This window comes from Mesoplodon bidens (assembly GCF_964165515.1).
Source record: "Mesoplodon bidens genome assembly, chromosome: 7".
Taxonomy (NCBI): Eukaryota; Metazoa; Chordata; class Mammalia; order Artiodactyla; family Ziphiidae; genus Mesoplodon; species Mesoplodon bidens.
The window spans coordinates 30,333,576-30,460,840 of NC_138164.1; the positions used below are offsets into that span (position 1 = coordinate 30,333,576).

General features: G+C 37.4%; 1 protein-coding gene across 12 annotated transcripts; it reads right to left on the minus strand.

The window, feature by feature from the left end:
• Window positions 1-3,456: 3,456 nt before the first annotated feature.
• YAP1 (Yes1 associated transcriptional regulator) lies at window positions 3,457-112,969 on the minus strand. 12 transcript variants are annotated; one of them, XM_081239675.1, is made up of 9 exons: window positions 112,072-112,967; window positions 108,987-109,237; window positions 62,381-62,496; window positions 40,907-41,026; window positions 25,875-26,068; window positions 22,969-23,016; window positions 12,589-12,719; window positions 9,082-9,194; window positions 3,457-7,231 (listed from the first exon to the last, which is right to left on the minus strand). In XM_081239675.1, the coding sequence occupies exons 1-9, from the start codon at window positions 112,396-112,398 to the stop codon at window positions 6,993-6,995; spliced, it is 1,539 nt and encodes a 512-aa protein (XP_081095801.1). In that variant the 5' UTR covers window positions 112,399-112,967; the 3' UTR covers window positions 3,457-6,992. The 12 variants fall into 12 exon arrangements, with proteins under 12 accessions (XP_081095801.1, XP_081095806.1, XP_081095805.1 ...); XM_081239680.1 differs by having other exon boundaries at window positions 25,887-26,068; window positions 112,072-112,963; XM_081239679.1 differs by having other exon boundaries at window positions 40,913-41,026; window positions 112,072-112,959.
• Window positions 112,970-127,265: the final 14,296 nt, after the last annotated feature.

The window sequence follows — 127,265 nt, forward strand, 5'->3', positions numbered from 1 at the left end:
TACAACGATGAAACTGTTGGAAATGTTCAGGCCTTGAGAACTTTGATGATTTTGGAAGACTGATCGGGATTCGGTCAATAGCTAATTTTTAGTTCAAATCAATGTTAAATTTCCTAAACAACATTCCAGATGTAGCCAGGGCTTTCCACTCCATTCCAGATCAAAGATGTGCCCTCAAAGGGGAGTTCGGAGCTGTTTAACATACACATGTCCCATGAGGTATCAGCTGTTGTTCAATTGGACAGTACATGGGCTCATGCCGTGAAAGGTTTAGATTGTAAAAGACAACTAAATCTCAAGTCCATATTCTACTCTGGCCAGTCTTGTTGAGGTTATATTATAGGGCTCAAGAGACTTGTTGCTGTCCAGAGAAAACACTTCAGCAGATGGCCTCCTTCAGAAGATACTGCACATGTAGCTTTGCACGGTGTGACTTCAAGCTACTCAGTGGGCTGGCAGTTCATGAATATGATTCTTTGTATCTTTCATAAAATCTAAGGTCCTGATTCATGGTCACCCCAGTGATTAGAATCTCATACAGCTGTGATATTCTTTTTTTCTTTTTTTTTTTTTTTTGCGGTACGTGGGCTTCTCACTGCTGTGGCCTCTCCCGTTGCGGAGCATGGCTCCGGACGTGCAGGCTCAGCGGCCATGGCTCACGGGCCCAGCCGCTCTGCGGCATGTGGGATCTTCCCGGACCGGGGCACGAACCCGTGTCCCCTGCATCGGCAGGCGGACTCTCAACCACTGCGCCACCAGGGAAGCCCGCAGCTGTGATATTCTGATCATCATTCAGATCTTCATCACTGAGCCAATGAGATGCCTCTGTTGAACCCTGCCTATAGATATGCTTACCTCTTAATTGGTAGAAAGTGGTGCTTAAATACAAGTTGCTACAAAGCTCACTTAAGGAGAAATGATCTTCAGCCCAGTTTCCTAGTCCATTTATCACTACGTTGGCTTTGGTAGCTCATAGAGGTACTACTGGAATGCAAAAGTGCTTTTTCCTCAGATTCTGCCACTTAATCCACAGCTTTGAGAAAATGAATTTCTCTTCTAACTGGCTACATAGAGCATCATTTTAATCCTGTGTAAATCCACTATACACAAGAACTTGATTTGTAACTAATAAAAACATCCTTAAATGGAACTGAGGTGTGATTTCTAATAATATCCTACAATGAAAATTATACTCAGAAGGTGATGTTCAGGGACTTCCCTGGTGGCGCAGTGGTTGAGAGTCCGCCTGCCGATGCAGGGGACGCAGGTTCGTGCCCCGGTCCGGGAAGATCCCACATGCCGCGGAGCGGCTGGGCCCATGAGCCATGGCCGCCGATCCTGCGCATCCGGAGCCTGTGCTCCGCAACGGGAGAGGCCACAACAGTGAGAGGCCCGCGTACCGAGAGGAAAAAAAAAAAAAAAAAAAAAAGGTGATGTTTAGCTCATAGGCTACTTATAGGGACTCTGTGAAGGTCATAGGAACTATAGTCTCAACATAAAATATACTTGAGACATAAGGAAATATGGGTAAAGTTGTGTCCTAACCCTAAGAAATAATTTAACAGCCTTAAAAGTCACGTTAAGTAACAGGACATCCTCCTGATTTAGATGCTATTTTTTTCTTTTGTTGTTTCTTAGAGAGGTTTCCTTTAGTAAGAATTAAGCACTGTCCATTCATTTACTTTGCATATAAACCAGTATCAACTTCACAAAGTTACAGTAACTCTAGTATTTAATAGTTTCACTTAAAAAAAAAATTCCAAGTGCCAGGTTAGCTGTTTAGGAATTTTACAGAATTAGACTCTTTGCTCAGATTACCTCCAAATAGCACACACACAGATCCAGTTTTGTTTCATTTTGTTTTGAACTTCTAACAGGGTCCTCACAGCTTAGATGTCAAGTCACCTAGTTCAGGAGTTTTGTTTTTGGTTAAAATATGACAGATTAAAAAATTCAGAGTATCTTTTCAATATCATCTTGTTTTGCTAGTGTCTTGATTCTGCAACTGTTTGCATTTGTGGTAGTATTAAGTTTGCCAGTTTAAGGCTATGTTTATGGTTAGAAAAATATTAATTTTACTTATATCAGAGCTTTTTGTATCCAAATATTGGAAAAAAATATGCCATGTTTGATTTGGAAAACCTGTAGTACTAAATGTCACAGAATTCTCATCTGATATCTAATTCAGTAAATTTTTAATTGAAGAAGATTGTTTATCAAGTTTTTCAGGATTACTTAAATAAAGCAGTTAAATGCCAACAGTTTAAAGCAGGATAGGGACAACACGGAGACACCCTGCCAAAGATATGGTTGATTCCAGAAGCAGCAGTGCACATGCAACCCTGAAGCCCAGGGGAAAGCAGTATGTGAATTTACCCATAAATACCAAATAAAGCCAGATTTTCAATATAACTGACAGTTGCCAGGACCAGGGATGGTCTAGTTGCCATTACAGGAGGTAAGAAAATGTGATGGGGGTCCTTGGGGCTGCTCTTCTTTTACAACCTCAGCTGACAAGATGGAAATCAAGGGAGATTAAATGTAACTCATTGGTCTGCTGACCACCCCCTGCAGTTATCACCAATGTTTCCTTTTATTACCAGTCCTTGTTCTCTCTAGAGGCTATTTCTCCTGAGTATTTTACTGACTCAGACTGACTAAATCAGTTACCTAAAAGGTTGTACAATTCTGGTTCAGAGGCTCCAGAATGACTTCAAGTCATCCAACATAAAGCACACCACCTCTTAGAGCAACTCCCTAGTAAGAGGTGCAATGTCTATAGATACAAGATATGGTTTTTCAGCTAAAATCTATAGCCACTACATTTTGCACAAGGGGAACGATAAATTTCAAGCTCCACAAAATTAGTGTTCTACTATCATAAAGAAATTATACATAATAAAACACTGTTTTCAGATTTGCCTCACCAAAAATGATGTGTTAATAATTGAAGATATTATATACACAAACACAGAAGTAAAACCATTTTCAAAGACAATCAAATCTACCTCTTATTCAAAGTTTAGGACCTACCATTTAAATTTGTGTGTTTTTATTTATAAAATAATAACTAATAATTTTCACTAATATAAGTATTATATTTTGGAGATCATTAAGAGAATATTTTGGAGAAATAAAACCAAAGGCTATTTTGAAAGAAACCGCAGTTTCTTCTGTGCTGTTACATGAAGTAAAATCATTTAAGAATGACGCTGATACAATTCAGCTTACACACACACTATTATTGATGAGGATGGTCTACAGGGAGAGTACAGAACATAAAGTTCAAAGAATTATATCCATACTACAAAAGTTCCAAATGCCAAACCAACCTTAAGTTTAATCTGTCTACCAGATACCACTGTAATCACCTTTTATTACTAGTACTTGTTCTATTGGAAGACCGTTAAGAAGCCAAAAAAGTTTTAAATATATTAATCGTTAAAAACAACAAAGAACAGTTTAAAGAAAGAATATATTTGAACCATATAAACAAAAAGGTATTACATAAGAAAAAATAATGTAACAATTTATGTAAGTACCTAACATATGAGCATGCTCTTAACATCTAAAACAAAAAATAAAAAGGTAACATTGGTACTATATATATATATTTGACAAGTGTGCATTAAAGAATTCTCTAATATAAAACATTTAAAATGTGGAGAATACTTTTTCAAGATACAGAAAACAATTGTTAAGATAGGCACACCCACAACTCTTTTAAAACCGTGCTTATGGAAGATAAAATTGATCTGAGCATTCCTTCTCAGATGTGCAGAAGCTCTGAAATTGTACATCATTTGATATTGCCTCCCACTTTTGCACTGTTTGAATTTCAACACTGATTGGTATGAATTACACAATTAAATAGTTTTTCAGTGTTTCTGCCAAGGTTCCATATAGATTGCGTCTATTTAGTATGAATACTTAAAACAGCAACATCGTTTGTATAAAAGTCACTTCCTTATATTCTTTTTTTCCTTTTTTTAAAAAAGGCACTATATTTAGAAAATAGTAATTATAACAAATAGTGCTCTGGAAAATCTGAAACTCCAAATCAATGTGCTCCATCAACCATAAGTAGATCTAAGAAGCACTAACTAAAAAGAACACGACTGTAAAAAGCTGATAAATTTAAAGATTATAAAATTGGTTTATTGTAAAAGCAATTCAAGAATACCCAGTTAAAATCTTATCCCAATGCCACCCAATACAACCAAGAAGCAGTTAAACACGTTACATTAGGAATAAGGACATAAAACAAGGAAGAGCACATCAAGGCTGTGATTCAAACTCAGAAAGAGAAAGGCTTAGGTCTCCTTCAGGTGAGTACAGAGGGTACAATAAGATCAAAGCACCATGTCTGTTAGGTACCACGGTGCTGCTTCAACACTGAGGTATAACTGGGTAAATTAAAGGTGAGAGGAAATGAAGAACTCCATATTTTTGTTTTGTGGGTGTACTTGAGTGATTAAAATTTTAGGAACAACTGACTTTAATGACAGCAAGATGTAAGACAAGTCTTTATTGAAGAAAAAGAAGCTTATAAAGTTCTCTATCAAGGTCCCACTAAGTCTTCACAACTCCCCTCCCACCTTCCCACCCTCTCCCCTAATCTAAAGCTACTCTGCTGATATATAAAATGCGATCTTAATTTGTGGCTTAATGGCAAATTGTAAGCACTCCTTCCAAGTAGCTTTGATCTTCTGCACATTAAAAAGCCAACATGCTGTATCATTCATCCATAAACTCAATTATGCATTCTAGGCAGAATTTCATTATTCCTCTAAAAAAATCAATACATCTGCACAGTGGCCATTTCCCCCCAGACTTAATTCAAGATTTAATCTTTCTTCTGTTTTCTTAATAATAGCCTCAGAGTCAATTATTACGAATGATCGACCTATGAATCATTATATACAACACAGTGATTGCATTTTGAGCACCGAAATTACTTAATATAAAACTTCTTACTTCCAACTTTTGCACTCCTCTAAATTGAAGGGTCAAAATGCTTAGATTCTGTAATCAGAAAGAAAAAAAAACCACTTGTCTTCCTAAGCTGAGGCTTTTCATAGCAGTTTTAGCCAGGAAAAGAGAGTTTATGTCTTATAAACCCTTGAAAATAAGGGCTTACTCTAGAAACACTGAAAGACCCTTAATCATAGAGGTGCTAGCTGATACCACTATAATTCACAACCAAGTATTACTTCATAGCTTATACTGAAGGTTTGATTCATGCTCATTTTGTTCCTTTAAAAATACTCTTTGGAAAACATTATTACTCCTGTAGACACATACTCTAGTTATATCTCTTCCAGTAAAAATAAAAGTATAATCATGATTATCTCTATTTCTTTGCTAAATTCAACTACCAATATACATTAATCTGATCACTTTACCAGCTAACTTATGACCTTACAGTATTCTATATACTATCCAGGGTCAATTCTCAGCATACAGAAGCAGAAGCAAGTCTTAGAAGAACGATTTTGTAGGTAATATTTCAATGTAGTCCTTAATGTGTTCACTACAAAAGAGAACTAAAGTACTAGAATTTACTTCCAAAACTAAGGCAAAGGTAAACTTTCAAAGCTAAAGGAAGGTAAACCACTATGTAAAGCTTACTTCTGTCATGTACACTATGAACCTAACTCAGTGATTTCCCATCAAGACTTAAAATTAGTCCGAGGGACTAACCAGGGGATAATAAAGCCATTTCTTGTTTGCTTCTTTCAAATTCATCAGATAATATCCATTGTGTGCCCAGAGGGCATACAGGACTCCTCTAGGCACTACCCATAATAACAGCCCTTTCTAGAACACTAAACTACCACCAACATTTGCAGCCCCAACCAGATTTAAACTACCTGTGAAATATAAACTACTAGTCATGTATTCTAAATGCATACATTCAAAGCTACCATTTTAAAATAAATTGGAAAGTAGGGAAAACTTAAAAAAAAAGGATACATTCTGCTATCACACTATCATAAACATTATAAGTGTGTGTGTGGGTATATAGAGAGAGCAGATTACCAAGATTTAAATAAGATGGTAAAAAAAAACCAGGACATGTAGATTTACCAAAGGAACTACAATAACTGTCCCAAGCTACAAGTATAAACAGATTCACTATAATGGTAATTTGCCTAAGTTCTGAGAAACAACAACAACAACAAAAAAACACAAAAAATAAAGAAAAAGAAAAAAAAAACCAAAGAAACCCCCAAAACAGTAAAAACCCCAACCAAGACAAAAAACAAACAAAAAAGAAACCAACAACGACAACAACAACAAACCACAATAAAACCCACCAAAACCTATACTAGAGTATGTGGCAATAATTAATATATTTCTATGGAAATTATCTCAAGCCTTATAAGCTCCTAAAATAAAATCAAGGTCACTATGTGACTAATGATAGCACTAGGAGGAAAAAAAACCCACTGAAAGTAAAACAGTCTTCAGCCTTGGTTTCAGCTATCTCTTCAAATCAGCGTAAGTACTTAACATCAGATACAACATTTTTGGCTTGTCAGACCAGTAAGTCATGTTTTTCCACTGGCCAAAGGCAGCTGAAGAAACAACTGCTTGAACAAACTAAATGCTGTGACGTGAAGCATTTGACTTCCAAGTCTGAGTATTTAGTTAAAATGATTGGTGAACGTCTAACTGGGCAAAAGGAATGGCATCCATCATCCAAACAGGCTCACTTCCCCCAGCCCCCAAAACAAACAGTAGTTATAATAGCAAAAGAAACAAAAAAAGTTTTTTTTGATTCTTTAGAGCCAAACATGGAAGAGGTCAGCAATATATTAACAGCAGCAATGGACAAGGAAGAGCAAAATAGTGGATGAAAGAATCTTGCTGGACGTTTGTTCATCTTTTTCTGTATTAGCCAGAAGATCACAACCGGCTTATTTGGAAATTTCAGGTATATCTCCTTAGATCCTTCACAGATTTAGAATTCAGTCTACCTGAGGGCTCTATAACCATGTAAGAAAGCTTTCTTTATCTAGCTTGGTGGCGGCCAAAACAGACTCCATGTCATTAAGGATGTCAGAACTCAAAGCTTCTTGTAGACTTGGCATCAACTCCTCTCCTTCTATGTTCATTCCATCTCCTTCCAGTGTTCCAAGGTCCACATTTGTCCCAGGAATGGCTTCAAGATAGTCTGGGAAACGGTTCTGCTGTGAGGGTAGGGTGCTTTGGTTGATAGTGTCACCTAGATGGAACAGGGAGAAAAAGAATAGGTCCTTTTTGAAAAGCTAACATCAGAGCCGTATCATGTGAGTATACATAAATGCACAGGGAAAGAAATGCATTCCTGACCAACCTCCTCCACTGGCCCACAGTTTACTTAAGGTCAAACAACCCACAGATAGCAAAGTAACAACGCAAGTTTCCTTTTGCTTCAAAATTGTTCAGATATTAAACAAGCTTGATTGCTTACTACTATGTGCTGAGCAGTGAAGGGGGTCCTGAAAAAAAATTCCTTGAAAAATTATATACAGCAAGAGAGAAAGAAAAAGTATGACACAACAGCATCACTACTTGACTCTCTTCCAGGTATGCACCACCATAATAAGATAAAATATAAAAATGAATGGTATAGACCTGTCTTTCTCTGAAGTACACACTGGGGAACAGAATAAAAGAACTGCACAAAACTCTATTCCACCCTTGGGAGATTCATATTCACAACAGTAAAAACAAGCCTCCCAAAAAGTCCTTGGATAGGTAAGTCTTCCTAGCTTTGCTTCTAGGTTTCCCAAACTTACCTTGCCAAGAAACCTTTTTGCCCATGACAATGTTAACATTCCTTAACACTTCAATGGAACATGCTTTCAGAAAAACTAATATAAACCATTAAGTGTTAAAAAGGTTTAGAGAGAAGAGAGAAATGGGGGGACAGAGGAGTCAGGAAAGGTGTTATAAATGAGATGGGTTTGAAGAGACTCCTATGGATGATTTAAGATTCAGATGAAGAGAGGACACTGTGGATTCCCAGAAGCATCAAAGCCATGAGCTGGATGAACACAGGTACAGAAGACTTGCCAAACACTTTTAGAAGCTGCCAGCTGAAGAACTAGCTAGCTGGAGAACTGCTTCATTTCCCCACCAATTCATGCCCTCTGATAGCTGCCAAGTCCAGGGTCACCGGGTAAGCCACAGGAAAAAGGGTTCTATAATTACCCCTGTGAGGCAGGTATTTCTTAGCTCCTGCAAGATCCCCGCAACTATTCTAACAATAAAGTAGGTAAGCCCACCACCTAGCCTTTCCTACCTGGCTTCCTGAGCCCCATACCACCTAAGTTGGACCAAAGACCCTCACAAAGAAGAGGGAAGCAGACAATGAATCACATATAGAGCCATATGAATCACATATAGAGATCTTCTCCAAAATTAAGAACACAAATCCAGGGGCTTCCCTGGTGGCGCAGTGGTTAAGAATCCGCCTGACAATGCAGGGGACACGGGTTCGAGCCCTGGCTCGGGAAGATCCCACATGCCACGGAGCAAGTAAGCCCGTGCACCACAACTACTGAGCCTGTGCTCTAGAGCCTGCAAGCCACAACTACTGAAGCCCGTGTTCCGCAACAAGAGAAGCCACCACAATGAGAAGCCTGCGCACTGCAACGAAGAGTAGCCCCCGCTCACTGCAACTAGAGAAAGCCCACGCGCAGCAACAAAGATCCAACGCAGCCAAAAAGAAAAATAAATAAATTTATTTAAAAAAAAAAAGAAAAAAGAATACAAATCCATATAACAGAGACTTCTAATAGGGTCCTCAACTGCTTTGTCAATTAACTGTTTTAAATGCTAAAATATAAAATAAGTCATGTCAAATAGAGCTGAGATATTCATGACATTTAAAAACTGGGAAAAGACTTAAATTACAAGATGCCAAAAAAACAAACAAAAAAACCCCACAAAGCAAACTCAATTTGAATTGAAGTTTACAGGATCTTAATTGGTTTTCTTCTGAATAATCTTTGCTCACAATAGTTTAATTACACCTGGTAATACAATGACTATTTCTCACTGAAAGCTAGAGGAATAAAGAATACCAACCTGTATCCATTTCATCAACACTGTTCAAGAAGTCGTCTGGGGTCCGAGGGACACTGTAGCTGCTCATGCTTAGTCCGCTGTCTGTGCTCTCATCTCGAGAATGATAGGTGCCACTACAAAGAATGAGAGTTAAAGACCAACACAAAAAATTTAAGAAATGATTTCAAGGTAAAAATATAAACACCTGCTGAGTACCAACATGATTCTCAAAGAGGATTAGTGAAAATTCTTGCCCTGCAGCATCTGAAACAAGCACCCTCCTTCAGGGCCCATACAAAGCTCTTTTGCTATGAGGTGAAACAGACAAGTTAATCCTAATTGAAACTGGCAACTTTAGGGGGCCAAAATTTCTCCTAAGGTTCTGGGCTTGGTGGCAATAAGAGAAAAGAAAGATATTTCCAGTTTTCCTAGGTGACAGAAAATTCTGTGTAAATATTCTCTAGTATCATTTGAATCTAGGGTCTCCACATGGCTCATTTGTTTCAAGGTCTCAATTCCCCAAGTGGTGGTGGTCACAGGCATAGGTCAAAACACAACCTCCAGGCGGGTGGTGAGACAGGTCTGCACTAGATTCATGCTAAATTCCTAGCTCTCATGCAGAGAGTTTAAGCCAGAAAAATCAAACCAAAATAAAGAACCAGAATTTCTTTTTGGACTGGGCCAAAACAGATGAGTCACTGCCGATAAGAACTGAACTCCCTCGCTTGATCTCCTTGTTTCTGTTTGGGAAAGGCGGGGAGCTGCAAACAAACACCTTAGCAGGAGATAGGAGTCCTGAGAGTCCCAGTAGAAGGGAAGATTAAAAACAAAAACAAAAAAACTACAAGGCACATACCTTGAGAAAAACAGAAAAATATGAGCCAAGACAGATTTTTACTTTAGGCTAAATGAAAAGTATCACAGATTTATATACAAGTATGGTAAATATCCTTAGACTATTACTTTCATAAATACGACACTCTCCTAACCTAGTAGTACGCAGACACCAGGTGGCATCGCCTGTAAAATTGGGGGTTCTGCTAATTCTAGAAAATCTTATGGCAAAGTGTGAATAAAGGCAATTGTTCTTAATGGTCTCTGACTACAGTGCAAACTCTAACTTCCCCCGCAGCTTGGACACTTAAACAGCTGTTTAGCTTACACAAAAGTTAAACAAAAAATAACTAAGCTTTAAAAACAAGCTTTAACAGTTGCTCAAGGTCGAAAGCTCAGCCCCCTAAACTTCTTTCCTAAATTACTCAATGCACTTTGCCTTGTTCTCCCTCCCCTTCACTCTGTATATTGCAACCACTAGTTTAATGCTTCTGTCAGATTTTGGCAAGATTCAAAAGCCTCACACAGATCCAAGAAAACACAAATTTGCCTCTGAGACCATTTGTATACAATGCAGCTACTTTGGAGACGGTCTCAGGATGTGGTTTGTTTTTATCTTGCCTGTCTTGATCTGGGACAAGGGCCTGGTCCTAGTCATCACTGTATTCCCACTGCTAAGAACGGAGCACGTATCAAGACACTCAAGACCCTGTTACAGAATAGCTGAATGTACACAGTTGTTCAGAGTTCTTTCCAAGCCCCAGGGGAAGCACATGGGCACTCCTGAGGACTGAGTTCACAAGGCCATTTCCCTGGTTAGGAACTGCTCCCTGCAGCCCCCCACCTCCCTTCAATAAACATGCACTGAGCATCTGCTACTACGTGATAGGGATTAGACTAGTCTGAGGATACAGAGATTAACGACAACAAAAATCTACAACTGATGCTTTCTGAGAGGCTCACAACTTCAGGGAGGGAGGTGAACAAATACATTAATGAATCATATAGAAGGGCTCCGTGAGCAAAGTGCTTTCAGAACAAAGAGGAGTAAGCTTGAAAAGTACAGGGGAAAGGTTTCATGGAAGGGAACATGGGAGCTGGCCTTGAAAGACCTCAGAGTAAAAGGGAGATGAGGGGATGTTCCACCACTACTAAGAGTCAACTCCATGGCAAGTTAGGGGAACAAGTGTTTAGAGCTTAAGGAATATGTATAAATCGAATAATGGGCAGTGGGGAAACCATCAAGAGTTTCTGAAAAGAAAAATGTTATAGTCAGATGTGTGTTTTAGAAACTGGGGGTACTACAGGGATTTTGCCCTGAGACTAACAACACTGGGTAAAGTTCCACTCTGTGATCTTTACCAGAAAACAGAATCTTAAACTGTAGCTCAGCTCTTATCAAAAGTTTTAAGAAACATTCTGCACAAATGACCATCAGGAGGATATGCAGTCTATCCATTTTTTCCCAAATGGTCTAATTTTATCCCTGGATCAATACAGGCCTTCAATAAGGTGGGTACTGGAATTATATTGATCTGAAATTTCCTTTGTGGAAAAGAAAGTTCTGTGGCTATGAACTTTCCTAATTAACCTCAGTTTAAGCTTAGAACTACAGTCTTATATAAATACACTCAATTTTTGGCAGAACTTTAAACTGCATATGTCAGAAGAGTAAATACAAACTTAAATACATTTTAGATGGCCTCTGAAACCAAACTTACCAATTAGGGCACCAGCACTAACCTTAAGACAGAGCAAATGATAGAAAATTCTATTGTACTAAATATTTTGGTATGACAAGGTGTTTTGTTTTTCTTAGGATCAGGATGTTTTAAATTCAATTGGTGAGAATTGAAAGGGTAGCATTATAGCCTTCTTGAACAAAAATACCTTTAAATGTTTTAAAAAGTACACTGTTCAAAATTGGTTAAAAAAAACAAAAGCAAAGACCAGAAAGCATTTGTTCCTTATTTTAAAAGCTGAAACTCCATAAATATTTGACAATCTAGAAGAAAGAATTGTAGTCAAATCTTAATTTTAAACGGCCTTCGAGGCAAAGAATATGTTCTGTCTCAGCTTGCAGTTTTCAACACAGCCCTCCCTACATAAAATAACATCTTTGCAATATGCCTGGAACCCAAAATTTGTGGTAACTCACTAAAAATCATCCTTATACTATGTTATTTTCAATATTCTTTAATATTAATACATTATTTGAAAGAAGCACAACCTTACTTTTTATCTCCTTGACCTATAGCCCTTAAGAACATGAGGCCTTACAGTGCTCCTGCAGTGAAACCTCTCAGGTTGAACACTTACGTGGAAAATTCCTTCTAATGATCCTTACAATGCAGCCCTAAGTAGGTTTAAGATGCAGTTCATTTGCTTTTATAGAAAGGCATTCACATGTTCCTTCATGATTCTGCAAGTAACTGTTTTTCAACAGTATAAGCACAAGCAAACACGTGACTGTGAATAAGTATCCCCTCTACAAGTCTGAACAGCTCATTTCCTCTCACATGAGCCAGCTTTTAATCCTCAAGTTTTATTGTCCTAGCCATTTATGGAGAGATTCATTTACAGCTATGGTTTTTGGCCCACAAAGATGTTCAAACAGCTTATTACAAGTATAAGGAGAATCACCTTAAAACTATGATCTTTTTCAGATGTTGGCCAGTAGCAACTCTTACCAACCTGTTAAGAAAGGGATCTGAGCTATTGGTCGTCATTGTTCTCAATTCCTGAGACATCCCAGGAGAAGATACTGGATTTTGAGTCCCACCATCCTGCTCCAGTGTTGGTAACTGGCTACGGAGAGCTAATTCCTAGAAAAAAATCAACACAAATAAACAGAATCAATCTACTGATTAACAAATTTATCGTTAGGTTTAAAGAAATAAACTTGTACATATAAAGCTGAAGTATTAACATCTAAAAGTTAATGAGTTTCCCAATCAGAAGGACCAGGTTCTTCTATCCATTTCAAGTGATTAAACATTAAATTATATAAACTGAAAGTTTAATTAGTCTTATTAACCCCAAAACATATATATTTAACTACTTAGCTTCCTTTTGGTATTTTCCTTTTCTGGCAGACACTCCTAAATCCCTCCTTTGGGGTAGGATGGCAAGTCTGATCTTTAAAAAGAGAATTCTTTTTAAAGTTTTATTTTTACTCACCAACCCTCATATGGTTTTATATGTTTGGCACCAGTAATAAAAATAAAGTCAAAAGAACAAAATTTGGTGATTTACCAAGACACCAACACTCCTCACTGCCCTCCTGCATTGTTTTACACTTTGGTATCAAGTAACTTATTCTGACTTCAGGTTTTTCAATCTTGAACTATCTTCTGGGGCATCCAACAATTTCTCAGCAAGATTCTACCTGGAAACTGAGCAAAAGCTATGGGCCATTACTACCCTGATCATTTCAGAAGGCCTGCCTCAACGCGCTTCCAAACATTCCAGGCCTCAGCTTTATATTTGCCTGGGGCTTCAAGGCTAGTTCACCTCACTCTGGCCAACTCTTACACCTTCATTACCACCCCGTTCTTTTCCTCACCTTTTCATCTGTTCGCTGTTCCCTGCCCTGAGGATTTCCACTGTGCCTCTCAAGCTCTCATAAACATCAACTCTGCTAGAGCATCAGCTTTCTCTCCCTCGACATTTCTGGTTTGACCTGAACTATGGCTTTTTATCACAAAGGATACTACCTCACCCCCTGCAGCCTTCCTGAGCCAAGCCTGCTCGCTGAGGCACACACCATCTCCAGCACCCTCACTCCCAGTCACCACTGGGTCCAGACGCAGTGGAGATATTCTCTGAGCTCTGCACCACCACTTCTAGACTATGCAACAACCACTTCTTTTTACTCAGGTTTCTGCCTTCTAGATACCCCATCCTTAAATGGGTTTCTTAACCGGAGGATCATGACAGAATGCAGAGGGTATGTGAACTTGGATGGAGAAAAAAAATTACATCTTTATTTTCATTAACCTATAATTAAAATCTAGCATTTTCTTCAATTATAAATATAGGCAACAAACAGTAGTATTTACTATACCTTTGACTTTTCAGCTTTTCATCAATAGAAAACATTTTCATATCATGCTCTAGGTGTTGCAAATGTATTAAAATACCATTTATGTTCATTACTATTTCAATATTATATTAATTTTAAGACATGCCACTATATCTTATTACTTATACATTACGTAGATGATTCACTCAACATGAGTTCCTTGAATTTCTGGGTTCCAGTGATCTTCATCCCTACCTACCTCTATCACCCACTTGTACAGCCAAGACCTTGCTATTCAAAACCAAACCTACCTCTACAATCTTTACTCATGTTTGAGACAATGATCATTGTTTCACTTCATTGCAACTGCATCTATCACCCGGGAACTGTCAACATCCATGCACAAAATCTATATAGTAATCTAACGCTGAAATTCCTGGCTCTCTAAATTGCAATGATATTGACCACTTTACCATTGTATTTCAGTCATTAACTTCCTCGGTCACACCCTGCACTGGTTTAGAAACTTCTTCCCCAGAAATCTTACATGTACTCATCCCGCTTTCTGGAACCGTATTTTTTCTTTCCATCCAGTTTCTTCTGCCTCCTACTATTCCAATCTATTGGCTCTCCTTCCCTACAAGTTTAAATGCAGGGCTGATCATTTTAAATACACATGATTACCTTTCAGATTCCTGATACACACATAATTTTATTTCAACATAGCAAATTCCAACCATGAATCAATATTAAAAATGTGCTTGCTTCACTTCTGTACTGAGACTGCTAAGAAATGCTAGAGAAAAATCATACAACTATCCAGACTGTTATAAATTAATAGTCTTTGGCCTTGGCTGGGCCCTCCTTAGTACCACTCATTGTTTTTTGTTTTTTCTTGGGTCCTTGGTTACTTTTTTCTCACATTCTCATGATTACTACTCCAAATCTGGCACACTCTCTCAAGACCCTGTTCACTTAAGTGCTTTTCCTTTTTCAAGCTCTCTCGCATTTAAATAAGAACACTGAGGTCATCAGGAACAATCTGTGGTTTTCTGGATCCTCCTCTCATCTATTCCTGCTCCCCCAAAGCCATCTTCATTCATCACCTTTATAACTTTTCTTCCAGTCTCAGAAATGGATTCCCTCCTGCTGTCTCCTGTTCTAGGCCAACCCACACTCCTAGCAGCTTCTGGGGATCCATTTTACTTGTTTTCTCTATCTTCTATCATTGATGCGCCCCTCACCCCCATTTGCACCTTACAAAGTGAGAAGTGACTTTAAAACAAAGTGCACTCCCTGCAGGTCTTTAATATGAAACGTTTTCTCTTGGTACCATGTCTTTCCATATACTCTTGACTAGAACACTTTTCTTTCTTATTATTTAAGACACAGTTACCTTCTCTAGGTAATTCTCCAGAATGATCCCATTTCCATCTTCGGATTAGATTAGATTAGACAGATAGATAATATGTCTTTCACACCCTGAGCATATGTATGTAACATGATCTTAGCACTTATCACATGATATTGTAATTATTTCTTCTCTGTCCCTTAAGGACACAAAATGAATAAATGAATGACTATTTTGGAGCATAAAACAAGAGCTTCTAAATACTTTGAAGAATTTATGTTGCTATTAAAGTATAAGGATGTTAAAAGCAATAAATTTTATTTTACTTTAAAATATTTATTTATTTATTTTTTTGGTTGGTTGGTTGGTTGCGCTGGGTCTTAGTTGAGGTATACGTGTGGGATCTAGTTCCCTGACCAGGGATTGAACTCAGGCCCCCTGAATTGGGAGCACAGAGTCCTATCCACTGTGCCACCAGGGAAGCCCCAAAAGCAATAAATTTTAAAGTGAATAAAATTATAGGCTCTGGATGAGGCTGATGCCTAGGGAAGGCATGCTCATGTTTCTGTGTACCTAGTTTTGAACCTTGCAGCACAAAGCAAATACATCATTACTGAAGTAACTTAATAAATTGGCTATAATTTTCATATTGTTTTTACAACTTTTATTTTACCCCTTTTGATGGTTTCCACTTTTTCAAGGTTTTATGGAGTTAAAGCTAATTGTTATGTGCAAAATCTCCATGTTCTCGCTACTTTGAATTCTGCCACATTGCTTGTTTGAAGCTATCAGATTTTTACTTTTTGCTGCCTTTAACAACTGAATTTCTGTCAGCAGACACTAAAGAATCAACTATCCACATTTACAATGAAAGGTAACTTAGAGGTGTGAATAAGAAGGCCAATCTCTACAAGTTGCCTAAGAAGATATCCAATCCCCTGAAAGGCTATGGAAATAATTCTCATCAAATCTATATTTGAGCCAGGACTAAGAGTAACTAACCTAGGAATTCATGTAAACTGAACTTGAAAGGAACAAGGGGAAAAAAATGCCACTTTATTTACTGGTGGTGGTGGTAGGGCGGTGTTAGTATTATCAACCAAACAGTGAAGAACACGGCATGAAAACAAATGTAATGTGATAAGGCCAATGATATAAATAACATATACATAGATTATAGAACCCATATACCAGGTATGGATATTCAGCTCAGGTTTGAAACTTCTACTTACAGGAAAAACAAACAAACAAAACCCCAAAGCCAACCAACCAGGGTTGATTAGAAGTAATTTTTGAAGTGTTATTGAGGTATAATTTCCTTCCTTTTTCTTTCTTTCTTTCTTCTTCTTCCTCCCTCCCTCCCTCCCTCCCTTCCTACCTTCCTTCCTCTCTCCCTCCGTCTCTTTCTTTTCTTTCTTTCCTTCCTTCCTTTCTTTTCTTATTAGTCATCCATTTTATACACATCAGTGTATATATGTCAATCCCAATTAATTCTTTTGTTAATATTTTCATCTGTGAACATAATTTATTTCACTGGGTTCAATAAGGAAGATGAAACATTTTTGTTGATATTTTAAGGAAATTGTCAAAAATTGGGGGGGAAAACCATATGTATTTATGTAGGAAAACAGGCCAACTTCCCCTTCCCCTTAACATAACATCAATAAGTTCAGAGTTCAACTGAATATAAAAACAGTAACATCCACTTCCACATAAACACACACACATGCATGCACACACACCCCCATATAGAGATGTGGAAATCTGCAGAAGTATCCTACTCCATGCTTTACCTAGTCAGACTTTGAAGGACAGTGAATGTGGAGTCAGAACTAACTGAAAGAGCTCCTCCCTAAGCTGTCCTGCTGCCAGTGAGGAACAGTTAAATCATGGGTTTCATTGTGAGTAAGCTTTGTAATTCCTTGTATCCTTAGCCAAGGATTGTAAATGTGAAAGTGAACACACTGCATACAATTAATAATTTTAGAAGTAAAATATTAAAAATTTGTTTCAGAGTTGTACAGACTTTTTGCCAGTGACTTTAGAGAAAAATAATTAATATGGATAAGTATGAAATGAAGTTAAATAATCTGAATTTTTTAATCAAAAATATTTCATATAAACTTTCTCCATTATATGCATTTAAAAATAATTCCTGGGCTTCCCTGGTGGCGCAGTGGGTGAGAGTCCGCCTGCCGATGCAGGGGACACGGGTTCGTGACCCGGTCCGGGAAGATCCCACATGCCGCGGAGCGGCTGGGCTCGTGAGTCATGGCCGCTGAGCCTGCGCGTCCGGAGCCTGTGCTCCACAACGGGAGAGGCCACAACAGTGAGAGGCCCGCGTACCGCAAAAAAAAAAATTCCTGTATATATCTACATGTACCTATGTAGAATAAACCCATTCTATTGCAATAAAGTAATTTTGTTAAAACACATTTTGGATGAATATGAACATCATTTTGTAATTGAGTAAATCTGGCATAGCTGTTTTAAAAATCAGCCTTGGGACATAATTGGATTGTCTACAAAAACTGATTTCAGTTGAAACACTTCATGTTGAAAGTTATGTCTATCTCTAAGGAGTTTTTTATCCTGAACAAATGTCTAATATTAGAATACTGAGCTAAAAATACAAGTTCGTTAAGCTTCTCTTTTTCCCAAAGGTAGTCAGAATAAACAGTTTGACAGACTTTCAAAAATGGAGAAGTAAGCAAGTTATAGGAAATTCAGCCAAAATTTATCATGCTTCTGTATTTCAAAGGTCAAACAGTTCTTTTAGAGTATTTGACTTTTTCTAAAGGAAGCAAATATTTTTAGCTCATTTTCTTCTGTAATAATACAAAAATGTGGTGGCTTTTCCCATTGAGCTTGTAAATCTTAGCTAATCTGGGACGCATGTGGAGTCAGAGCTATCTGCAACTATAAGTAAAACTGATGTTCCCAGCTTGGTCTGGAGGGAACTTTCCAGGATGGTTTATAAAGGAAAACATGATTTGCCTGGTTCATATAGTGGACTTTTATGGACTCAGGATCCAGCCATGAGCCACTGGTCCTTTTCGTATTTCCCTTCTCTCATTTAAATAGGAGTATCATTTCTCATATGGTAAAAAAGATACTTTAAGATAATATATATCTGGTAGTAAAGTATTTTGGCTCCATATAAAACTGATGCTTTGGTTCACATCATTTAGAAAAGTAAGGAGAAAGGCAGTAGAAGAAGTCAGTAGTCTGGAAACATTTAGAACATCTCTAGGTTATTAAATTCTTTAGAGTATCCAAGAGACATGGAAGCATATGTCTACACAAGTCAAAATTTAGAAACAAGTCAAATATCTATCAGTAGGTGAACAAATAAACAATTGTAGTATATCCCTACAATGGAATACTACTTAGCAATAAAAAGGAATGAACTATAAGTACAACATGCATGAATCTCAAAAAAATCATGCTAAGGTGAAAAAGTTATGATTCCATTTATAGAAAATTCTATAAAGTTAATGTCAACTTTACTTTCTTAAAGCAATTTTATCTTCAGCAAATACTATGTAAGAGTGTTTCATTTCTGGATAATATATGGCACACAAATGAAGGTCCCCCCTCTCCAACCTAATCAATTTATTTAAGGTAGGTTAGTTTAGTGAACTAGAAATCTAAATTTAGAAATGAAGAATAACTCTGAAAAATACACATCTTTTAAACAGTTTGTCTTAGTAATAGCAATTTATGTCACAATTTTAAAAACAAACAAAAAAGCCATTTCTTCCAACTGTTCAAGATAGGTCTTGCCATACCCCATTTTCCAACACAGCTTTAAACAGTTACAGAATATTTAATTATGTTGGAAGTTATTAAAACATTTAGCCAATGTTTAGAATGTTTTTTGTCTTTTTAATATTTTTTAATATTTAATAAATATTTAATATTTAACATTTACCAAAGTATCTTCAACTTCAGAACAACCTTTTTGACTAAAAAGATGTGTATCTATGATTCAAATTCATAGAATGATTCACAGAATCATTTGAATCTATGATTTATTCAATATTAGGACTTCAAAAAGAGAGATAAACTTGGAAAAGGTATTAATTGGATTCTGAAATAGCTTTTCTAGTATCTGCTAACATAAAAGAGAGTTTGGAGGGAAAAAAAAAGCCACAACTTTGCTATTATTAAATTCAGAAAAAAAAAAAACAACTGTGGTGATTATTTTCACATGGCTCTGAACAGGGGTCCTATACTATTTTGCTCTATTTGACTAAAACTATGGACATCTGAATCTCTTCACCATTTTGGGCTAACAGTGTAGTACAATATCCTCAACTTTAATACTGTGGGTTTTATCCATCATTAACCCAGTAACTGACCCTGGTGTGTATTTATTACTATCCATAAGGAATGGCAACTACACAATATTCATTAGTTGCAAAAAATTTATAGCTATAATTTCTATGAAGAGTAAAGCAATTATTTGCTCAGAGATAAGCTGTCTATATACAGCAGTCTTGTTTCTATTTTCTGGGTCGTTTCAAGCATTCTGATGAGGGCACTTGGGGATGAGTTTTGACCTAGGCCTTATGAAGGAAATGGAGAATCTTAATCAGTAAAAGGGAAGGGGAAAAGTCAGGTACTCCTTATGGGGAAAAGTTCATGAGTGGAATCATGGCAACAAGACAGAGGAGTGCACTTGGCTGAAGGAAGGTAATTGGCTTAACCAGAATTGAGAGAGAGAAAGAAGGCTACTGACCACAGACCATAAATGAGCTAGGTTGCAGAGTTTAGGCTTGATCTCACAGGTATTAGGGAACCGCAGGTACTAAGGAACCACATTCTTAAGCATAAGAGAAGGTAAAAACATTCACACTCAGGGGGAACTATCTTTCCTCAAAGTGTTAGTTTCAAAAGACTTTGAAACAGAAGCTGTAATGCATTCCTAACCCACTCTCTCAAAGGTCTCCCTCCAGTCACAGAGGAGAAACTGATGTATTAGAAAGAGTTATACAGAGAAAATTGAGCATTCCATACATGTTCAATCTCATGGAGCAAAGACGATGTTTATGCTTTAAAAAAGTTTTCTTTTTCTGAGACCAGAAATTGCTTTAGAAACAAAAATAGTGAATAATCAAAATAAAATTAAAAAATTTAAAGCTCTATGAGGACAAGTTTTTCCAAAATTCTGCCAGCAAACCCTAACAAATTAAGGCAATAATTTCCATTTTTAACTAAGAAAATATACTAACCCCTTTAAAGTTGTCTCAATTTTTCAGAATTTTGTATTAACCTCACCCATACTGACAGTAGTTTATAAGACCAGAAAATCCTACAATACAGACAGGTTTTGTTAATCCTATGCAGAAGTACTTAAGGATAGCTTTTGAACCAAGTAATTTGTGAACATTCTGAAGTCTGGCACCTTCCCACAGCAAATGCGGTATATAATTACAAAACAATGCCACTGATTTCATGTTGCTTGTTAACTCATCTGCACTGATTTCTATTAGAAAAGTAAAAACAAACAACAAACAGAACCCAAACCCCCCACAGCACTGAACAGGAGTGCCTTGCGCTCAAGTATTGAATGGATCCATCCTTTTTTCTTCATTATTCCTTTTTACAGTCTGTTTTTTTGAGACTGGAAAGCTCTTTCTGGCTTTCTTGATTATCCTGGTAACCTTATTTAAAGGCATCTTCACTTAAGATATGACCCTTCTTTGTGGAATCTTTCCTGGCATCTACCTTAAGATAATCTAGAAAATATGTAGGATGAGAAAAACACAGATACTTGCTTGATACAAATACAACCAGATTCTGGGTATTTGAGGAACTCCAAATTTAGCCCTATACTGGAATTTCATACATTTTCACAATTGTGCCAGGTAAATACATTGACAACTGAATCTTATATAACAAGGCAGTATTTTATTATCCACATATGAAAAGTTAAATTTAAAAAAACCTTTTATAAAACCTATCTCTTTCAGGTTTCCTGCTCTGGCTTAGACAAATCTAAGGAATCAACTCTGTAATTTTAATACCATACAAATTTAATAGAAATTCAATTTACAAACCTTAACTTTTCTAAAGCTTTACTACTAAAAGAAGTATCTAAAAACTCCTGATAATTTTAATGAGCAACTGTTTACACTTATACTGATGTAAGAAATAAAGACCTGAAGGTATTTAATTTACTTATCAGATTTAAAGTTTAAGATCTTAGTAGGAAAAAATAAAAAGGAAACAATTTCAAAACACTTTAACATGGAGAACTTTTTGCTTGATCCCAAATCTCATTTGAATTAATTTTTGCTCCTATGTTTCTACTTCATTTATTACAAATAAAAGAAACACTTCAGAGAAAAAGCAAGGAAAAATGTCTTCACTTTATATAAAGATCCAATGCTACAGTGCTCTTCCCAGTCAAATGTGGTATTAGTGGTCCTCATTGTAAGAATGTCTGCTCTGCTTTAGCAAAGATGACGTTCATTAGTTATTCCCTGGATTTCTTGATTAAAGGAGGCATTTAAGAGATACACAATGAATAGAGTTTTTCCTCTCACAAAGTAAACTGGTCTCTATGAAGATTCTATCTGGTGCTCCAATGGACCAGTTAACAGTATCTAAAATGAGTGGAGCTCTGCCAATTCCCATTTCCACAGCTCAGTCTAACACAATGCACTTGTTAGCCTAGTGCAGAAGAGCTCCACAGAATATGAGGTGCTTCATGGTAGCTTCTGGCAATCTGAGAGAAGTGCAATAATCCCCCAGCTCCTAATTCCTTCAAATCTGTGAACCCTGAACAAAGAGAATCTCTTTGGTTCCAAGAATGAGATTCTTTCCCTGAGTCAGATAAGTGCCTATGTTATAGAAGGAAAAAAATGGCCACAATCTTTCCATCTAAATAAGGTACCTTCACAACCAGTGTTCCTTTGGGTTCACCAGGGAGGAATGCTGATAAAAGCCAACAAAGAAACCCAAAACAGTACTCAGGTAGATCCTTTTCTCTACTGATAATTTTTTTTTTTTTTTTTGCGGTACGTGTGCCTCTCACTGTTGTGGCCTCTCCTGTTGCGGAGCACAGGCTCCGGACGCGCAGGCTCAGCGGCCATGGCTCACGGGCCCAGCCGCTCCACGGCATGTGGGATCTTCCCAGACCGGGGCACGAACCCGTGTCCCCTGCATTGGCAGGCGGGCTCTCAACCACTGCGCCACCAGGGAAGCCCCTCTTCTGATAATTTTAATATACTTTCTTTGGAGTGCTCACTAAAAGAAACTTTTCCTTTCCTAGTAGTATGATTATAATTCTTAATAAGATTTCCTAAAGTAAATAAGTAAATAACCTGTACTACCTTTGTTACTGTTCAAATTATTAATCTCTATAAATCATTGTAAGTAGTATTTTAGGCTATGCAAATAAAAAATCAGGCACACTTCAAGGCTGACAGGGTGTGTATACTACATATCAAATGTGGGGAAAAAAAAAGACCTCGAAGGAGTTTTGAATACTACTCTGGGAGGAGTGGGGAGGGAGCAGATAGTGTAAACTTTCTGGGAACAGCAATGTTAACTTAAGTATCATTGTAGAAAGATGCCTCAAAGTTACTCTGTGCTAATCTTCAGTGAGGACAGGCCCCTGGAGCACAAGTTTTTCTCTTTCCTAATTTAATATCTGTTTTCAATGCTAAAACATCAGATAAGAGCCTACCTGACATTTTGGAGAATTTGCTGTGCTGGGATTGATATTCCGCATTGCCTAAGAGTGAAAAATAAGATGGATAAAAATTACTTTAAGCCACATGGTTTGGCTGTGTAGGCTGACTTACAAATTGTATCCAGACATATCACCATAGCACAGAATTCCCAAGCTAGCCCAAGAAGAAGCAGACTGAGGGAGACAGGAGCCAATGGAGTCGCCACATAACAAACGGAAACCTCAGAAGTGTTAAACAGAATTGAGGATAGGACAGTAAGACTTTAGGTGTCAGGGTTCAAATAAAACTGGATATTGGTCAGGTAGGTTCTTTACTTCTGAATATTAGATGAAGCAGGAAAAATATAATTTGATGCTTCAGTGATAAGAGAAACTATCAATGGAAGAAGTTCACAGGAAGCCAAAAGGCTTAAGATATACTGAATTTATACGGATTGCTAAAAAACAAAACCAAAAAATCTTAAAAAACACACCATTAGTGTAAGAATAGAGCAGGTCTGTCACTTCAACAAAAGAAAAGACAACACAGTAGGTAGTAAAGAAGAAATAAAGAAGTTACCTTGAAAGGAAACTATTCTGTCTAGGACCCATCACCCAGAGTAAGAGTGAGAATAAGATTTAGAAAAATTCTTTAGAATGAAGAATTTTATAAGTAGCAGCATTTTGCCCATTGGGCGGGAAGGGGGTGGGGGAGAGATGATCTACGGCAACAACAAAATGATGGATGGCCCATTCCCAGACTTTAACCTTTCTTATTAATAAGGTTTCTTGGTTTTGGTAGTCTTTAATTCATATGTGAAATTATATTTGCATACGCCATCTAGTACTCAGTAACAACAAAACGAAAACAGGTTGCGTAAAACATACCCTTAAATTGCTTTATTTCTTCTAAGAGCTATATAACTATAATTTTGATGGTGCTACCTTGTTCCGATGATAAAGTTTCATTTAAATGAAAAATATCTTTCCTTTATAGTAATATGTTAAAAAGTCCATCAGAGATACAGTAATCTTGTTAATGTGCTTCCTTTCTCTACCTTCTTAAAGGAGGATGAGGGAATATTTCTTTCAAGACCACTTCCTGACATCATATGCTGGCATCATCTTTCTTACTCACTTTGGTGCCAACCACACTAGAATTACACTGGCAGGTTATTGATAGCACAAACAGTTTAAAGGTGTGCCTGTCTGGGATTCCATGGCTTAGTTTAATTCTTAGGTATCAGTTCTTCAAATCCCAAATCTGAGTTCAATGACTGTATCAAGTTCATGTATTTCCATTAACACGTCGTGACACTATTAAAATATAACACTCATGAAAAAAAGTACCTTGTTTAAATGTCTACATCCTGGCTACAAAAATGTAGAGTATAATGATATTTTTAATGCCTATACTTAGTATGCTATGATTTAGGTGAGGAAAATATTACAGATATGTAGATTTCACGTTCGCAGAGAGAATGTCTCTGGGGGAAAAAAAATACAAGAAACTGATAGCTACTTACAACCAGAAAAGAGAACTAGAGAAATGGAAAAGGAGATTTCATTTTCACTGTACGTTTACGTTTTGTACACTTTCAAAATCACATCATGTTTATTATCCAAAATATTTACATAAAAATTTTAAAATATACTGCTTTGAGAAGATCACACTCCCAAAATCTGAACTTAGATCTTATCACTCTGAAATAAGATAAAGTAAAAATTCATTTTGAGATGAGGGATTATATATTCTTATGGCACATAAAGACCAACAGTATTTCTGAAAGAAAACTGATAAAAATGGTCGTAAAGCTTTCCAGCTCTCTAAGGTTAGAAACTACCTATCCCAACACGAAAAAATATCCATAAGTAGATAATTTTAAAGCACTATGGAATCTTTTAAACTTGGGATAGCCTGTATTGTTTTAAATAAAACATCTTAGATTCAGCAATACTGAAACATTTATCATTTGAGAAATATCATGTTGTGTATTCCCCTAGACAAATAATTCATTTAAAGTAAAAGATGTTTCTCCCCAAGTGATGTCCCAGAGTTTCCCCCTTAGTGAAATCCTCAGATATATAGTAGTCTGCAATTCCATGTACAGACATACCTCATCTTATTGCACTTTGCAGACACTGCAATTTTTGTTTTTAAACATACTGAAGGTTTGTGGCAACCCTGCATCTAGCAAGTCTATCAGAGCCATTTTTCCAACAACATTTGCTCACTTCATGCCTCGGTGTCACATTTTGGTAATTCTCACAATATTTCAGTCTTTTTCATTGTTATTATATTTGTTATGGTGATCTGTGATCAGTGATCTTTGATGTTACTATTGCAAAAAGATGACTCACTGAAGGCTCACATGATGGTTAATATTTTTAAACAATCAAGTATTTTAAAATTAAGGTATTTAATTTTATATTAAATTTATATTAAATTTTACAATAAACAATTTACATTGTTTATTTTAAGACATAATGCTATTGCACACTTAATAGACTACAGTACGGTGTAAACGTTAACTTTCATATGCAACGGGAAACCAAAAAATTCATGTGATTCACTTTATTGTAATACTTGCTTTATTGTGGTGGTCTGGAACTGACCGGCAATATCTCCGAGGTATGCCTGTATATTTGAGGTAAAGCACCCTTGCTTCCTTCGATTTTTGCTTGACTGCAATGAATATGACTAAAACGTCTCTTTGTGATACAGGTTTACAAGTCATAGCCTATGTGATCAAAGGCCAGTTAAGAAACTAGAAACTAAGACGAGAGCTGGACAGAATGTTTCTGTGTCACTCTAGTTTCAGAGAAACAACATTCCTCTGTAACTAATAAATGCCAAAATGAAACACACCCAACTTTATGTAGGAAAACAAAACCCCAAGAGTGGAAGGCTGGTCTCTAACCTGTGGCCTCACCTGCCGAAGCAGTTCTTGCTGCTTCAGTCGCAGTCTCTCTTTCTCCATCTGCAACTGCTGCAGCCGCATCTGTTGCTGCTGGTTGGAATTGCCACCACCCATGACTCCTCCCTGAGGGCTCTGGGGGGCCAGGGGTGGTGGCTGTTTCACTGGAGCACTCTGACTGATTCTCTGGTTCATGGCTGAAATGAAACAGAAGATCTATCCTAAAAAACTAGCAAAGAAAAAGGATTTTAGTTATTCAACGGCAACTGGGGATATTCAACATAGCCTTTTCTGTAGTAAGACTAGAAATAACCTAAAAATCCACCAATAGTACAATGGTTACATTAATTTATTATTATTGTAGTCATCTTTGTCATTATCCTAGGATGCAAGGCAGCCATAAAAGAAAAGAAACAAGTAACTCTCATAGGCAGTGACATGGAACAGTCTACGACATACTAAGTTAAAAGCATAGTACAGAATAGATAGTATTAAAAAAAAAAAGGGGGCGGGTGGAATATATATTACATGCATATCTAGAGAATCTGAATTGAAGGACAGCCAAGAAGCAATTAACATCTGTTGGTTCTGGACCTGGGGAACTGGATGACTAAAGGACTGAGTTCAAGAGAGGCATTTTTTATAACTTTTCAAGTTTGAATAATGTGAATATATTGCTTATTATAAAATATAATATATATTTAATTAAAAATAAATCTCTCAAAGTAACTGAGACAAAGCATTCTAAGCAGTAAAGCTCATCAGGATTATTAATCTTTAAATATAACTCTAATAAATCAAGTAGATTAAATGATCTGATGCATGCTCATAATAAATTAAGCCTACAAGAATCTGGATGGGACTTCCCTGATGGTGCAGTGGTTAAGAATCCACCTGCGGGACTTCCCTGGTGGCGCAGTGGTTAAGAATCCACCTGCCAATGCAGGGAAAACAGGTTCGAGCCCTGGTCCGGGAAGATCCCACATGCTGCAGAGCAACTAAGCCCATGTGCCACAACTACTGAGCCTGCGCTCTAGAGCCCACGAGCCACAACTATGGAGCCCGTGAGACACAACTGCTGAAGCCACGTGCCTAGAGACCGTGCTCTGCAACAAGAGAAGCCACTGCAAGGAGATGTCCGTGCACCACAACAAAGAGTAGCCCCCGCTCACTGCAACTAGAGAAAGCCTGAGCGCAGCAACGAGGACCCAACGCAACCCAAAATAAACAAACAAACAAACAAATAAATAAGTTAATTAGCTAATTAAAAAAAAAAAAAAAAAAGAATCTGCCTGCCAATGCAGGGACACGGGTTTGATCCCTGGTCCGGGAAGATCCCACATGCTGTGGAGTAACTAAGCCCGTGCGCCACGACTACTGAGCTTGTGCTCTAGAGCCCACGAGCCACAACTACTGAATCTCGCGTGTCTCAAGCCTGTGTTCTGCAACAAGATAAGCCACCGCAATGAGAAGCCTGCGCACTGCAATGAAGAGTAGCCCCTGCTCACTGCAACTAGAGAAAGCCTGAACACAGCAAGGAAGACCCAATGCAGCCAAAAATAAATAAACAAAGAAATAAATTTATTTTTTTAAAAAAGAATCTGGATGGCATAGATTGGTCTCATTCAACAGCTCAGGTAGTCATTGTTATTTTTTTAGTTGAACATATAATATACCATTTGACAATTAGAAACAGACTGGATTCCTACACTAGTGAATTTCTGCCACTGATACAACATTGACCAAACTGTGGATTGTGGTAACCTTGGTGAACAGATGGAAGTTTTACTATGTGAAAATGGCAATAAGAATAATGTATCACCTTTTCAGACACATATTCAACATTCTAAGGTGTAATTTCAGCTCACTGTTTCTACTAAATGTTTAATACATACTGACCAAAGAAAACCTCTGGCCCAAATGACTTCACAAACACTTGAAGAAGAAATAATACTAATCTTATAAAACCTTTTCCAGAGAACAGCAAAGAAGGAAACTCCACAACACCTTTGAGACCAGCATAACCCTAATACCTTACAAGGACATTAAAACAAATAAAAATTACAGATCATGTTCTCTCATGAACCTTGCTACCAAAATCTGAAATGACATTCACTGACAGCTCTCATGACATACTGGCTCCCAGCCAAGTGGCAAACTCCTTCTGGTGATTTTTCACATGTCCTCTGTTGAAGCCACAGAGGCTGCTTGGTAAATGCCAACTCTTCTTGGAGGCTACTTGACCAAACCTCCCCAGCCTTCCCCAGAGTCTGCCATGTGCATTAAGAATCATCTTCCTTCAGGGCACTGCCCTGGGACATTTGTTTACTGACATTTCTCACCTGATTGTAATTTTTTATTTACAAATTTGTATCTTCTCTTAGACTGGAGTGCCACAGGAGTGAGGAGAGTATCCTAATTGTGTATATATTCTCAGTGCCTAGTCCAGCATCTTTGCACAAAACTTGTGCTGAAAAAAAACACTGTAATGTTTCTAAGTCAGTTAAGTATTCGCTGAGGCAGAAATTTAACTATTTAATATATGATAATATAGAAATCCTACCAATTTCCCCTTAGACTGACCAACTCTTCCATGAGACAGCATAACACTGATATAGAACCAAGGATATTAGAAGAAAGGAAAATTACAGACCAACTCTCTCCTAGAATGCCTTGGTTCAATTCAACCTACTGAGATATTTATATAAGGTGATGGTATTTTTGTTCTTACTCTTCTCCTCAATTTTTTCTGTATTTCTTTTTCTAACTTCTTGAGTTGAACTTCTTACTTAGCTTAAGTCTTTTCTTAGAGCATTTAAGTCAATAAATTTACCTTTAAGTACAGTTTTTCCTGCATGTCATACAGTTGAAATACTATGTAAAATTCATGATTGTTCTACCCCAAATATCTGTAATTTCTATTGTGATTTCCATTTAACTCATGAGTTACTTAGGAGTACACTTTTATGCTCTCAAGCATACATTTACATTTTTAAAAATAATTTCCATAAACAAATAGAGAAGCAGAAAAAATAATATAGATGATGAATCCTCATGTAGTCATCATCCGGGTTCCCAATGATCAATACACAACCAATTTTGTTTTACATCTATTCTCATCGACTTTTCCCTCAATTATTTTCAAGCAAATAATACAGCATTACATCCATAAATAATCACAATATGTATCATTCGGGTTTTTGCTTAGATTCTTAGATCTTATAACTATTTTCTGTCTAATGCTGAAAAATTTGCTTCCAATAACATTAATATGTACTATCCTTCTATACATATGCAAGTATTTCAAAATAACATACGACCGATTATTAAAGTTATGATCAACAAAATGATTATTAAACGTTTGGTCCTTAAGATATCTCATTAGGTGTATCCAGCCAAATCACTGTGGTTAAGTGTCATCTGAAATAATTCTTCTCTGTGTGACTCGGCCAACTCAATATACAGGCTCACTTGTGGCGACGTGCTTCTGAATTTCAGACACAGGCTTTACTTGCCACTCCCCACTGCCCCTAGCAGTTTGTTTATTCCGTTTTAAAAAATCAAAGCAGACACACAGATATGGTAGCATACTTAGATATATGGTGGCATACTCTTAGTACTTAACTTCATTTTGCCTTTTTGCTAATAACATATCCTTGAGACTACTCCAAAGCAGTATATACAGGTTCCCCCACCTATTTTCTTTTAAAAATAGCATAGTATTTCATTCAACTAATTTCCTATTAGGTACCACAGTTTCAATTATAACCTATATGTTTAATAGCTGGTAGAGCAAGTCATATTTTTTTTGAAGCTAACTTTTTATTATTGGGATCTAATTTTATTGCTTTGTCATTAAAAGAATCTGGTCTGTATACTAATTTTGAAATTTGCGACTTGACATGTGGTCAGTCCTTGCTTTTGTACCAGGTCATGGGCAGACGGCTGCACGCTTGGCTTTCACCATTGAGAGTGTTTCATGTATCTCTGTCTTTGTTCTTAACACTCTGAGTTCCTGATATCCTGACTGGCTGACTGGTCCCTCGCCCTGCCCTTGCTCACTGCTTTGTGTGGTTTTGTTTTCTGACCAACAGAGATTTTTTTAAAATTTATGATCCCAGTTAAGTCTTTCTGGTTATCTCTTTTAAATGTTTTGTCTGGCATAGCAGAGAAGGGATGTCAAAAAAAACATGACTCGCTGCTTCATACTGTTCAAAGCCTTATTAATCTCTTTTATGGCCAAAAAACCCCCACAAAAAGCCACATTTATAAAATATCTTTACAAAGAATAAATGGCTAAAACCTTAATAATTATGGTTTATAGTTAGTATTTTACAGGGGAATGGATAGAAAAAAAGCCAAAAAATTTGAATGGCTAAGATTTGCCAATCAATAACCTCATTTAATACAATTGCTTATACTTTCCTGTCACCAACATTATTAGATGCACGATTGACAGGCCTCATAGTATGATACAAAGAATATAGCCTTTAGAGTCAAACAAACCATGATTAGAGTTGGGCACACCAGTTCGTAGTTCATCTAATCCTCAGTTTCCTCAGCTATACCTGCGGACATTAACATCACCCTTTTGGATCACTGTGGGGCTTATAAGTAATATGGAAAGCATCTATTATAGTCCTGGAATACAACAGATGCTCCAAAAATGTTAGCCTCCTCTCTTTTCCGAATAGTTCTTTCTAAGCTTTAAGATTACCAGTCCTGCAGATAATCATCTTGGCTTGAACTCCCATACCTTCCCTCCCCCATCCTTCCACTTCACCATGCCACTCACTGTTTCTAAGTATTCTATGATTCATAAAGATATGCATATTTATCTTTCCTGTAAGATCTAAACAGAAAAAAATAGGTGGGGGAGTTTGAGCCTTAGCTTAACCTCCCTAGGGATCCTTCTCTTTTGGTGAACATGTTCTTGGCATTCCCATAGGGCACTCAACATATTTATTTTCCCAAAGAGATGTTTTCTTACATTGTGCTATGTCAGGTTCAATCATACGAGTTAAATATGAATTGGGGGACTGATCTGAGTATCTATCACATATGGTGAACATCTCACAAACTGAAGCCTAGTGCAAACAACTACTGGGGAAAAATGTTTTCCATTCCAAGCAGTTAAATAAATTAAAAAATTTTAAAAACTGCTAGTAAATAACCCATTAGTAAGTGTTGAAACGATAAAATATGATTGATTTTTCAAAACAGATTCTAGAGCTATACAATGTTAAATATTTCATCTATTAAGAAACATTTTTTAAAAAGCTCTTGAGCTTTCCATACTGGATTTTTATTAAGTAATACAGCATTTAACAAGTTAATGTAAATATTTATTCCTTGTGAAAACTAATTGGACAATAACAGTATTGCATGAAAATAAACAGGTAAATATCCTCTGCTTCCCACCAGTTTCTCAGAATTAGATATCATTAGCAGTAATCATTAATGACAGTGACCACTGCTGATGGCACACTCAATTGGTTGGGAAGGTCTTTTTCAAATCTAAGCTTATCTGACTATTAAAAACCACAGAAAGGGGAAAATAGGGTATCAAAAGATGGAGTAAGAACTCCACAGAATTAAACAGAAATTTGCACAAAATACGCAATAGAAATAGTCTCTCTGGCTAATAATGGTGAGCACTTTTGGTTGTGTTTACCTAAATGCTGTTACCTATGGATACAAGCAGTGCTACAAGTTTCCATATAAAGAGCTCACTTAAATGACCAACTCAAACAACGCTGTTTATCTACAGAAGCTGGGATTTCTTCTCTTCAGAAGCATCCTGTTCTTTACCTTCTGACTATCTCAAGCATTTCAACAAAGCACAGAGCAGTGCACCCACATGGGGTGCAGCAGAGACCTCACAAGCAGGCAAGAAACAAAACAGGCTTTGTTTCCTGGGGGAAGGGGGCAGGGCAGCTAAAAAAAGAAAAGAACTGCATTACCACCTTCTTCCCCTCTATGACCAACTACCAAAATCCCAATGTTTCCAGTTTTAACAAAATTTCCAAAAGGTAAAGGAGAAAACAAATCCCTAAAATATGACAAATTTTTTTAAAAAATGCTATATTTTAAATTCAGCCTTTGCTGCCTAAACTATGAAATAGTAACTGTTTCAAGTTTTTCTTAACCAATCAGTCCTGACAGCTTTATGGTAGCAAATCATACACTCAGCAATTACTGAAAAAGAAGAGATGACCTTCTCAAAAACAAAGGAGGTCATCACCATGGGTTCTTTCCAGATTTTATTCTAAACATCTGAATTTTCAAACTTCAGACAAATTTTCGATTTGCATAATTTGTATCTTCAACCTTGGAATATTACAAAGTACTACAGATGTGGTAATCAACCGTAGACTTCGAGAGAATAAATTCAATCCTAGTAACCTCATTAAGTGTAAATTTAAAATGAGAAAATTATTTTGAACTTTTAAAATAATAACTCACATCAAATCTCCCACAACACAAGAAAGCACCTTTTTACTTTGTCTAATATTTTATCAAGTTTCAGATATTACATGGTTACATGTTAGAATGGCTATACTAGTTTGTTTATAACATTTAGAAACAAATTTTAGGTTTTCCCCCGTACCTACAAGGGTACTTAAGACTGTAAAATTGTAGGCTTATTAAAAGAAATGAATGCTTTTCTAAAAACACAAACTAACAGGCCAACTCTGTCAGTCTTAAAACAGTAAAAACAAAACACCCACTGCTAGCTATGTCTTTCAATATGACCTGGGGATTGAATTGTCTACAAAAAGTTGTTACTAACTGGCACAATAATTTATGCATTTAAATATAAAATAATGTTTTTTTTCAGTGAAAATTACTTACTATTTGATTCACACTGAAAATCTGTCTCTTACAAAAGGAGCAAAAGGCCAGGGTCCTAATCTCATGACTGAATATATATACCTTTTTATTATCAATATGCAAAAGACATCTCCCAACACTCAATTAAGCTATACCTAAATGATAACACCATGCCCAGGAATGATTTTTTAGAAAAAGTTATACTGAGATATTTCACCCCTTTAGTAATTTTAATATATTCATAGAATTGTATAACCATCACCACTATCTAATTTCAGAACACTTTCATCATCCCCAAAAGAAACCCCTGTATCCTTTAGCAGTACACGTCCTACTGCCCCTCCCCCAGTCCCTGGTAACCATTCATCTACTTTCTGTTTCTTTGGATTTGCCTATTCTGAACATGTCATATATATGGAATCAATTTTGTGACTGGCTTGTTTCACTTAATATGTTTTCCAGATTTATCCATGTTACAGTATGTATCAGCATTTTATTCCTTTTTATTGCCAAATAATATTCCATTGTACAGATATACTACATTTTGTTAGTCTGTTAATCAGCTGATGGATATCTGTGTTATTTTCACTTTTTGGTTATTATGAATCATGTGGCTACAAACATTCAAATGTGCAGGTTTTTGTGTGGACATATGGTTTCCTTTTTTGGGCAATATATATCTAGGAATGGAATTGCTAGGTCATATGGTAACTATATGTTTAACTTTTTGAGGAACTGCCAAACTGTTTTCTAAAGTGGCTGCATCATTTTTCAATCACATCAGCAATGTATGAGGGTTCCAACTGCTCCATATTCTGGTCAACACTTGTTAATGCCTGTCTTTCATTTTAGCCATCTTACTGAGAATAAAGTGGCATCTCATTGTGGTTTTGCTTTGTATGATGTGGTTACAGTTAACCTCCTCTAAAACTCTACCCCAGGTCTTACCATAGGTAAAATAATCTCTCCCTCCCACACTCTGTACTTCTCCCCCTTACCAAACATCAACCTCCAGGCCCCCCAATCTGGATTAAAGTATTTTAATCTTTAAACTGTTCAAAAATACCAATAACACCTTTTTTTAGGTCAATTCGACACTGTCATCCTTCAACCACCTATCAAAAGTCTGGCATGAAAATTTATTATAATGGTATTTTTCAAACAATACTATTGAGAATGGAGTTTAAAAAACATTCAACAGAACATTTTCTCCTCATCACCTCATTAAGCAGTTTGGGGCAGGACACAGGAGTTGCTAAATGAGGTGAGGAGGAGAAGGGAGAAAGCGGTCTAACTAGCCTTCGGCTCTCTCTGTCCCCCGGATATAACTGTGCTTTTTCCCTCTACTATGAAGATAAAGTTTAAAGGCTAGTTTGGAGAGAAAGTACAGATAATGAAACTATTAGTCTAAAGAGAAGGGGAATAACATTTTAAAGCCTACCTGCCATCATGAATTCATGTTAGATTCATGAGTAAACAGTTCCATTAATAACTTTATTCCTAATTACATATAATGTATTACTATTAATCCTCTTTCACTAGGGGAATTTATAATTTAGAAGAGATGACTGATAAGCACAAAAACTGGTCCTTTTATATAGTGTAGAGCTTGACTGGCTTCTTCTTACCTCTTAATGTCCCTCACAGCACCTTATTTATGATCCCTCATTGTACTTAACACATTTTGTAATAATTATTTATTTTGTAGCTGACAACCCCCTGCCCGCCTGCTAGCATAGTACCTGGTACATAACTGGCATTCATCTGTTGAATGAGTAAATAAATACTCAAATGGTTTCTATCCCTAGTTAGTAGGACGCTATTAGTAATACACAGGAGAATCTCTAAGCTGAAGCAAGTCCAGAATGAGTTCTGAAGCTACCTCAGCAACCAGGGTAGCAGAACAACATGAGTATAAAACAAAGCAAAGAATATGAACCACTCCTCTTCTAAATCATTCCAATTTATTTCAGCAGAAATCTATTTGACTTTTCCCTCAAGAAGTCTATAATCTCTTTTTCTGTTTCTTATAACTGAGTCTGGGTTGTCACAAAAAGTGACATCACCAAATGGCTCTCTTCTCCAGCACGTTTTATAAGATACTTGCTATTAATGCAGAGTTGATACAAATACAAATTGAAACATAGTTTTCTTTTAAAAATGAATTAAGTTTTCTTGTGTTTGATGTGAGGGGCTTTAGTAACACAAATAAACCATTAATTTAAATTATCATTCAGTGACTTTAAGTTTTAAAATTCTATATGAAAAACTCATTAGGCAAACAAAGAAAAATATTTCTTCACTGTATAATTATTTTTATCATTGAACCATCATCAAGTAGAAACTACATATTAATTTAACTTCATTAACATATGTCTATTCACCCTTGGCAAGTAGGAGAGACTGCTTACCATGATTGATAAACTATTTTGACACCATCCTCCTGACTGTAACATAAAAAACCCCCCAAAAAACTAAAACTGCAAACCTCAAATATTGAACTAATTTTGACATTCTATAACCTTACGTATTAAAATGTTCATTTCGGCTAGCGTTTGTTTTTAAAGTAAAAAAAAAAAAATGTAGTGAGGGCAACAGTTAGTAACAATCTCCAACAGTATGTTTTAAATAGGACTTCACTAAGCACATGGCCCAGAATTATACTTCAAATCAGCTTACATCAGGCTTCCTAACACGGTAACTTTAAGAGAGTTCTAAATATTAGAAACAAGGCATCCTAAAAATGCATCATCTTTAAGGCAGTTTAAACTCCTATATGTGTCAGAGCTTGATAGCGTGGACAAAACTGAACTATTCCATCTAGCGCTGCCCATCCCCCATCAGATTTGTTTGCCTGGGCATACCCACCATGTGATAAGGCTTATCTTTAAAGGTTGAAAGATTTCCTGGTCTCCTCTTCAAAAGTAATTCCCAGCTGTGACCAGAGGGTCAAAAGCTAAACTTAAGTGGTGCAATAAATAGTTCAAAAATATCTCTGAAACCTCAGTGCACTCAAATCCATAAAGCTATTGAGAAGTAACCTTAAGCAAGGATCCAAAGCAGTCACTGAAGAATTTATAATCTAGCATATTGTATTAAATTAATTAAGGACTGGAAATATTCTTAAAAGCATCTAGTATATGAGTCCAATTAAGTCAAGAGAAGTCAGGTATCTTTCTGAATGAGTTGGTTACACTGTTGATACCAGAAGAACTTGGGTCTCTTGATTCCCAATTGAGTAGGTAAATTTTTCTACAACACAATTTAATTCATTTGAATTCACATGTAGAAAAGAGGATGCTAGCTAACTTCTTCTAATGGATTTTTGGAGGGCATATAAAATGTCAGGTCAGAGCAATGTCATAACTATTTTTCTCACTGGATAATGTGCATTTAAAAACTACATTGAGTATCACATTTAAAGAGGCATCCAGAGAAGGGGAAGTAAACCGGTAAAAAACTCAGAACTCTTAATGCATAAAAAAACTGGAGAAACCACAGTTAAAAGAGAACACTCTGGGATTAGAAATGTATTCACAAATTTGAAGGGAAGTAAATTTCTGAGTAATAAAGGGACACATATTTTCTGGTCATTAGAACCTTCCTTAAATAGAATGGACTGCCTTGTAACGGTAAGCTCCTAGTCAAGGGAAAGGGAAAGGTCAAAGGTGAGGTTGGAAGGTAATCTCTTAAGGATATGGTAGAGGTGAGGCATGATAATTCATCTAGATGGCTTCACTTCTGTAACTGGAAACTCATTACCTTTGGGTAATTTCCTCAAGATGAGTCACAATACAGTATATAAGTAAATGCTTCAACCATTGTCATCTTCCTCCCTCTGAAATTTCCATGTGTTAGTATTGGTGACTTAGGTGTGCTTTTGAAAAGATTAACTGCATGTAATCTAAATTTCTTTAAAATTCTGGGTGTCAAAAGATCAAGTCCAGATTCTAGTTCTGTCACTCAACTATATAACCGTGGGTAGTCACAATTTCCCTAGATCTCAGAGAAACTCAGATTTGGGGCAAAATCCCTACCTCTAACAGTATTTTTTTTAAAAAATATATGTTGGTGGCTTGGGGAGTCACAAGGACTGGGTGGCACTATGGCATTTAGTGGGTAACAGTCAAGGATGTTGAATGTTCTTCAGTGCCCAGGAGACACCCTCCCTCCTCCTTTGAGAAATGTTGATTAGAAGAATTACAAATTCCTTTTCAGGGCCAAATTTTATGAGGTTTATTTGTTTTAAGAAGTTTTAGTTAGCAACAGCTCTATTTACCTAAAACACACTGAGACATCTTTTCCTCCCTGCCCTAAGTAGTTAATAATATAATTCACAACCAAATACTGACATTTTAGGATCACCAGGCAAGATTTAAAAGAGGGTAAGGAAAACAAAACAAAAAAACAAAGAACTGTTTTTAATGCACGGATATAAAGAGACTTGCTTGATGTTGGTATTCTAGCTACCCAAGACTCCATTAATGGAATTACAGATTTAGTTTCTACAGCCTGTAGTGTTTTTTCCTACCTCTACTAGAACAGACTTAGGTACATTTAGGTACATTTTCATCAAAAGTAAAATATTACTTATAACAGCTATCAGAAATATTTAGTCTTCAAGAAAAAAGGTTAATGAATGTCTAAACAGTTAAAAAATTTAACAGACCTTTAATTATTGATGCAAAATATTTAACTTTGATAAGAAAGATGTGAACAACTTTTGGCTTTTGACTTAACAGCAAGTTTTGGGAAACTCTGAAACCAAGGACCACAAGCAACACCTAGGTTTTAATTAGCTGTGACATTTCCATGCACAGAATTTCTATGCACAGAATTGTTGATAGTAATTATAAAGGATATTCTGAATTCGCCAACTAGGCTGTTTATTACCTCCTTTAAGTCTCAAAAGATACACCTTTTAATCCAAATCTCTAGTTCCAGTTATTTTATTTACACCAAATGTGTTTTTAATCCCAGTGGTCCCATCAGCACTTATTTCCAGAAACACAGATTCTAACACTACTTATTATGTCCTTTTATATAAACAGGGACAACAACATTACATAAAAGATCAGTTCATTGACCATTAGTATTCTGGAATAGAGTTTTCATTCTGAAAAACAGGAATTATAATTTTTGTGTATGTTTTCATTAGGACTTTTACTGGAAAATATTCAAATGGCTATTATCATGTAAAACAGTAAATAATTTTACAACATACAAGAAAATATTTAAACCTGAGACGCAAGTATAAAATCTCTAGGAAAAAGAGTGTTAATAAGAAATAATTTAATGACCTGCATAATACTTAAGCATCAACTTTCTTTAATACAGTGTAAAAACATTCCTAATATGATTCCTTAAAAACAAACAAAAGCCCTCCTTTTTTCGAAGTCAGTAAATACCAGCTAATTCTTATTGGCACTGGATGTCACTTCATGATTTGTTACAAATTACTAATCAATGCTGTAAAATAATATAAATGTCAACCATATATAGTTTTTAGGGAGGGGCAAGAAAAGGGAATGGGATTAAGAGATACAAACTACTATGTATAAAACAAATAAACAACAAGAATACATTGTACAGCACAGGGAAATAGTCATTATCATATAATAACTTTAAATGGAGTATAAGCTTTAAAAATGTTGAATCACTGCTATCCACCTGAAACTAATATTGTAAGTCAACGTAAAATAAAAACTTCAATAAAAATTTTTTTAAAGATACATAGTTGTTAAATGTTAAAGAATAAAAAATTAGATAAAAAAGAAACAATGCATAACTAATTACTTAATTTCCTGAATTTATATTACATGGATAATTTATTAACTTCATGTGGGATGTGAATTATTCTAAAGCAACTGATAAAGAACAGAAATATAAAAGAGGCTGGTGTTTGAAGGAGGTGAGTGATAAAGTCAAGCTTATCATATGTAAGGTGTATCTTCTACTCTAAAATGTCAAAAGACATAGGTCAACTTGACTTAAGGTAAAAAATGGTAAATACTTTCATATAGATTTGGGGAATATAGGAAAACAAATTTCACAACCATGAAAGCAATAACCTATCATTTGTTGGTGTCTGCATGGTTCAAAGGGTCAGAAAGGGGATAGTCAATATTTTTTTGGCAGATAAAATGCAATCCACCATAGAACTTCAGATTTCAAGGAAAACTTCAAATTCAGCAGCTAACAGCTTGTCTCTATTTGCTGTCACTCTGGATCAGAGAAACCCACACTTTTTTTTTCCCCTTTCCTGCTCCCCTTCAGTTACACTTGAGCTCTCTGACTGAAAAGGTCTGGAACAGATTAAAAGTCGGGCCACAAAATAAAAAGCTTTGGCATGTTGTCAACCCTGTCTGGAATACACATACACAGTGGGCCCAAAAAGGGAAACTAAATGCAGTAAGAGTATTTTATGAAAACTTTGCTTGGCATAGCTAACTGTACGCCGTGTGTACATATGTGTTGAAGGTGCGAGGGAGATTATCATTTTTTTTTTTTTGGTACTTTCTCCCATTTAAAACAAAAGACCAAGCTGTGTGTGTAATTAATGAATCTATTTAAGCTCACAGCCAAGTTGTTTTATTTCACTTTTTATTAACTGAAAATACTTAAAAAAAAAAAAGCTTTGTTCCAATTGCTGATTTCTACAGTTAGCTAAGGGTTAATCATCATTTTTCATAATCTTGTGTAGCGGGGAAAAAAATCCCACAGTACCATTTTTTAAAATTTCCAAAACATGGACAAGCAGAATTCATTTCATTAAAGATGATTTAAGGAAACATGTCTGTTATCGTTCTAGTCCATACAAATGGCAACATTTATTAAATTCTCTACCTTACTTGGTTTCCTGTTTCAACCACAAGGGCTTATTCAAGCATTAAATAGAATCTGAAGTTGCAAATTATTAACATGCCACATTACTTTTTTAACACTCAAATAGGTCTTGAAACTCAAAAGGCTAGCATTTAAGCCAAACCGGATATCTGTCAAAATGACAGTCTCTGCCCTGATCCCACCTTTGACTTTACTTGAATAGGGGATTCAATCAGTTCATAAAGCTGGCCAATCAGTGAGCTTGGGGCAAACCCAAATGTTGGGGTTTTAAAAAGGTATACATATAGATATAGGAGAACTGCTCAGAACGTTCCTGACGGGGAAGTTATTTTACCCAACCAGCTCTGGGTAGAGTTTTTCTTTCTCTTTTTCCCCCAGGACTGTGTTTTGATGGCATTCACGGAGTTAATTCCTCTTTCCCATAAGGGCCCCACAGTTGTTGTTAGGTCAACCCCTGTAAAGCTTCAAAGGTTCCGAGTTCCCTCAGTCTGACCTACTCAGTGATCTGCACATTGTTTTCATTTAGCTGCATCCAGTCCAAGACGAAAGCTTTAAAACCACAATGATCTGCTCCTTTTTAAATACATTTTTCCATGGCTTTGGAAAAATGTCTCAGAAACCCAACTGAAGAAACTGAAAACAGTGAAAAAATATGTGTAAAAAGGCCCTAAAGAGCTTGTATACTATTATCAAAATATGCACATTTCGGAGGGGAGTATTTCTTTGTGCAAATGGTGATTTTTGTCATTTGATTTGGAGGGAAATATGGCTTTTTTGGGGTTTGTTTCCTAAATGAAAAACAAAGGAAAAAAACCCTTTACTTAAAAAAGGGGGGGGGCAGAAGCAAAGAGAAGGAAAAAAAGGCTTTCATTGGTCTACCTCTAGGGTGACAGGGGTACCCACCCCCACTTAGGATAGAAAACATTATAATACCCAGGCACAGGATGGTACTCATTGCTCTCTTAAGTTAAGCATAAGCAGACACCACGTTACTGACAAAAGTTGATATTCCAGGTTTTAGATGAAGCGACAGACTGATTATTTCTGTAGCTAGAAAGATCATTTTAAACACGATCACTGTGTTGCCCAAAAAATGTGAAAGGAACAGTGAGTCTGTTAGCAAACCACCACAACATTCCTCCAACCCCATCCCAAGAAGTCTAAGCTAAAAAGCTCATTTAGACCTGAGTTTCTCAAGTTTAAAGTGAAAGGTATAAAAACAGTACTTGGATAAGTTGGATGGGCAGTCATTTTTTAAAATTATAAAGTAGTGCAATTTAATTTAAATGTACCTTCCCAAATTCACATACCAAAAAACAGTAATCAAAAATATCTAAAAAGATTTTGAGATGAACCTTTACCAAAACGAGGGTCAAGCCTGGGGTCTAGCCAAGAGGTGGTCTTGTTCTTATGGTTTATATAGTATATTTCTCCATCCTGAGTCATGGCTTGTTCCCATCCATCAGGAAGAGGACCTATAAATACAGAAAAAAAATCACGGTTGGTTTTTAACTTGGTGCATCTAAAAAAAAAAAAAAAAAAAAAAAAAAAAAAGTGGGAGGGGTGCTAATTTAAAAAGAAAACACATCCTGACATAAAACAACTAATTAATGCAGAATTAACAATGTGTTCAGAGAAGAAAGGTAAACCTGTATACTTGATTCTTCTCCACTAAAAGGAAATTACCCAATAATAAAATCTACACCCCCAAAGACACAGATGTAAAAAAGGTCAGATTTTCAGAAAATGCTCTGGAAGTCATGACCCAAATAACTGTTATTAGTGTTAATATATGACATGGAGTGCTGCAGCTCAGGGACCATCCCCCAATCCAGTCAGTTTTGGGACAGTACCTTCCTAGAGACCCCAAAAGGTTCTTTAATAAGGAATATATGCAAGTGTTCTCAGAGTACCTACAGTATCATAAACATTCTGCTTAATATAAAGCACAGTTTAGCTAAGCCTGCCAAGTACCATTTATTTCCATTATTTATGTGACTGACTCACACCAAGAAAACTATAATAGAGAAAACATGGTTCAAAAAAGCTTATTCTTAAGCAGCCTGGAAGTCGCTAGGAGGTGGGGATTGTGGCTAGAAGTTTAAGTTTGTCAGAGACTTGGGAAGGGGGCAGAGTAAACACCAAAACTGCTGGAAGGCAAATTTCTCAGGAAGAAAAAGAGAAAAGGTACAAATTTCAAAGCTACAGAGTGAGGAAGTAATACCTGGGAGATAGGGCTAAAGAATATAGAAAGTATAAGATTATTCTATCTTTATGAGGGTAGGGAGGCTAGACAGTTGCTTTTAAGAGGTAATAGCAATGAAAAGAGAGGCCCAGTATAAACCACTAAATTCAGGCATATTTCCTCCTTGTCTCTCCCACTCGCCCACTTCCAGTTCCCACTCCCACCAGGAATCAGGAAAGGCAAAGGTAAATTGGGAGAGTCTGAGTAAATGCCTAAAATTTTCCATCTGTGCACCAATACGTATTGACTGGTTACTGTGTGCCAGTCACTGTGCTAAGTATATTAGGTACATTAACTCGTTTAATCCTTACAATGACCAAGGACATAAGCAGTAGTACTATCTCCATTCTAATGGGGAAACTGAGGCACAGAGTGGTTTAGTTGGTACATCTCAAAGCTAGTGTCAGAGATGATAAACTTAGCAGCCTAATTCCTGAGCCATTTTTCTCATAACAACACTTCTTTTTATTCACCTCCCACATCCAAGATCAGAGACTAAATATGCTTCCTGTGCAAAAATGGAACAAGTTCCTTCTTTCTATACTGGCAGTCCAACACAGCCTTAAGAGTAATGCTGAAAGAGTAACTTTGGTTAAACAGACCGCTCACACAGGCCCATGGTACCCAAGGCCCTAATTCTAGGACAGTTTCATTTGTATTAGGAACAGACCAATTTGCTACTATAGTATTATCAAAGATCTACTTTGATGGGGTTAAAATCCTGTTAGGGAATGCAGGCATGTGGAACTGGAGTGTTCTGTACTCCTAGACAGGCCACAGGGGGAAGCCCCTTCTCCAGTCCTGAATATGGAACTCTGCACACAATGCTAACCATGTCCAGAGTTGAACTTTGCTGCAGAAATCCCGTGTTTACTAAAAAGTGAATGGGAAGCAGACTTGTTTCACACATGTAAATCAAACAAACCACTTTTCTCAGCAGCCTTCAGTGTCACTTTGGGTTCTATTTCCGCACTAGGAAGACAGAACCTCCAGAACTGAATATTAAGGGTTTGTTACTGACTTTAATTGCGAAGATGGCTCAATTGTAAAATGCTTCTGAAAAACAAGTAATTAAAATTCTGACTTCCTAAGATATCATGATGATGAACAAGTCAACAGAAGTCACTGGATGCCTTTGGAAGCATCAACCCAATGGCCCTAACAGACCTCATTATAGCCTCCAAACCTGCCTCCTGAGTAAATGGATTCCCTACTTTTTTTTTTTTTAAACAATATCACTTTCTACCTTTGTTGTCTGAGTTAGAACCAAGAACAGTATCTTGGATACAAATCAACTTTCCCTTTCTGCTCCACCCACTCCATGCTGTAGACTCCACTTATACTCTGACTGATCTGTTGCAGTCCGTCTCTAAGAATTCAACCATCAATAATTTTCAGCTCTTTTTCTTAACCACTACAGACCTTTGTTCCTTGGTGTCTGACTTCTTGTTTCCTCTCCTCATTCCAGTGTCTCCTATCAAACAGCCACCAGGGTTTTCTTCTTAAAATACTACCCATTCAACATTTATATGTTACTCACTGACTTTAAAAACGTTTCCCTTGCTCTCTACCATCAAAAGGAAAATGCCAGCTGGACTCATTTCTTTCTTTCTTTTTTTTTGCAGTATGCGGGCCTCTCACTGTTGTGGCCTCTCCCGTTGCGGAGCACAGGCTCCGGATGCGCAGGCTCAGCGGCCATGGCTCATGGGCCCAGCTGCTCCGCGGCATGTGGGATCTTCCTGGAGCAGGGCACGAACCCGTGTCCCCTGCATTGGCAGGCAGACTCTCAACCACTGCGCCACCAGGGAAGCCCTGGACTCATTTCTTAATAAGTCTTCTTCACACACCCAACCCTCACTCTACTCCCCGAGTTTTCACAAAATCATGCCATCTCCTTGTAGGTACTATTCGTGTCATCACAGACAGCCTTCTGTCCCATCTCTTATAAACTCTTATTCACCTTAAAAGAGAAAGCTCAGATGTCACCTCTTTGATTCAGCCTTCCCTGATTACCCCACATAAAATCATTAACTTCCTCTTCTACTCTGTATTAATGTTTTAACAGATAGAGCTGTATTTACTTGCTTACATGTCTGCCTTCCTGACAATGACCAGGCCACTTATCTTTTAACTCATGTCCAGTATCTGAGTAATTGCTCACTAGATATTTAATGGAAGAATGAATATCCTGCCTTCTAATACTTTGAACTTTCTATAAACAAGCTTAAAATCATATAGTACATATATGGCGTTGGCCAAAAAGTTCGTTTGGGTTTTCCCATAAGATGTATACGGAAGATAAATATCACAAATATATCAAAAACTTCAAATTGTCTATGCATTCACACACCGACATGAGCCACAAACATTCCTTCACAGGGACTGTACTCATTAGCCTACCACAGAACCAGATTTTGTCATAAACTACAAAACTTTTAATACAAAATCGTATTTATATATTTATAATTCATATACATGCCCTATCTGTCATTAAAAAAAATAAAAGCTACACACTGTATAGACACTCTTAACTCATAGCTGTAGGCAACATTTTCGGATGGAATTTCTCCCCCAATAAAATCAACGGCATATTTTATGTACATGAAGGCTAAACTGCATAAAGACAGTTCAGTTTCCCAGATATGTATCTCCTTTCAGGGCAGGTTTATAAATTTAAAAAGGTGGGCTTCCCTGGTGGCTCAGTGGTCAAGAATCTGCCTGCCGATGCAGGGGACAGGGTTAGAGCCCTGGTCTGGGAAGATCCCACATGCTGTGGAGCAACTAAGCCCGTGGGCCACTACTACTGAGCCTGCGCTCTAGAACCTGCGAGCCAAAACTACTGAGCCCACGTGCCACAACTACTGAAGCCCGTGTGCCTAGAGCCTGTGCTCCGCAACAAGAGAAGCTATCGCAATGAGAAGCCCATGCACCACAACAAAGAGTAGCCCCACTCACCACAACTAGAGAAAGCCCATGCGCAGCAACAAAGACACAACACAGCCAAAAAAAAGAAAAAAAAAAATTTAAAAAGGCAAGACAAATGTACACCTCAGAATCACTCTCTTAGCTACAAGAGTTGTCATGTAATTTCTGTGAAGTTTCTGATACATGCATTTATGTAATACTGGTATTGAAGGCAGTAAAGCAATATATACTTTTAATGTTGTGGCCTAATAAAGGCTTCATTGTCATTCCAATCTGATTCTTGATATAGTGATTCATAACTTCTCTAAAAATTAAAATTTCAATGGGACACTGTGTTAAAGAGACTCTAAATAGATTTCTTAAAATATTTCCCTGAAATATCCTTTACATAAGACAAATTTCACTAACATTAGATTAAGTAAAAAGGGAAAAAAAAAGAATTAAATATGGCACAAGATGTTACGGAAAAACCCAAAACAATTTTTTTTCAATTAATAAGCTTATAAACAGAATATGTGAATGACGTTATTAATCCAGTGCTTTTTGCACCTTAAACCTTTTGTTCCTAAGTGTATTCACTTTTACAGTTCATTTGAAATTTTAAAAAAATGTTTAAGATTTGTAGAAATGCATAATGGAAAAGAGAAAGTTTCTTGTAATTTATTCCCTGGGAGAAAAACTGAACAACTTTAGTTTTGTGATATGTTCTGGATTTTTTTCTTGTGCACATTTTGTAACACACATGCATAACCACTGATGTCATGCTCTACCTGAACCATACTTGCTATATTCACTTAATATATATTATAGACATCTTTTCTTAACACAACACATAAGTCTCTCTCATTCTTTTTAATGGCTTCACAGATCTTACTGCACAGATATATTAGAATTCATTTATCCCTTTTCCCAGTGTTACATATCAGGGTTGTTTCTAAAATTTTTTTTTTGCTGTTATAAATAATAGTGCAATGCACAACCTCTGGGGGGCAGCAATGGCAGCAGCACCTCTACCACTAACTAGCTCCATTAGTACCATCACACACCATGTTCTTATCCAATCATACAGATGAAACACAGTTACATTCAGACAGATCACTTGCCCAAGGTAAACAATAAAATAAACTTCCCTAAGGTAAAGATTTAAACCCAGGCAGTCCGACTTCAGAGCTTCTGCTTTTAAACCATACAACACGCTGCTTCCCAAAGATGTAAATACATTCCCCAAAACTTATACAGGTGTTTCCATACATTAAATTTGCAAACAATCAAAAACAAAGCTCTAACTAATTTTAGACATGAGGATATAAAGGAGAGACAAGCCCGGTATACAAATAAAGAGCGTAGTGATTTCTGCCTATTTTCTCATCATATTTCTAATTAAAGAATTAAATAATGTACGTATGAAATAGAATAATTACTATATAATTAGTTTTATAAGCACTCAAATTGATACCAAATATACATACTAAACACAAAAGAATGCTTTTATATTCACTTATGCTGTTCATTTAACACTGGATAAACATTTAATGTTGTGTGTAAAGAGACTGTCTAAAATAGGATGTCCCCTTTATAAAAAAAGAAAGCTACTACTGATAAAGGCCAAGGAGTAGAGGAGGAAAGATCACCTTTAAACAGCTTTGCACCACAATCGAATTCTTAGCAATAGAAAAAAGAAAACTGAAAAGAAACAAATCTTCAATCTTAAATGTGAACTAAATAAACAACAATCGATTTGGGCTTTATTCATCCACAAAAAGAATTTTCAGTTAAATGCTCTCTCTTTAGAAGAAATTTGGTGACCTGATAATGCAGGTTTCTATGTTATTATGGTTAAACTAAGCTAACTGCCAAATAACCATAAGAAGGTGCGAAAGCAAGAGTGATATATTTTCTGAATCATCAAGCTGCACAGGCTACTGAAAGTTTGATGCAAGCATCTGTTTGGGCGAGCGTTGGGATGGAGTAAGGTCAGTAAGTCTAAGGGGAAATCTAGACTTCTCACAAAACTAGATTTATAATAAGAGGAGACTACAGGGACAGATCAAAATAAATGTAGAATATCTTTGAGTTCAATTTACATCTTGATTTTAGTGTCATAAATATTCTAACTTCTCCAAGAAGGAGTATATAAAATGAAGCATACAGAAGTAGCAATATTTTATTTACTTAAGATAAATACAAGCTGAACCCCATCCCTAGAATTTCTGACTCAGTAGGTTTGGGGTTGGGCCTGAAAATTCCCAGATGATGCTGATGCTGCTGGCCCAAGAAACATACTTTTGACAAACACTGACCTAAAAATAACTACTTAGAATTCTTTGGCTGGTATAGAACTGTTTCTTGAATTTATGTAACTTGTATAAAACTATAATTATTCACTGTTAGGCATCATGGGCAGTTCAGAGGCCAAACTATCAAGCACTGCATGTCTGAGAATGGCACATAGCCACATCAGCTAGAATAAGATGAGGCAAATGGCTCAACATCTATCAGGATAAATAAAGTCATAAGAAGGGCGATGCTTCTTTTTTTAAAAAACTGAAATGGCTCAAGCAACGATCATGGAGAAGTAGACCAAAATACATTATCTTGTTTGTCCTCTAATGACCAGATGGAAATGAAGAGTAGGACTCTGGAGGCAAGTAAACTGATGTGATCCATGGGAACTACTACTCGTAACTTAGCTTTAAACCATTTTTAGCTGAGAACTCTTCACTTTCTCAATTCAAATGAAGAGTCCTCTCTCTGTGCTGGCAAAATATTTTATTATCTAATGCCATAAAACTTATCACACAGTATTATTTGTTTATATGCATTTTCTTCCAGGCTAGACTGTGAAATACCTAACACAGGAGTGTATATTTTGCATTTTTCGATTTTACTGTCGAGTAGAATGCCTACTACTCAGAAAGGGCAGGAATTTACATGTTGGCTGACATTAATGTAATCAAAACAAAATTCAATTAAAATTTTTTATTTATGCTTATAAGAGAAAAATATCCTGTTTCATCCTCTCCACGTAAGTTCAATTTCTCCATTATTTGGTATCACTTAAATTGAAGGCACAGGGATATAGCAAATTCTTTTATTCAGTTAAGTATTTATTGAGCCCCTACTATATTCAGGCACTAATCTAGACCCCCGGACATAGAGAGATAAGCAAAACAGTTCCTGTTTCATGGAATTTATGTTCTAGCTAGGAAGACAGACAGATATGTGTATAGTACAATGTTGGCTAACGATAAGTGCAGTGAAAAAAACCCAAAAAACAAAATGAGTGCAAAAAAAACAACAAAAACCAAACCAGCATGAGTGCAAAACCAAAACAAAACCAAAGAAAACAACAAAAACAAAAACAAAAACCTGGAAATGGTCTTTTAAAAATGTGGACTAAGAAGGGCCAAACTGAGAAAGTAACCTTAAAGCTGAGACTCGAACACAATGCAAGCCAGCGTGTGGTGATGTGGGGCGTGAGCATTCCAGTCAGGGGAAACAGCGAGGAGGCCAGTATGAAGGGGGTAGAATAAGCAAGGAATGAGGTATGGTAATTCACTTTGTTTTTATGATCCAGACTTGATCAGAAAACCTCTCAGCATTTTAACCAGTAAATAGTTGAATGGGTTATACCTAAAGGGGACCACCAATACTAAAGGATAATAACAATTTCTCCAAACTCATGGACAACCTCTAAACATGTGAGAGTGGGCAATAAACATTTTCATCCCAGATTATGCTTATATACACTAGAGGTAGGCCCTTTGACAGGGAAAGATATGGGAGTTTTCCAAGGCTGGGCTATCATGCCTAACCACCACATCAAAGTCTTTTGGAAAAAGGAGGAGATAAAAAATAAGCCCTGGATCAAGAAGGTAATAAAGAGAAAGAGGTCATCATTTTAATAAGATGTAAAGAGGGTGAGAAATTTGAATTAAGACAAGCAAGAGAGAGCGGTAGGCTATAATTAAAGTAATTCATAAATGAGAATTACTTACCCTTGGGGGAAATAAATTTTTATGTAGGATTTACTACTACTGGTTGAATGATAACTACTATAACAAATACTAACTTCCTGTAATATTTTGAAAACAAATAAAATACTCTATGTCATAATACTGAAGGTGACTCAACATCAACTTCCTGCTCTTGCCTAAGGACCTTCTTGTATTAGTAATGACTAACAAACCATTTGCAATGTCTAATCAAGCCAGAAAGTCTTGATTATGCCACAAGATGAACAACCTCTCCCTCTCACCTGCCCCACAATTCAGGAATAAAGAAGTCACCCAGGACACTGAAAGTTCACTAAACACACCCCTATGATGGTTCAAAGTACAGGGCTATCAAGACGTAGTTTCCTTACAATGTAAGAGGAGTAGCTGGAGAAGTAGATGCAATACATCTTTCAAAGGAATCTAATTTTGACGAATTTGTTTTGAAATTCTGGTCTCTTACACTTATGATGAATCACAAACTGTATTATTATACGTAAGGCATTGTTCTAAGTTTTTTGCAAGTAAATTAACTCATTTAACAGTCCCATGGTATAGGTCCTATTATTATTCCCACTTTACAGATGAGGAAACTAAAGCACAGAAAAGTTGCCTCAGATCACTTAGCCCAGACTAGTAACTGGCAGAGCCTGGATTCAAACCCAGATAGCTCTAGCTCTCCAGAACTCATGCTCTTAAGTACTACACTGCAAATATGACAAACATTAATGAAAAGTAGTGTTTTTTAAAATTTCTTTTCCTAGAACTTTCATGAAATCCCATTGCTTCATTCATATTCATATAGATGGTCCTACATCTTTAATGCTTCTCACAGGGTCAACACTAGTCTTTCTTCTCCACCAACTGGACACCAACACTTCACAAAACATGTCCTCATATTTTGAGTTGACATTATTTAAAAATACAATTGCCCCTGTTCCTCAAATCAAACTTTACTGTAGACTTTCGTATTTCCATGACTAAACTTTAGCAGTAGCCTACCAATTGGTTTTAATCAACTGCAACATTAAACATTATATGTACCTTAAGAGCATCTTGCCTCACACCTTCTCTGGGGAAGTAGCTCTATGACTCAGGGGTCCCTAAAGCCCACAGGAAAAATTCTCAAATCTTAATTGGGTTATTCAAGGTCCTCTGTTGTCAGGCATTACAAAGCACACTGCACAGGTTCTGAAAGCATCACCACTACCTCCATACCCCTTCTTACCCAGTCTTCTTTCAGTCCTTCAAACTCTTCTTCCTCTCCTCTCTCCAGGACCACCCTGCAGGCACCTTTCTCCCTGCCCTCCTTGTTTAGCTAACGCCTTACTCGTCCCTCCCCAATGTGAATGCCCCTTCTTCAAGAGGGCTTTGCTTCCATATACAGTAGTTTCCTCTACTATTGCACCAGGTGCTCTCTCTTTGGTAAGATGATCCTATCACATTAGTAATTTCGTAATCCATTCAAAGTTAGTCCTCCTGCTGCATGGCCTGTCTTTCCAGTACTTAGCAGGGTCATGTACTTTTCACCTCCACATATATCCCCAATGCACACACCCCAGCCTGTCTCCTCCTAGCCTCCACTATTTTTACCCACTGAAATTCTACTCTATTTTCATGCTGTATCTTTGCAAAGCTTTTCTCAATTCCTATCCCACTAGTAAGAGTCCTCCCCACCTGTGAACTGAAATTGCACTTGTTTTTGATTTCTTGGATGCTCACTGAAGATTGTCTTGTATTTGTTCTTTTACACTGAGTTTAATTCAGAATTTATCATTCTGCCCTAGAATACAGAAAAAGAGTTTTCCTTTTTTTTTTTTTTTTTGAGTGGGTATATTCAATTTTGCAAGGTTGCTCAGTACAAGGATGGCATCATTCATCAGAAACTACCACCAGGTTAGACTGTGATTCTTTGATCTTGAAGACGTGTGGTTTTTAAAGTATTTGAGAACTAAAATATACGCACCCCTGACTCTTCTGCAGTTTTGCTTCCAAGGGAGTCTTTCATAACCATTAACATCTGAAATTCATATGCTTGACCTCATAAGTCCTAAACAATCCTTAACAAAATTCTGTCCACACTATTAAAATTTTTAGGTAGACTCAATGGAAAAGGTTGTCATGTATAATAAACACTGTAATATCACTGTCACTAACTTTTTTTGTGGCTTCAATAAGCAAAACAAGGGACAAGCATGTATAAATGCATTTGTTGAAGAAAAAGCAGTTTATAATATCAAGGTTTGGTAAAAAAAAATGATTTCTCTTCTGGTTTCCAAAGTAACTGTTTTATTCTCAGGGTGAAAACTGATTTAAAGTGTGCAGCTCTAAGTTACGAGCTCAGGTTTTGTCATTTTTGTGTACTGGCCTAGAGGCTGGAAACTAAAAAGATTATAAATATACTGATGAAAATCTGCTTCAGGCAAATAAATGCAAGAGTGGTAGCCAAGCCATTTCTTTTTTTTCCCCCTCGAGTTCAGGTGTTCTCCTATGTCATAAGTAGCTAGAAGATTCTTCTGCCCAACTACTAGAACATACTGATGAGCCCAAACCCCCGGGAGATCACAATGCAGTGTAAGATGAAACTTACATACATCTGCAGGCTTAGATTGGAATTCTGGCAATGCTACTTATCTGTATTCTACTCACTAGCATATACTGTGTCCCCAAGCACTGTGCTCATGTCCCGTTTTAGCAGATGCCTCACTGAACTCTACTCATTTGCCTACATCCTGACATTTCTCCCCATCAAGCTCTAAGTCTTGAAGGAATCGCCTTGATTTTTTTGCTTTTTATATCCGTAGAGCTTAATACTACCACCAATACAACCGAAGTTTGTTGAGCTGAAATGATTAAGAACTTATCTGTGAAAAGAATGATTGATCTTGGTCAAGTCAGTCTCTCCGATCCTTAGTTTGTGCTTTTATAGATGATAGACTTTTTTTTATAAGTTGGTAACATTTTGCAGCAATTTTTCTTTTTCTTTTTTTTTTTTGCTACACGGGCCTCTCACTGTTGTGGCCTCTGCTGTGGCCTCTCCCATTGCGGAGCACAGGCTCCGGACACGCAGGCTCAGCAGCCATGGCTCACAGGCCTAGCCGCTCCGTGGCATGTGGGATCTTCCTAGACCGGGGCACGAACCCATGTCCCCTGCATCGGCAGGCGGACTCTCAACCACTGTGCCACCAGGAAAACCCTTGCAGCATTTTTATATTAAATGAGCTCTCGTATGAAATGGTGGAGTCATCCATTTGTATTAGGCACTTAGTAAAGGTTTTTTCCCAACTGAAAATAGAAATATTAATAAAATAAAAGAAGGAATAACAAAGTGGATCTTTAATAACACTTCTATGGTTTTAAGTTCACCATTCTAGAGTCTTCCATCTGTGTAGTCCATGAACCAGCATTATAGCACCTCCTGCAAATCTGTTAGAAATGCAGAATTTTATGTCCCACCCCTGACCTATAGAATCAGAATCTGCTTGAAAAAAAATCCCCAGGCGATTCCTTTACACATTACAAATTGAGAAACACTGATTCAAAATACGGAAAACTAACAATGCTTACTTTAAGACTCTTTTATAGAACTACCTACCACTAACCCAAATTTTACCAGTATAGCAAAAGTACCATTTGATGTGTTACTTGGTTAAAAAAACAAAAACCAATCATCTTTGATGCATTATAAATGAAATTAAACTCTAGAGACAGCATACTTTAAAGAAAACTGTGAAAGGTTTAGATTCAGGCAGACCTGGTTTCAAATCCTGAATCCAATATTTAATTATTAGCCTTCTAACCTTGGGCAAGTTACTAATCTGCTTGATGCTCACTTTCTTTATCTAGAAAATGGAGATAAAGATCTTCTCAATTAATTGTTGAAAGGATTAAACGAGAAAGTGCTTGACAAAAGGAAGGGCTTATAGTAGGTACTTATTAAAAAGAAGTCGTTCCCTACTGTTTCCTGGAAGTTTTGCTATTTTGTTCTAACAATATATTTAACTTATGAAAACTTGTGTATAATATTGAGATAGGTTTATGAGAAAATAAACCTGGATCTCAAAGAGGAAATGACTGAATAACAAAAATAGGGAACTCATAGAAGGTTTTCCCTTAGATAGGGGAAGAACACTAGAGAGGAGTCATTTTAAATGGGCTCCTAAATTTTTCAGGATAAAGCTCAAACTTCTTAGTTGATCACACAAAGGTCTTCTTTAGATGTCTTTAGTCTCATCTCCCCACCATTCCATCACTACTTACATGGTGCTGGGGGTGTCAGGCTCAGTAATCTCTCACATAATGCTACCTTTATCTTCCCTTTCCTTCCATAAACTTAATTCCCACTCATTTACTAAAATTCAGGTTCTAAATTCAACCACTTCTCACCACTTCCCTTCCACCACCTTGGTTCACTGTTTCCCCTGAGTTATTGCAATTGCCCCCTAACTAATCTCCCTACTTGACAAAAACTTACTCAGATCGTATCACTCCTCTGTTCAAAACCTACCAGTCCCTATATAAGAGAGCTTCCGTGCTACCTTTCAGTGACTCTGTTCCAGTTGCAATGGCCTTCTTACTGTTCCTCAAATGTGCTTCAGCAACTCTGAATCAGCTGTTGTGTTATGCATGGAACATTCATTCCTCCCCTTTTCCCCCGGATATCTTCATGGCTTTCAGTTCATTCAAATCTTTGCTCAAAAATCATCAATTATAGAGGCCTACACTAGAGAAACTATCTAAAATGATCATTTCCCTCCTCCACCCCCCAGTCAGTCACTCTCTGGCCCTTAACTGGTTTACTTTTCTTTTCTCTTTCCATTTGTAACTATCTGACACATTGTGTACTTGTTTCTATTCTGTACTCTCATGATTTAGAATCGTGTCCCGCACATATTAAATATTCAATTTTTGTTGAGGGAATGAACGAACCTCTGGCTCCTTAAAGATGTCTGCTCTACCCTCCTGACCACTTATTCACTTGTTCCTCCTCCACTTTCTCAGCACCTGGTGCATGTCTCCCATAACATTTATTGTTATAATTGTATGGGAAAAAATTTGTTTTACCTTGACTCCATAATCTGAGTGGCCATTACAATGTCTAGTACAAAGTAGAGCATTTGATATTTCTTGAATGAATGATGTGGAAAGAGAACAATTCAATTGTCTCAAGGTGAATAATAAGACTGTTAAAAATCATCTGTCTCTTTGTCTGTTATAGCTAGATGAACTTCCTAGAGGAAAAGGCCAAGTATAAGTTCAGAGAACTTTCTAATATGCAACTCTTTAGATTTTCTTCAGCATAACATGAGTGTTTCAGATTTTAACTTAATAGCTTATAGAGTTTTAGTACGTAAATTTATAAAAGATTAGCTTTCTATAAGTTCATTTAGACTTCAGACATGTTCCAGTAAAACAATGACCTTTTGGTAAAATTTTAACCTAAAGTTTTATCACCTCTTTACCTTACTGACATCAAAAGAAAATATTATTTTGGAAAACTCTATTGTTGCAGGATTTTTTTCATTTCACCGATGCTGCCTATATATGGTAGTCTATGGATATCATTTTTAAAGAATTAGCATCTTAATCTTTCACACAAATATTTCTCTTATGAGTCATAAAATTATTGTAGAAGAGAGTAGCCAGAAGGATTTAGAAATCAGTAGGAAAGACAAAAATAATATTCTAACACTTATCAAGAGAAAAAACAAAACAGACATTTATTTGGTTCTTAAATGTAAATAATTTAATCTCTTTCTCATCCTTTCTACTCCAAAGCTGAGCAAAGTTTCCAAATAATCACTACAAATAATCACTGGAGAAAAGTTGAACATGGACACCTATATTTTTAAACACCACTATCTAATAACTCATTATACTAAGAAAGCTGGTGGCAAGGATACGTATCAGATTTTTTTCTTTATACTCTTTACAATATTCTCCTACTCTTCTAAGTTAGTCTGTTGGTTAAAATAACAGAAATAAGCTTATATCCTTTTCTTCTTCATTAGGTTCAGTATTTACAATAAAATCTCAGTAACTTTCAGAATTCACATGAACTTTACTTTCCCAAATGATTACTTAAGAGACTTCTAATAGATTTTAAAAAACATTTGTTATTCATGCTCTAAGATCAGGTCAAGGGACATCAACAATCTTGAGTTTCTATATATCTCCCTTTGCTTTAGAAGAAAACCCCTAAAGTAAAGCAAAGACAGGAAGGAATTACCCTGTCTGAAATAATAGGGCATACAACTAAATGTATGAATATGGTACTGCCTAACACACTTGAGATTTAGATAATTATTGGGGATATCACAATTCTCAAATGGACACAATCTTAGGAAAATGTTAACACTATAAAAAATACTGTTCTGAAGGTACTGAAAAACCAAGTAACTATATGTCCACTTTTCAACATGATTATTTTGGGCTTCTTTAATAAAGGCATGAAGAAGTGAGCACTACTTTAGAAATAGTTCTATATCGTACATGCCAATACCTTAAGTAATATATAAACACATGCCTCGATTCCAGAATAACTGAATTTAAAGTTCTGCTGATATATTTGGGGTGAGGGGTGTCTTGCTCTGGGAGTCATTTTAGAAGTGTAGCTGGGTAGAATCAGAATAAAGAATGATAATTTATCAGCCAACATCTATTGTTCCATTTGCTAAATGTTGCTGCCTTGCTCAGGTATTCTGAGTTTTAATATTATTTAGAAAATACTTTTAAGTTAAAAATCATGACTGGAGTCAGTTAATATCAAGAGTGATCCAGGGGAACGTCCCTGGTGGAGCAGTGGTAAAGAGTCCACCTGCCAATGCAGGGGACATGGGTTCGATCCCTGGTCCAGGAAGATCCCACATGCCATGTCACAACTAAGCCTGTGCGCCACAACTACTGAGCCTGCACTCTAGAGCCCACGAGGCACAATTACTGGGCCTGCGTGCTGCAACTACTGAAGCCCATGCGCCTAGAGCTTGTGCTCCGCAACGAGAAGCTACCACAATGAGAAGCCCACACACCGCAACTGAAGAACAGCCCCCACTCGCCACAACTAGAGAAAGCCCATGTGCAGCAACGAAGATCCAATGCAGCCAAAAAAAAAAAAAAAAAAAAAAAAAAAAAAAAAGACTGATCCCCAGTATAGAGGGAGTGAAAAGCTCTTGCCATCAGAGTAAAGTAGAGGCCATTAGCTGCTCTGACACAAGTGGCATGTTTTATCAAGCAGCAAAGTCATGAAGCCATCAAGATTTAAAAATGCCATGTGTAGGGCATCACGGGGTTTAACAAAGACTTCAGAAGAACTCCTATATACTGAAGATATGATAATTGCAAGCTATGTCATCTGCAACTTGATTGGACATCCTCATTGAATTATTTTTTCTATTTCACAAATAAATATTTTTACCTTCATAATACCTATATATTGTTTACTGATAACCTTTATTAAAATGAAATGGACTGGTCCATATTTTTAAACAGGAAAAATGGTTCTTGTTTCCATATTACTAACCATTTTTTCAGGAACTTAATCAACAAGTAAATCAAGATACAAACTAGGGCCTCCCTGGTGGCGCAGTGGTTGAGAGTCCGCCTGCCGATGCAGGGGATACGGGTTCGTGCCCCGGTCCGGGAGGATCCCATATGCCGCGGAGCGGCTGGGCCCGTGAGCCATGGCCGCTGGGCCTGCGCGTCCGGAGCCTGTGCTCCGCAGGGGGAGAGGCCACAGCAGTGAGAGGCCCGCGTACAAAAAAAAAAAAAAAAAAAAAAAAAAAAAAAAAAGATACAAACTAAATAAAACAAACAGAGTTTCTTAAGGATTATATTCATTTGGATTATGCTTTTGCTTTTTACTATTTTCCCTTTTCCTGTGGCCATCTTTTCTTAATTTACCAAAATTTGCAGATGAGAAAAAAGCAAGCAGTAATTCTGGTTTAAAAAAGATTATTTGGGTTAAGAGATTGAGAGTAATAAAGTACACTACCTCCGTCTCATACTTCATTCATTGCTCTGACTTTGGGCTTTATTACAGTTTTATTCCTGTTTGGTATACTTAAGTGTTGTTCCATATATTATGATTTCAGACTGACAAACAATTTCCATCTTACAATAATAAAAAACTTTAAGAATCAGAAAAGGTTTAACCCATGAGAAGAAAACCATATTTATATTTAACACTCTTATCAACACTCTCACGCTTGGAGAATCTATGTGAATCTAAAAGCCAGAAGACAACGCATGACTTGCGTAAGAACCAATGATGCATATTTGATGATAAAAAGCTTACAGAGATAAACATAACCCTAAAAAATAGTGTGGTAACAGATTTAAAAACTTATTTTAAATGAAGTAACAGTAATTACCAGGTAATGTAAACTGATTACACTGTAAAATATCAGATCAGATCACACTTACTTTTATATATTCAATATATTATACCAAGCACTGTATATTGTTAATACTAATTTCTATGTACCCATCACTTTACATAGATTGTGTCATTTAATATTCACAATAGCCCTATAAATTCAGTGCTACTATTATTATTGTCACCCCATTTTCCAAGTGAAGAAATGAGGCACAGGTAGATATATTCACTTATCCAAGATCTCATAGTCAGTTGAGTGACAGAGCTGGGATTCAAACCCATGTCCACCTGACCCCAGAGCCCTTGATCTTAACCCCTATTCTAAATTCTTTCTCAGTTCACTCCAAAGGTGAAAAGTAGAACTTAGAACTTAGAACTTAGAACTTAGAACTACAACACATGAAGTAAGAATTATCAACTCCTAAAACCGGTGGTCAGCTTTGCAACTTCCATACATCCTTACCTCTTCTGTGCTTTTTAAAGTTAAAAAACTCATATCAACTTTCTACCTGTTATTTTTACATTTCACATCTGTCCTATGTCATATTTTCCTTGGTAACAATCTCTCTTTCCCATTTGGTCTTCGGTCCTCTGACACAGATTACACAAAGCAGAAGTAATACGGCAGGCAAATATCAAGGAAGCTCTGTACTACCCACTCCGCTTGCTTCTGAATATTTTCCCCACTGCAATGGAGGTGCTTAGCAAATTCTTCCAACACCCATCACCTTCCACAATCAAGAGGGCATTTTCTCCACCCATCTTGACATATTTCCTAGGAATTCCATACAGGTTTTCATAATGGGGAAACCAGAAAGTGCTGCATTGGTAGATTTGGGCATTAGTCAAAAATAAATGCCAGGGGCTTCCCTGGTGGCGCAGTGATTGAGAGTCCGCCTGACGATGCAGGGGACACGGGTTCGTGCCCAGCTCCGGGAAGATCCCATATGAAGTGGAGCGGCTGGGCCCGTGAGCCATGGCCGCTGAGCCTGACCGTCTGGAGCCTGTGCTCTGCAACGGGAGAGGCCCCAACAGTGAGAGGCCTGCGTACCAGGGAAAAAAAACAAAAAACAAAAAACAAACAAACAAATAAATAAATGCCAGACTTAAAACATGAAAATAATGAATCCTTTAAAATGTATCTGTCGCAAGACATCTGACTTTGGACTGTTATCAATGGTAAATTTTTAAAAAGCAGACAACTGGGTTCATTGATTTTGTATAATTTAAATCAAGGTTTATACAATTTTTAATGGTCCGAAACAGTCACCAGTCCTTTGGCACCAAGTTATTTCTGGATTATCACAGAGTATATTTTCTTGACTTTAATGCTGCTTTAAGATTCAGCAATCTTGTGGGTCACTGTTAACAAGCTACTAATAAAAAACTTAACATCTTCATATAAATAGAGCTGGTTAAAGGAGAATTACCACTTTTCTCTCCCCAAGTCCTTATCTTCTAATGTCTAAAACAAAAACCACTACTGTTTACCCAACTCTTAGTATGCAGAAGAACTATTTTATATAGATCCCAAGCATGTATCAAAAGGCTACTAATGTGCTATAAGCATAATACATTTTTTTTTTTTTTTTTTTTTTTCTTTTTGCAGTATGCGGGCCTCTCACTGTTGTGGCCTCTCCCGTTGCGGAGCACAGGCTCCGGATGCGCAGGCCCAGCGGCCATGGCTCACGGGCCCAGCCGCTCCGCGGCATATGGGATCCTCCCAGACCGGGGCACGAACCCGTATCCCCTGCATCGGCAGGCGGACTCTCAACCACTGCGCCACCAGGGAGGCCCAATACATTTTTAATATAACTTGTAAAGGGCAATCATCAAGTAATTTAACAGAATAGGGTTTGTGTATACTTTTATATGTGTATATATTATTATATATTTTAATGTAAAGTAAAATAGAACTATTATCTTATTAAATTATTCAAGTTTCCTTTTATTTTATAATTTTCTTTTCCTCACTTTTCAAATTCCTTTCACAAAGTTCACTGCCTTGCCAATTAAATGGACAGTTAAAGAATATAAATTTCTTCCTAGGATGAAGGAAGGAATCCTTTCCATGTGCAGCTTTGATTTAAGTGATTTCTCAATTACATATATTTAGGAATTTGGCCAATTACAAATCACACATCTCCAGTCTAGCAATGAAATTCATCATTTCAACCTCATATTTTGAAAAAGGACTTATAAAAAGCAAAAGTAAACTAATCATTTTTGCTAAACCAAATTTGAGTGAAAGAAATTGGATTTCATAAAATCTTAGAACTGGAGGAAATCTTAAAATATTATTCAGTTCCATTAAAAATTATGCAGAAAACTGGAGAGTATAGAGAAAATACAGTATTTTAAAGGAAAGTGGCCTGATTAGAAATAATTAGAACAGAACACAAAGCTGGACCCAAATATTTGAATGAGGAGAGTTTTTAAAAAAGACTAACACTAGAAAGTTCTTGTTAAAATAATTAATGATAAAAAAGTAAATCAAGCTGCATTTAGCTTGATTAACCCAGTAAATTGCTTCAAAAGAGCTGTGTAGCTTCCTCTTTTATCTAAAGGCTTCAGATTACCAGGTTCAGAAGTCATTCCCTTTCGGGTGAAAATTGTCTGTAGACACCCTGCTTAACTGGAAACAGGCTTGCTGCTTTGTTACAGTAAATACCCTGGAAATTTATTTAAATACCCTCACAATTCTTGCTCACTGGCTCCAGGCTCTAAAAACTCAGAAGATTATTTTCCAAGCACAGAGGAGCATCAATTTTGCTGCTTTTCTCAAGGAGAAATCCTTGACTGAGAGATAAGATCACTTTCTCTTAAAGCTATTTGAGAAATCATGCTGTGTAACCTCAGTGGAGAATGCACAGCCGCCAAACTCCATGGGTTTGTTCCAGATGGATAAGGAGAAGACCCTGGGTTGAACCCTTATTAAAATGACATTATGGCTATAACTTTATGTGAACATGAGGTTATCAAGATTATAGTTCCCATGACATTCATTCCCAAGCATTTCAACACCACGTAGAAGTCTTCTATTTGTTTTTAAATAGTCACTCAATGTTTCTCAGATGTGAAGTGAGACTAATAACAGCACCTAACTTAAATGACCATTATGAGAATTAAATGAGATTGTACAAAATGACCTCACCAGAAAGCCTGACATATAAAAAGGGCTTCCTATTATTATTTAATACCTTCTACTACCATTTAAACATGCTCAAGTCTCTTTGGGGGTGGCTTTTCCCATTTCAGGTCCTCCCTCCAACTCTCTCTGTCTCAGCCTCTCTTCATACAATGCCCCCACCCACCCACTACAATCGTGCTTCTTGCCACTTTACTCAAACTGTTCCTGCCAGTCACCTCTTTAATTAATATACAGCAGTAAGCATGTCTATTAATTTATATGCAGTATATAAAAACACATTTCATATTTTACAAAACGCAGAGCTGAAATAAAAGATACACAAATATTCTAAAATCCATTAAAACCAATTTGATATATACTTTTGGTTTTAAACATAAATCTGAACACAAATTCTCCCCATTTCCTTAGACCATTACTATTAGAAAATTTAATAGTAAAAACATAAACAAACCAATGTTCTAAAAGAATCATAATCAACCTTTTAGATGCAAAATGCCTAATCTTTCAAAATAAAATTTAAATTAATGAGGTATTTGTTACTAATTTCCCAGGTATAGTTTTTGATGGATTATGACAAAATGAAAAATGTGCATCATCTTCTTCGGATTATAAATACGAAGCAGCTTTCAGAACTTTTATTTGGAAATTTGATAATTAAAAAAATGGTTGTCAAGTAAAAATATCAGTCAATAAATACTTGCATAATTTTTTGCTTTTGAAAAAATTTTAACTCAAGTGTCACGTATAAAACAGGTTCTGAGGATAAGTAAATGTACTGATATTAAAATTAGCTGAACTGGAAGATAAAATGGAAGATTATATAAACTCTTCAAGAGTTTATATAAAGAAACTTTATGACAAGAGAAGCTCAGTCACGAATCTTGCCTTGACTTTCATTTTCTTGAATCCTTTCAAGTGTTCAACCCACCCAAGGCAAGAACATAGAGTTAATGGAACAGCAAAAACATTCTAACACATTGTCATCATCTTTAGGGGCAGAAGGACATTTCAAATTTTGTGACCTTTCCTGGTCAAGGAATCCTTGTGACAATGAATTGTACCACGCTCTCCAACTCTACCAATCCCTTTCCAAAGGCTGCTGTTTAAGAAAATCTACAGTGCAGCTTCCAATAGTATCATGTTGATCAGTTTGTTGGGTAGGGAAGATGGATGGGCTGTGAAGGAGGAAGCCATTAAGGCCACTAGGGCTGCCAATTACAGTTGCCATCTGTGTCCTGACCCAGGACACTCAGTAAAGGGGATAAAGTGTGTTTGTGTGTGTTTGGGTGGGGTAGGGGAATGGTCAGAAATCCAGTCCAAATGCTCTAATCCTTGATGCCAGGCATAGGGCTGCATCTTCCCAGAGGAAGGGGTACCTTTTCCTAATACGCACAAAGATGCATAATGGGTAGCTATGGCCTTGGGCCCATGTAACAAAGAAGAAGTCAGACAATATCTAACTGACATAGGGAAGAAGGAACGTAACATTTACTTAGTATCTACTCCGTACTAGAACTGTAATATAAAAGCTTTATACATATTATATGATTTCCTTTAATATCTTCCTCTCTATAATAAGGGGCATGACCACTCCCCATTACATAGATGAGAAAAATGGCAGATTTAAGTAAACTGCCAAACAGGAGACAGAAAAAAAATTTATACTCAGGTTTATCTTCTGTGAAAAAGGTGGAAATGTGTTAAATAACATGTACCAGCCCTAAGAAAGATGCTTTGGGGTTTGTAAGTGGCTACCTTCCAGTTATTCTCAAGGTAGAACAAACATCCACTTTAAGAGGTGAGTTAAGAACACCACAGCTTGGCTTCCCATCCAAACCACAAAAGGAAGAGGGAAACTTCAACTCTAAGAGACACAAGAAAGCGGCACAATAAAACACAAGTATGTCAAAGTTAACCAAACTAGGAATTTGAGATATTCACTTCAGAACTGAAACTTTAAAATCTGTTGGCTTTCAGCAGGTTATTTGAAATAAGATAAGTTTCCCTTAGGAAAGTGGATAGAAAATAACCATCACCCATGCTCCAGTTTCCTTAAAAGAATAACTACTATTTTCCACAGAAAGTTTTATCAATGCACGAGCATTACCTGGTGTGCTCTAATTACAGTATTTCACTCACCTGAGGCCGAATTCATCATGTTCTGCTGCACTGGTGGACTGGCAGGGGATGTAACGTTCATCTGGGAGAGCATGGCCTTCCTGGGGTCCTGCCATGTTGTTGTTTGATCTATGTGACTGAGACAAAACATCCACTGCATTAGATAACAAATACGAGGCCCTAAAAACAACCACCTCACTTAGCAAAATAGGGTAGCTCTATGAAATAGCAGGGAAAGGATTCTAAATTAGCTCTGTAAAAGCATACAGTCATGTCACCTCACTGCTCTCACCCTTCCTCTGCAACCTTTTTTCATCCTTATATCACTGAACTTTCCCCTCTTAGATCTTGCAAGTGCAAAATTTGAAAAAGTTATGTCTGAAGTTTTAAGTGAAGGGAAACCATTTTCACCTAGCAGACAATTATTATCTGCTTCTAATTTAAAGATAAAATGTGATTTATAAATTAATCGTCTATAACAGTAGTCATATGAGCAAAACCCAAAATTCATAAGGGAATCACCCACTTTTTTCCTCCTAGAGCTATAAATGCCAATTAACATATAATTTTAAGACCTAAAACCCTTTACACTGAACAAATAAAACATGAAAAGATGAAGTCTTATTATAGTACATACTCCAAAGCCAAAACAGAATTACAAACTTTAAGTTTTGTTTCCTGTGACTGCTGAAGGCCTTTGTTATTTGCTAAACAAAACATTTAAACATTTTCTACATACTGTTAACGTACTGCAAAATATCTTACACATATGCATACAGATGTCTTCATCTATAAAACTGGGGATGAAAACAGCTAAAAATTATATGAAATATGAGACTACAAGGCATCTTGCACAGTATCTGGCATATGAGCATTCAAAAATATAGTTTTCTTCCTCCAGCAAAGAGTAATTGTTTCGCTGAAACAAAAACTAAAAATATTATACCCATGAAACCACCTGAAAATTTATCTTGAAGAAATAGCCAGGGAAGTATTCAAAGATTTATGCAAAGTTCTCTTCTGTATAATTAATAAAAGCAAAAATCTAAAAGCAGATAACAACATCTAACCAGAGGGACTAATTAAATCTTGTTACATATAATGTACTATATTGCAGCTATTGAAAATATTTTAGAATAATATTTAATAGCATACAAAATATTCATAATACAACTTTTTAAAGTAGATTGTAAAACAATTGAGGCTAGTTGTTTAAACGTGTGTGTACTGAAAACATATGGGAAGGATAGACATCAAAATGTTTTAAGTGTTTAGATGGCAAAATTACAGAACTGTTTAATAGGAAAACCTAGAAAGACAATCATGAACTCATTATCTTTGAAATGGGGGAGGGAGGGCATTAGAAATAAGTTATTAAAAAAAAGCCTCAAATCATTTTCTCTATGGCTGTTTAAATTTCAAATCTGATTTCTCTCTTCCTGAATCATCCCATGATAAATACCCATGTAAATAGTAAAGGAAATGACATCCTGTCGTTAATTTTCCTGAAATGGAACCAGAATGCTCTCTCATCAATAATGTTACCATATCAATAACACAGTAAAAAAGGATCTTAGACTCTGGCTAGAATGGACCTTAAATATTATCTACTGGAGATGGGAGAATTCTTTTTCCTAAGCAAGCAGAAAGAAGATGAAAACAGGGGGGTAAAAAATGTGAAAGATTTGTACACTTGGGAATGACAATGGTACCTGACAATTGAAGGCTATTACAGACCAACTAAAAATGCTGAGAGAATGTTTATTTAGTAGAGTATATAGTCTCTCAAATATCACCTTATCAGCATTTATTTACCAGTCATATATGCTTTTTAGCAGTTGCACTAGCATTGCTCAGGTCTAGACAATACAGGCCAAACCTTGTTCAAGTTTTTGAACAAGGCAAAACCTTGTTCAAGTGTTTATGTAAACACCTCATTCTAAAAGATCACATCCTTATCAAGCTCAGTTAAGAGCTTATTCCTTTTCCATCCTCCATGTGGGCCACTGAACAAATTAAACCATAAAATGTTTCCTAGATATTCAGTGCTTCTCATGCTTACAGATATAAAGCAATACACATGATAATTAATAGTCATACTGAAGGAAAGAAACTTGAAACCTGTAAGACCACTAAAATTTAGGGAAATGTTTCTGTTTCTCACTGCCTGTTACAATGTTAAGAAACCAGGAAAAATGGCCAGTGATTCATTATTACTGGCTCTTAAATATGAATGAAATTGTGTGCCACCTGCCTACTCCTTGTCTCCAGTACTTCTTAAAATCTGTTACCTTTGTGAGGGGTAAAAGAGAAGAGAGAATCAAGTTCTGGATTCTAACTGTTGAAGGTTTTCTAAATATCTAACAGATTTCTCTGAAAATTAACCAATTATGTAAATCATATTAATCCATTTATAACTAGATTGCAGTCCACTTGAGGGTTTAGGAAGACCCTATTCTGATGACTAAACGACCATATTCTGATAACAAGCACATGAATCTTCCCAAATAGCGGAGCCGATCCGTAAGTCTGTTCTTAAGGCTCCTTTCTCCTTTAAATAAATTAGGGTTTTGAATATAATGCAGAGAATGTATAGTTTTACTGCTCTCAAAAAAGTGATTATTTTGCTGAAATACTACTAAGTGTACAAATGCTAAAATTTCTCCTCCTGAAAAGGCTTCTGTTGAACCTCAGTAAGTTAGTTTAGAGCCCTATAAAGCTATCCTATGTTACTTCAGCTAATGTTCCACTTACTCAAAAAAGATCTACATTTTTTAAGGAATAAATATGCCATTATTTAAATTGTCCCAACACTAAAAGCATGCAACCATTTAGATGCTAAAGGGAATGTGAAATAAAATTAACTTTAGAGTTTTTGTCTTCACTTATTCTGTAAGATTAAATCATGAATACTGTTTTATCCTAAAAAGTCAATTTGCAGAAGTATACCCCAAAATATCCAGTCTTCCTTTTTATCATAAGAATAAAAATCTTTATAAAAACATTTCATAGGACAAAGAACTATTTTTGCTTAGACCAAATAAATAGTTTGCTAGGCCTACTCTTCCCCCAACTATTTGCACAGGACCTTCCCTCATCTCCTGGTCTTTGCTCAAATGTCTTACTCTTAGTGAGGCCTTCTGTGGCCATGTCATCTAAAACCCACCCTATTCAAACTTCTACTCCCTTTTCTTTGCTTTATTTTTGTTTGATAATCCTTTATCATTATCTGACACATAACTTACTTAATTTGTTTGTCTATTTCCTCAAACTAACAAGCTCCAGGGAAAAGGGGACTTTTATCCATTTTATTAACTACTGTATCTTCAATGATTAATAAAGTGCTTGATAAATATTTGTCAATGAATTAATGAAAAGAAAGCTTTTTTCTTTTTGCCCTAAGAACATCAAACTTTCTCCCAAAGTCCTTGTCGCCTTACTGACTTTATCAATACCCACCTTCTTTTCCAAAAATGTAATTGCAGGTAAGGATTATAGACCCACTAGAAATAGTAATAAGGAGATTATTGGTGACACCGGCAAGAGCAGCTTCAGTGGCATGATGGGGGTACAGTGCATAGGAGGTAAGAAAACAGACAAATTTAGTTGTGTACAAAACCACAAATGGATGGGTATGAATTTTTGTTTTTTTCAGGAGGAAGAAACTCAAGTGTTTAAATGTGAATGAAAACAGAGTAGCTGAAGATGTGCTAAAGGATCAATGAAGAGTTATAGTCATCCATTAGAAAGTGAGAAAGAACAGAATGTAGACACTGCTTCCACTGTAAGGAGGTGAGGAAGAAAGGATAGGGTAGAAGCAAATAATTTCACTGGTTGGTCAAAGTTGATTGCATTCTGGTGTGAGGACTTCTACTCTCTTATCGAGAGATATAGCATTAAGAGGATTAAGAAGGCTGGCATTATTGGTACCTCCACTATGAAAAACTGAGGGACTTGCACAAGGTCACATATCCAGTACACAACAAGACTACATCTGGTACCCAGGAATTCTGAAAACAATTTCTGTACTAGACATACACAAGAAAAGGACAATATTCAAAAATGTAAGTTCTTTGTAATTATACTGAATAACAAATACATTGCATAAATACTAAAGAGGGAATATAATAAAAAGGCATGGTATTGAAGATTCAATAAAAGAATTTACAAAATTTATAAAATATTACAAAACAGAGTTTCTACTACTACTAGAATATAAGCTTCTTGAAGAAGGTGTACCTGGGAGAGTGCCTGGTACATAGTAGGGCTCAATAAATAGTAAATGAAATGAATATTAAAGCAGTGTGCATTATTTAAGAATGTAGGTGATTAAGAGTTTACACAAATGCTAATCTGAGAATGGGCTGAAAAGAATTTTCACTTAAACTACAGATTCTAAAAAAGGTCAAATTATAAATAACAGAATCAAAATATATAAACCAAGGAGATAAAATTAAGCAAAACTCATAAAACAGTATTTTCAGAGTTAAAAATATGAGTGGTTATATATAACATAGAAAATAATTTAAAATTTAGTTTATCTTGTTCCTAAGAATAGTCTAGATGCTGAACTTACTACAGGAAAATAGTTAAGTGTGAAATTCTCCAGCCCCTTCAAGATACATAAATAAATTTTCCTTCCTATTACTTTGGAAAAGGAAAGGTAATTGGATTTATGACCAAGATAAACCCTATGATCTTACTCTGGAGCAGCTAAGACTGGGAAACAATGAACCTTTCAAAGTTTCGACTGATGAAACATAAGCAGCTGTACTTTGACCAAGGTCCATGTCCAGCAGCAGTCTTTCCTGCGTATACAGAGCCACCTCTCCTGTTGGCTTTTGTCTTTTTTTTTTTTTTTTTTTTTTTTTTTGTGGTATGCGGGCCTCTCACTGCTGTGGCCTCTCCCGTTGCGGAGCACAGGCTCCGGACGCGCAGGCCCAGCGGCCATGGCTCACGGGCCCAGCCGCTCCGCGGCATATGGGATCCTCCCAGACCGGGGCACGAACCCGTATCCCCTGCATCGGCAGGCGGACTCTCAACCACTGCGCCACCAGGGAGGCCCTTGTCTTTTACTTTTTACTGCAGAATCTGGCCTTACATATTGGATGACTTAGCAGAATCCGTGTAGAACCAAAAAAGGGGCAGAAATCCAAAGTGAATCATTTGTAAACTGACTTTTTGCATAATCCCACAAAAGTTAATTGAGGCTACAGTATATAGAAATATTTGAAGCGCTTTATATCCTCCTGGGAGATGTGAACCTTATGAAACTCAAACGTGGGCAGGGAATATAAGGAATTCTGATCTTATAAAGAATAACAATATTACTGTCCCATCTTCGATTACGGGGAAATCCATAAGATTATGAAATGCTACCTGAAGAAGCTACAATGGGGAGACCCAAAGATCTCATCTCTCCAGGACCAGTGTTCAACAGGAAGATGATACCATGCCATTGCTTCATGAGTCTCTCACAGAGGTTGAACAAAATAATCACTTACTACAATTTATTTTTATTTTTTTTTAATTTATTTATTTGTCTTTGGCCACGCTGGGTCTTCATTGCTGCGCGTGGGCTTTCTCTAGTTGCGGCGAACAGGGGCTACTCTTCGCTGCAGTGCGCAGGCTTCTCATTGCGGTGGTTTCTCTTGTTACGGAGCACGGACTCTAGGCACGCAGGCTTCAGTAGTCGTGGCACATGGGCTCAGTAGTTGTGGCTCGCGGGCTCTAGAGAGCAGGCTCAGTAGTTGTGGCGCACGGGCTTAGTTGCTCCGTGGCATGTGGGATCTTCCCCGATCAGGGCACGAACCTGTGTCCCCTTCATTGGCAGGAGGACTCTTAACCACTGTGCCACCAGGGAAGTCCCTTCCTACAATTTGTTAAGATTAAGTGATATGCCCAAGAGCAGCCGAATAGTATGCAGCAGAAATGGGATTTAAACTCAGGAATGAGAATTGATACAAAAATCTGCACTCTTTGTACTATATCAGACTTCCTTTTTATGCTGTGAGAGTATTTTGGATGTTGTTTAGATTTCTTAAGACTAACCTCTACATCACTACTTACCCGCCTCTAATCCCTACAATAATTAAGTACAAGGAGACAAAAATCTCCTCTGCAACACTCAGTAGACCAAACACCCAGTCACACATAGCCAGGATTAAAATAAATGTTTTTTACCTTCTGGCTCAGTGTTCTTTTCACTTTACCTTATTGGTCTCTAAAGAGGAAAAGATTTTCTAAAATGATAATCTGCCATTAGGAGAATAAAATTTTTTCAGGGAATGTAATTCAAAAAGAGAATCAGAATCCTTTTAAATGCTTCCTTGTTTAATTAGCCAACTATTAAGACTATTCCAAGACTAGCAACCGAGCTCTACCATCAGAACAGAAAGTTGTCTTTATTATAAAAATGCACAATCATTAGAGGTGTTAATGATCGGTTACCTGATGGCACTGGTACAGAGACAAACTGGCTATGGGGGTATTATGCCTACCACTTCTACTCACTTAAATTGGTGGACTGCAGCTCTAAAGTTACACTGTTTTTTCTCCTTCCTACTTCGTTTCTTACTTTAGAAACAAGATTCTTGGCACCTGTATAAATTAATATACAGATATGATAATTTGCAAGTTGCTTCCCTATCTAGGCATTGTCTTCCTATTATAATGTAGTGTCTAATCTCCTAAGAAAGTAATTCCTCAGTATCTACTAAGTCTCCCTACTATTTACTTCAACAGATATTGTCACAATGGCACATAAACGTTTTAAGAAAGCAGTGAACCCACTTTGGAAGTGGGTCATGGAGAGATGGCTTAGATAATGTATTACTTAAAAAAAAATCCTTTATGCAAATCAAGTGTTATCAACACTATAATCAACAGCTATATATGCTTAATATGAATATCTGATTCTTTTGAAATATCTGCTACATTTCTTGAGACTACTGTTCTTCCTCAGGTAATCTTTTCCCCAACTGGCCCATAAAGCACCTAATTTCTAACTAACCTTTTCAAGACCCAGATCCCTCCTTTCAGAAGTCTGTGGAATAGTAAGAAAGCAGACATGGATTCAAATCCCAGTCTCAAATTTGCCAGCGATAAACTGGGTTGTACAGGCAGGTCGTTTAAACAAACGGTTTCATCTTCGTTAAAATAAGACTGATTTATTTACTTCCCAGGGTTTTGAGAATTAAATTCAATAGCATACACAAAAGTAACTAGTACTGTGGCTCCCAGTACACAAAAGGCTCTCAAATATTTCTCCGGACTTCATTCCTGTGCTAGTCCAATAGTATTTAAAATAGGAAAATCTTCATGGTAGACAGGTTAAGTCAAGAAAATGTTTAAGAATGAGATGACTTCAGTTAAGTGAGAATGACAGATCCGGGGCTTTAAGAGCTCTGAAAAAGAGTCTGGTTTCCCGGGATAGATGATGAAGAGATGCAGTAGACACTATAGGTTTCAGGGTAGGAAACAATGTTTCTGGACCATTAGTTCAACTTGCACAAGGCCATCAGCTTAGAATAAGAAGGAACCATGCAAGTATGACCATACTGGCTCCTAGGAAAAGAGCAGCAAAATAACTCGGGAGTAAAAGAATAATCTCACTCATATAACCAAATGTCTTAAAATATTCATTGTGAAAAATCACTCCATACAAAATTTTTTTTTTTTTACTTAAGCCATAAAATGGTCAACTCTATCCATCTAAACCAAGGCAAAGAAAAAGCTACACTTATGAACCAGGCAAAGCACATCCCAACAAATGCTAAGGTGCTCTTCAAATTCTTTGTTGTATGTTTCATCTATCAAATACTAAATCCATAACCCTTACTTAAGGGATACAGAGCAACATAATGGGAAATGAGTTTTATAGTGATAGAAAACTACTGATGACTTTATCTCTATCCTCAAAATTTAGGATAACCTTATGCTACTCATTAGTGAAAGTATTAGAGAATTAAGGTAATGTAGTTTTAGTAAAATAATTTTAGTGATTAACATTGATACTGACAAAGTTTACACACCTCAAGGAATGGATAACTAACAATTCCCTTACATCCCTGCTCCTTAAAGAGTGTGGGCCTTGAGCCAGCAGAACTGACAAAACCTGTGAGGAAGCCTGTTAAAAATGTCAGGGTCTCCTCAGGATCCACCCAACACACTGATTAAGAATCTGTATCTTAACAAGATCCATAGGAGATCTGTATGCACATTAAAAGTTTGAGAAACACTGCCTTAGACACTACTTGATCACCTATGCTGTGTTTTAAGTACGACTAATGCCTGGAGGGTAAATATTTTGTGTATATGAAGAACTACATGGTGTTGATACTACAGTTAAAGCAAAACCAATAACCTGTGGTAAAAATTCAAAGTTTAATTTGCATCATTACTGCAGAAGGGTACACTGAAATCTACTAGCCACTGATTGTACCACTGTAAGTGTATCCATTTACATCACAAGGAAACAGCATTCTCACTGTGTTACATCACTGGTGATAGTTCTCTCTACTCTTTCACACCTACTCTGAATTTAAAACAAAACGAAAAGCACCGCAGCTTTTCCAAAAGTGATTTGGTATTGTACTCACTTTTTATTTAGAGCAACAGTTCTCAATTTAGAAATTGGGGGAAGGGCATTTTTCGCTATCACAGTCTTACAAACATACAATGGGGAGAGGGTACTGGATGCTAGGTTTCCTGCAACGCAGGAGATGGTCTTCCACAACTTTGAATGTCATGCCACACATTCTAAAAAGACAACAGAACTCCATTTTATACATAGACAAAGTATGTTTTGCACAATTTTAGTTATATACCAAAGTTTTCTGGAAGGCAATCAATTACACTTAGTTTTGTTTGGAAATCTGTTAACAGTATATCCTTTTTGGATAACCACATTATCACAGCAATGCCCTCTTGGTATTTTAGTTACCAACTCAACACACTTGATCCTTATTCAAAACTGTCACGTTCATGGCAATTTTAGGTACAGATGCAGGCACTTGACTACTTTATTATAGCTTCAAATATAGAATACCCAAGCATTTATAAATTAATATACATGTTATTTTTATCATAAATTACTTTATTTCTCCTCCATATTGCATAATTCTGATATAATGTTGACTTTAAAAAATTATGTATGTGGTTAAATTGTTACATATGAATTTCATTTTAGGATAATACTTTCCCAAATATGTATTACTAAAAGAGGCTGATGGGACTGACACGGATAAGAGCCACTGCATTAAGAGACCATAAACTATCAATATAAGTAGAGAGCATTTTTATATCATAAGTCTAAGATGTCTTTCCCATCAGATCATGAATTTCTGGAGGGTAAACGATCTCACCCTCCCTTCCTACATTTCATACATGAACACAGTGCTTTGCATAAATGCTCAATAACCCGTCTGATGAATTGAAAGCTTATTCTACTGGGTATTCTTTAACCACCAAGGAATACTGTGAGCTAAATCCTAAATGGAGTCAATATGTATGGTTTATTCCCTTTTCATAGTCCACTTTTGAAAATGTTTTTCTTCTAAACTGTAAAACCTACTTTTCACAAAATCCCAACAGTGTAGTCCTAAATTGTTTGTACTTCACAGTTACCTAACAAACTGGTTCTTTCCAACTCTGCCAAGATTCTGTGACATCAGATGGCACAAATTGGTCATAAGAATTTAACAACATAATTTACAAACTAAACCAACAGAAACTTTAAAAAATTACATCTGACAAATGTTTAATCCCTAACACACCTTTCAGACCTTGTGTTGCAATAGGGGAACACCAAAATAAAAAAAAAAATTTTTTGGCAATAGTGACTTGCTTAGATAGATCCTTTGACAAAATGCATCTTTGTGAACTTATCTTTTGCTGCTTGGGCCTGTAATTGTGGGAACTGTGAGAAGTTCCTAATTCTTCCCAATAAAGCTAAACAAAGATGAAATGATAAAAGTGTGCCCTGTTTTTATGCTTATAGAAAACTGGGCAACCAAATCACCACCATTCCTCAAGAAGGTGAGAAAATTTGTATTGAAGTATATGTAAGACCACAAAACCTAAGTATCTAATGAGAAGCCAAGTGACCAAACTAAAGAATTCTTTTTATCAAGCAAAGCTGACTTTTAGGAAACAACAAAAAATAAGAATAAAACTGGATAACCAGGAATAACACAAAATAGATATGAAAAATGTTTTCATTTAAAAACTTCTGTTACTGCTGTCATACCCTCGAAATACTATGATGGCAGGACTGGTTCTAAAATTTAGAAGCATGGGCAGTCAGCCCAGATTTATTGCTCACTTATCAAGCCCATGTTTGTTGTGCAAGTGTTATTTATAGAGTCACATGCTAGAGGCTGTTCCCAAGCTAGCCAAACCTACACGCTTAATTGACCCTAGGAACAATGATACATTATTCAAGCTAATCCTTCTATGAGCTACAGTTCCTAAGCCACAACCATATGCTTTTTATATTTGTATATGTCTACCATGAACTATTTTTAGAACCCTCAAAAGTTAAGAGATATGCACATACTATAATTTCTTGATAAGGATGAGAAAACTTACATACTTTGCTTCTATGACAACAGTTTTTATAATTACTGGAAATCAATATCTTATATTGAACTTTAAATAACTGGACTATCACTAAAGGCTTAAAGATGGGTTAAAATTATGAACAAGTGTAGGCAGAAACACATAAAAGCAAACGTGACAATTGATTATACTCCACTCTACAAATTGTATAACCACACTGCAATCTGACCCTATAGCCTTAGGTTGAACAAAATTAGTATCTGCTCACAAGTATGAAATCAATTTAAACACAAACTTAACCATGTTGCCATATAAGAGTGACATGCTTATATACATCTCCCCTTGGAAATGATTATTCCCTAAGGAAGGGGTAGGATGGAGCAGCTATGAGAATAATGCCAAAGCTATAGTGGAGGCTTCTTAAAACACACACAGTTCTTTCAATCTTGATCCCACATGGCTTTTATCTGTAGTTACGTTCAGCAACATTCTTTCGATAATGACTGAGAATATTCTCCCCAAAAGTTCAAAAAAAAGTGTTCGTCCTTATTTCATGTTATAGAAAATGACAGATGTCATCGCAGGATGAATTGAGGCTCATAATTTTGTTAATAGAACAAAGACCAGAATTCAAGTCTCTTGATTCTCAATTATAAGGTCTACCTAGATTCTTTCATTAAGAGTCATCTTAAAAAAAGAAAGGAAAAAAGAAATGGCTGAATGGCAGAACTATGACCCAAAATTAAAAACAAAACAAAACTCTGAGAAATATTAAGACACAGAAAATCTATAAACATTATTCAAAATACAGTCCTGAAACCACTTGCATCACAATTACCTGGAAGACTTATTAGCTCCTCAGTATTTTTAAGCACAATAAGACTGGAGAATAATTTATCTAACACCTTTGCATATTCTTTCATAATCTGAGATCCTTACATACAATAAGACATTTATTTACCACAAGAGCTAGATGAGGAATACAATCTCTTCTAAAGATGGTTGATAATTTTCTTACATTCCATTGTTATCCTTAAAGTGATATTCCTCAGCAAATACTGTTTCAAATGAAACTATATGTCAGATGTCAAAAAGAAGTAACTTTCTTATACATGTTAAAGACCTTGGCAGTATCATCCTTTCATTTTATAATTGTCAGTCTAGGGGTAAAAAAAAAAAAACAAAAAACAAAACCCTGTGAAGGTAAGGAAACAAATCTGTTGAGTACCAACTCTGACCTCATCTACCACGACATGACTTAGGCCTGAGGCCCTCAACCAGGGACACCAAGGAAGACAGGTTTAGGCAGTCAAACAAAGCTATAATCAGCCTTCTGCATCTCATCAGACGCAGTTGGCTTCCAAATAAGGAACTGTTCAGTCTGTTGGCTCATGTGTCTACCGTGAGGAAATCACATTAAGTTACAAAGCTGGAACCATATTCATTGCATATTTATGGCTACATTTAAGATTTCAACTGTTATCAACAGAACAGGGCCTGAGCCACCCAAAACATTAACACAGGATGAGTCTAACAGCCTAGGAAACATTTCCCAAGTGGTAAATCACCAGGAAAGCAGTTAACAATATCCACAATAAACACTTTTAAGCGAAGTAGGCAAATGGCATGACTTTTAACATAAACCCCAGGACCTCCCACCACCACCATTTTGATGGAAATGATACAAAGAATCTTATATATATATTTTATTCTTATATATGTATTTTCTTTTAATCACAAATTGCTTTAAACAATAGTTGGATAACACTGTAGAACGTCTTCAATCATCTAAAAAGAGTCTTACTGAAATTAGCAAAATAACTTGGGGAAGGACCCCAAAATCTAAAACAGTTAAATTTATATACTCTACACCCCATTTTCAGAATGAATAGATATAATGCACGTTGAACAATGAGAGATGGTTTCTATACAAATAAATAGTAAGCATTTCATTAAATGTTATATAAAACCTTTTAATTTCGTGTCCTGTTATTTAATTGCAAGATGTCATTTTAGGGCATGCTGGTTGCTTGGATAACTGAAATTTTAGTAATGCCTTCAGGGGTTTCACAAGGGGTTTCTCAGAACAGAAAGCAGCACACTGGTGGAAAAGTGCTACATTTATTATTTAACTTGAGACTTAAGGTACCCAATCTCAGTCAAGTCATTCAACTTTTCTGGACCTCACCTTCAGTAGCTGTGATATATGACAGGCCTCCATTTAATAAGAACCAATACTTCACTTTTTGAACACCTACTGTACAAAAGCCAAGCATTTTATCCATATGACCATTTTCAAAGTAAATAAATATCTGATGGCAACACTTGGAAAAATTATCTTGAATGGAGTGATATAACCACTTAGCTACATTAAGGTTACTGGTAAAACTAATAATAAATAAATGAATAAGTTATACATGAAGGACTTTTGCAGGTACTAATAAGGTGGTTTGCCAGGCCTGTGTATTTTAAATGTGGCAAAAGGGAAGCAGGACTCTTTCATTCACGGCCAAGTACACACCCAACCTTTCTTGCATCCAGTAAATTCTCTTTATATGGTCATGCTGCTAATTTTTTTTTTTAATTAAAGAAAATAAATGCTAGACAGTCATCCAACCCAGGTTTACCTTATTAGGTAGAGTTGACTTACATAGAATACTCAGTAGTCTATCTATACTAAATTTATAAATACAGATTAAATGTCTCCTTTCTGTCTCCTCTGGGCTTATTAAAAGAAGAAAAAAAAAAAACCCATTTTATAAATTGCCTAGTTCACCAGAATCAGAACATTTTTGCTCAGGCTGAAAACTAGGATTCAATTTGGTTTTTCTAAGTTACAACTGAAATGTGATCCTGTCAGTGAAAATACAGTTTTCTTCTTTGAACCTTCCAAGTTAAATGACTATGAAATTCAATTATACTATGAAATATATTAACACCTTTTTGAAGCGGATTTTTATGGATATTTGTAGAAAATGTTACAGTCATGGTCATTAAAAGGAAATTAACAAAAAGGTTATACTGTAAACACTAAGTAACATGGTCACTTAGGGACTGTCTCAATCTTTGAGCCATGCCCATAGGTTGAATCCTCATTTTCATGAGACACTGCCCAAAGAGTAGTTTCTTAGGTATCTAGTTTTTAGGTATTTTTTGTTTGTTTTGTTTTTTTCTTTGAGAGTTCCTATGTACTCCCTCTACTCTGATTAAGATGAGAAATGCCCACCAGCTTACTGAGAAAAAATCCAAGGTCTAGGAATCTAAAAAGTTAATGAAGAGACTACTTACTAGATTGCAAGTTTTACTGAAATTCTCCTTCAATAACTAAAATGATTAATAACTGAAAAAGGGTCCCCAAAGCAGGAACTTAATTTGGTTATCTGTGGAACTCATTTTGTTAAACTTCTAATTCACATATAATGGACATATAGAAAATAACTGATTCTTTAACACAATATCAGAACATACTATTGGATTTTATGGTAAGACTGAAATACCTGAAGTATAAAATAAAGGTTTCTTTGTATCTTAAAAAACAAAAACAAAAACAAAAAAACCCCACCTCTACACAAGAGTTTTCTTAAAACATTTTGTCCACTACAACTTTGGGAAGGAGCAGCAGTTGAGCGGTAGAATGGGCTATAATGTCTGCCTATTATGAATCACTTATATCTGTGAAATTGTGGAAAGTTTTTGTCACTATTGCTTAAGACCGACAAAACGGAGCTGTTGGACAAAGACAAACTATTAAAATGGTTTAAGGGATGGAACAGACTAGGCCTATTTGGAATGCTTCAGTCTATAAAGACGAAGTCCAAGTGGAGATATGATTAAAATCACAAATGGAAAGGAAAATTCCAAAGTTCTCAAAATATGAAAAACACTTCACACCTAAAGGAAAATTTCAGCCACCAATCACTATTTCATGCCTCCATGTCTTTGTTCATATAGTACCTTGGCCTTCAATTCCTTTTTCTCCCCCACTCCTCTCCTGTCAAAAGCCTTTGAGCTGGCTCAAATGTCAGCTCCTAGGAAGGTTTCCCTGGGCTCTCCCAGCCTCCACTTGACCCCTTAACAGGTCTAACTGCCCCCTCCTGCCTTCATGGAAATTTCTTTAGAATTACTACTATACTGATCAGAGGGGTTATTATGTGTACATGTTCTTCAATCTCCACTGTAATATACATTCATAAATGTTTTAAGGAACAAAAGAGGACATACATGGAATTTGGTAGATTTATGAAGCTCTATGAAGTGTAAGGCATTATTTTTTTGGAAAAACTACTAAACCACCATAACAAATATTATATTAAGGCAGAGAAAACATCTAAGGGTCTAAGAGTTTAGTTTCATTAGCATTAGGCCAAACTCTCATTCTATTATATGAACATTTCAGATGCATAAATTGAAGTGGAAACACACCTGTATCAAGAGTTTTTATGTGATCAACCAAGTGGCATCAGCTAGAAGACCCAGTACTTGTCTAGAAGAGTTCCTCAATATCTCAGAATTACTTAATCCAACAGACTCATATTACATATGAAGAAAATGGCAAACAAAAGGAAGAAGAGGAGAGAAAAGGAGAGAAAAAGGAAAAGAAAAAAATGCTGCTAGCTCAAGCAATCTTCAAAACCATGTAAAAGCCTTGCAAAAACGTTTCATCAACATTAGGCAGCATAAAAGATCCCAAATCTGCACAGCAAAAGACACTAGCAACAAAATGAAAAGACACCTATGGAAAGGGAAAAAATATTTGCAAACCATATATATCTGATAAGGGGTTACTGTCCAAAATATAAAACTCAATAGCAAAAAACACCTACATAATCTAAATAAAAATGGGCAAAGGACCTTAGTAGACATTTGTCCAAAGAAGATATACAAAGGTACATGAAAAGATGCTCAGCATCGCTAAACATAAGGGAAATACAAATCAAAACCATGATGAGATATCACCTCATGCCTGTGAGAATGGCAAGCATTAAAAAGACAAGAGAGGGCTTCCCTGGTGGCGCAGTGGTTGAGAGTCCGCCTGCCGATGCAGGGGACACGGGTTCGTGCCCCGGTCTGGGAAGATCCCACATGCTGCGGAGCAGCTGGGCCCGTGAGCCATGGCCGCTGAGCCTGTGCGTCCAGAGCCTGTGCTCCGCAATGGGAGAGGCCACAACAGTGAGAGGCCCGCGTAAAGCAAAAAAAAAAAAAAAAAAAAAAAAAAAAAAAAGACAAGAGAATGCTGGAGAGGATATGGAGAAAAGGGAACCCCTGCTGTCCACTGTTGGTGGTATTGTAAATTGATACAGACACTATGGAGAACAGTATGGAGGTTCCTCAAAAAATTAAAAGTAGAACTACCATATGATCTGGCAATTCCACTTCTGGGTATTTAACCAAAGAAAGCAAAAACGCTAACTCAGAAAGATATATGTACTCCCATATTTATAGCAGCATTATTTATAATAACCAAAATATGGAAACAACCTAAGTGTCCACTGATGGGTGAACAAATAAAGATGTGGTGTGTGTGTGTGAATATCATTCAGCCAAAAAAAAAAGGAAATCCTGCCATTTGCAACAACATAGATGAACCTTAAGAGCACAATGCTAAGTGAAATAAGTCAGACAGAGAAAAACAAATATTGTTATGATCTCACTTATATGTGGAATCTTAAGGGGAAAAAAAGTCACAGAAAATTACATCAGACTTGTGGTTATCAGAGGTGGGGGTGGTGGATGAAGTTGGTCAAAAGGTACAAACTTGCAGTTATAAGATAAGTACTAGGTGGGAGCGAGGGAGACGCAAGAGGGAAGGGATATGGGAACAGATGTATATGTATGACTGATTCACTTTGTTATAAAGCAGAAACCAATAAAAAATGGTTAAAAAAAAGATAAGTACTAGGGACGTAATGTACAACATGGTGACTACAGTTAACACTACTGTATGACACATATGAATGTTAAGAGAGTAAATCCTGAGAGTTCTCATCATAAGGAAAAAAAGTTTTTCTTTTTATTTTCTTTTCGTATCTATTTAAGATGATGGACATTAAGTAAACCTATTGTGGTAATTATTTCACAATATATACAAGTCAAATCATTATGCTGACACCTTAAATTTAACACAGTGCTGCATGTCAATTATATCTCAATAAAACTGGGGAGGAAAATCCCAAATCTTTTGTTCTTTCAATAACCTGTTTAGGTCTGCTCTGTCTCATAAAACCTTCTTAATTACTTCAGCCCTTAATGATATCTTCTTTTCCAAAATTGTTACAGTAGTTATAGCGTGTTACTTATCATCCAATCATTTAAACATTCAACTTCTTAACACTAAGCATGGTAGTAGCTGCAGGGTAAACACAGATGAATAGAAATGTTTCACGGTTCTGAGGGATTCTATGTCTACTATAGGATGTTTGTTTGGTATGTTTTAACTCACCAACTAGATGATGTTTAAAATGTTTACAATTGTTTGCTTATTGTTCATGAACAAAACATTTATTTTCCTTTCTTGTACACTACATCAAGGCAGAGGATAACAAACTCAAGTTACTGATTGGGAGGAAAGAAACCCAGAATATTCATTTTATACACACACACACCAAGATTGGCTGTTAAAATTTCCTTTTAATTACCCAAAGACAGCACAACTTGCTTCTACTAATTGAAGCAAACCCTGACTTATATTCAGATCATTCAGTTGTGTTCTAGGCATAACTAGAATCTTTTGAATCACTAAATTGGTGATTAAGTCAATACAAATAAAAGAACTGCTGAAATCAAAGGGCAAACTTACATAGAACAGGACGATGTTAGAACTAAAAGGGAACTTGAGGACCATCTGACCAATTTGTTTAATTTTATAGATGAGGAAATGGACAGATAAGAGAGTCATTTAACTCAATGCGTGCAATGGCACTATTACACAGATTTTCTAACTCACAGAGTAGTATAGTTTCCTTTGGCGACACCCAGACTGATCTCTTAAATCAAGGAGCTTGGCCTAGAGAGGCCAGAGTGAAAGGTACATGGGCACTGCCTTACCTGTCCAACAACTGCTAACATCAAGGTCACTGGCAGAAGCATCTACAACTGCTTCGGTGCCTATGACTCAGAAGATGAAAAACAACTCAGGACAAAGCCATTTCATCAGCATCTTATGAGTTCTTCATTAGCCAGGTGCTTACTGAAGACTGAATGTGACCAGATTGAGTATAATACACATCACTTATCCAGGTGAGTGATAAAGAAGAAAGCTTACCCTAAAAGTTACTTCACAGATAGGTGCAAGGCCCTCTTTATTTGGACTCTCAGTTTTTGGTATTAATTTACTATTAACTACTATTTATAATCCCCTACCTTAAATTACAGGGAAAATGTCTGGAAGTTACACTAAGGCCTCTTCTGTTTACTCCTGGACACACAGCTGTCTGGCCTCCAGGTAAGTGGGCTGTGATAGACTGCTTACAGGTTGAGCACTATTCTTGATCTTCTTGTAAGTCCAATTTTCCCTCACTTTGTAAATGACAAAATTGAGACTCTTGATGGTCATTCAACCACCTGGCTGAGATCATGACACTAAGTGGGTGGTAAAGGCAGAAATAGAATTCAAGTCTCCTGTCAAGCAACTTTTCCCTCCACAACCCCAACCCTCTCTCATACCACAAAAAAACCCAAAACAAAAACAAACAAAACCTAAACCCAAGCCAAACAATATTGCCTGCACTACAGTTCATTTGAAACACCTACTGAACACTACTAAGTCAAGGTACTGCTGACACCAAATGAAGAGGACATGGTCCCTGACGTGGAAAAGTTTCCTTTCAGTGGGGAAGATCCACTAAGATAAAATTTTAATAAAAAATGATAGAAAGGGAGGCTCATCGTGTTTGTGCAAAGGTTCTTGGTCCAACCTAGGGATACAGAGGACACACAGAGGAGATAACCTCTGACCTGAGTGCTGAAAAATCTATAAAATTAGCTTGTTGATGAGGCTGGAAAAGCATTCCACAAAGAGGGGGGAAACACAGGCTAAATCACATAAGTGTGGTTTTTGTCCACTTAAATAAAAGAGATGGAGTAGATTTTAGTTAAACTACTCTGGCTGAAAAAGATTTAACATGACTCTAGCAATCAAATATGTCTCCAGACATTACTAAATGCCCCCTGGGAGAGAGGGGACAAAACCTATCCTGATTGAGAAGTACTGCTCTAGACTTAAGAATAAAGATCATGTTCTGTTCAACTTTGTAGTACCTCTAGTTCCTAAGAGTCCCTTATATGTTCAATAATGTTGATTCAGCTAAGCTTTTTTGTACCTGTTATATTAAAATGTTATCATTTAACAAATACTAGGCTAATGGATATAGATATATACATATATATGCATATATATACATATATACACATATATACATATATACACATATATACATAAACATGGAAGAATTTTAAAAATAAAAATAGATCTAGGAATACATGAATCACCAGGATAAGGATGGCTACATACCTCTAGAATATACACAGAACATCTGTATTATTAATAAGAACAGATATGGTTCAATTTCCACTGTAGGAGAGATTATTAGAAAACACTAATGATCTTAATAAGTCCCTATTAACTCTACGTGGCAGAAACATTTACTGATCACCAAAAAAAATCCCCCAATGCTCCCCCACACTTCTATGCCCCTTACAATGAGGAGCAATCTAGTAACTTGTTCTTGCCAGTAGGCTATGCTAAGTTCCGTGTTTCAGGCCAAAGCATAGAGCAACATGTATGAATTTTCCATGTTTCTCTGCCCTTTGTGTGATAACAATGAAGGCAATGTGTCATAATGGCAGTCACAAGAGAGATACATATTGGGATGCCCGAATCACCACTAAGAAGGAAGCACCCTGGAAAGCACCAAATCAAAAAGTATCTTGTGAGTGAGAAATAAAGCCCTTAGACACTGAGATTTTTTGGGTCATTTGTTACCCAGCATAACCTAGCCTGTCCCAATACAAAATACAAAAAAGTGCTGCTAGTATCTACAACATGTCCATTCAGATGTTTGAGACATGAGAGTATGTACTTCCTGAAGAAACTTTATGGTCTCTAAACTCACCTATGACACACACACAAAATAAGTGTTCAAAAATTTTCACTATGAACACTATCTTTAATTTAAAAGATAAGGAAGGACATGAATAGACATTTCTCCAAAGAAAATATATAAATGGTCAATAAGCACATGAAAAGATGTTCAACATCATCATTATCATAGCCACTAGGAAAATACAAACCTAAACCACAATGAAATACTACCTTACACCCATTATTATGTTTATTATCAAGAAAACAGAAAACAAGTATTGGCAGGGATGTGGAACAATTAGGAACCCTTGGTGCAACCATTGTGAAAACATTTGGCAGCTCCTCAAAAAATAATTAAACATAAAATTACCATATGATCCAGCAGTTCCACTTCTGGATATACACCCAAAAGCACTGAAAGCAGGGACTCAAGCAGACATGTGTATATCAACGTTCATAAGCAGCATTATTCACAACAGCCAAAAGGTAGAAACAACCCAAGTGTCCATCAACACATGATGGATAAACAAAATGTGATGTACATGTACAGTGGAATATTATTCAGCCATAACATACAAAAAAAAGGACAAATATTGTATTATTCTACTTATAAGAAGGACCTAGAATAGGCAAATTCATAGAGACGGAATAAAGAGTAAAGGTTCCCCCACTCCCACCCCACCATGGAGAGAATGGAGGGCTACTGTTTAACATAATAGGTACAGAGTTTCTATTTGGGATGATGAACAAATTCTGGAAATGGATATTGATGATGGCTGCATAACATTGTGAATGCACTTAAACACCACTGAATTGTGTACTTAAAAATGGTAGATTTTATGGTATGTATGTTACATACCACAACTATAAAAAAAATTTTAAAGGTAAAAAATTAATCATGCAGACTATTTGCCATTTCTTTTTCCTTCACAACCTAAGGCCTGGTGAAATTCTTCTAGATGTAGTAATGAACCACATTTCCAATCCTGTCTACCAAGAACTGCCTCAAAGGAAGTTCAGTAAACTTGCAAACAGGGAAAAATTCATAATCAAGATCTCTATGCAATCTCTATTGACTTCATAAATCCACTTGATACCACTGACATTGGTAGTAGCCTTTGACAGCTACTAACAAGTATGACAAGCAAGTAAGGCATCAGAAATTCTTGATGAACTAAAGTAGAGCTATAAACAATGAGCTCTAGCCACAAAACCAGAAAAGTAGACACAAAACCAGAAAGGCCAGCCTTGTGGACAATCAACAATGAGATATACTCCATTCAGGTAAAGGTTTCAGGCTCGTTTCATCCCCAAGAGGCATAATTTTAATTGACTCTGAACACAGTGGATTTGGGCACAAGACAAAGTAGAATATTAAGCTGTGTAGGGTGAAAGATTGGGTACATAATTCTGTGACACTCCCACACAATCATCAAAATCAAGTAATAAGCATCTCTTAATGGAATCCTAAAGCCATTAAAAGTGATAAACATACTCTATGTAGACTGAAAAAAATGGTATGATAATTTCATCAAAATAAAGAAAACAAAATTTCACACTATGGTTACAACTATTGTTTAGACATGTTTTCATAAGGAAGCGTGGACAAAAAATACACGTGTAAGGATTTTTCAAGGATTAAAGCATACATCAGACCAGTATACAGGTATTTTCAATTACTGCAGGCCATGCACAACTACAGACACTGTGGGAACTACAAAATAAATACCGCAAGATAGAACCTCTGCTCTCTTGAGGATGTCATCAAAAGGGAGAAAGAGAGTTGGATGAAACTATTAAATAACCAAGTACATTGTTTAACTCAGGCTTAACTTGATAACTAAAGCTATCTGTCATTAAATTTTATATCTCAACAATTTGCCACACAGATAATTGAGCACTAAGCTACCTTTTTTTTTTTTTTTGCGGTACGCAGGCCTCTCACTGTTGTGGCCTCTCCTGTTGCGGAGCACAGGCTCCAGACGCGCAGGCTCAGCGGCTATGGCTCACGGGCCCAGCCGCTCTGCGGCATGTGGGTTCTTCCCCGGCCGGGGCACGAACCCGCGTCCCCTGCATTGGCAGGCGGACTCTCAACCACTGCGCCACCAGGGAAGCCCTAAGCCATCATTTTTAAAGTTCCCAAAATACTGGTTGGCAATACTTCAGTTGGCCAAAGATCAAAACATCCTGAGACTTCTTGTATGACAGACAAAAGACACTAAAATGACACTTCTAATTTCTCTGGAAAGAAGTGAGCACACTCTCTTTCTTAGCAAATAATAGCAGGAGTTAAAAAACTGAAATGTAAAGAAAGCTAGTTTGTGTTCTCCTCCAGTCTCATTGTATCAAGATTCATGAGTTCTCCCTGGCACTGATCAGCTGGCCCCATGGCCGTCTTCTTACATCATTTCTGACAGCTTTTCCTATTTATTTAGCCTTGAGAAGCTGTATGCAGTGATAGTCTCATGTCCCTCCACAGGATTGTCTTGGTGTTGCACTATCCCCCAGTAAAATACATTGTTTCATTTGTGCAATTAGACAATGAAGGTTCCTGAGCACCAATTACAGGCAAAGCCATCATGTGGGAGTGACATAGGGTACAGAACAAGGGAGATTCAGTCCCCAACCAGAGTCCTAATACTCAACAGAATAAGGGCTAGGAAGGAAATAAATTTAATGTTTTATATAACTGCAAACAAAAGCAATCATTTTAACTTTCCCGAACAAATTCTTCCCACTTTTCCATGATCACAAAAGCAATGTTAAATATTTACATGCCCCCGCCCCCCTTTTTAACCTCCTATACTCAGCAATAACAAGTTTGGGCAATCATTTCACATCCATCTTAATTAAAAGACTTACGACTTGACTCCCTGCCTCACAGGCCACCTTCCATACAAGTTGCTAGGCCAGCTTCCCTTAAACAATTTCATATCTGTTCTCTCCCCTTCCTTTACAACAATAAACCTGGCTTCCCCTTTCATTATCCCTTGGCTTAACCCTTAATTTGACAACCCACCCGGGCAATAGCTCATCAGCTTCTTTTCCCTCTTGAAGATATAATGTCAATTTCTTTTTTTTTTTTTTTCTTTTTTTTTGTGGTACGCGGGCCTCTCACTGTTGTGGCCTCTCCCGTTGCGGAGCACAGGCTCCGGATGTGCAGGCTCAGTGGCCATGGCTCACGGGCCTAGTCGCTCCGCGGCATGTGGGATCTTCCCGGACCAGGGCACGAACCCGTGTCCCCTGCATCGGCAGGCGGACTCTCAACCACTGCGCCACCAGGGAAGCCCCTATAATGTCAATTTCTTATCCAGCATACACACAGGTCATGCTCATCTTATTCCATCTCTCTGTACAAACCATGCCTCTTCTTTCTATCATCCTATAGCACCTTCAAATTTTGACTCCAAAACAGCTCCATTACCTGTGCAATAAAAAATGTAATTTGTTTTTGTTTTTAAAAGTGGATTTATACAATGATCAGGAACTGGCAGAAGATGAATAAAGACATTTAGTAAGATAGTATTTTAAAAAGCCTATCAAATACTCTAAAATGGTTCTAGTGTTGCACAGCTATCCCAACATTGACACCAACAATGAGCAGGTACTATAAACTCTTATGGGATCCTTAAACCTGGCACATTAATGCCATCCCAAAATCACCAGTGTGTGGTACACAGGAAGCACATGGGACATACTGAACTGAATAAACCACTGCTAAACTATGTCTTAGTTGCAGGTCTTGTTTTTTCAGTTCTTTTCTATTATATAAGATCTTTCAGAGAGAGAAATTAAATCCAAACCTATTTTCCTTTTACAGAAACACAGGCTGTCATAAATGTACACTTATGTCAGCTTTGAAACCAATGGTCTTCTTAGGCTCCCAGAAAGCCCTGAAACCAGGTATTTACAGATAAGTCAGACATTACTTGCAGTTTAGAGATCAAAGCTGCACTCTCTTAGGAGTCAACTAAGAAATACTAAGTTTCCCAAGTTTAAGCACGCTCTATTATTTTCAGATGTTATGAAATGGGCTAGAGTTTAAAACACACTAAAAACATTCAAAATTCTTTTTTTCCCAATACAGACTGAACGGTATTTTAATTATTCTAAATAATCAAGGGTAGCCAAAGTTAGTACAGACTTATAAAATTCACAAGAATGCTTTAAAAGCTTTTATAAGACTTTTCTAAAGCTTTATTTTGCTGAAATTCCACAATATTCTCACGTAATTTCTAAAACATAAAGAGTAAATGTTTTCCTTCTCCTTTTCATGACTATCTTTCTAAGTTTTTTTTTTTTTTTTTAAATAATCAGTTTTTAAAGTCCATGGTATGGCTGGCAGAGATACTATGTGGCTAATATTAAATATAAATACAGGTTATAAAATTTTTGGTAATAGCTGTTGAGCGAGTTTTAGGATAATTCTTTGGTGGAATAAAAGCATGGTGGAGAAAAAAGAGCTTCCTAAAAACCTGAAAAATAAAAATAAAACACCACCACAGATGTTCTGCCTGTTTAGAAGTCATTCTCAGAGGCAGAGATCCAATGTTAAAATTGAATTCTGGGGGCTTCCCTGGTGGCGCAGTGGTTGAGAGTCTGCCTGCTAATGCAGGGGACACGGGTTCGAGCCCTGGTCTGGGAAGACCCCACATGCCGCGGAGCAACTGGGTCCGTGAGCCACAACTACTGAGCCTGCGCGTCTGGAGCCTGTGCTCCGCAACAAGAGAGGCCGTGATAGTGAGAGGCCCGTGCATCGCGATGAAGAGTGGCCCCCGCTTGCCACAATTAGAGAAAGCCCTCCCACAGAAACGAAGACCCAACACAGCAAAAATAAATAAATTAAATAGGATAAAGAAAAGTTTAAAAAAAAAAAAATTGAATTCTGCCTGTATTTCTTTCTTTTTTTTTTTTCTTTTTTTTTTTTTTTTTCAGTACGCGGGCCTCTCCGTGTCATGGCCTCTCCCGTTGCGGAGCACAGGCTCCGGACGCGCAGGCTCAGCGGCCATGGCTCACGGGCCCAGCCGCTCCACGGCATGTGGGATCCTCCCGGACCAGGGCACGAACCCGTGTCCCCTGCATCGGCAGGCGGACTCTCAACCACTGCGCCACCAGGGAAGCCCTGCCTGTATTTCTTATTCAATCAGTTGGTCAAGTTACTTAATCTCTTTGAACCTTATTTTCTTCATTTGTAAAATAGAAATGATGCCCACCTTCTTTAAGTGTAGCAGGTGTTCAATGTTAGCTCATTTCCTTTCAGGTCTGGATTTATTTCAGCAATTTAATAATTTCAAAAGGTGGAAGAGACCTAGAGAGATCATTTTATTAACAGTACTCTAGTATGTACACTCCTTAACAGTAAGAAATCACTTTATCTTGTTTATCTCTCTGCAGTGCCAAAACAGGGACTAGAATTTACATCTAGAGATGACTAGACGGAGTGTTCTAGTATATTACATTATAAATCCTCACGGGTCTGTGTTGAGGATTATATGAGAAATGCAGCTAAAGCACATAGCATATAGTGCCTGGCTAAATACTCGATTATATTTCAGTATAGGGTAATGGTTAAGAGTATGGCCTTTGGTGTCAGACTGACAGAGCTATAATGCTGACACAGCCATTAGCTATATGATCTTGCTTGAAGTGTGCCTTAGTTTCCTCATTAATAAAATGGGGATAATAAGAGTTGTTGTGAGAATTCATTGAATTACTCCATATAAAGGATTTCAACCAATGCCTGGCACATAATAAACACTCAATAAATGCTAGTCATTACGGTTACTATTGTTGATATAATTTAGAACAAATCATGGCCTTGAAATTCACCTAAATACATTAAAAACCAAATGGGCTTCCCTGGTGGCGCAGTGGTTGTGAGTCCGCCTGCCGATGCAGGGGACGCGGGTTCGTGCCCCGGTCCGGGAAGATCCCACATGCTGCGGAGCGGCTGGGCCTGTGGGCCATGGCCGCTGAGCCTGTGTTTCTGGAGCCTGTGCTCCGCAACGGGAGAGGCCACAACAGTGAGAGGCCCGCATACCGCAAAAAAAAAAAAAAAAAAAAAAAAAAAAACCAAATGAATGGATAAAAGCTAATTTCGTTCAACAATATTTGAACATAAACTATTGGGTGTTGTATTGGAAAAGAAATGAAAGATACAGCCCCAACAAAGGGTACAAGTTTCAGAACGGAGGCAACCACAGAACCTCAATTCTCTGTAATATATAACAGAAGTACCTTACTTAATCAAACCTAGGATCCCGAATTGTAAGAAGTACCCTAATTTCAGAGGTTAAAATGTGAAAAATATACATACTAGAATTGAAGAAATGTTACAGGAATAAAAATGAGTGAAGTTAATGCTACAAAAGTTTAGATGGGAAGGTTCAAATATTGTCAATGCAAGCTACACCAAAAAATTTGCACCAGTATCTGAGCTGGAGCCGAGACTTAAATGATAAAACAATAATTAGGAGAAGCTGGGGAGACTAGAAGGGTAAGCAGCCCAAATAGTGGCAACATGCCATGCATAGTTACAAATGCATGAACAAGCATGGTCTCGGCAGTGCAACTGATTGGTGGTGCTTGATGGGTAGGGGGTAGGGCGAGGAGAAGAGGTGGTAGATAGAGATGAGGCTAGATAGCAGATCTGGGGCCAGGCTATGAACCTTAACCTCTATGGTGGTTCCACTGATTTGTACAAGGGCATTACTTATATGTGACTTAACTAATTTAACTAACCAAACTAATTCCTTGACATACCTGACTCAACTAACTCAACCTAACTGACTTTTGATTAAGTGACCTATCTTAACTACCTGGGTCAGGGAAAAGGGCCTCTTCTCTCTCTCTCTGGTGGACCATGGCTTTGCACAACCACTTTTGTCCTGAAAGACTCCCAAATATTCAGGCATCAAAAACACCACAAATTCTGAAAAGCATAAAGAATAAGAGGAGTAAGCAGGAGAACAGGAAAAGTAGAAATACATATAAGGCAGCTTGGACATGAGAGTAAGAATCCCGAATTTATGAAGTATTATTAATCTTGTCCACCAACTGAAGACCTGTAAGGCTTGCTGTGTTTTGATTTTGAACAGTTCAAATAAATATGGTCAACAGTTTACAAATATTTCATGACTCACAGATGAACCTATTTCTTCATGCTTCCTAATAATCTTTCTTTACCTTCAATTTTTTTTCTCAGTTCAGTATTTATGATTTCTAGGGCTTAACTTTCCAAGGTGAAAGACTTATACATCTATTACATGTTTCTTTTCAAGTTGGTTATATTTAACGTAAAAATGGACACTTCGTTCCACATTTGAAGACAACTTCTATGGGGTCCTGGCTGAGACACGTCTTAGGTATCAGTGGTGTTTCTGGTACGCTAGAACTCCTTCCCAAACTCTCTGAAGAAATTATTCACATTTTCCCTCTCCTCCTCCCTACAAAGAAATACTTGCTTGTCCACTCAAAAGACATACAAAACCAACATGTGTATCTGGGATTCTGACCAATTATAGGAAAACACCGTAAGCGCTGAGTCGTACTCCAATCATTAAGCAGAGTACTTCTATTCTTAGGAAACAGCAGGGTTTGGTTCAGTTGGCAACACTCCTGGCCTCTGGATCAAGAGGTCACAGTCTCACGTTTCAAATAAGAACTCCAGTTTACAACTCTTGCTAACACTACTGCAGAATAATTCAAGAGGGATTAAATGAAATGACAGTTCCATCAAAAACCAAGTATCCAGTAAAACTTCAAATCTAGAAATATAATATGGAAATAAAATGAACACACTAATCTTTCTTTTAAGCAAAAGATTGTAACTTAGAAATAGTAGAAAGGGAAAGGAGGAGAGAGAGAGAAAGAGAGGGAGGGAGGAAGGGAGGGAGGGAGTGTGTATGTGTGTTTTGGCCAAAGGTAGGATAAATGAATTATATTTCATAACTATACTGACATTTGCTTTTAACACTGCCCTGTTCCAAAAAGGGTAGGGCAACATCTGCAATAAAGATTTTATTCAAAGTAAGCTTCCGGTCTTCAAATATTTCTATTAAATAATTTAGATTTATACTAGGGTTGTGGGCTAAAAATATAGGAAAAATTTTTGCAGAAATGAGAGGCCGTATCAAGTGATTTCATGTAGACAATCCACAAGCACACAACTGAGACTGGGTGGCACCAAGTGATTAACAGCCCTTTACAAAAATAGATAAATAATGTTGCAATACATGAGCTCTCATTTGAAACACTAGGCTGTATTCCTGAGAGCAGAAACTTATTCTGTACTTTAAAAATAGGCATCCCAGTAAAATCAATAAGTCTTACTTAAAATTCATACACCAGGTGTCTTAATTTAAAGATTAGAGGTCCTAATATGGCACAAGGTAAATTTCCTAAATAAAACTATTTTTTCCCCTACTTAAAATTATGTAATCAAATATTTTACTCCCAGGTAAATAATTCAGCCCTAGGATAAAACTATATAACTTGAACTAATTTTGTACATAATTGGGAAAAAATTATCTATGTGTGTGAGTGTAAATAATCTTTTATATTGCCATGAATTTTCAGTTTTCATTTTAAATAGGTTTGTCTGGTATCATTATCTTCAGCATTCAAACAGCTTTAGTTATGAACTCTTGATCACAGGTCTGGAGCCAGAAGGCATCCATAAGGTCATCCTGCCTCTTCTCACACTGGATTGCCAATGCTGGAATGCCCTCTATCACACACTTGCTTATTCTTTAAATGTCTTTATAATAAAGGCCACTTTATCTTAATCAGGTACTATAAAAGAAATGAATCCTATTGCTTAACATCCCTAGATGTGGGAAATTCCAACTAGGACAATTCCATTAAGAAAGTTATAATAAATGAGTGTCAATTTGAATTTGCTACTCTTTTCAGTTATTACAAGAAGGCAGAGGAACACGAGCCTAACTCAAATCCTTATCAAATTCTAATCCAATGTGTAAGTACTAACATGTAATTTGTTCAACTAAAACACTGGTTTTCAGATAAAGCAAGGTGTCTAGGTAACCTCTTCTCCCTTAGTATCTATAGCATGTGACCTGCTCTTAGCAATAAACAAAGCTGGGTAATAAAAGACGACATTTATTAGGTCCTTTACAGTTTATACAGTACTCTTGCATGCATTATCACAAACACATAAACTAATAAAGGGACCTTAAATCAGCAGCAGCTGGGGGGTGGGGAGGAAGTGTGGCTAAACTTCAACATCTGTAAAATGAGGATCCACTCATTTCACAGATTGATGTATGTATTTAATGATATGAAAGAGTACAGTCTCCCTCAGTATCCTCAGGAGACTGGTTCCAGAACCCCCTCAGATACCAAAATATGAGGAGGCTTAAGTCTCACTTAAAATGGCATCATATTTGCATATAACCTACATACATCCTCCTGTATCCTTTAAATCATCTCTAGATTGCTTATTAATACCTAGCACAATGTAAATGCTAGGTAAATAGTTGCTGATGCATGGCAACTTCAAGATTTGGTTTTTGCAACTTTCTGGAATATTTTTTTCTGAAAATTTTCATTCCTCGGATGCTGGAACCTGTGGATGTGAAGGGTCAACTGTATGTGTATAAGAATACGTTCAATCTGAAAAGTCTTTTCAATTAATTCAACAACTATTTAATAAGTAGAATCATATATCAGAATCGCTCGGGAAGCTTTTGAAAGAGTAGATAATTCCTCCATTCTGGTGTCATTTCTTTTAAGGAACATGGTAAAGAAATTAAAACATCCTAGTTTAATTCAACAAGTGTTTACTGATCACCAAATGAGTATAAAATATTGAATGAAACTCTGATAAATACAGTGTAGATTTAGCTCAGTCTACAAAAAAAAAAAACCTGTAGGACAAAAACAAAAAAAGTTTATGATCGTAAAGAGATTTAATAGAAAGAGCTCATGCGATGGAATGACACAGGCCTCGAGAGGTGAATCTGTAAGTTACTTCACCTCTTGAAGGCAGAGGCCCAATCTATAAAATAGGAAACACCTACAGGATTATGGAGAGGACTAAATGAGATAAAGTATGGTAAGTACTCATTGCTAAGTATTCACACAGCAAGTATTGAAGGCATGTAACTTTAAAGCACTAATTTCAAATGTAGTATATAAAAAATTTTTGCATGTTCAAAAGGAAGTTTCTGTAACTGTTTTTCTTTGAAATTTAATATAAATATAGATCACTATCCTACTCACAAAATATTAACATCCTTCCATACAGTGGAACAAATAAATCAAAACACTGCTGACAATGGGCTAAAAAAAAAAAATTTAAGCTGTATTTGACAATCAAAACAGTCCAGGGCTTCCCTCGTGGCGCAGTGGTTGAGAGTCTGCCTGCCAGTGCAGGGGACATGGGTTCGAGCCCTGGTCTGGGAAGGTCCCACATGTCGCGGAGCTACTAGGCCCGTGAGCCACAACTACTGAGCCTGCGCATCTGGAACCTGTGCTCCATAACAAGAGAGGCCGCAACAGTGAGAGGCCCGCGCACCGCGATGAAGAGTGGCTCCTGCTCGCCGCAACTAGAGAAAGCTCTCGCACAGAAACGAAGACCCAACACAGCCAAAAAAATAAATTAATTAATTAAAAAAAAAAAACAGTCCAAAGTTAAAACTAACTATAAAGAAAAGCTTCTGAAAATATGGCAAGCGTCTGGGACTACTATGCTGTGACTCTGACAAATAAATTGGCTCTTCTCTCAGAAGCTAAAGCCTTTTTTTTTTGGCTCTCAGGGACAGTGACTGCCTCTCAGTTTTTGTGCTACAGAGTAGTTACAAATGAGAAAGAGCTGATTTAAATCTCGAATATCTTTTTTCTAATATTTAAGTTTAATAGATAATAAACAATTAGTGATATGTTAGTATTTTCTCATACAAAATATTTCTTAGAATCAGTTTGTATTCTTAACAAAACCATACCCCCAAACTAATCACTGATTCTTTATCTAGAAAGGTCAGCCCTCTCTTTTCTAATTCTTTTCTAACTCCTTTGGCCCTAAATACCAATTCCATCTTAAATTTCTACCTACATCACTTAACGTCACTGTTAGAGCTCTTTTACTTTTCATTTTCCTTTACAGCTAAGTCACAATAAGAAAAATCCCTCCTTTAAATATACCCCTCCTATTGCCAACATAACTAAGTGTTTTTGCTTAATGGTGGTATTTATATATTAAACTTAGTATACTTTATGCTAAATGTAAAGCACTGTAAATACAACATCACATCAGGAAGTTAATTTAACATTTATATATAGATTGGGAATTTCTGTGAATTTTTTCATTGATTTTCACAGCATCTTAGAAGTGGAAAAGTTCTTAGAAATCATATATTCCAATCCAGTAATTTTACAGATGAGGAAACCAAGGCTCCCGAGTAGGTAATTAGCCACCCAGCCATATTACTAAACATTTATTATATGCCAGACACTAAGCTAAGTGCTTGAGACACAATGGTGAACTGACTGGGCCTTGTAATATCCAGTGGGGGAGACAAGTAACGAGTTAACTAAAATTCAAGAGGGAAATTTTTTTTTACCAGACATAGGATTTTACTAAAATCACATGTTGTCAAGTTACAAAACCATTTACAAATAAAGCAAAGTCAAAAAAGGACTCAATATTCAGTATAGAATAAAATCCTCTTCTATCTAATCCTATCCATCCCATCCTTCAAATACAACCAAAGACCAAACTCTTCTACAAACCTCTAACAACTCAGCACAACAATCTCTTCTTTTTCTGGGTTACTAATCTAGACTACCTAGGGCTTACCATATTGCTTAGCAGTCAACTACACATTTCCTTGTTACCATTTTTATTTCACACACCTTGCCTCCTAAATGAGACAGGGACCACTTGGTTCTCAATCCGTATGTTCTGTAGCTCCAAGCACAGTGCTGAAGCTTTCTGAAGGCATCAAAACAGATGAAAATAACTCAGTGCTTCCAAAATGACTGGGAACGACACTGAAAAGCAATTCTCAACATTTTCTGGTGAGCAGTTAGTATGTGCTGGCACTATGCTAGGTGCAGGGGGGATACAATATCAACGGGTTGTAAGTGAAAACATACTCCTGATGCAGAAAGGTTCACGGGAGGCCAGAAGAGGGGAATCCAAGGCAGACTTGGGGCTAGGAAAAATCTAGGAAGACACTCTAGGGGAATTAATTAACATCTTGAGCTGAACCTTGAAGAAATTTGTATTTCATTTAAATAGTTCCTGGGGGACTTCCCTGGTGGTCCATTGGTTAAGAATCCATCTTGCAATGCAGGGGATGCCAGTTCGATCCCTGGTCAGGGAACTAAGATCCCGCATGTCCGCAGGGCAACTAAGCCCACATGCAGCAACTACTGAGCCTGCATGCCACAGCTAGAGAAGCCCGCGCACCGCAACAAAAGATCCCACGTGCGGCAACTAAGACCTGATGCAGCCAATCAATCAATGAATAAAAAGGAATGTGTGGCAATATTTAAATAAATAAATAATAAATAAACAGTTCCTTGAAAAGGGCTAGGGGGTCGGAGGGCAAAGAAATACAAAAAGCAGTTTCCCAAAAGCTACCATTTAGTAAAATATAGAAATGTCCTAAAACTCAACTTAGGTCACAGAACTAGGAAATTTCTCTCAATTTTAACTACCACAATTAAGAAACTCATTATTTCACTCAATCTAACTGTGAAATTCAAGAGGATTGTTCAGCGATTAGGGTGCCATTTTTAAAAGGCCTAGTAATTTGGAGGTCACCCTATAATGACACTGTTCTCTTTTTCCTTTTAGTCTATGTTGACTATCATGGGTTGTTTTGCGGAGGGGGGCGTTGAGGGGAGTTGTAGAGACATAGTAAGTTAGGAAATAACTCACCTTTTATAGATAATGTCTGTGACTAGAAAACCATTTCAAATATCCTAGATCAGGGGTCCCCAATCTCCAGGTACTGGTACTGGTCTGCAGCCTGTCAGGAACCGGGCCGCACAGCAGGAGGTGAGTGACGGGTGAGCAAGTGAAGCTTCATGTGCCGCTCCCCATCGCTCCCCACTGCTCCCCATTGCTCGCATTACTGCCTGAACCATCCCCCCAACCCCGTCTGTGGAAAAACTGTCTTCCATGAAACTGTTCCCTGGTGCCAAAAAGGTTGGGGTCCACTGTCCTAGATTATCATAGTTCCAAATGTCAGTACTTTCAAAGAATTTGAATTAAAAGCAGATTTCAATTCTTATAACATAATTCCTGATTTTATCAACTGATGCTTTCTTAAAATTATAGGTGTTGCTAAAAATGATTTTTCTCATTTAAAATTTTCCTGAAATTGAATCCAGAACAGTGGAAAATACAGATTTTTTTTTTTTGTTAAAAAGATGAAGACAACTGTGGAACGCCTCAATTTTTTAAGACATCAGACTATAATACAGACAAGCTACTAAGTTTTAAAAGTTTGAATGGAAAGTTTGTAAAATTCACATATTAGAAGTGTCCTGTTTAAGATAAAACGGCTACTAATTTTACCGAGTGGATTGAAGCTTAGTGGTTTTCAATTAATCATTTGCTGTTAACTAATCAAACATAATTTCCAACCACATTTTAGACAATCCAATTTCATCCCTTGATGACAAAAAACCACAATGAGACCATTTTGTTTTATTTTCTATCACTATTAAAAAAAAAAAAAAAACCCTATAGAGAAATGTTGTTAGGTAGGCAACAAAGTTACCTAAACTTTGAAAATCAAACTCCTCTCAAACATAGACTCCAGATCTAAAGGCTACATACATTATCGTGGAATTCCTGTAATAGTTATCTGTTTTTGTGAGCTTAAGCAAAACTGCTAGACAAGTTCTGCATTTGATAAAGTGACCTGATTTTAACTAACTAAAAGGGAGTGGGGGGATGGAGGAGTCACTCTGTTCTTGGATGTTGAACTATTCCCTGAAAACTTAAAAACTAGCTTCTGTTCTATAGTCCCTTAATAATCTGTTAAGAAAGTAGGTTGAGAATGCTTGAAACCCTCCCGCTCTTTAAAAAGTAAGCAATTGACAATAATTGAAGAGGGCAAACTCTGCACAGCAGCAGTCCTGAACTCTTACTCTGCCCAGGCTGCAGGGTGGGGGCCTTAGTGACTGCTGGCATGTCATCACCGACTTGCTCAGCAACTTTGCTGTAATGGCTTCAAATTGCAGGCCTGAGGAAATGCTCCAAAAATAGCTGCTCTTTTTTCTTGTAAAGCCTCTTCAAAGACCCAATAGAACTCCACTACCAAAAATGGAGGAGTAACCATGGACCTTTAAAAAAAAAAAAAAAAAACCCTCAAGAGAACAAGTAGGAATATCCTGCTAACCAGGTTACTCATTTTGGGAGTATGAATCACAGTGCTGAAATCTGATCCACTGTTTAAATTCAACTTTTAGGTAACAAAAATTACAAGGGATTAAGTCAGTTTTTATAATCATGCAATTTCATGAAAAGGAAAAAGAACTGTTGTTTTTATAGGCCTTTAGAAAAAGGGATATATACTAAGTTTGAAATTAAATGTTTGAGAATGTCTTTATTAACTCCCAGTGGAGCAGTGCTCCTACATGTCCATTCATAAGCAACCTGGAAACCTAGACACTTGTGGTGTGGTCACAGAAAACACTTTGGAGAAGCAGCAATCCCATAAATATAAACTTCTAAGGTAACTGTGAGCACTCATACCTCCTGCACTACTTATGTTTATAGATATTCACATATATGTAACTTGATAATTCAGATAACTTACTAGTCTGTAAATCAACAAAAATTCAATGATCAGTCAATTAACAAACTCAAATCTATTTGCAATAACAATGAAGATTGTTCTTACTTGAATTCAGGTAGGGAAAGAAAGCAGCAATGTAGTGTTTAAATCAAACACAAGTAGGTATCAGGAAATCCAGGTTCCATTTCTGCTACAATTTTCCATGTGAGTTCATGCCTAAGTTAATTTAAATAAGGCAGTTTTTTAAAATAAAACACCAGAGTCAAGTTTTAGAGGAGAGTTACAATTAGATGTCAATTAGAATTCATGGTCTTAAATATAAATGCTGACTTGTAATCAAAAAGCCCATATTCTGGCTAACTTACTGAACGGTTTATAAATAACTTGACTGATTTGATGGCATCTCAAGAGGAAACACTTACCAACTTATATTATTCACCAAAAATGAGATTTTACATGTTAACGGTATAAACTGTTTTCCCGATGACATTATGCTTTACCCTGAGATTTTCAGGCCTCAGATAACTCACCGATCTTGAACATTATTTTTAGAAAATTTCCAATCCAAGTGTGGTAGGCTGAAAAACACGGCCACCATATTTTGCAGTACCTCCCATCAAGAGGCAGTCTACTTCCCAAGGCCTTGAATCTGACTGACCTTGTCACTTGCTTCAACCAACAGAATGTAGGAGAAGTGACATTATGTAATGGCCTCAGAAGGTTTTGCAGCTTCTGCCTTCATCCCCCTAGAAGGCTCCCACCAACACGTAAGGAAACCTCTGTGCCCAACTGGGCAGCCACCTACAAGCCAAGAGAACAAGCCTCAGAATGAAACCTACCTTGATCTTAGACTCCACGGCCTCCACAACTGTGAGAAGTACTAGGTGGTAGTTTAAGCAACTCAGTCCATGGTTTTTTGTATGGCAGCCCAGTTTAGTAAGTCAACCAGTGAGAGCAAGTGACCTCCATGTGGCTTAATATAAAACAGCTGAAATCTTGATGGCCTAATATGCTGCTGTCAACTATACTCAATTCTTAATTACTAGCATTCCTGAAACTCTCAACATCCTTCCAAAACCACGTTAAACTGAGTTTTAGGTAAAGAATTCTGGCTGCTCTGTGTCCCATAGAAGTTTTATTAATAAATTTAAAATCTGAGTGTTTTAAAAGACACAATTTAGCTTATAATAGTGATAGGCAGAATATCAGATTTGTTTTACAATTTATTTTAATAAAATTGGTTAATATGCACTCAAATGTTTATTTGGTTTTGGTAATGTACAATGGACTAAATTATCAGATTCTGCTTGTCTAAAACAAATTCTAAAGCTTAATTTAAAAACTTCTTTAAATCTCTGAAAGAAAAGTTGCAGTCAGCAGCTTTCCTACCAACTTTAAAAAGTAAAAATTGTACCTTGTAACAGCATATTTTACTATTAATTCAATTTGTCCAGCAATAATATCAAGGAATGAAAAGGGTTTATATTCATTTTGTGAATTCTAATAAAGTTTACTTGGTAAACAAATAAACATTAAGCTAAACTTAAATGTACCAGAAAAATGAAAACAATCCCTTTTAACTAGCATTTCCTGACAAATACTATTGTCAAAAAGTAGCAAAAAAAAAAAAATCTTAAATAGGCTGTAACATGAAAATAAACTTAAAAAATGCATACGGCATACAACTATATTTGACAATGTTCATGTAATGATGGTCTGTAATAGATGGTCTTCACTTTTAAAACTTTGTTTTTTCCCAAGCAGTGAATAAAACCATGCCATTTAGTGGTTTTTCAAGTGTTTTGGTATTAGAATTTTTTTTAAATGCCCAAGGTCAGAGTGCAGATTTAACCACAATTAATAACTTCATTTTGATGAAAGTAAATGCAAATATAATTTATATATTGTATAATATATTATATTAGAATACATTAACATTACATAATATATTAGATGCAAACATAATTCAAGGCGGGAAGGGCAAACTCTTTGGCTGTTACCAGAAAATCTTTTTGCAGCTGTCTTTGTTTCCCCACCTCCTATGCCCCCACATTCATTGAGCTGAAAATGCTAATTCTATAAGCATAACTTGAGTACTGTCTCTTCGAGGTCCCACTGCCACCACCTCATTACTTCTCCCCTGAATTCCCATAGTAATCTACTCACTGGTATCATTTTTACACCTACATAATTTTATTTCTTATTCATTTAATTCTAAAGCAGTCAAATATTCCCTGTCCATGGAACAAATTTGTAACCCTAAAGTAGAACTATTATTCATTTATACCCTGAAAATAAGCAATTTTCTTTCTTTTTTAATTTATTTATTTATTTATTTATTTATTTTTGGCTGCATTGGGTCTTTGTTGCTGCGCGCGGGCTTTCTCTAGTTGTGGCAAGTGGGGGCTACTCTTAGTTGCGGTGCGAGGGCTTCTCATTGCGGTGGCTTCTCTTGTTGTGGAGCACGGGCTCTAGGCACACGGGCTTCAGTAGTTGAGGCATGCGGGCTCAGTAGTTGTGGCTCGCTGGCTCCAGAGTGTAGGCTCAGTAGTTGTGGCACACGGGCTTAGTCGCTCTGCGGCATGTGGGATCTTCTCAGACCAGGGATCGAACCCGTGTCCCCTGCACTGGCAGGCGGATTCTTAACCACTGAGCCACCAGGGAAGTCCCACAATTATCTTTTTTAATAGTTGTAGTTATTTGAGTTTAAGAGTAATCTCAAATTTACAAAATTAACTTTAAAAATACACAAGTAAACACTCTAGCACCTTTTTAGCATGGAGTTACACAGCAATAATAATTAAGCAGGGACTATAGGCATTAATCAGGGTGACTATCAACCAATAAACTGAAATAAATGAGCAGCCTAAGGGACATCATCTACCAATAAATACATCAAGAGCTACATACACAAGGCTGAACAGAGAAGGCAAAATCTATCTTTACTGAGCTTATAGTTAGTTAGCCTCCACAGCTTCTCCATTGAGAGATAGTTAGCAATGAAAAGGTAAACAAGATGACTTGCAGTGAATGGTGTCTTGAGACCCACCTGGTCTATCAAGACTGATATATTATTAACTTTGTCCCAGCTCTACAGAGGGGAACCCAGTGAACCCTTAAACAATGCCTGCTACATAAAACCAAGAGGTTAAGTGTTTATGAAATGAAGAGACCACTAAGCACATATACTGAATTCAAAGAAGATAACTAAGAATAAGCAGAGTGAAAGAAACCACAGCCACGTTAATGTAAGTGACCTAACACACACCACCCAGAACCAAGTGGGTCTTTTTTGAGCAAAATCACCCTGCGTTTGAGGGAGTAGAAGGAGCTGGGCAAATTCTTATCTGTAGTGTGATGGGCATTAACTGAAAACTGAAGAATAGACAGGTACACAAAGGGCATGCTTTGTCTTCTGTGTTTGAAGGACAATATTGTGTTTGAGGACAATAATATTAATTTCACATATCACTGTCTAGAAACAGTGATTATTGTATCACCCACAAGAAGAGATCTGTACCAGTCTTAACAGGAAAGTCTGAACACCCTCCGGTGGGGAGGGGTTAACAGTGATCCTATTACATCATCTGGAGCTCATCCAGACTACACAATTTCAGAAACATAACCTGTATCAGTCTGAACATGTGTAGAGGAAAAACAGAAACATCTGTATTTTGGCCCACTCTTCCCCAGATTTTTTTTTTTTCCATCTTAGAAAAAAAAAATATTAGCCAGGAGAGCTTGGTAAATTTTAACTGTGACCCTATCACTGGTAAGGATTAGTTCCAGGCAAGGTCTCAGAAATCTCATTTAGCTCATTTCTAACATTAGTACTTTGCTATTTTAACACACTTCTTTACTTGTTTAACTAAGTTGTGTTAATTCTGTTCCATTCCTCTACCCCATTCAACTTAATACCTTTTAAAACCCCCAGGTATCCGCCTTTTCAGTATCATTTAGCACTCTTCTCTGATGTTAGAGTGTTCTGGTCTGATTTTGCATTGGTCAATTAAGATTTTATGCAGATTTTAAAAGGTTTGCTTCCTCTTCTTCTATAAAAAAATTTCCATATGTAACTGCTTTTTAAATACTCAAGGAAGAGATTGCTGGAAAAGTGGATCTGAAGAAATTTCACTTGAGATCAACAACAAAGGGTCCTAACACATCTCTGTTACTACCTATGGTGAATCCATTTTAACCTAAACCCAGTTTTCATAAAATTCTAACTACTTACATCTCCATGGTAAGTTTATATGTAAAAAATACTTTTATTACTGTTACTCTATGACATCTACAATGGCCTACTGAAGAGAGCACAGGCTACTTTTCTGAGCTATCAAAAGAGCACTTGCTAGGGAAAGCAACAACCTAAACTAAGATAAAACCAAGTTATACACCTCTGGGGGTTAACCTACATAAGTATACCAATAACTATTTAATTAACTTAGATATGCATAAATATTTTCTTTATCCTACCATCTATATTGATGAAAACCAGCTGAAAGGAAGGAATGAAAGAAAACAGATGCACTGATTTCATAAGGCTACTTTACTTTAAAGCCCAACTTTTTAAAGTTGTGTATACTAGACAAAAAACTTGAAAATGACATAAAAACAGATAGGATCAGCTCCATTATTCTATGTACAAATAGGAATTAAGTCTCCAGTCTCTCTGCCCCTTCACACTATTTCAGAATCCAAACCCTCTGAACAAATTCATACACTGCTGGATGCCAAGCACCCCGGTGTCAAAGTACACAGTTCCCCGCTTTAAGAAAAATCTAACAGGAAGATTTAAAGTAGCAAAACTGATGATGAAGACCAATGTCATTGAAGTAATCATTTGCCTGGTAAAAGCATTTATTTAAGTACTGATTTAAAAGTGATCCTGTAGGGACTTCCCTAGTGATCCACTGGCTAAGACTCTGTGCTTCCAATGCAGGGGGCCCAGGGTTTGATCCCTGGTCAGGAAACTAGATCCCACATGCCTCTACTAAGAGTTGGCACGCTGCAACTAAGAGTTCACACGCCACAACTAAGTCCCAGCGCAGCCAAATAAATAAACAAACAATAAATATGTTAAAAAAAAAAACTAGTTAAAAACAAGTGAGCCTGTAATATTTAAGTCAAATAATATAAAATTGTCAGTAGTTACTGTTTGGGGCTTAGAAAACTGGCAACTTTATATACTCAACCTAATAATTGCAAAATTGGATTCACAAAAATCAAGCCTACATAGAACTTTTTAAAACCTATTGCACACCCCCTCCCTGACCTAAGCAGGAAATGGGAAATTTATGTTCCAGAGAAGTAGACTAAGAGGATCTGTATTCACATACCTGGCACAGCCAAGAGCAAGGATGAAACCCCACACTCTCAACCCTAAAACACTGGCTCTCCATCTTAACACCCACTACCACCAGCAATGCTCTCTAGAGAGGGGACTGACAGATTTTCATCTGGAAAAACTGACCACTACAAGAGAACCTAACAAAGATAATGACATTTAGGGCCTCCCACAACATCAGGGCCTGGCTGGTTCCTGTTATATTACTCTCCAGTGAAGCCTACTTAAGACATTGAAAGCAGAAAAAATTTAAAAAGAAATACTCACTATAATATCCTTAGAGAGATATTATATTACTACATCCATGAAATAGGAACAGCATGTTATTAAAAATAACAAAGGAACAATGAACTCAGAAAAGATTCCCTGGAAATTAAGAATGATAAATACCTTTTTGGGGGGGAAAAAAACTGAAAAATTAAAAGCTAAAGTTAAAGGAATCTCCCAGAAAGCATAACAAAAGGCGGGAAAGATAAGAAAATTCAAGAGTTAGTCTGACAAGAAGGAATTACAGAAACAGCGAAGAGATTAAAAAGACTGGAAGAAATTATCCAGGAACTAATAAAAAAAATCTTTCCTAGGACCAAAGGACAGTTAGGGCAACTATACTGCAAAACTTTAAAGGGCACCACTCACACTGAAGACTGAGTTTCCAAACAATGTAATCTTTACAATGAATTTTAGGGCTTCCCTGGTGGCGCAGTGGTTGAGAGTCCGCCTGCCGATGCAGGGGACATGGGTTCGTGCCCCGGTCCGGGAGGATCCCGCATGCCGCGGAGCGGCTGGGCCCGTGAGCCATGGCCGCTGAGCCTGCACGTCCGGAGCCTGTGTTCCGCAACGGGAGAGGCCACAGCAGTGAGAGGCCCGCGTACCGCAAAAAATAAATAAATAAATAAATAAAATAAAAATAAAAATTAAATGGTAGTGTAGCTTGTTCTATAAATATGGAATTTTTAAAAGGGGGGAAATCTCAAAGGAGTTGGAAATGTTTGCCTCTGGAGAATGCAAGCCATAGATAAAGAAAAGTGAGTTAAAACTGCTCTTTTTCATTGTAACCCTAATAGCACTAAGGGATTTTCTGAATCTATGTATATGTTACTCCCCTAAAATTAAATTTCAAAATATATGTTTATAGATAAGACTATATAAACAAGTATGTTCAACCATCTCTCCTTGGCAGAAGAATCTAGGTGCTTCCTCCCAAACTTTCTCCTTTCCTGAATTTTCCAATTCTCTCTAATGAACATGTGTTACTTTTGTAATTAAAAAAATACACCTTATTAAAAATCCACGAAATCAGATACTTGGGGAAAGAAGAGAAGGAAGGAAGAACTTTTATAAATATAAAACAAAAGAACCCCACATTCATGCTTGTACAGAAAAAAAAAAATCCACCTCTTACCCCCACCTCCTAGATAGGGTTTAGCTCCTTCCCAAAACCCTGCTTCATACTACAGTCACTTCAGGATATGTGAGAAGTTAAATTTCAAAGAACTTCCTAAATCCACACTCAATTGTGTGAAAGCACAAAGTAGCACTCTGAAGAAAGCCATTTTTACTCTGAAGCCCAGATCAACTAGTCTATAGTAAGTTTTCATGCATGTATCAAAAAGCTCATTCTCTAAAACGTATATTTATCGGATAAAGAAAGACCTTACTTTAAAAATAAACAAAAATCTCCTCACCTTGGGTTAAGTAAGAAATTGCAAGAGGAAGAAAGGAGCTTTTAACAAAATGTACCCTCACCACCCCCAAAGCAAGACCCAGCTGAAAAATCTGAAAAGTCTATTGACTAACACTATCCTGTGAGGAGAAAAAGCACACTAAAGTGAAAATAGGTAAGTAACAGCACTAACCACAAATAAAGCATTGAAAATATATGGTGGAAGAAAACAGCAATATTTTAAATAGATACGCCTATTTGCATTATTTTGTTAATTTGCAACATTATTCAGAGAAATATCTTATTATTTGATGTGTTAAAGATTATGATTCTTCTCATGCTAAAAGCCAAATAAGGATTAAACTACTGACCACTTTTGTGTAAAATATTAAAGAGAAGGGGAAAAAAAAACCCATTGTGCTTTATACCAAACTGTTTTTGTTTGCTTTTAGAAGAGGTGAAGCCCTACGCAAATAGAAGTGCTTCCACGGTAGCAGTACTTGTTCCCAGGAAACGTGGTGCTTCAGTACTTGAGCAGAACCACGAAGCAATTCTTCTTCATAAAAACAGCAACGTCCCTTTCGTGGCTTGAAGTTCCGATCAATCCTCGAATCAGAAGCCTTTCTTGTAAAAAGTGCATCACTTAGTAACCATAGTTATTGAACCACACGGCTCTTTAAGACCTTCCTTTATACAATGCTACTCAACTAGTATTAAACTTTCAAGTCATAATTAATGGCTAAATTATGCTATTACTGAAGGTAGCAAATTCAGTTTGAATAATCTTAAATCTTAACTGATTTTTAAAACAACTTCACTTTGATTTGCCCTAAGCCTAAACTTCACTACATATTTTGACAACTAAAAGGTTAGGTTTAGAGTTTACCTCTTCCCAAAAGTCTTAAGGTAAAACACATTTCAGAGTCATACTAGCATTACTATTTGGGGATGCTAATTTACATTATTTTTCCAACTATAATGTAAAACATATTTTTCTACATTACTAATGAAGACTGATCTCAGGGTTTCAAAAACTTTTTAAAGTTTCAACTATTTGAATATTACCTAGGCTTTTTTCTTTATAGTTAACATGAAGCTTTGGGGGACGAACATGCTTTCAATGTTACTTTTTAAAGAAAATTTGCCTACCATCTTGCAGCTAATTGAGTTTGCTGAAATTAAGCATCTAGTTTGATAAAGGTTAAGTACTTTTTTAGTTCACTCTAAAAATACTCATTATTTCCCCCAGGAAATAAACTAATCTCTATGTTCTATTTACTGTCACATCCACTATCTTCCGACTGTTTTGTTTTTTTTTCTACCACCGTATCCAACAGTTTCGCCAGCGTTTTTCTACCTAAATCACTGTGGCACCATGGGCCATTCTTCCCCGGGGTGCCCACCCACCGAGCAGAAGCAAGCATTTTTTCTGAGAGCTGAGGGCATACTTTTATCTTCTTTCTCCACTCAGCCTCAATCAGCAAGATAAATGGGCAGGGACAGTCCTTCCCTCAAATAGGGAAATACTCTGCTTTCGGATTTTTAAAACTGAAGTATTACTGACTTATTATATAAGGGAAATGTTTTGTGATTGCAATTTCAACTGTTTATGGTTTTTTTTTTTCTTTTGGCAGCTTAATCAACAGTTAAGGGCAATATTACAAGCGTTTCATTTTTTTTTTTTTTTAGCGGTACGCGGGCCTCTCACTGTTGTGGCCTCTCCCGTTGCGGAGCACAGGCTCCGGACACGCAGGCTCAGCGGCCATGGCTCACGGGCCTAGCCGCTCTGCGGCATGTGGGATCTTCCCGGACCGGGGCACGAACCCATGTCCCCTGCATCGGCAGGCGGACTCTCAACCACTGCGCCACCAGGGAAGCCCCAAGCGTTTCATTTTTAAAGGGAAATCATTTGGGTTACACTTGATATAGCAAGAAACCAAAAAAAAAAAAAAAAAGAACAGCCTTACTCTCAATGAAACTGTTACTTTTTAAAACATCTAATCTTTATTACAGTAACAATGTATACACTGTATGTGTTCATAGTCTTCTGCTGGGCAAGTGTTTGGGAGAAGCAGCAAGACCAAATTACTATAACAAGAAACAGTTTAATTCATTTCCTTTAATTGATACATGTCTGAAGTAGCTTTAATTAGGGCAGTGGAGCATTCATTTCTGAAACAAGATACATGGTCAAAAGAAAAAGAATTAAACCATTTGTAGCAATTAATAACACCTGCAAGGTAAGTTCATTTAATGTTGGAATATTGGCTAAGTTATATGCTGCGGAACGCAAAAAAATCTCTGAAAAAAAGTACCTTTTTAAACTGTGAATCAAGATACTCAATATAACTTAATAAAATCCCAGCCACAAGAAACCTTGAATCTTCAAGGATTAAAAACACTGAGGCCAGTTATTCAGAAAACGATAGATAATAGAAATGAAACAGAAATGACTTCTTAAAAATTAGAAGATTATTAAAACAATGCATATCTCCACACTTCTAAAATTGCTGGATGAGATTTCTTAAATCAAATTATAAGGTCCTATATGGTACATTTTACACAAGAAGTTCTTTGTATGTGGTAATAGCTGCAAGGCATCAGAGTCAATAAAATAAATCTGAGAAGTAAGAGCACTCCTTGTAACAAGAAATATTATAGAATACTAATTCAGGAAGTTATTCAGCAGCCTATAAAGAAATAGGAAGTTGTTGACCAACTACTTGAAGAACTATTTCCTGTAGGAAAACTATAAGACAGATGAAGAATGCAATAATTCTCAGAGCAATAAAAGAATTCTTTTAAAATAAAGCTCAATACACAATGTTGAAATTAGTTTTAAACAGTAAATTCAGTAGAACAAATATACCCAATATACAGACTAAGCTTTTTAAAAATACTTCAGAATCATACTAGAACTTGAATATGTGTCATTGATAAATGTAGCCAGTACCATACTTCCTCCTTATCACTTGCCAACCTAAGGTACAAGTCTTCCTCAGAAAATCTCACTGACCTAGGCAGGGCTTTAAAAATCCCAATAGTTGCCTACCTATAATCCTTCAGTAATTATGCTGCCTTGAAACAATAGGATGGGCCAACTGACTTCAAAGTCATTCATCTAAGGTCACAAGACAACAACTAGTTGTTTCTCTACATTTCCTGACATGTACCAAATAATCCATGATTTTGCCTGCTTTTACTGACCAAGATCCATCTAACAGGGAAAACATTTCTATTCCTGAAGGTTTGATATGAGAAAATTATTCCATGGTGTCAAAAATCTTCATGTTTCTCATATAATAAATCTAATTTTACTTCCACATGAGAGTCCCTCAAAAATCTTAAAGAATAATCATATTTATCTCTCTTCTTCCCAGTTTTTCATTTCCATGGTAACCATTACCCATATGGGATAATTTTTGTATCATTTTGTCCTAGTTTACCTTTGCTACAGGCTCACTTGAGCGGAGTGCTTGGGGTGGTGTGGTGTGTGTGTGTGTATACCCTTCATTAATCCATCTTTGAGAGAAACACTTCTCAAAGGAGGAACTATTGGAAACTAAAAAATGAAGTATAGAACATTTCAGGTCAAAACAAAAAGATCATTCAAAATAATAAAAATGTAGGCCCATGTCACCTAGAAGCAATTATTACAAGATACAAAAGACTAAAAGAGGAGCTCTTTAATCATAGACTTTTAGCTATAACATCAACCAAAAAAGAGAGGGGCAAGCCAGCTATTAAACTGTTTAAAAATCTCCCCAGGTCAGCATGTGACCCAGCAGGGAGAGGTTCAAAAAAGTACAGCCTTTCTTTTCCTAACAACCTGGTTTGTTTCCACTCCTTTCCCTTCAAGACACATCCCTCACAGCTAGTAGCTCTTTCAATCATTTACTCTGGATGTCTGCTTGAGAACAAATAATCTTGCTCATGCAGATGAGTCTGCCAGACTTGTGTGTACCTTCCAGTCTCAGGCCCTTTATTGTTCTGGTTGAAACCTGACCCTTTGAAATGGATACCAGGACACCAGAAAACGAATTTAAAATATAAGAAAAAAGTTGGAGGAAAAGGGGCAAAAAAACTGCAGAAACTTTTTAAGATCAAACTTTTCCCTCTGCTCTTCTAAATAAGCTTGTCACAAAACTGTTATCTTACACTGCAAAGTAACAATCTGCCCCAAAAGACAATCAATATAAAATACTAAGACACACAACAAAACAATATCATTATTGTATTATCTGACCTAATGAATAAATGTTACATTTCCCTTAGGAGTAGACTGTCAGGGCGGATCACAATCAAAACTTGGACTGTTTTTTACTTTATTATCTCAACATGATTAAACAGTACTAACTAAGCAACTTCTTGAAAACACCAATTTCAGTCTATAATAATTATTTTTAGGAAACATTTTGTATATACTTATTCCAAACACACCAAATAAAAATATTAAGGTCCTACCTATAATTTCAAAACAAGAAGGGACAAAATTCTATTTTGATCTTTTCAGCCTCAATGAAATTTTGCCATTTTTTTAAACACACAAAAAACAAGGCTAATAAAAACAAATAACCCAATGGCTTTGTTTTTGTTTTCCCAGAGAAGAGAGACTCTGTTTTGAAGACCTGCTAGCTCGAAGAAGTTTGCCACTGCGCTTGTATATCAAGCGGGAAAATTCATATTTCTCTTTACCCTTTGAGGGAAAAACAAACTGATAAATCACATCAAACTGCAGCTAAAGGGTCTGTCATCTCACAACCTAAAGTACTATAATATTAGACTCCTAGGGAATTCCTCCTTATTTTTATAGTTCTTTTCTACCAGTAAAATGTCTATTTAAAAAGGTAAGTATTACTGCACATATTTCATAAACCTATGCCAGCCCCCAAACTCTCACAATTTGAAATTCTTCATGGTATCCTTTCAGTTTTGAGCTAGGCTAGTTAATAGGTTTGGCACAAACTCAAAAGGAGAACATCCAAATTGCCACAAAATAAAGATTATTAAAAGGTTATGAACCAGGAATCCATAAAGCTTTCAAAACATTACCTAAAGAAGGTATTTAGCTCATACTGAACTGAAAAAAAATTATGGAAGATATAACTGAGCTTGACATAAATATTAAGTACAATATAAAAATAAATGACATTTTATATCTTGGTACCAGAAAATTATCTCCTACCATTATTTTCACTTACTTTAAGAAGTATCTCTGACCAGAAGATGTCTTTGCCATCTCCCAGCCCGCTGGCAGAGGTACGTCATCAGGTATCTCAAAAGAAGACTGTCTAAGGTGTTGAGCAGTGGGTGTAGCTGCTGGGCCAGAGACTACTCCCGTGGGTGTCAGTGTCCCAGGAGATACGGCTCCCAGCTGCAGGGAAGCTGGAGAGGAATGAGCTCGAACATGCTGTGGAGTCAGGGCCCCTGCAGTGCCTGCATCAGTACTGGCCTATTAGGAATATTAAAACAAAGATTTCTTAAAATTTGTTTTCAAAGAGAGTACCTTTAGATTTCTTAGATAGATATTTGGTTGCAATGAAATTCTAAATCCAAAGGCACATTTCAACATTTAATATTTGACACAGAGGAATATAGGTTTGCAGATGGATACTTTTAAATGTTTACGTGAAGGCCAAGGCAGTGTGGGTGCTTTTCCAAGTTCTAAAATGTTCTAGGTATAAACAAAACCCAAGGAATATAACTATGGATTCTTTTTCTTTCTTTTTTTTAAACTAGGTTTTACATAGTTAATGTTTTTTCCAAGCCAAGCCCTAAACACACAACAGTTGTCATTTTTTTCTCACCATGGACAAATGTCATCAATAAAGCAACCATCAAAATTTATACAACTTTTAAGGAATACAAAAGATCCAGAAACATCCGAATATTCTTAAAAGCCTCCTAATGAATGAAATAAAAACCCAGCCATATATTTGTACCTAGATGATAAAGATGCCAACAATTCCATTACAATATAACTTAAGAATTTACAAACATATTTACAACTGTGTAGTAGCAGAAAAAATCCTGAACTCAGACCCTAAAGTTCTGGGTTCTAGTCCAAGCTGGCTAGTGTGACACTGAACAATATCATAATCTCTGAGCCTCAAGTTTTCTCATTTGTTAAATAGCTTTTTTTCATGATGGAAAAATGTGTATATGAATTTATATCCAATAATTTGTGAACAATAGTATTTACAACCCATATTTGTAGTATTCATAATCTAGTACAGTTATTAAAATTCCTTAACTGAAGAGTTAGGGTTTGATTATCAAAAAGTTTGCATTTCCTAGATTCATATAGGCAAGTAAGGAAGACTAAAAGCAATCAGCAGACGCATCTATGGCTTGATGTTAAAACATGTACATTCTGAGTTTCCAATCAGAATAAATTTGAATTAGGACTCATTAGCAGAAATAAAAGTCAAACGTATAGAGGTACGACACGGTTAAAAAAGGCATTAAAACAAACAAAACTACAGTAGATTATGAATAGTATGAATCCATAAACTGCGGATATAAATTACTGTGCAATTATTTACTAGAAAAATAAGTACACTTTTTAGTTGCAATTCTTTACAGTTTATAGATGCCACAAAATGGGGAATTCAATCTCCTATGGGTATTATACTTTCAAAACATATTAACTAGCAGCATAGTCGTGTAGACTGTGGCGTGCAATGCCAACACATTTTTCCCCATAATGAGTCCAGAAACTCATTTCCAGGGCTAAGAGAAAAAAGCATACCTAAGTCTACTTCTTATCAATTTAAGTATTTGGGGTAAGCTGCTAAATTGTTTTTCCTTCCTCTTTCTTAACCCAGGTTTTTGTCAGCAGGTTAAGTGAGTTTTTCTGATTTCCAAAACCCCTTGGTCTGAGGCAGGAGAACACACCACAGGCCTGCTGCAAATAGGAGGGGCGATGGGAGTGGGCCGATAACTGTTCTTTCCACTCAAGTTACAGCCGAGTGGACTAACTACATCGCAGTATTTGGAAAACCAATTAACTTCTGGACAAAGTTCCTATGCTGAAGTTTAGCCTGAAGCAAGCTCTTTTTTAAAAAGGAAGGAAAGAAAGAAAAACCTACACTAAACAAATCTTCTGGGACCGGTCAGAATGTTAATTAACACTTTCATAATAGTTTCACTTTAATGTTGGATCACGTTGACAAAATAATCGAACGTTGTGTATGTGGAACAGCCATGTTCATATCCTCAATAAGAATTAAAGAGCAATGGCGAGCCTCGAATTAGTCATCACTTCCCAAACATTAACTTCTAATCACAGTTGAACTAGGCAGGACTCGGCCTATGAGTCAACCTGCAGTGCGTTATCAAAGGCTTCTGTTAAAACCAAAGCACGGTAAAACTCAACTCAGGTCCTGCGCAACGTGTAGATGTGGCTAATATAAAAGCATTTCGGCAAACTGTAAATAATAGTCTCCAACGGGGAAGCCAACACGTGAACCAACTAAGTTTGATAAGGGTAAGCCTGCCCGACTTCCACGGCGCTAGCTAAGGGCAGGGGTGAAAGCACTAACTCCATAAACAACTTCCAGGAAAGTCTGGATCCTGTATTCAGAAAGCGCCGGGGCCGCGAAGAAAATAAATGCTTTTGGGAGGGGGAGGGGGAGAAAGAGCGAGAAACTAAATGGACTGGTTCAACCCCCACCCCTAATCAACACTGGAAAACAAGAGAACAATTATTTGACTCCCCAGGAGACTGAAGTGGACCGAGAGGCCCCGAAGGAAAGGGGGCCCAGGGCTCAACTTCACAAACTCGGCCGCCGCTGGCAGCTCACCCACACACAGATGCCAGAGGCCCCCCTCCCCCTCCCCGGCCCCGCGGCGGCGGCGGCGGAGGGAGCGAAGGTGCGGAGCGCGGAGGCGCGCGCATTGTGCAAGCCCACCGCGGCCCGGGCCCGACTCTCCCCACCCCCTTCCTTCCTCCCCACCTCCCCTGCCACTCCCGCCAACCTCCCGGGAACCCCAGGAAGAAAGAAAGGGAAGGGAAAAGCACGCCCCCCCGGGGCTGCAACCGCAGAGAGAAACTACAAGGGGAAAAACAAATCTCGGCCCCGGACTCCGGGAGGAGTGAGGAGCCCATAGCCGCGGCCGGCGGGACGCCTCCAGTCCCCCCGCCTCTCCGCGAGCCCCCATCCCCACCTCACTAGCGCTCCCGGAACCCCCCTCCGCGGCCAGGGCTCGCGGCCGCCGCTCCCGAGCGCCCCCGGGCCTGGGGCCCGCCCGACGGGAAAGTGGGGAGAGGGGCGGCCAGGTTACCTGTCGGGAGTGGGACTTGGGCTCTGGAGGCTTGAAGAAGGAGTCAGGCAGCTTCCGGAGCCTCATGGGCACAGTCTGGGGCACGTTGGCCGTCTTGGGGTTCATGACGGCGTTGAAAAGCGCCTCCAGGTCGGTCTCCGAGTCCCCCCGGACGTGCACGATCTGGTGCCCGGCGGGGGGGGCCTGCGGTGCCGCCTGGGACCCCGGGGGTGCCGGCTGCCCGGGCCCGGACGGCGGGCCCTGCCCCTGGGGGGGCTGCGCGGGCGGCTGCCCTTGGCCCTGGGGGGCTGGCTGAGGCGGCTGCTGCTGCTGCTGCCCGGGATCCATGGTTTCTCCCTCCCCCGACGCGCACCCCGACCAGGCGGGCGAGGGCTCCGCCCGGGCGCCCCGGCTCGACGGGCCGAGATGGGAGAACCGGCGAGGGTGGCGGGCCGGCGGCGCTGGGCGGCGGGAGCGGCGCTCGCCTTGCTCTCAGCGCCGGGGGGCTGCGCCGCGGCCCCGCATCCCCCGCCCCGGCGCCTCCGCCCCCGCCCTGCGCCCCGGCTCCACTGGTCTGGCGGCTGCGCCTCGGGAGGGGCTGCGAGAGCCCCGGACCTGCGCGCCCGAGAACTTTTTTCCTTCACGCCCTTGACGGATGCCGGACAGCTAGTTGCCTTTCCCCTCCCCCTTTCTCTCTTATTTCCTCTTCTTGTTCCTTCCTTCCTCCCTTTCTTTTCCCCGGCGGCGGCTGCGCCCGACTGAGACAGAAACTCGCCTCAGACGCCAAAACTAAAGTTGAGAGAACCGCCCGCCCGAGCCGCTCGCGGCTCCGCCTCCTCCCGGCTCTTCCTTCCTCTGCGCGCCCGCCCGCACAGGATCCGCGGACGTCCGCGGAGGGAAACTTTCCCCTGCAAGTTAACTACATTCCTGCAGACTCCCGGCCTCCAACGCCCCTCCCGGCCGCACGTGACCAGCCCGCCAGCGGGCCGGGCCTCCACAGTGTTTCACGGGGCTAGGGCCTGGGGGCGGCCGCGGCGGGGAGCGTGCCTGGCGATCCGCGCCGGGAGGGCGGCCGACCCGACGACCAACGTTGGGTCTGGTCTGGGTCGGAGCTCTGATCTCTGCGGCGAACGCGGCCGCCCTTGGCCGCAGGAAGTCCTCCCTCCCAGCCCGGCCCCTTCCCCGCCAGTTCTCGGGAAAGGCTGAAAGGCTTCCAGCTCGCCCCGAGATGCGAAATAGCCAAGGCCGAAAGAAGTTGGGAGGGGACGTGTAAATCCACTTAAACCCCCCCCCGCGTTAGCCCGACTTGACTAACTGGAGTGTCAGTGTGGGCTCAAATCCTCAAACTAGGTTGGATTTAAAATGGTACCCGTAACAGACATTGATTTTAATCAGGGTCCATTTTTTCTTAACATTAACTTGATTTTTTTCCACTCAATATTCAAAACCCACTTGAAAGGGATAAACGATTTCTGTGATTTGAAGCTTTAAGACTAGATCTGTGACTCAGTGTGATTTACTAAATAACCAAAAATTGCTTTTTTTAAAAGTGAAAACTTTTTTAGTGCTCAGACTTGAAACATAGTCTTGAAAACCTCAACAGAAAAACTCAGTGTTTAACTTCGGTTACAAGCATTCCTCGGTGTACCTGTCTTTCATCCTTGAGGGGATTGGAGCCTACCTCTCTTTGTTATCCCTGTGCCTGGCTCAAGGGTGGATTCTCTGAAAGTTGACCGAATAAGAAATGAACGGGTGCGGAGCTCACCCCAGGCACCTGGTTCTCTTTGTGGCAGTGTCATATATGCAAGGAGTCCACTTGAAATCACTCAAAAGCAATGAAAATTTGTTGGGGTTTTTTTGTTGTTTTGTTTTTTTGTTTGACAGCGCCTCTTGCGAACCCGTGCCCCCTGCAGTGGAAGCACTGAGTCCTAACCACTGGAACGCCAGGGAATTCCCCAAAATTTGTTTTTTAATTCATACATTCTGATTTTTTAAAAAGCAGCTTTACTGAGATATAATTCCATACCATACAATGCGTCCATTCAAGCAATCCAGTATTTTTCGTATATTAAAAGGGTTATGCAACATTACTCTGATTTTAAATCCATTAGTTCATTCTAAAGAAAACTAGCTTCCTGTTTTAATGATTTTGTCTGCAACGCTAGTGAAACAGATGTGTAAACAGGATTAAACAAGAAAAGGTCCCCTGAGCAAAAAAATAAACTCTTCCTCCAGCCAGGACATGCCCTGGATAAATCTGAAGAGGTATCTGTATCACTCGGTGTGGTGGGGCAGGCCAGGGAAAGAGCCTCAAGATTTTACGGCAAGATTCTAATCAACTGCTCTGGATTACACTTTCATCTGAAGACAGGGATCTGCCTCCATGATGCCCATGACTGCTTTTTATATTTATCCCCACCCCCATCCCCAAATGTCAAGTGCGTTTAACCACAGATTTATAGGTTCTGGAATTCCAGAGATCTGAGTTCAGATCCCAGTTCCACAATTTACTAGCTCTGTGACATCGGACATGTTACTTATTTCCTATTCTTTAATTTCTTTAATATTGGGGTCAGGTAATGACACCTACTTCATATGTTGAGACAATTAAATGAGTCAATGGACATAAAGCAAGTACTTAGCGCAGTTTTGGGTGTGTAGTGAGATCCGCATAAACGTCAGCTATCGTTGTTTTGCCGTGTTCATAGATTACTTCACATGTAGTGACATGGCCTCTCCTTTGCAGCAGTCCCTCTCAGGGACCCTGTTGGCAGTCCCTTCCTGTCCCATCTAATAATCAATCCACACAAACAAAGCCTTTGGGCAGAAACTATGCATTACAATTTCCAACTGAAAAAACAATTTTTTAAGAACCAAAGTGCTTGAAAACCTGGGATTGTAATGGAAGCTGTCCCTTCACTAGAGTATTACCATGAACACTATAATTAAAGGGCTTAGGGTACAGCAGAGGTTGCTTTGTTCAATATTGTTTCACCTGCCATTCAACTGAGAACAAAATTACTTTGATAAGTGGATTTAAAGGCTGTTTGGAGTGATGTTATGTTCTGTAAGCACCTCTGTAGCATCAACCAAGATTTTGTAATTGAATATTCCTCATCTACAAAAATTTCAGTCACAGGTTAGTAAGGGATAGAGATAACATAGATTCAATCCTTCGTCCCCTCTCTTCCTCTCCAGCCCCACTTTTAGAGCAATTATCAATCCAAGGCACCTTGAGATAAGGAGTTGCCTTCTTCATACAAAGACCCAGGTTATCCTGGATCATTTTCAAGTCCATGTAGATCACTATCTGAAAACACTAATCTTACAATGACTTGCCTTCTCAACTACAATGGACCCTCTTCTCTACTTTATCTGTCCACACCCCACCATCATCCAGAAATACTCCAGTTGTGAAATCAAACTATGTTATACTATTCCCTTAATTACTCATACCTCATTTATTATTAACTTCTCTCTCTTCTACGAACCTATCACTCCTGTTTTCACTTCTTTCCCAATTCAGTTTAGAAATCATAACTCATTGCTTCAGCCTCTCATAATCATCTGTGCCCTCAATTCTATTGCCCCATGTATATGAATGAACTGGATCTATTAAACTGGATTAATTCAGCCATCTGTCTTTTCCATTCTAACACCTAAGGCTTATGGGGGCCTGGACCCCACATTCATTAAAAGCTTCAATCAAAACTTTTGACAGTTTGTCCAAATGAAGTTATACTATCATCCCACAGATATACCTACATGATTACAAGAAAGCATTCACTGTGGAACTTTAAACTTTGTCCTGTTACCAAATGACGCTGTCTGCAACACATTATAAATTAATATTTTAAGTAAATTCTGTAATTAATGAATAGCACAATTATATTGCACTGTAATGATTGTGTGTTAAAGTTATTAATTTGCCAAGTGTAAGCATTTGAAACATACTCTGATTTTGTAACCCACTCCTGGCATCCCAGCATGCTTGAATATACTGGGGGCTTGAAAAGAGGAAGTATCCAGCCTTCTCCCACTCCCAGCCTCTGGAAAGCCTAGCTGACACCCTGGTTTCTGGGGACAAATGGAGGTAATCTCACAGGCTAGTAGATTGGTGCCCCTCCATATTTATAGTCTCTAACCATGTTTCCTTGTGTCCAGAGTCAGCTTCTCACTCATATGATATTCTAAACTTTACCACTCTTCTCATCATGTTTATTCATCATCCCCCTGCCCTTCAGAAAATCACATCACCTCCAACTGTGCAGAGAAATGGAGGCCACCATACACAAAAGCCCTAAAAGTCTTCCCCTGAACCTTCAGAAACATGTATATGACTTCACAAGCCCTTCCCTCCACAGGTACATCTTTGGAAAGAGCAGTCCACATGCCTATTCTTCACTTCTTCACCTTTTGTTCATTTACCCTTTGACCCAACATACCTAAAACCGAACTCTTTACCCCTACGCTCCTCCACCTTCTACCACACGCACCCTCCCAAGCCACATCCTCTTTCTGATTTACCATCTCAGTTAATAGCATCAGGATCCACCCACTTGTTCAAGACAGAAAATTGAGTGTCCTCTTAATCACCACCCTCTCACTGTCACTTACATCCAACCAGTTGATAACATGTGTTAATTTTCTTTCACATCTTTGAAAGTCTGCTGCCCAACTCCAGGTCTATTCCACTTTGACTTCACTTCCCATCACTTTCTGCGGAGCTTCCCAAATCATGTCCCTGGTTCTAGTTTTACATGGTTCCATCAGACATCTATTCTGATTCAGAGTGACTTTTCCAATGGGCAAGTCTGATCATGGTGTGATATCATTCAAGACTCCCTTCCCATGGTATAGACTCACTTATATAAGTTCTGTTTTCCAGGCCTTTGTGGTTCCTTGAATAAGCCTTTTTCCCTCTCACCCTTTGGCCTCTGCAGATGCTATTCTTGCTGTTTGGAACTCCTTTACTCTTCTTTTCACCTGATTTCCCTTGGTACTAAAATTGCAAGACTTCTCTAATGGGAAGTCCTCCTTGACTCTCCCCTTCTTACTGGTCTCTACTCCACAGTAGGTGAGAGGCTGCTCCTCTGGAATCTCACAGAATCCGTCCACCACTTCCATCATGGCGTTTACCATAGTTGTAATTTTTTTATGTTTCTGTGTCCCCAACACCACTCTGGATGCTTCTACAGCAATATCTTCCATCTCTTTATTCTTATGCCAGCAATGCTTAACAATAGGTGCTCAATAAATATAGAAAAGAAGTAGGGGAGAGAGGTAAGGAGGGATCCCAGAACTCAAAAGTAAAGATACGGGTTTGCTGCCACGATTCCGATTTTGAAAATTCAGTCTCCACAGGACAGATGTTTCTATAGCATATACCTCTAAGACTTACAAAATTTAATAAATGCTAATGAATTTGCCTGAATTTTCAAATGTTCTTGATGGAATGAAAGTAACAGTAACATTATGCCAGACACTGTGCTAAGTCATTTAATCTTTATAACAACTCTTTAAAATTAAAAATTAAAATTGAAAGCAACCTCTTATAGATGAGGAAATCGAGGCACAAACAGGTTTAATAACTTGCCCAAAGGTGTACTGCTAGTAGATGGTAGAGCTGAATTTGAATCTACAGTTTCTATTCCAGAGCTCAAACTCCCGGGGACAAATGTACATTACATGTAATCAGGTACATTACATTTAATTTCAGATAATTCAAAAGGGTTATTGACAAATTTATACATATAGAAAGATAAGAGGGAAAAGGAACCCTGTCATCTAAGGAATATTTTATTTATTTCTATTGACTAATAAGTGTTGGTTTAGGATTATGAAGTCTTAGTGTTAAATGTCAAGGACAAAGCTGGCTTGATTTTGGGGAAGTCAAATTCAAACTGTAAAGAGACAAAGTCTTTTGTCCCAAAGGAGGAGATGTTTGGGAAAATTTTACTGGACAATATACTTTTTAGGGGTTTTCATACTGCAAGGGACATAGGTCACCTCAGTTAATGAGGGTCTAACTTAAGAATTCTTAAGGGAGAAAGGGAGAAAGAAACAGCTCTAGCACCTGGAGCTTGGCATCATGGAGCATTATACCTTGCTCGGGGTTCATTGTAGCCCTAACCTTACTGGTGGGGATGTCTTAATCCTGCAGAATCCATCACTGTCTATTTGTAAATTCCCTATCATAGCATCCCAGGACTGGGACTCAGCTTCTCTTTTGTCTAAAACTGGAGAACTCTTTCCTTCCATCTCTTCCTCATGATTTCTGTTCACTCATGGCTTCAATAGTCTCAAAGCTTCTGCTTATTCCCTTCTGTTTCTGGATCTTCCTACTGTCTGCTAACTATAGGAGTGGATGAAATTGAGATGAAACATTTGTGTAAGTACTTGTAGAGTGCTGATTATGTGCCAGGCATTGGTAGTAATTGGTATAATGGTGCCTATTTCATAGAATAACAAAAATTAAATAAGTATGAATAAGTTTTTATTATTGCATCATGAGGATTAAGAAGGCCCAAGATATAGTTGACTTGGTATAATTGCATGAAGAGAAATTAAGGAACAGCTTGCTGAAGAAAGTTCTGCTTGGCCTGACAGTACTTCATTATTCAACTCAGAGACATTACTTCAGAGTTCTCCACTTTAATATTTAGAAGATAGTTTGTGTGTATTTGTGAATTAACATAGTCCTGAAATTATTCTTTTATTCTAATTCATGTTCTAAATACTCAAATATAAAATGTTTATCACCACAGCCTTTGTTCATTGTTATGCATGTTCCACATTAGACACTAATCAATAATTATGAGATAAGTCTCTGGCTTGAAGGAGATTCTTGTACAATAGCAAGAAACAACTGTGAACAATAAGTGGATATGATAATGACCAGGAGCCTGGCTACTTTTGAACACTGTTTCAGTGTAGTTGGGGATAGAAGGGATTCCCAAATCTTGTAGCCCTACCTCTACTTTAGAGCTGTAAGCTACCCACTTCTTAAAAAGAAATTCAAAAACTAGTACAAATTACTGATCTTATTATTGAACAGATATAAGCAGAATTGGAAAAGGGATTTAGCACACAGGTGTTTAAAGGCAGGTCACTGCAAAGCTATATACTCAGCTAAGGGGTATATGCTGCAACGCCTGGGGAACTTCATTAATTCGGAATCCATTATTTTGAGGTATGTGACAATAAGCGGTATTAGACTGAGGTTTTTTCCCCTAGGTTTCAGCTATGATAAGCCTAAGCAAATAAGAAAGACAAAGTGTCATTTGTTTACCAATTTTAGAGAACAGGCCATCTTAAGGCACTTTAAAAATGGACATCTATATGCAAGTAATTATTTTAAAAACCCAAATCATGTTCACCCCTGTTTAGTTACACAGTATCAGTTGGGGTAGGGAGCTGGGGAGCTGGGGTTAGAAAAGAGATAAGCCACAGCCTGTGACAATATTTCTTTGTAAAATTTATAATGCCAACTTTTCACTTATTTCAATGGGCTTTTCTGACACTGGTTGTATAGTGGACACTTTTCTCTGATAGCAGAAAAAATATTTATGAGCAACTATACTCCCGGTTCCTATCCATGTGAGCTGGTTGCCTAAACTAATAAACAATACGCCAAAGGTATGACACCATCCAGAAAGGGTTGGGGGCATGAGTAAATTGCTCAATCCTGTTTTGTGTTAGAGGACGTCAGGCCTATTACAGAAGGACCACTCCTTTCAAAAAATATATTATATATATATTTTTCATATTTCAGCACTATAGATACATTTTGGTTAATAGGCTCCTTTTTTTTAATGTAAAGTCATATATACTGTAGTAAAAAAATCATTTAAAATCAGATTTCTTTTTCTTCTAAAATCTAGCTAAAATTGTCCATATGGGAGAAATTAAAGTTTGGTCTGAGATCTGGCTGTGAAGAATTTTGGAGTATGAAGCCCTTCAGACTTTGGGCAGAACTAAGTGGGGCGTGTAATGGAGGCCCCAAAGCACCTCTCCAGTGCTGTATGCAATACAGGTTATCAAATTCAGGCTTGTACTTTCCACATCTATGCTTGAACGTAAAGGTTACTAGTCTCCTCATTTACTATACTTTTCTGAATTATACTAAAAATGGAAAGGTGTCTTCTAAAAATACTAAATATATTCTCTAGCAATTGTTCTCAAGGTGTGGTCCCCAAATCAGCATCACTGAAAACTTGTTAGAAATGTAAATGCTTAGGCCATAACCCAGACCTACTGAATCAGAAACTCTGGAGGTAAACGGCAATCTGGGTTTTAACAAGCCAGTGTTAGGTGGTTAACATTTGAGAACCACTACTCTATATGATATTCCACATTCTGTTTTTATTTTATAAATATTAAATATGATGTTTTGTAAACATTATGCTTCACTATTTATAGATAAGTATCCCTTTAACTTCATCATTTATTCTAGAAATATCTATATCTAGTATATAATATGTATTTGAGAATTGAAAAAATCTATTTATTTGGTAACATATTCATGTTGTAAAGGATCTCAGAAAGTGATGTCTTGATTCTTACCTGAAAGTTAACCACTAATCCTATTTTAAAAGCTCTGTTAAGCAGTGATTCCAACTTGTTTATAGTTTTAACATCTTGTGACAATTACTTTGACATATGCATACCTTCAACGATGTGGCACAAAATTGTTTTAAGACAATTAAAATCTAAATGTCTTTTGAGAATTTGATATACCAAACTCTGAAAGTGCCTCTTAGTTTATAACTTATTTCCTCTTTAATTTTCTAGTTTTCTATCTAATGGAAAATATCTGGATACCATCTCTAATAATTCTTCATATACCTGAATACATTTATTAAGTCTCCTAACAGTCTTTTTTTTCTAAACAATCCCAGTTTCTTGACCTTTACTCAATGTCTTGTTTCTCAACACTTTTATTCTCCTCTTGTAGTCCTCTGACTCTTCTCCAAGTACCCCATGTTCTTCTTCAGTTGTTAAGATACTATATATGCTACATAGTGTCCCAAACATCATTTATACACATTTGATTTAAATTTGTGAAGGTCATTATTTACATACTTTCTATGTGTAAAAGGGTATAATTTATTCTTTAGAAATATAGTTTTAGGAAGTCAAAATTTGAACCCTTATAACATGAACATGAATTTTTTATGCTGAATTAGAATGACAGCATTTTAGAACTAAAAGGCAAAGGAGATCACTTAGCCCAACTCCCTTCTTTTACACAAGAACTTATGGTCTTGAGAAGTTATTCTGCACTGTCCAAAATGGTAGCCACTAGCTGCATATTAAATAGAAATTTCAGTTCCTTTGGTCACACTAGCCACGTTTTAAGTGCTCAGTAGCTCCACATGTGGTTAGCAGCTCCAGTAACAGACAGAACAGACATAGAACATTCCCCTAACCTCAGAAAGTTCTACTGGCTAGCACTGGGTAAACGACTTGCCCAAAGCCATACAGCTTCTGTGTGACAGAGCCAGAGTTTCTAGTTCCTGGTCCCGAGATATCCCACCATACTACTACTTTTTTAAAAGGACAAAATATAATAGATTACTTATCCTATCTACAATGCTTACTAAGTTTTATAAAAAGCATTGTGGGAGGCATGGATCCTGACCCCAAGAAGGTTTGAAGGAAATTACTTTAGGTGGGCTTACTGCCTATATAGAAAATGGCAGGTGGTTTAGTTACATCTTCCTTCTGGCCTCCGGCTATTTAATGTCTACAGTTGACTCTTGAACAACGCAGGGGGAGGGGCAGTCCAAAAATCCACATATAACTTTACACTTGTCCCTTGATTTTGCATCTGAGGATTCAACTTATCCCAGATCGTAAGATACCATGGTGTGTATTTAGTGAAAGATATCTGGGTGTGAGTGGACCCAAGCAGCTCAAACCTGTGTTGTTCAAGGGTCCACTGTATATGTATGCAAATGTGCATTCACTGAATGTTTACTGAAGTATCTTCAGTCCCTGTGATTTTCCCAGAGACAGCGGACACTTCTCAGCTCACACCTCAGTTCCTGCAGCCCATTCCTGGCTGATATCCTAGGTTCTATTTGGCCTTTCCTGCTTCAATCAATTTTCTATAATTCGAAACCCATTTCCCTCAAGTGCCATTTTCACCCTTGATCTCCTACTCAAAACTGTAGTAGATTCCTAGGGTGTATCATACACTAACAACAGCTGTGATACAGTCAATGGCTTACATTTGCATACACAAAAACTTCCCCACACATTATCCCATTTAATTTATTCCCATCTTTCTAGAATTCAAGCCCTTTTATTTCAAAAGATTGTTTCTTGTTAAGTATTTTAAGTAGATTTTTTTTCTAAAAGTCCTAAAACCAGGAACTTGAGAGTCAACCTTGACTTTTCCAATTCCCATTCCCCATCCCCCAGTTCAATCCATCTGCAAGTAATGTTGGTTCTGGGTCCAGAATAACATCTGGAATATACCCACTTCCCTCCATATATTAGTTTGCTAGGGCTGCCATAACAAAGTATTCCAGACTGTATGGCTTAAATAACAGAAATTTATCTTCCCACAGTTCTGGAGGCTAGAAGTCTAACATCAAGGTGTCATCAGGGTTGGTTTCCTCTGAGGCTTCTCTCCTTGGCTTGTAGATGGCTGTCTTCTTCTGGGGTCTTTACATGGTCTTCATTTGGTGTCTGTCTGTGTCCTAATCTTCTCTTCTTGTAAGGATACTAGTCATATTGAATTAGGGCCCATCAATATGACCTCATTTTACCTTAACTAGATCTTTAAAGGGTTTATCTCCAAATACAGTCATATTCTGAGGTACTGAGGGCTAGGACATCAACATATAAGCTTTGGGGAAGACACAGTTCAGCCCATAACACTCCATCTTCACCAAAACCATCCTTGCTCACACTGCTTCATTTCTCATCAGACTGTGGTGGTAGTTTCCCCACCTCTTATCAAATCCATTTACCATTCAATAGCCATGGTGATCTTTTGATCTTTTGAAAATATACATCACTCCCTTGCTTCAAAACTTATAGTAGTTTCCCATTGCACTACCGTTAAATTCCACGCTCATTTTATTGGCTTATAAGATATGCATGATCTATTTTCCCAATTTCAACTCATGTCACTCTTTCTTGCCTGCTATGCTCTGTTCACGATGACTTCTGTCAATTCCTAGAACACACTAAACTCATTTCCATTCCAGGGCTTTCACATATGCTGTATTTTTCCTGAGAACATTCTCAGACTAACTACTCTTGATTTATTCCCTAGAAAAACCATAATTTATAATTATGTATTTTACCATATTTTTTGTCACTAGATTGTATGTTTTTTGGAAGCAGCAATTTTGTGTTTTGTTTACACTGTGTTCACAAGCTTAGCATTGTGCCTGGTACACAGTGGACATTAGGTGAATAATCTACTTTTCTAAGCATATCTGCTGCTCTATTCAAGGAAGTTTGTAACCCCACATGTATTGATACTTTCTACCTCTATACCACAGACTGAAACATTTTCTCTGCTTAGAAATCTTTCCTCCCCTAAGCCAATCCATAATTGTCCTTTCTTTTTTAAAATTTTTATTGGGATATAGTTGATTTGCAATATTGTGTTAGTTTCTGCTGTACAGCAAAGTGAATCAGTTATACATATACATATATCCACCCTTTTTTTAGATTCTTTTCCCATATAGGTCATTACAGAGTATTGGGTAGAGTTCCCTGTGCCATACAGTAGGCTCTTATTAATTATCTGTTTTATATATAGTACTATGTATGCGTCAATCCCAATCTCCCAATTTATCCACCCCTCCAAACTCTTTCTCCCTTGGCAACCATAAGTTTGTTTTCTACATCTCTGATGCTTGTAAATAAGTTCATTTGCGCCATTTTTTTAGACTCCACATATAAGCAATATCATATGATATTTGTCTTTCTCAGTCTAACTTACTTCGCTCAGTATGACAATCTCTAGGTCCATCCATGTTGCTGCAAATGGCATTATTTCATTCTTTTTTATGGCTAAGATTCCATTGTATATATGTACCACATCTTCTTTATCCATTCACCTGTCAATGGATATTTAGGTTGCTTCCGTGTCCTGGCTATTGTAAATAGTGCTGCAATGAACATTGGGGTGCATGTACCTTTCTGAATTATGGTTTTCTCTGGATATATGCCCAGGAGTGGGATTGCTGGATGTCCTTTCTTTTAAAATGTAGCTCAATCCCCTTCTCAGGGAGTCCTTTCATTATGGATCATCCTTGACTCTGATCTCTCTAGGTTCCCTCAGAACTTCAGTGGTTAAGTTTTATATTTTATATGTATGAAGTAAGCAGTTATTTTATATGTAGGAAGTAAGTAGTTTTAAGGAAAATAAGCGTTTTATTTTACAACATGTTAAAGGGATGAAAGGTGACACCTGATCAAAAATTTGGTTGAATAAAAGTTAATTTATATTGTCATAGGTGGTTTCTATCTTACTTTCTCTGACACACCTTTCTAGTAACAAAAGAAAAATAATTTACAGATTCTTAGTGCTTGTTAAAGCCTAGTGACATTTTTTTTTTTACAGGCACAAAAAAAAGAAGATAAACAGGAATGATAAGTTTCAACCTTATTGAAACCCAGTTCAGCCTGCCTATCCCAATGAATTTTAACATTTGTGCCAAGTCAGGAGATTGAAGGCTTACATTAGAGGATATCAGGTCTACCAGCTGCTAGAGTTTGCCAGTTGGACACTGCTAACTGTGTCTCTAAATGCGGCTTTTTAGTGCTAATTAATGCAGCTTTTACTGTAAGAGACAACATACTTCCCTTTTATTCTTCCCTTTGTTCTTTTGTTTTCATCTATTCTTTCTCTCTCTTTTTTTTTTAAACTAGAGAAGTAGAGAGCAGAGCAGTTGTTCCCAGCTGTGGAGCTGCCCACTAGAATTAATATATATGTTTGAGGAAATATGCAAAATAATACTCTACCTCATAAAAAAGTCAGAACAATTAAAATAACAAATATCATTTCATACCCGTCAGACTGAAAAAAATTAAAAATTATGAGTGTTTCATTCTCCAACAAAACTTCAAGTTTCTTAAGAGTAATTGGGTATTTCTTTCTTCTTTCACTGTGCCTAATAAGTGTTATGGGCTCTAGAATGTAAACTCCCTAACATAGACATTTTTGTCTTTTATGTTCATCACTGTATCTGCAGTACCTAGAAAGTGCCCACCCAGCACATACATAGTAGGTAATCAATAAATATTTGTGGAAAAATGAAGGATATTAGTTCTTAGCAATACTTGCTGATTAACTGGATGACTGAGAAGCCTTCAGTCAGTTTTCAGAAACTTCAGACCTAGGTTTTCAAAGCTGTAAGGATCAAAGTTGGTTGAGCATGGGCTGGGATAGGGATGAAAGGCAGAACGAGGGATTTCCCCTCTCTGACCACAGCTTCCTACCACAGTTCCCACTTCCCAGTTCTTAGTACCTCAAATAGCCAACACTTCATAATTTACCCAGTAGCTAACCATTTGGGGGGCCATATTTGATTTTTTCCTAATGAGCACTCCATTGTCACATACTTCATGATGTCCAGAAAGGTTTCCATTGCTATTAACTCAGATTACTCAATTTTGTGCTTTGACAATTACTCTAGTCTTCTATTTAATCTCTGGACCTTGGTCTTTCTTCACCCCAATTTATCACTCCCAGTCTAATCTTTCCAGAATATCACTTTTATGATGCTACTACCCTGCTCAAAAGTTTTTGACTCCTATACATCATCTACTTAAAAGATTTAAATTTCTTAGCTTTGTACCTATAGCCCTCGGTAACCAGGACCCCATTCATCTGTCTGCCCTGTGTTATTACCCAGAACCCTTGGACAGAACTCCTCAGTTCCAACTAGTCAGGTGTCCTTATGTCTTCCCAAACCACCTTGTGTTTCTATGCCTCTGTATTTATTTTCTTGCTCATGGGTCCTAAAAGTTCCAAGTTCTCTGGTCTCCAGCCTAAGTTCCTTTTTTGGATGTCCAAATTATAATTCAGTGAGCCTTCTCTCCTTAAGTAACTATCAGAATTTCTGAAGAATGCTCTCAAATTCCAGAAAACCATTCTGTTGTCACTTGTTATGATGGTTGATTTTTCACCCCAGAAAAATCCTCACCCTCAGTTGATTACAGCTTGCTCTTTCAAAGTTGGATTCACAGGCTGCTGCTGCTCTCCAGAGACAATTTTGTCCCAGGCATGTTCCCAGGCTGCATATCTAATCCCACACAGTACAGCTAAATTCAGATTACAGTATAATAGTTGGCAAAATTTTACACCAGGCTTAGGGATAGCTAGAGAAACTACTGCACTACTGATACTCTTGGACCTTAGTCGCCCACCCTTCCCCACTCTCTCTCTCTCTTTTTCTCCACACCTGCAGTCATACTTCAAGGGCCGGCTTTTTTCCAGCAAGTGGGCTCATTCAGTCAGAGAACAGATACTGAGTGTCAATTAAGTACCAGGCAGTGTGCTAGGCACTGGGGATGAACCAAATATACACAGTTCCTGTTTTCAAGACAGATATAAAATAAATTACTACAAATAGTTGAGAAAATAATTCTAAGGATGCAAAATGCTGCCAAAGAAATACCTGGAGTACAATTTTAGGTCCTCTACATTCTCTGTGGCCCAGGGAGAGGGGGGAAAAACAGTGTTCCCATCTCTTACAGATGTCTAACCACATTAATAATGGTATAATCTGTAGAAAAGCAATTTTGACCTTTAGGAAGACAGCATTTTACATTATTATGCAGACAGTTTAGCTCCTAGGTTTTTTTTTTTTTTTTTTTTTTATATATTTCCTCCACAGAGAATGAAAAGAGCCAAAATGAATGAACACTTAAACTGTGTGCTTGACACCATTCTAAGCCCAATATACATATTAATTTATATAATTTTCACAATAACCTATGAAGGAGTCCTATTATTTTCCCCATTTCACAGATGAGGCAACTAAGGCACAGAAAGATTATAACTAGCTCAAAGTCACACAGAAAGTAATGGTAGAATTAAAAATCTAGGCAATCTGACTGCAACCCAAAGTCTTTGTTACTATGTTATTATACCTCTCAATACAGAGAATTGCATAATCTTTCTTCAAAGGTGCATTCTCATCTTTTGCCTCTGAACGTTCTTCCCAGGGCCAGGCTCAGAG

Excerpts from the sequence above, each read along its gene's own strand:
- YAP1 (XM_081239675.1), bottom strand. The coding sequence starts at position 112,398 with ATGGATCCCGGGCAGCAGCAGCAGCAGCCGCCTCAGCCAGCCCCCCAG. Across the intron at positions 62,497-108,986 it reads GGTCAGAGATACTTCTTAAA|TCACATAGATCAAACAACAA; the intron begins GTAAGTGAAAAT and ends GTTTTGTCTCAG. Across the intron at positions 23,017-25,874 it reads TTCGGCAGGTGAGGCCACAG|GCAATGCGGAATATCAATCC; the intron begins GTTAGAGACCAG and ends TTTCACTCTTAG.